The following is a 144179-nucleotide window of genomic DNA, read 5'->3' as shown; positions in this document are numbered from 1 at the left end:
ACTCATGAGCTTATACTTTTGCACCCTTGCACACTTATAATTAAATAGAACTTTCCCTCATACCAAGTGCCAATAAAAAATGCGAGCTCGAGTAGAGATCATTGGGGCTTATAAAAAAATACTAGCTCTCACATAATCAAAATTTGAAAACACTTTTCTAAAGAAGTCACCTGATTCTAGTATCTTGTGGCATTAAATTGAGACAAATTAATTAATCTCTTGATTTTGTGACCTACTATTCATTGCATGCAGATTCCTTATGAACCGATGTTCGTAATCCAATAAGATAGTGATTATGAACCTGTTAGGATTACCTCTTTAACCCTTGAGTCTCATATCCACATGTATCATGATCAAATCATATACTTTTGTCCATAACGAACATATGTCAAATTCTACTTAATGAATGTTTATAGCTATAGATTTCATGATCATAAATATTTAGGATCACCCAAGAGGATATAATGTATATAGCTATAGATTTCATGATCATAAATCTTTATGATCACAAAAGAGGATATATTATCTTAAACCCATGAGATATCATCATGTCTTTATTGAGAACATCTATTCTCACATGGCTAAACCACCACTCACTCAATCCATAGGGAATATATGATCACTCTAGGATCTCACCCATGGGCTAAAGTCATCGATGACCTTAGTACTAGTGTAATATTAACTCAAGGTTGAAAGTTCATATAACATAATAGTTTGGAGCAATCATAATAAATCGATAGTCACTCTGTCATGACTCTCTATAGGTCTTGTTCAATGTATAACTACACATACTACTATTCTCATCATGGGAAAATCATCCTAATGAGAAAAACAAGTCATCTCATTACTTAGGAGGTAGTGTAATATTGCTTCTAATGGTTTGCTTAAATTCATAAACCAATCATGAACTAACTTATCAACTTATAAGGAACTCATGATTTAAATCTTCCATGTAGCTTTTAGTGCACTAAAGTCACGTTGTAGACCCCAAAATTGGTCATACAACCCATTTTTATTTAAAATTCCAAGCCCGCTTTTACATTGATTTTAAACCTAATTTTATCCTTAGATTACAAGCCCAATTTTGAGGTTCATATTTATACCCATTAGGAAGATCACATATAGACCCTCTATCCATGGTTTCCTCATGACCATTCATTTCAATTTTGAATTTTTCCTTTTATTTCCTTTTTCCTATCCATGGTTACTTACTCTATCTCACTTCTTCCTCTCTCTTTTTCTTCTTCATTCTTTTTTTTTTCTTTTTTTTTTTCCTTTCCATTCTGCATTGCTCATGGTAGTCACTGGCCACCTACCAACACCTTTCACATATCGTCATGACCTTTGATCAGTATTTGAAATGTTCAACATGTGACCTTTGATAATTGTTTGAAATGTTGGGAAATATTGGCAAAATTTCGTCGAGACAGGAAATATAGGATCGAAAGTCGATCCTTCAATTTTTTTTTTCTGAATTATTGTCTAAATATATTGGGATTTTTCCTAATTTTTTTTTTGGAAAATTTCCCGATATCTGAAGGCTCTCGATCAAACCCCTCTTAAGCTCTTGGTCAAACTCCTCTTTTAATATTTTTCAGTGCAATGGGGATTCAAACTAGACCAAAAGGCTTAGGTTGAATGGCAACAACCACCTAGGCTAATTTGCCCTTGTTAAATATATACATACAAGTTATATTAAAATCCATTATTAAAAAATATTTTAATAAATAAATTAATTCTACTCATTTTATATTAAATTTTATTTAATTGATTACTAAAAGTATAAAAACCATCATTTATATGATAATTAAATATTAAAAATATAAATAGTATAAAAAATCATATATAATTTTGAATGTTTTTATTTTAAAATATTAAAAATATAAATTTATTCAAATTTTTCTAAAATAAAAAAATAATAATAATGAAGTTCTAATATTTTATAAATTAAAATTAATTTGATACGATAAATTATTACTATAATTTTTAATTATTTAAATAAATTAATATTAATAGAAAAAGTTATCACCACTGATTTGTAATAAAATTTTAGAAATTAAATCTCAAATAAAATATTTTATGTCAATTAATTTAATTTTTTATTTAAAATGTAATAAAACATGTTTTAATAAAAATATTTTTAAAATTTTAAAATAAATAAGTATTAATAACTTTAATATATGTTTTCTTAGTTATTTTATCATTTTTTGAAAGTTTTCTAAGTAGTTTCATAAATTTTGAACAATTTTTGTTTAATCGATATTTTTGTCAAAATATCCACCAATATATCCATAAAAATCCAAACACTGACATATCCGTGTTTACCGATATTTCAAACTTTACCTTTGATGTATCAAGCCATGGTCGTTGCTACCATTGCTTACGATGTGTTGCCTTAGCCGCCATTTTCTTTGCTCATTTTTCTTTATTTTTTTATTTCCTTTTCTTTCTTTGTCCCTGTCACGCACTCTCACCGCCACTAACCACCATTGACCTTTACCTTCACCAACGTACCCATCTTCAATTAGACAACACCACAATCGTTTTGACAACTACTACGTCTAATGACAACTCGTCCCTCTCTCCATAACTCAATTTACTTCACCTTTTCTCCACTTTTACCACATTCTCTTTTGGTGCCTAAAGGAAGAGTATCAGGTAAATGAGTTTTACAACTTCTTCAAGGACTTCATTCGATTAGAATTGATCTAGGTGCTGGGAACTCTAGATTAATTTGTTCTTTGGCCTTAGATCATATAAGGTTCATGCTTTTCTACCTTAGGTTTCTTTAAAATCTATTGCAACAAAAAACATGGTAATAAAAACCAAATATAATAGATGTAGAGAAATAAATAGCATACCTTTGATTTGGATGTTCCTTGATCAATTCCAAATCGATGGATATAAAATTCTATGGAAATCATCTACCTAGTGCTCTTTCACCCATTACCCCTCACAAGGGTCTAGGCACGAGAAAAAGGTAGACTTTTCTCTCTAGAGGAAGACTAGGGCTTCCCTCTCTAGAGGCTCTTTAGAAAATGATAGACAAAAAGTTTGGAACCTTAACTCCTAAGGGTATATTTATAAGACTCCTTGTGGGTTTAAGTGACTTGAGTCCAAATTGAACTTAGGTTACCTAATCCAACCCACTTGAGTCCTAATTAATTAATGAACTTCATTGTGCTTCAATCAATTGTTAGAATAAAGCCCTTGAAAATATGATATGATGTAACAAATTTGGAATTCATTATTTATTTAATTATATTCTAGGTTCGATTTTATTTATCCTTATTCCATGTGTTATACTTTATCATTTTGATCTAACATTTTTTTCCATTGTATATGATTTGGGAGCATTAGGAGTTACACAAAAGATCCAAATCATAGGTTCATTGCAAGTAGATGATTTGTTCACAGTCAATTAGTGGACTTAGGTAATCCATTTGAGGTTGTAGTGCACCACCTCCTAATTGGAGGGTGATTGGTCTTAGCCATTAGGATGAGGTTCCCATGATGAGTGAACTAGTGTGTATGGTTATACATCAAACAAGACTACGTGAGTCGTGACATAAGGTTATCGAATTGTTATGATTTCACCAAACTGTTATACTGTATGGTTTCTCAACCTTGAAAGAATATTGAGTTTGTGTAAAAGTTGGCAGTGACTTTAACTTACGGATGAGATTGTAAACTAATTATATATTCCATATATGATTGGACCACTATTAATGGAAGCTGGTAGCGATAGGTATTCTCAATAGAGGCATCATGATATATCATGGATTTTGAGATAGTGAATCTCATTGAGTAATCCTAAGGACGTGTAATCATGAAATTTTTGGGCTCACAATAATTCCTTTAGTGAAATTTGACATATACTCTAAGAGCTAAAGTATGTCATTTGATCACATAATAAGAGGATCTATAACTCAAAGATTGTAGAGGTAGTCTTGAAAGACCGGTAACTTTCACTTTGTTAGAATACAAATGACTAGTTAATGGGGAGACTGAATAAAGTGGATTGTAGGTTATAGACTCGAGCACTCGATGTCTCATTATAATATACATAGGGTACTAGAGTGTAATTGACTCTTTATAGTGAAATGTTGAGTCAACTTCAGAATTGGATTCTAAGGAAATCGGTATTGTCCTATGGGTCCCAATGGTCACTACTTGAGCTTATATTCCTCGATGGCACGATTTGTGAGGGTTGGATGAATTTTTAGTTCACGTGTATGCATAAGGGCATTTTGGTAACTATGCAAGATTGCACAAGGGTAAGTAAGCGGTATCTTTGGATGAGCTAATTGATTAATTGGAACCTTGTTAGGTTAATTAATCAATTAACAACCTTTTGGGTTAGATTAAGTGACTCAAGCCCGTGGTGGGCTTAAGTTACTTAAGCCTAGTAAGAAACGTATAAATACTCCTTAGGATTTGTAATTCAGTCTTATCATTCTCTCCATGTAGTCCATAAAGATAACCCTAGCCTTCAGCCTTGAGATCTCCACTGTCCTAGTACCTAGATTCAAGGAGGAGTCATTGAGTTGAAGATCCATGCATTTATGAGATCTATTGTGACTTTGGAGCATTCTACCCCAACAGAAATTGATTCAAGAACATGTAGATCGTAGGTATGACACTAATCTTTAAATCTATGGTATTATTTTGGTTTTAATTGCCATGTTTCCACTCTATGCTTAGATTTAGAAAGCCTAGAATAGGATTTCATGCACCCTAACAATTCAAGGCTTGGGAATAGAGTAATTCAGGATTTCCCAACAATTGGTATCAGAACCCTAGGTTAGGAAATAACTTGTTAGATCCATTCTAAGGTGTGTTAACTTGGTTTTATATGGTATGTTTATTCATCCCATGGCCCAAAGGGATGGATGAATGCATGGATGTTATTTTTTTATGAATATGATGTTCATAATTGTGATTGAGTGTTTAGATTTGTTCTTTGTATAGATTGGGTTATAAGCTCTATGGTTAGGAGTATAGGATTTTTGTTTTACATGTAAAAATCAAGTTTTTGCTTTTAGATGGATTGTAAGCTCTATTTTTTTGGAGTATAGGATTTTTTTCTTAATGTGAAAATAGGGTTTTTATCTTTCTTTGGTGACCTAAAAGCAAAGTTTGAAGATTTAAGGCATTCAACAATATTCATGGCATAGAAAACAATCAACAAAGATAAGTTTTATGGTGGAAATGTGGCTGGAAAGATGGAAGAAGAAGCTCTCATGTGGTAGTTTCAAGATACGGTGCTCAAGTACTTAGATTAACACTCGAGCAACTATATGAGTGCTTGAGCAGTTCGAGCAATCTAGTGGTCCTTCCAATGGCTAAAGTTGTTTCCAATGTTTTTTTCGGAAAATTTGGGCACTCAAGCTCAAGTGATGATAGTTTGACAATTTTGGAGTTTTTTTAAGGTTGTTTTTTTATTTTTCTAACCCTATTTTTTGTTGTATGAATTTTTGGTAATATTAGTTATTAGGATTTTACTCAAAGTACTACCAATTATACAACAAGATCCATGGAAAATATTTATTTTATTATTTTATGTTATTTTGTTTATTTCATATTTGACATGAAATAGAAATAAAATATTTTGGATTTTCTTATAAAAAATAAATTTTCATGATAAGTTTTTTTCCAAATTTATTTATTTAAATTGGTTATAGCTAAATAAAATTGTTATTCTTTTTCGAACTATCTTTTAATTATGGATAAGTGGTGGAGGAAACTATCTAATTTAGCTATGGATAGTTCAAGAATAAGAAATATGAGAGCAATTATTTTAACACATAACCATAGTCTAAAAAGTCATGTTGATGGCTATCAAAAGTTGAAAAAATTAAAAGTATGAATAAAAACAAAAAGGAGTAAAGCATTAAATACATTTTCAAAAAAGAAAAAATATTAGAAATAAATAAATAAAGATACATTTAAAGTCGAATCTTGAAAACATAACCTTTAGATAATAAATTAAAATGGTGTCTTTGAAATGATTTTAGAATAATATTTAATTCTAATTTGAGAATTTTATAATTCACATCAAATTTGAGAAGGTTTAGAGTAACAAGCCATAAATTATTTCCTAATTAAAATTTAAAAGTTAGGCAAAAATGGGATAAACTTTCCATAAGAAATATTTAAAAACTTTCACCATTATAATAAGTTTGTATCCTCTCCCTCTACGTACAATGATAAGTGAAAGATTTCAAAATCAATGCAATATTAACAATCTTCTAATATTATTTTTAATTAATTTTATTCACCTCCTCTAAAGTTTGATCTAACAAAATTTTGACATGAAAATATATTCTCAATTTTTCATATTATCATCAAAACTTAAAAAAGATAAATAAAAATAAAAAGAAACATAAGAAAAGGTCAACTAAAAGGCCTTGTTCTTTTTATTTTTTATTTATTTTTTCTATCATATCTCATCCAACATAGAAAAAAAGACACTTAATTTTGGGCCAACATTATTAGTATCAAGCACAAAAATTTAAGATCATGTTAGCTCAAGTCAATGGATATTAGTAGATAAAATTTAATACGAATTGAGTTTTAAAATGTGAACTTATGGTTGCTCCTAATTATGCATCATCTTATTTTAACATTATTAAAAAATAATTATTTGATTAAAAAAGTCAATGAAAACCTAAAATTTGAAATTTAACTCACAGTCCCTTTTTCTTTGTCTCTTTTTAATAAAAATATCATCTTTATTTTCTTATAAAAATAACAAGTCATTTATGTAAAAAAATGAGTTACTTTTCAAATATAAATATGAACAATGTTAGATTTGTAATTTGGGGATTATTTCATCAATTTTAAACAAATATTTCTTAATAAGAATCTGCAAGTGTGGCTCAATTTCCATGTAAGCATGTTGCGAGTTAGGAGTAATGTTTTAAAAACTAAATTGAATTGGTGAAGCCTAATCCAGTTTAGTCCACCCCTTAGGCCGGTGGATACATTAGACCAGGGGCTTAAACTAGACAAATCAATGTATGGACCGAATGATCAACCTTCTTCCTTGGGCAAAAGAGTGGAGACAACCCACAACATTAGGCCATTGAATGGACAATTTAAAGGCCTTGCCATCCTCATTTGCTTCCTATGTGGGAGAACTGTGGGCTCTTCGATCATGGGATGCGGTTGTGACCACTTTGTTGCTTATGGTTATAGTTACTATTCAATAGTTGCAAACCCAAAATAAAATAACATAACTATTTAAAAAAATTTGTAATTATTTATACTTAAAAAATATAAGTAAAATAATTTAATATAAGTAAAACAAATTATGAATAAAAGAATTGTCTTCTAATTTAATATATTTTTTAATATATAAATATTATACATATTTCAATTAAAAGTACTAATACATTTATATTTATTCATGATTAAATTTTGATGATATCATGAAAAATAAATATTATGATTTCTAATTTCTTTATCCATATTTTAAACTTTTATAAATATTTTTAATTTTAACAATATATGAATTATAAATTTATGTTATCATCGAGTTGAACGACTAGATTTAATTGTTGATTTACTATTGAACTTTGAACAAGTAACTTTTTCGATTCAATTGATTGGTTTAATTTTCTCTTTGTATATACAAGGACAAAAATACTTCTATTCTTGATAGATGTTGTGGCTTTGTAAAAAAGAAAAGTTGGAATAACTATGCTTAAAAAATGATAAATATTCGGTAAGAATATAGATATATATGAGTCAAAAAGAAGAAGACACTTAATATTTAATTTTAAAATATTGAAGAAATAAAAGCTCTCTTATTGCCCAAGTCTCTCTTTTTTTTTTTAATCTAAATAAAATTAAAAACTGAACAAAACCAAAGAAAATAAAAAATAAAAAACAAGTTTCTTGATAATAATTCCATTCTCGCGTACAATGGAGCCAAAACAATGGTTCTTGCTTAGATTTGTCTTGCAACTACTGTGGAAGCTATTGTGGAAAATATTAGGTTTCTCTTTTTTACGTGTTTTTTATTTTATTTTTTTGGAGAATTATGTTTTGGGGTAGATGGACCCCCAAATTAACAAAAGGTCCATATAACTCTTCAAATTGAGCCCAATACCCAATGAAAGTATGGAAATTGAGTTGAAGGATATCATCCTTCAATATTTCCAAAAATGCCCTTTGTTGATTTTGAGAAAAAAAAATAATATTTTTGAAAAATACTTTTATTTAATTTAATATTTTTTATTTAATTTAATATTTTTTAAAAATACTTTTATGTAATTTAATATTTTTTAAAATACTTTTATTTAATTTAATATTTTTTTAAAATAAATTTATTTAATTTAATATTTAAAAAAATTAATTTAATATTTTTGAAAAAAAAATTATTTAATTTAATGTTTTTGAAAACTACTTTTATTTAATTTAGTATTTTTGAAAAAAAATTATTGAAAAAAAATTATTTAACTTAATTTTATAAAATATTTTATATGTGTTCTTAAAGGGTATATTTGTCTGTTACTATTTCATATCTTTCAACTCAATTTGAAGAGTTATACGGACCTTTTGTTAATTTGGGGGCCATCTACCCCTAAAAGATAATTCTCCCTTATTTTTTGGATATGTTTTCTTTTTTAAGTTATCTTCTATCATTAAGGATATTGGGTAATATATTTTCCATGGATTATGTAAAAACTTATAAAAGCAGAATTATACTTCTTTTTCTTTAATATAGAAATTAAAAAGATAATTATCTCTTATTAATCAAGAAATTTTTTCTTCCCTAGGATTTTATGGTCATAGGGCAATAAAATTTTTTTACTATTTTGGATAGAATGGCATATGAAACAAAGCCTAGCCAGATTTCATTGATTAGATTTGGAGTTCTACTATTCACTACAATTTGTATCATTATCTATATCACTTAAAAAGATTAGATTTACAGTTCTACTATTCACTACAATTTGTATCATTATCTATAATTTGTATCATTATCTATATCACTACTTCTATCATGTCATGTACCTCTATTCCCTCCTCAAGTAATTGCATATATAAATACTTTCAAGTAGGCAACCGATGGGTATAATTCTCCTTCAATTACTCACTGAAAATATTATTATAATGGTTCTACTATTATTTTCATAAGACATTGTCTATCTTAGAAACACCCTATTAAAATTAGGGATATGAAATCTTATACAGGGCAGAATCAGTATTTGTTTTAGTATACACCAATATCTCAAATACATTATGATCCACCAATGCATCCATTAAAATAATAGTAGTTGAAAAATAATAACACCTAGAAAAGAAACTTTACTTTAAATTCAAATGAATATTAAAATTGTGCAAAGAAACACATCTTATAAAGAAAAATCACAATAAAAGTTGTTAGAGATGTTATGTGCTATCACCAACAATTGATTTTGAAAATCACAAAAAATGCATGCCAAGAACACGCTGATACTATGGAGTTGATCACAAGATTAACAATTCTTAATCGTGCCCTCAATATACAATTTTAGTTATTTGTCATGCAATTTATTTATTTACATTTTTTCCCGTCATTTTCAATTTTTTTTAGACATCCTTATTTTTATAAGATTATAAATGAATTAAATATGTAATTTTAATTATAAATACAAGGAGTTTAATTATTCATAATCTTTTACTTTGTAAATTTTTTTTTCTTAGTGATCCTGATTTTTATAAAATTATAAATGGATAAAAAAAAATATAACTTCAGCTGTAAATGTGTAGAGTTTATTTTGTTCCATTTTCCTAATTCTTTTAGTTTAATTGTCTTGAATGGTATAAAAGCATAAAATTACACAATTGATGCAAACATACATTTCATTTAAAAATAGTTATTAAATCCAGAGTCTAAACAACATTAAGGGTATGGTGTGCTTTTTGATGTGTTTTTATTTTTTATTTTTTATGCGTTAAGGATTGCCAAATATCTTTTAGATCAATTATATAAAAACTTCTAACCTAATCATTTTTTTTAATTCATATCTTTAGACTCATTATATGATATTAGAAGTCTTAAAAAATAATGTATCATTTTATATTTATCAATAAAAGAATTATTTTCATTCTTGCTAGGAATGACCATGGGTGAGTTAGGGTTTATCTCCCTGTTTATTTATATTTATTTCCATCTTCGCTCAAAAACCAAATGTAAATGGGATGGGTAAATTTCCATACTTGTACCATCCTGTTTAATTTTTTTTTTTCCAAACTTTTTTAGTTTTTTTTTTCATTTTTAGTTATAAAATTTTAAATGGTATTAAAAAAATATAATTTATAAATTAATAAGTATTATAAATATTTATAATTTATTTTTATAAAAAGAAATATTTTATTAATGTAAAAAAAGTTGAAAAATGAAAAAAAATTAATTAAAATCAATTTTTATTTAATATTATATATAATTGAGGTGGGCGGGATAAAGTTAAACTTGAACCCACTCTTAATCCATCCTATGTTTTAACAAACTTACACTAAACCCGTTTACATATTTCCAAAACTCATTCTATTAGAAGTAGAACGGAATAGGTACCTGAAAAAACTCATTCCATTATCGTATCTAATCCTTACTTTTCTTAGAATTTATAGAAATTGACTCACTAAAATCTTATCAAATTCTAATATAAACAAATACTTTTCTAATAAAAAATTAACAGTGAAGACAAATAAAGATATATAAATTTAGGGTAGAATGACAACTGATACAAAGGTAAACCCCAACCCATTGCACCAAATAAAATCAGGCTAAAAGTCATCAGTAGCAAACATCTTGTGTTATCATTTTCCATAGTTTTGTACTTCTATCATCTTATGGACCATCTTCATCCTTCAACAGATCGCATATTCACACGCTTCCATGTATGCTTACTTGAAAGTATACATTTTTGTGCTGAAATACTTAAAAGTATACATTTTTGTGCTGAAATACTTACCAGATGAAACTACTCATACTTTTTCCTCTCATATTTTAAATATTATAATTACAATAGTTTTTCTTGTTTCAGAGTAATTCCACAAATACTATTGTTTTTATGGGATATTATTGATATGAGAATTTCCCAAGGGATATGGAGAGTTGAATCCTACATAAGCAAAAATAAGTATTTCTTTTAATACACACCAATATCTCATGTATATTATCATCTAACCATACACCCATTAAAATAATAATTGTTAGAAAAAAAAACTTAACATCAAGCTTTACCAGACTTCAAACTTATAAATATTAAAATTGAGTACAACAACACATCTTATATATAAAGAAAGATCATATTCAAAGTTGTGAGAGATGTTATGTTATCATCAATAATTGATTTTGAAAATCACAAAAGTTGCATGATAAGACCACCTTACATTTCTTCACAGGATTAACGATTTTTAATTGTGCCCCTCAAGATACAATTTCAATTATTTGTCATGCAATTTATTTATTTCCATTTTTTGCTATCATTTTCAATTTTTGTAGGGTATCTTTAATGAATTAAATATATAACTTTAGTTATAAATACAAGAGGTTAAATTATTCATAATTTTTTAGATTGTAAAATGTTTTTTTCTTACTGGTCATGATTTTCATATAATTATAAATGAATCAAATATATAATTTTAGTTGTAAATATGTATTTATTTAAATCCATTTTGTTAATTTTTTTGTTTAATTGTCTTGAACGGTATAAAAGTTTTAGGGCAACAAGCCATAAACTATGTTCTAATTAAATTAAAAAAGTTAGGCAGAAATTGAATGAACTTTGCTTAAAGATATTTAAAAACTTTGACCATTATAATGAGTTTGTGTCCTTATGGTTTAAAAAAATCGGGATATTTCACCAAAATATTGGTAAAATGTCGGATATTGGAAGTGGTCAAAACAAATCGGCCATCAATTATGGAAGAAATTTCATAAAAATAAAATAAAAAATTTCAACAAAACATCGTCAATATATCGGTCAAGGACCGAAATTTCAGCAAAAAATAGGCTGCATAATTTCGGCAAAAAATAAAGCAAGCAACACACGTGCGGGAAAGAATTCAACGAAAAAAATCTCTTAAAAAATTGCCCATAAATTGAAGATTTTTTTTAAAATCGCCATTTTTTTAAATATGTATTTTTTGTTTTTTATTAATTTTTTTAATTAATATTTTATTTTAAATTTATATTAACCTTTTATTTTTAATTATTTTTTATATGTATCTCATTTATCCTATTTAAAAAATTATTGTTACTTCACTTTATATATATATCCTTTTAATTTTATTTAATTTTGAATGTTTTTATTTTAAAATATGAAAAATATAAATTTATTCAAAAATTGTTAAAATAAAAAAAATTAATGAAGTTCTAATATTTTATAAATTAAAATTAATTTGATAAGAAAAATTATTAATATAATTTTTAATAATTTTAATTATTTAAATAAATTAATGTTAATAGAAAAAAATTGTCACCATAAATTTGAAATAAAATTTTAGAAATTAAATCTTAAATAAAATATTTTATATAAATCAATTTAATTTTTGATTTAAAATATAATAAAATATGTTTTAATAAAAACAATTTTTAATTTTTAAAATAAATAAATATAAATATATTAAAGGAATTTAAGCTAATGTTTTCTAAAAATATTTGATAAAGTATTATCCTTGATCATACCTATATTAATTACATTTATGTGTATTCTTGCTTATTTTATCATTTTTTTTAAGTTTTTTCAATCATTTTTATCAATTTTTGACAATTTCTATCTCACTGATATAGGGAGTTAGTACATCCTATGAGTCTCAATGGTCCCTACTTGAACTCATATTCCTTGATGACATGGTTGATGAAGGTTAGATGAGTTTTTAGTTCACTTGTATGCATAAGGACGTTTTGATAATTATATAAGATTGCATAGGGGTAAGTGAATGGTATCTCTAAACTATGCTAATTGATTAATTGGAGTTCTATTGAGTTAATTAATCAATTAGCAACATTCTTGGACTAGATCAAGTGACCCAAGCCCATAGTGGGCTTAAATCACTTAAGTCCAATAGGAATCCTATAAATACCCCTTAAAGGATTAAGGTTTCTAACTTTTGTTACTCTTTCTTTGCAATCAAGAGAGGGAACTCTAACCTCCGACCTTGAGATCTTCACCACCTTAGTACCTAGACTCATGGAGGAGTCATCGAGTGGAAGGCTACTATGTACGACTTTGAAATGTCTTACATCGATTGGAATTAATTCGGGAACATTCAGATCATAGGTATATGACATTTTTCTCTAGATCTATGTTTTCTGTGGTATTAATATTCTTTTTTGAATACCAAGTTTTCTACTACAATAGATTTAGAGAGCATAGGATAGATTTTCAAGTACCTAACAATCTAGAACTTGGGAATGGAGCAATCCAATGTTTCCTAATATACTAAGGTCATTAATGACTTTGATCTATGGATGAAATCTTAGAGTGATCATATATTCCCTATAGATTGAGTGAGTGGTGTTTAGGAATGTGATAATAGATATTCTCAATAAAGACATCTTGAGCATGCATGTTGAAACTCCAAAGCATTTCAACATGTTGGCCTACTACCCATAATGACATTCTTAAAGCGACTTCATTGGAGTGGAACAATTTCTTACTCAACACATCTTTGAGAAAACTTAAATGACTCAATTATGAGAGAGTCGTTTTCAAAAACATTACTTAAGATTTGAATGTTCTAAAATCGATTCCTTTTAATGAATATAAAACTTAAAGTTATCGGAAGTCTCATACACCCAAGATCTTTCACACGATGACTCTCCCTTGTTCCTTAGCACACAAATGGTAGAGGTTTGGGAAGGTAGAGGTTGTGGCTCTCTCTTTGGATGGTGGAAGATGTAACACCCCAAATTAAATTTTAGGGGTAAAATAGTACATTAAAAAAATAATTAGATAAATTTGAAAAGAGTAGAAAAGTTTTTTCGCATTTAAAAGCCCTAGGTGTAAATTAAATTTTTTTTTTTCTTGTCATCTTTATTCAGAAAACTCTTTTACATGGAAATTAGAGAGATAAGAGAGTGTAAGGCAATTTGAGGCTAAAGATTTAGAGATTTAGGGTTGAAGATCAATTTTCCAAGTAAAATTCTAACCCTTACATTAATATTTTAAATTTATTAATTAGTTTTGAACATTTTAGATATTCTTTGAAAAATCTCAATCCAGATTAGAGTTTGTTTATTTAATTTTTAGATAAAAAAATATTATGATATAGGCTTATTGGTGAAAATAGGAAAATTTTGAATATTCAAATTAGTAGATCTAAACAATGAAATTAGAAATAAATAGAATAAAATAAATCATAGATCTTGGGGAAAAAAAAGTTGCACGATTTCTAGAAGTGTGAAAAAAAAAAAAAAAAAAAAAGGAAAGAAGAATGCGTATACCTATGGGTAGAAAGAATTAGGTGTGTTGGAAAAAGAAAAAAAGGAGCCAAGGAATGGCTTGGAGGTTGACTTTGTTAAAGGATGCAAATAATCTTAATAATAAAAGACAAGGAATGGAGATGGTAGAATGGAGATGATCCGTATGTATAAAAAAAAATGGAGTGCATGTTGTGCGTGAGTGTGAGAGTCAAGGGTAGAATAATCAGAAAGTTGTGGAATAAAAAAATATATATGTTTGGTGGAAAATTAGAAAGTGTGAGAATAAAGAAAAAATATATAATATTAATAAGGTGTTGAAAATAGGATGAAATACAAGGTTAGCTATTGGTATAATAATAATAATGATGATGATGATGATGATAGTTGTTAAGTTAATAAATAAAATAGAATTTAAAGTAATGAAATAGAATTGTAGTTTAATTAAATTAGTGATGTGTTCTAAGAATCAAATTGGAAAAAAAGTTTTATATAAATTAGAAATTTATTAATTTTACTTAAATATTGTTTTTTTTTTTTTTTTGTAATGTTATGTTAGGTGAGGAGTAGATTCTTGAAGATTATCTTCTCCAAGGTTTTTGAATGCTTTTTTGAGGTAAGGGAAATTAATGTTGTTTTTGTAAAGGAAAATAATTTTCTTTTTATTTATTATTTTAAAATGTATAAAATGTAATTTTTGTTTCTATGCATGAATCAAATATATTTTGTATGAAAAATTATGTTAAAACATATTTCTCTTGTTCCTAACAGAAAAATATGAAGATATATATTTTTTTTTTTAAGTTTGAATAAATGAAACAAAGTGTTTGACTCTAGTTTGTTTGGCCTTATTCAATGGGACATAGTAGTTGACATTTTGGCCCTAATTAATAGAATATGATAGTTGTGTTTTTTACCTCTGTCAATAGGATATAATAATTGACCTCTACATTTCGTGATAAGCAATGTAATTGATTTGAACCCCAGCCTTTAGGAGTTTAGTTAGAGGTTATTAGTACTAGTAATGTTTGGTTTCATCCATCTTAAAAGAAAAAAATTTGAGGCTAGTCACCCATTTGAAAAGTCTCACCTAATTAAGTATATTTGTTATTTGATAACCAAAATAAAAATATTTTGAATGTATTGGATTTGGATTTGGATTTGATATGAAATTGTTTTAAATATATTAGCATGTTTGAACTCAAACTTTTTATGAAAATGAATTATACATTACATCTTCTATTTGTAAGCATAATTGAAAATGTTTGATTAATGTTCCTTATTGGGCTTTGAGCTCATTCTCCTTTGTATTTTACATTATTTAATTGTTATAGTCTAATTACTATTAGTTATTATTTAAGTTTGAAGTTGTTTGGTCAATAACACTTTGGTTGATGTATTAATTTTAAAGTTAAGATTTGAATATTATAGAATTTTGTTATACTACTTTAAATAGGAATTTGGTAATTGGTAACATCCAGTTACAAGATGAATATTTGTTTGATATCCACTTTGAACCTTCAGGCTTGAGATGTGAAATGACCATCACGCCCCTAGATTAGGTCTTAGGGCATGACAAAAGACTTGAAAATTTTTTTTTCTTTAAACCTTTAACCCTTAAGGGGGTATTTATGAGGTTCCTAATTAGGTTTAAGTGACTTAAGCCTACCATAGGTTTGGGTTACTTAATCTAACCCAAATAGGGTTTTAATTGATTAATTAATCTAATAAAGTTAACTAATTAATCAATTAGCCCAATCTAAAGATACTATTCATGAACCCTTATGCAACTTTGCAAAATTAACAAAATTTCCTTATACACATAAGTGAACCAAGAATTGATCCAATCCTTATAAATCGTGTTAATAAGATATATATGCTCAGATAGTGACCACTAGGACTTATAAGATAATACTAGCTTATTCAAAATCCAATTCTAAAATTGATTCAACATCTCATTATAAAAAATCAACTATACTCTAATACCTTATGTAAATAACAACGAGACATTAAGTGCTTAGGTTTGTGACTAACTATCTGTTGTGTAAGTCTCCTAATCCATAGTCTAATAAGATGAAAACTATCAATCTCTCAAGACTACCTCTACTATCCTTGAGTTATAAATTCTCCTATTATGTGATCAATTGACATATTTTAGCTTATATATAGTTTAAGTCAAGTTCCACTTAAGAAACTACTATGTTTATAGTTTATATGAGCATACCTCCTTATGATCACCAAAGAGGACACTCAATCTCAATCCCATGAGATATCATGGTGTCTGTTTTGAGAATATCTATTGTTATCAACTTCCATCAACAGTGACCTAATCCACAGGAATATATGATCACTTTAAGATCTCACCCATAGGTCCTATCTAATGTGTAATCATACACACTAGTACACTCACCATAGGAACCCATCCTATTGACCAAGATCATTCATTCCTCCAATTAAGTGGTAGTGCACTACAACCTCTAATAGGTTGCCTAGTCCCATAAACTGGCTATGAACAAGTCCTTCACTTACAACAAAACTCATGACATAGATTTTTCGTGCAACTCCTAATACACCCAAGTTATGAACAATGCAAGAGGTGTAGGCTAGAATACGTATAAAGTACAATGCATAGAAAAATGATAGATAAAAGTGAAACATGAACTTTATTAAATGATAAACTCCATAGTTCATTACATCATGTCATGTTTTTAAGGGCTCTATCATAATAAGAGGCACCATGATATCTCATGAAATTGAGATAAAGTGTCTCATTAAGTGATATAAAGGATATATGATTAGGAAGACTGTGATCATAACAATTCCTTCACTAGCATTTTGACATATGCTCATTGGACTTAAAGTATATCAATTGATCACATAATAAGTAAATTTGTAACTTAAGGATTGGAGAGGTAGTGTTAATAGGTTGATAACACTACCTTGTTAGATTATGGACACTAGTTCATGGGAAGTTTGCATGTAGTGGATAGTAGGTCACAAATCTAAGCTTCGCCTTATTGTAATTTCATAGGATACTAGAGGGCAATTGATTATCTTTAGTAGTGTTGATTCAACTTCAAAATTAGATTATAAGGGCATACACCAATATTTTCTTATGAGTCCCAATGGTCTCTGCTTGAGCTTTTAATTCAAAATTAGATTATGAGGGCATACACTAATATGCATAAGGGCAGTTTGGTAAAAGTGTAAGGTTGCACTAGATCTTATATATTGTCTTTCTAAAGTAATCTAGTTAATTAATTGGAACCTAATATGACTAATTAATTAATTAGGGCCTAAGTGGATTGGATTAGATGACCTAAGCCCAATTTAGCCTCAAATCACTTAAGCTCACAAAAAACATATAAATACCCCCTTAAGAATTAGGGCTTTAGACTTTTTTCCTTTTGTCTTCTAGAGATCTTCCAAAAAGAAACCTTAACCATCCTCTAGAGAGAGAAAAAAAAACCTACACTTTTCTTATGCCTAGATCCACGTGAGGAGAGATTGGGTGGAAAAACACTAGGTAGACAAGATTTACAGCTTCTTCGATAACTTCATCATACTAGAATTGATTTGGAAACATCCAGATCATATGCTTATTCACTACTTCTTTAGATCAGTTAATCTTATTAGTTTTTGATGCCATGTTTCCACTTTAATTAGATCTAGAAAAGCCTAGGGTTAGATTGCATGCACCCTATTGATCCAGGGCTAGGAAACGATGCAATCCAAGATTCCAAGCACATTTCCCATTTTTCATGCCCATGACTTGATCATTTTGCTCTTGTTTGGATCTTTCATGCTAGTCAAGTCCCGAGTCTCTTTTTAGGCATATTTGACCTATTTATCATCTTTAGTTGAAATTTTCTCTTACTACTAGTTTCCTTTCCCTCTCTTAAACTTTAAATTAAGCTTAAGATAGATGTTAGATTCATATCATGAGTCTTAGAACCAATTCAAGTTAAGTTGGTTAAGTTGAACCTTTTATATAACATAAATAATATTGTCTATATGTCATTAAAGTGGACTCTAATCAAGTTCCTCGCTTTTTATTTTCAACTTCTCAAACTATCGTAACACTGCTCCTATTTCTCTCTAAAGCCTTATCTCCATATCCTCCATTTGCTCTTGTATTCTTAGCTATTGTGGAGGATCGTTCTGAGAGTAGCTATTGTTGGTTTGAGTACTTTAAACCATGGTTGTCTAATTAATCTTTTTTTTCAATTCTAATAAATATTACCAATTTGTTTCATCTTCTTCCTTTGGTTGATCCTTTCCACTAATCTACAATAAATTAGTTAGAAAAGGGGGTGGGCTGCTTAGGTCAACCCCTATTCGATGATTAAGTAAGCCATGATTCTTAGGTAGACGAGATTTACGGCTTCTTCGATAACTTCATCAGACTGGAATTGACTTGGAAACATCCAGATCATATGTTTTATTCACTACTTCTCTAGATCAGTTAACCTTATTAGTTTTTTATGCCATGTTTCCACTTTAATTAGATTTAGAAAAGCCTAGGGTTAAATTGCATGCACCCTATTGATCCAAGGCTAGGAAACGATGCAATCCAAGATTCCTAACACATTTCCCATCTTTCATGCCCATGACTTGATCATTTTGCTCTTGTTTAGATCTTTTCATGCTACTCAAGTCCTGAGTCTCTTTTTAGGCATATTTGACCTATTTATCATCTTCAGTTGAAATTTTTTCTTACTACTAGTTTCCTTTCCCTCTCTTAAACTTTAAATTAAGCTTAAGATAAATGTTAGATTCATAGCATGAGTCTTAGAACCAATTCAAGTTAAGTTGGTTAAGTTGAACCTTTTATATTACATAAAAAATATTGTCTATATGTCATTAGGGTGGACTCTAATCAAGTTCCTCATTTTTTATTTTCAACTTCTCAAACTATCTTAACACTTCTCCTATTTCTCTCTAAAGCCTTATCTCCATATCCTCCATTTGCTCTTGTATTCTTAGCTATTGTGGAGGATTGTTCTGAGAGTGGCTATTGTTGGTTTGAGTTTAAACCATGGTTGGCAAATTAATCTTTTTTTTTCAATTCTAATAAATAGTACCAATCTGTTTCATCTTCTTCCTTTGGTTGATCCTTTCCACTAATCTACAATAAATTAGTTAGAAAAGGGGGTGGGCTGCTTAGGCCAACCCCTATTCGATGATAATTAAGCCATGATTCTAAACTTACAAGATATATAGATAATAGAATGATAGTTCACTTACTTTTCTTTAGAACTTTACTCCTTACTTATAGGTTTTTAAGGAAGAATATTTTCTCTTTTAAGAACATCCTCTACAAAAGGAGCGATAATGGTGGAGGTCATCAATTACATGGGTAGCTATTAAATCATTAGAATAACATCTATTACATTCTAGGGACATTCATTGATCTTAATTGATTTGACCATCTCATTATTATTAAGGGGTTAACTATTGAGGGTTTTGATGAGGGATTGTCCTCTTGTGGGGATAACTTGTACTATTTCTTGGTTGATTTGTACTGCAGTTTGAAATGGGGATTGTCTCATCAATATAATGATGAAGGTGGTTAACTAATATTTGATATGCTATGATGGGAGGGGTTAGCCTTTTGAACTACATGGCAAGTGGGCATCTTAGATTAATGCCCCACTTGATATTAATTCCATGTAATCCCCGCTACAATTTTCATAAGAAACATTGTATGATAAAAGTGTCATGTGTCAAAAATAGTATGTATCACTTAAGCATCAAGGAGATTTATAATTTATAAATTAATAAGTATTATAAATATTTATAATTTATTTTTATAAAAAGAAATATTTTATTAATGTAAAAAAAGTTGAAAAATGAAAAAAAAATTAATTAAAATCAATTTTTATTTAATATTATATATAATTGAGGTGGGCGGGATAAAGTTAAACTTGAACCCAATCTTAATCCATCCTATGTTTTAACAAACTTACACTAAACCCATTTACATATTTCCAAAACTCATTCTATTAGAAGTAGAACGGAATAGATACCTGAAAAAACTCATTCCATTATAAAGATATATAAATTTAGGGTAGAACGACAACAAATACAAAGGTAAACCCCAACCCATTGTACCAAATAAAATCAGGCTAAAAGTCATCAGTAGCAAACATCTTGTGTTATCATTATCCATAGTTTTGTACTTCTATCATCTTATGGACCATCTTCATCCTTCAACCGATCGCATATTCACACGCTTCCATGTATGCTTACTTAAAAGTATACATTTTTGTGCTGAAATACTTACCAGATGAAACTACTCATACTTTTTCCTCTCATATTTTAAATATTATAATTACAATAGTTTTTCTTGTTTCAGAGTAATTCCACAAATACTATTGTTTTTATGGGATATTATTGATATGAGAATTTCCCTAGGGATATGGAGAGTTGAATCCTACATAAGCAAAAATAAGTATTTCTTTTAATACACACCAATATCTCATGTATATTATCATCTAACCATACATCCATTAAAATAATAATTGTTAGAAAAAAAAACTTAACATCAAGCTTTACCAGACTTCAAACTTATAAATATTAAAATTGAGTACAAAAACACATCTTATATATAAAGAAAGATCATATTCAAAGTTGTGAGAGATGTTATGTTATCATCAATAATTGATTTTGAAAATCACAAAAGTTGCATGATAAGACCACCTTACATTTCTTCACAGGATTAACGATTTTTAATTGTGCCCCTGAAGATACAATTTCAATTATTTGTCATGCAATTTATTTATTTCCATTTTTTGCTATCATTTTCAATTTTTGTAGGGTTTCTTTATTTTTATAAAATTATAAATGAATTAAATATATAACTTTAGTTATAAATACAAGAGGTTAAATTATTCATAATTTTTTAGATTGTAAAATGTTTTTTTCTTAGTGATCATGATTTTTTTATAATTATAAATGAATCAAATACATAATTTTAGTTGTAAATATGTATTTATTTAAATCCATTTTGTTAATTTTTTGTTTCATTGTCTTGAACAGTATAAAAGTTTTAGGGCAACAAGCCATAAATTATGTTCTAATTAAATTAAAAAAGTTAGGCAGAAATTGAATGAACTTTGCTTAAAGATATTTAAAAACTTTGACCATTGTAATGAGTTTGTGTCCTTATGGTTTAAAAAAATCGGGATATTTCACCAAAATATTGGTAAAATGTCGGATATTGGAAGTGGTCGAAACAAATCAGCATCAATTATGGAAGAAATTTCATAAAAAAAAATAAAAAAATTTCAACAAAACATCATCAATATATCGGTCAAGGACCGAAATTTCAGCAAAAAATAGGCTCCATAATTTCGGCAAAAAATAAAGCAAGCAACACACGTGCGGGAAAGAATTCAACGAAAAAAATCTCTAAAAAAATTGCCCATAAATTGAAGATTTTTTTAAAATCGCCGTTTTTTTAAAATATGTATTTTTTTGTTTTTTTATTAATTTTTTAATTAATATTTTATTTTAAATTTATATTAACCTTTTATTTTTAATTATTTTTTATATGTATCTCATTTATCCTATTTTAAAAATTATTATTACTTCACTTTATATATATCCTTTTAACTTTATTTAATTTTGAATGTTTTTATTTTAAAATATGAAAAATATAAATTTATTCAAAAATTGTTAAAAAAAAAAAATTAGTGAAGTTCTAATATTTTATAAATTAAAATTAATTTGATAAGAAAAATTTTTAATATAATTTTTAATAATTTTAATTATTTAAATAAATTAATGTTAATAGAAAAAAATTGTCACCATAAATTTGTAATAAAATTTTAGAAATTAAATCTTAAATAAAATATTTTATATTAATCAATTTAATTTTTGATTTAAAATATAATAAAATATGTTTTAATAAAAACAATTTTTAATTTTTAAAATAAATAAATATAAATATATTAAAGGAATTTAAGCTAATGTTTTCTAAAAATATTTGATAAATTATTATCCTTGATCATACCTATATTAATTACATTTATGTGTACTCTTGCTTATTTTATCATTTTTTAAAAGTTTTTTCAAGCATTTTAATCAATTTTTGACAATTTCTATCTCACTGATATTTTTGTCAAAATATCTTTCGATATTTTTTATATATCCATAAAATTCAAGTACTGATATATATACTTCAATTAATTAAATAATCAAAGTAGAAACCATAAACACTTGATTATAAGCACTTGTACAACCTTGTGTTTATGCAGAAGCACCTATGTGCTTATATTTCTACATCCTTATGCACACTTATAATTAAATAAAATTTTCCCTTAACCCCTATGCCAATAAAAAAATGTGAGTTTAATAAAAAATCACTAGGGCCCATAAGAAAATATTGTCTTCTCTCATGATCAAATTTTGAAGTTGATTCAACACTTTACTAAAAAAGTCAACTACACTCTAGTTATCTTATAACATTAAATCGAGATACAAATTAATTAATAATCAATTAATTAATTTCTCGAGTTTGTGATTTACTATTCATTGCATGCAAATTCCTTATGAACTAATGTTTATAATTTAATAAGATAGTAATTCAAGGATTGTAAAAGTAGTATTAAAAGGTTGATAATTTTCACCTTGTTAGACTATAGATAATTAGTTCATGGATCCACGCACTTGATGTCTCATTGTAATATATATATATATATATATATATATATAGGGTACTAAAGTGGAGTTGATTCTCTGTAGTGGGATGTTGAGTCAACTTTAGAATTAGATTATAAGGGAGTTAGTACATCCTATGAGTCCCAATGGCCCCTACTTGAACTCATATTCCTTGATGACATGGTTTATGAAGATTAAATGGGTTTTTAGTTCACTTGTATGCATAAGGATATTTTGATAATTATATAAGATTGCACAGGGGTAAGTGAACAGTATCACTAAACTATGCTAATTGATTAATTGGAGTTCTATTGAGTTAATTAATCAATTAGCAACATTCTTAGACTAGATTAAGTGACCCAAGCCCATAGTGGGCTTAAATCACTTAAGTCCAGTAGGAAGCCTATAAACACCCCTTAAAGGATTAAGGTTTCTAACTTTTGTCACTCTTTCTTTGCAATCAAGAGAGGAAACTCTAACCTCAAATCTCCACCACCTTAGTACCTAGACTCATGGAGGAGTCATCGAGTGGAAGGCTACTATGTTTACAAGATCTACTACGACTTTGGAATGTCCTACACCGATTAGAATTAATCCGGGAACATTCAGATCATAGGTATGCAACATTTTTCTCTAGATCTATGTTTTCTATGGTATTAATATTGTTTTTTGAATACCAAGTTTTCTACTACAATAGATTTAGAGAGCGTAGGATAGATTTTCAAGTACCTAACAATCTAGAACTTAGGAATGGAGCAATCCAATGTTTCCTAATATACTGAGGTCATTAATGACTTTGATTTATGGATGAAATCTTAGAGTGATCATATACTCCCTATAGATTGAGTGAGTGGTGTTTAGGAATGTGATAATAGATATTCTCAATAAAGACATCTTGAGCATGCATGTTGAAACTCCAAAGCATTTCAACATGTTAGCCTACTACCCATAATGACATTCTTAAAGCGACTTCATTGGAGTGGAACAATTTCTTACTCAACACATCTTTGAGAAAACTTAAATGACTCAATTATGAGAGAGTCGTTTTCAAAAACATTACTTAAGATTTGAATGTTCTAAAATCGATTCCTTTTAATGAATATAAAACTTAAAGTTATCGGAAGTCTCATACACCCAAGATCTTTCACAAGATGATTCTCCCTTGTTCCTTAGCACACAAATGGTAGAGGTTTGGGAAGGTAAAGGTTGTGGCTCTCTCTTTGGATGGTAGAAGATGTAACACCCCAAATTAAATTTTAGGGGTAAAATAGTAAATTAAAAAAATAATTAGATAAATTTAAAAAGAGTAGAAAAGTTTTTTCACATTTAAAAGCCCTAGGTGTAAATTAATTTTTTTTTTCTTGTCGTCTTTATTAAGAAAACTCTTTTACATGGAAATTAGAGAGATAAGAGAGTGTAAGGCAATTTGAGGCTAAAGATTTAGAGATTTAGGGTTGAAGATCAATTTTCCAAATAAGATTCTAACCCTTAGATTAATATTTTAGATTTATTAATTAGTTTTGAACATTTTAGATATTCTTTGAAAAAACTCAATCCAGATTAGGGTTTGTTTATTTAATTTTTAGATAAAAAAATATTATGATATAGGTTGGCTTATTGGTGAAAATAGGAAAATTTTGAATATTCAAATTAGTAGATCTAAATAATGAAATTAGAAATAAATAGAATAAAATAAATCATAGATCTTGGAAAAAAAAAAGTTGCATGATTTCTAGAAGTGTGAAAAAAAATTGCATAATTTCTAGAAGTGTGAAAAAAAAAAAAAAAAATGAATGCGTATACCTATGGGTAGAAAGAATTAGGTGTGTTGGAAAAAGAAAAAATGAGCCAAGGAATGGCTTGGAGGTTGACTTTGTTAAAGGATGCAAATAATATTAATAATAAAAGACAAGGAATGGAGACGGTAGAATGGAGATGATCTGTATGTATAAAAAAAATGGAGTGCATGTTGTGCGTGAGTGTGAGAGTTAAGGGTAGAGTAATCAGAAAATTGTGGAATAAAGAAATATATCTGTTTGTATTAAAATTGATTACTGTGAAAACTTGCCTTCCTTGTTGAACAAAGAAATATGCAGAGTTTGTTAGGTTGTTACAAGTTAGTGGAATTTTTTTATTTTGTTATTTTTCATTTTCTGGATGAGCTGGACTCTTCTCGATTGTTCCAAGCCTTCCTATATATGTTGCTACTGTACAATCAATGAAAAAAGGGGGAATCAATGAATTAGTTTTATTTCTCTCTGAGGCCTTTGTTTGCCTTTCTTGCCATTTACCTTTTGTTTTTCTATTATGGTATTAGAGCGTATTCCTTCCGTTTTTCCTTCCTTTTGAGCATGGCTAAGGGCAAACCTCCTCAGCATCCTTTTCAGTCTCCCATGGAAGATCATAGTAGTCCCTATTTTCTTCACAATGGTGATCATCCAGGTCTCTCTTTGGTTTCTCTTTCACTTGCTGGATCTGGTTCAAACTATCATTCTTGGCGCCGATCAATGGTTACAACTCTAAATGCTAAGAACAAACTTAGGTTTATCGATGGAACCATCTCACGTCCTGCTGCAACAGATCTCCTTGTTGGTCCTTGGTCTCGCTGCAACAGCATGGTCATATCTTGGCTCTCAAACTCGGTTTGCAAAGAAATTGTAGAGAGCATCCTCTATCATGAAACAGCCATCGAAATATGGAATGATCTATACGAACGATTTCATCAGGGCAGTGGTCCTCAAATTTTTGAACTCAAGCAAAAAATTCTTGCTCACACTCAGGGATCGGCTGATGTCAATACCTACTATACTCGACTGAAATCCTTGTAGGATGAGCTTCGAGAATTCAAGGCGATACCAGTTTGCAATTGCAGTGGCATGCGTGTTTATATGAAGGATCAACAACGAGAATCTATGATGCAATTTCTGCTGGGTTTGAACGAATCCTTCGCTCCGATTCGAGCTCAGATCCTATTGATGGAACCGACTCCTCCGCTGAACAAAGTTTTCTCCTGGTTGTTCAACAAAAACGGCAACGATCTCTTACCACCTCCAACTCTCCGGCATTCACTGCTCCTGTTTCCTCCAGATTTCAAGCGGCATCCAGAGCTTCTTCTCCTACTAATGCCTCTCAATCAAGAAAGGATCACCCACTCTGTACCCATTGCAACATCTTGGGTCACATAGTTGATCGGTACTACAAAATACATGGGTATCCACCTGGATTCAGAAATAGGCCCAACTTCAGGCCCAATGGTTCTCGCCCAAATCAGATGCTACCTAATAGTCTTCACACGAATTAGTTGACTCTCACAGATGGCTCCACCGCCTTTGCATCTCCACCGCCTCTCACTCATGACCAGCACAATCAATTATTGGCTCTCTTGAGTTTGCACAGCTCGAGTGGCTCCTCTACCTCATTCGGTGACAACAACCTGCTTCAGCAATCCATTTCCAACTTCACTGGTATCATTTCTCTTTCTCCTTCATCATCCACTCTCAACCCTAGCATTTGGATTTTAGATTCAGGGGCAACCCACCATGTTTGCACTAATTCCTCCATGTTTCACTCTATTCATTCATTTTCTTCCAACACTGTCACTTTATCCACTGGTACAAAAATACCAATCACCGGAATAGGCACCATTCATCTGTTACCTCATCTTGTGCTTGAACATGTTCTCTACATTCCAACATTTCAATTTAATCTTATCTCCATTAGTGCCTTAACTCAAACTAATTGTTTTTCCTTTGATTTTACTGCTCGTTTTTGCTTCATTCAGGACCATTCACAGGGGAAGTTGATTGGGATGGGTAGACGTCAAGGCAACCTTTACCTCTTAGATAGCTCAGTCTTTCGTTCTATTTCCTCTGTATTCGTTGTTGATAACAAAACTTCTGCTCATGTAAACAAATTGTGGCATTTCAGATTAGGCCACCCATCCAATGTCAAACTCAGTGTATTGAAACCTCATTTACAGTTGCAAAGTAATGGCAATACCAATCTTTCTTGTTCAATCTACCCTCTGGCAAAACAGAAACGTTTGTCATTTGATTGCCATAATAATTTATCTCTTTCTCCCTTTGATCTCATACACTGTGATATTTGGGGTCCATTTCATATTTCCACACATGATGGATTTCGTTATTTTTTGACAATCGTTGATGATTGTACAAGAAATACATGGGTTCATCTACGTGCTAAATCTGATGTCAAGACCATTTTTCCACAATTTTTCTTCATGGTTAAAACCCAGTTTGGTCTCACAATTAAAGCAATTCATAGTGACAATGCCCCTGAATTAAACCTGTCCAATCTCTTTACCCAACTTGGTGTGCTCCATTTTTTCTCTTGTGTTGAAACTCCTCAACAAAACTCGGTTGTTGAGCGTAAACACCAACACATCCTAAACGTAGATCGGGCCTTATATTTCCAATCCAACATACCTATAGGATATTGGGGGGATTGTGTGCTTACTTCGGTTTACCTTATAAATCGAATTCCATCACCATTGCTGAACAACAAAACTCCTTTTGAGCTACTTCAACATAAATCACCATCTTACTCCCATCTCAAATCTTTCGGATGTCTTTGTTATAGTTCAACTCTTACTAGCACCCGTCACAAATTCTCTCCTTGAGCCTTACCTTGTGTCTTTTTAGGATATCCTTTTGGTTACAAAGGTTACAAAATTCTAGACTTAGAGACCAACCGAATATCTGTCTCCCGGAATGTTATCTTCCAAGAATCTGTGTTTCCTTTCAAGTTATCTCAGAATAATAACTCTGTTGCTTCAGATTTCTTTTTTGAAAAGGTGTTGCCTGTTGTACCAGTTTCTACCCCTTCCCCTTCTTTTGATAATTCGACTTCACATCCTAACAGCCCTGACTCTTCCTCCAATGACACTTCACCTCATACCACCTCCCACACAACCACCAGATCTTCTAGAGTATCCCAACCACCCAAATATCTCTCTGATTATCACTGTTATTTAGCTTCTTCTACTCCTCATTTCGATATATCCAACTCCACTCCTTACCCCTTATCCGATGTCATCTCCTACAATAAACTTTCTTCTTCTTTTCGTGCATTTTCTATTTCCATTTCCACTATCACATAACCAACAACATATGCTGAGGCAGTCGTTGTACCCGAGTGGCAGCATGCTATACGAGCTGAACTGCAAGCTTTAAAGTCCAATAATACCTGGTCTTTGTGCACTCTACCCCCTGGAAAAACAACAATTGGTTGCAAATGGATTTATCGTGTTAAATATCATGCTGATGGTTCTATTGAAAGGTACAAAGCACGACTTGTTGCCAAAGGGATCACACAACAAGAAGGTGTTGATTTTTTTTATACTTTTTCACATGTTGCCAAGATGGTTACTGTCAAGGTATTACTCTCTCTTGCTTCTATTTACAATTGGCATTTGACTCACCTTGATGTCAATAATGCATTTTTGCACGGTGATCTGTCTGAAGAAGTTTTCATGCATCTTCCTCCTGGTTATCACCGTGAGGGGAAGCCTTTATTACCTTCCAACACAGTTTGTAAGTTACACAAATCCATCTATGGCTTGAGACAAGCATCTAGGCAGTGGTTTGAAAAATTCTCTGGTGTTCTAATCTCTGAAGGCTTTCAGCAATCTCATTCAGATTATTCTCTATTTATCAAGACAACATGAAATGATTTTATTGCTTTGTTAGTGTATGTTGATGACATAATAGTTGCTAGTAACAACAAGATTGTTGTTGATAATTTGAAGAATTCTCTCAACAAAAGCTTCAAATTAAAGGATCTAGGAAATCTCAAGTATTTTCTTGGACTTGAAGTAGCTAGATCAGCTAAAGGGATCCTAATAAGCCAGAGAAAATATGCTCTGGAACTCCTATCTGAAACAGGCTACTTAGGATGCAAACCTGCCAAAACTCCAATGCAACCGAATATGCAACTTTCTCAAGATGATAGAGAGCTGCTAACAGATCCCAGCATGTATAGAAGGCTCATAGGGAAGTTTATATACCTTACTATCACCAGGCCAGACTTAACTTACTCGGTGAACAAATTGAGCCAATTCCTAAGTCAACCGAGGAGACCCCATTTGCAAGCAGTCTACAGGATTCTTCAATATATCAAAGGATCACCAGGCAAAGGTATTTTCTTCTCAGCTTCCTCATCTATTCAATTAAAGGCCTTCTCAGATTCTGATTGGGCAGCATGCCCAGATTCTAGAAAATCAGTCACTGGATTTTGCATATTTCTTGGAGATTCTTTGATATCATGGAAATCAAAAAAGCAAAGGACAGTTTCAAGATCCTTAGCTGAAGTAGAGTATCGAGCAATGGCTCATGTGACTTGTGAGCTAACATGGTTGATTGCCTTACTCAATGACTTAGGAGTTCCACACACACAACCTGCTTTGTTCTACTGTGACAACCAAGCTGCTCTACACATTGCTGCAAACCCGGTCTTCCATGAGCGTACTAAACACATAGAGATAGATTGTCATATTGTAAGAGAGAAGATTCAAACAGGTATGCTCAAAATTCTGCATGTTGCTTCACAACATCAATTGACTGATATACTTACCAAACCTCTCTTTCCTGATCAATTCAATTATCTCATAGACAAGATGGGAATGTATAACATATACATTCCATCTTGAGGGGGAGTATTAAAATTGATTATTGTGAAAACTTGCCTTCCTTGTTGAACAAAGAAATATGCAGAGTTTGTTAGGTTGTTACAAGTTAGTGGAATTTTTTTATTTTGTTATTTTTCATTTTCTGGATGAGTTGGACTCTTCTCGATTGTTCCAAGCCTTCCTATATATGTTGCTATTGTACAATCAGTGAAAAAAAGGGGAATCAATGAATTAGTTTTATTTCTCTCTCAGACCTTTGTTTGCCTTTCTTGCCATTTACCTTTTGTTTTTCTATTAGTTTGGTGGAAAATTAGAAAGTGTGAGAATAAAGAAAAAAAAATATAATATTAATAAGGTGTTGAAAATAGGATGAAATACAAGGTTAGCTATTGGTATAATAATAATAATGATGATGATGATAGTTGTTAAGTTAATAAATAAAATAGAATTTAAAGTAATGAAATAGAATTGTAGTTTAATTAAATTAGTGATGTGTTCTAAGAAACAAATTGGAAAAAAAGTTTTATATAAATTAGAAATTTATTAATTTTACTTAGATATTGTTTTTTTTTTTTTTTTGTAATGTTATGTTAGGTGAGGAGTAGATTCTTGAAGATTATCTTCTCCAAGGTTTTTGAATGCTTCTTTGAGGTAAGGGAAATTAATGTTGATTTTGTAAAGGAAAATAATTTTCTTTTTATTTATTATTTTAAAATGTATAAAATGTAATTTTTGTTTTTATGCATGAATCAAATATATTTTGCATGAAAAATTATGTTAAAACATATTTCTCTTGTTCCTAACAGAAAAATATGAAGATATATTTTTTTTTTTAAGTTTGAATAAATAAAACAAAGTGTTTGACTCTAGTTTGTTTGACCTTATTCAATGGGACATAGTAGTTGACCTTTTGGCCCTAATTAACAGAATATGATAGTTGTCTTTTTGACCCCTGTCAACGGGATATAATAATTGACCTCTACATTTCGTGGTAAGCAATGTAATTGATTTGAACCCCAGCCTTTAGGAGTTTAGTTAGAGGTTATTAGTACTAGTAATGTTTGGTTTCATCCATTTTAAAAGAAAAAAAATTGAGGCTAATCACCTATTTGAAAAGTTTCACCTAATTAAGTATCATTTTTTTTTATAACCAAAATAAAAATATTTTGAATGTATTGGATTTGGATTTGATATGAAATTGTTTTAAATATATTAGCATGTTTGAACTCAAATTTTTTATGAAAATGAATTATACATTACATCTTTTATTTATAAGCATAATTGAAAATGTTTGATCCATGAAATTGTATTAATGTTCCTTATTGGACTTTGAGCTCATTCTCCTTTATTTTTTACATTATTTAATTGTTATAGTCTATTTACTATTAGCTATTATTTAAGTTTGAAGTTGTTTGGTCAATAACACTTTGGTTGATGTATTAATTTTAAAGTTAAGATTTGAATATTATAGAATTTTGTTATACTTCTTTAAATAGGAATTTGGTAATTGGTAACATCCCGTTACAAGATGAATATTTGTTTGATTTCCACTTTGAACCTTCAGGCTTGAGATGTGAAATGACCATCACGCCCTTGGATTAGGTCTTAGCGTGTGACAAAAGACTTGAAAATTTTTTTTTCTTGAAACCTTTAACCCTTAAGGGGGTATTTATGAGGTTCCTAATTAGGTTTAAGTGACTTAAGCCTACCATAGGTTTGGGTTACTTAATCTAACCCAAATAGGGTTTTAATTGATTAATTAATCTAATAAAGTTAACTAATTAATCAATTAGTCCAATCTAAAGATACTATTCATGAACCCTTATGCAACTTTGCAAAATTAACAAAATTTCCTTATACACATAAGTGAACCAAGAATTGATCTGATCCCTATAAATCGTGCTAACAAGGTATATATGCTCAGATAGTGACCACTAGGACTTATAAGATAATACTAGCTTATTCAAAATCCAATTCTAAAATTGATTCAACATCTCATTATAGAAAATCAACTATACTCTAGTACCTTATGTAAATAACAACGAGACATTAAGTGCTTAGGTTTGTGACTGACTATCTAGTGTGTAAGTCTCCTAATTCATAGTCTAATAAGATGAAAACTATCAATCTCTCAAGACTACCTCTACTATCTTTGAGTTATAAATTCTCCTATTATATGATCAATTGACATATTTTAGCTTATATATAGTTTAAGTCAAGTTCCACTTAAGGAACTACTATGTTTATAGTTTATATGAGCATACCTCCTTATGATCACCAAAGAAGACACTCAGTCCCAATCCCATGAGATATCATGGTGTCTGTTTTGAGAATATCTATTGTTATCAACTTCCATCAACAGTGACCTAATCCACAAGAATATATGATCACTTTAAGATCTCACCCATAGGTCCTATCTAATGTGTAATCATACACACTAGTACACTCACCATAGGAACCCATCCCATTGACCAAGATCATTCATTCCTCCAATTAAGTGGTAGTGCACTACAACCTCTAATAGGTTGCCTAGTCCCATAAACTGGCTATGAACAAGTCCTCCACTTGCAACAAAATTCATGACATAGATTTTTCGTGCAACTGCTAATACACCAAGTTATGAACAATGCAAGAGGTGTAGGCTAGAATACATATAAAGTACAATGCATAGAAAAATGATAGATAAAAGTGAAACATGAACTTTATTAAATGATAAACTCCATAGTTCATTACATCATGTCATGCTTTTAAGGGCTCTATCATAATAAGAGGCACCATGATATCTCATGAAATTGATATAGAGTGTCTCGTTAAGTGATATAAAGGATATATGATTAGGAAGATTATGGTCATAACAATTCCTTCACTAGCATTTTGACATATGCTCATTGGACTTAAAGTATATCAATTGATTACATAATAGGTAAATTTGTAACTTAAGGATTGGAGAGGTAGAGTTAATAGGATGATAACACTACCTTGTTAGATTATGGACACTGGTTCATGGGAAGTTTGCATGTAGTGGATAGTAGGTCACAAATCTGAGCTTCGCCTCATTGTAATTTCATAGGATATTAGAGGGCAATTGATTATCTTTAGTAGTGTTGATTCAACTTCAAAATTAGATTATGAGGGCATACATCAATATTTTCCTATGAGTCCCAATGGTCTTCGCTTGAGCTCTTAATTCAAAATTAGATTATGAGGGCATACACCAATATGCATAAGGGCAGTTTGGTAAAAGCGTAAGGTTGCACTAGATCTTATATATTGTCTTTCTAAAGTGATCTAGTTAATTAATTGGAACATAATATGACTAATTAATTAATTAGGGCCTAGGTGGATTGGATTAGATGACCTAAGCCCAATTCGGCCTCAAATCACTTAAGCTCACAAAAAAATGTATAAATACCCCCTTGAGAATTAGGGCTTTAGACTTTTTTCCTTTTGTCTTCTAGAGATCTTCCAAAAAGAAACCCTAACCATCCTCTAGAGAGAGAAAAAAAACCAACACTTTTCTTATGCCTAGATCCACGTGAGGAGAGATTGGGTGGAAAAACACTAAGTAGACGAGATTTACGGCTTCTTCGATAACTTCATCATACTAGAAATGATTTGGAAACATCCAAATCATATGCTTATTCACTACTTCTCTAAATCAGTTAATCTTATTAGTTTTTGATGCCATGTTTCCACTTTAATTAGATCTAGAGAAGCCTAGGGTTAGCTTGCATGCACCCTATTGATCCAGGGCCAGGAAACGATGCAATCCAAGATTCCTAACACATTTCCCATTTTTCATGCCCATGACTTGATCATTTTGCTCTTGTTTGGATCTTTCATGCTACTCAAGTCCTGAGTCTCTTTTTAGGCATATTTGACCTATTTATCATCTTTAGTTGAAATTTTCTCTTGCTACTAGTTTCCTTTCCCTCTCTTAAACTTTAAATTAAGCTTGAGATAAATGTTAGATTCATATCATGAGTCTTAGAACCAATTCAAGTTAAGTTGGTTAAGTTGAACCTTTTATATAACATAAATAATATTGTCTATATGTCATTAAAGTGGACTCTAATCAAGTTCCTCGCTTTTTATTTTCAACTTCTCAAACTATCGTAACATTTCTCCTATTTCTCTCTAAAGCCTTATCTCCATATCCTCCATTTGCTCTTGTATTCTTAGCTATTGTGGAGGTTCATTCCGAGAGTGACTATTGTTGGTTTGAGTACTTTAAACCATGGTTGTCTAATTAATCTTTTTTTTCAATTCTAATAAATATTACCAATTTGTTTCATCTTCTTCCTTTGGTTGATCCTTTCCACTAATCTACAATAAATTAGTTATAAAAGAGGGTGGGCTGCTTAGGCCAACCCCTATTCGATGATTAAGTAAGCCATGATTCTTAGGTAGACGAGATTTACGGCTTCTTCGATAACTTCATCAGACTAGAATTGACTTGGAAACATCCAGATCATATGTTTTATTCACTACTTCTCTAGATCAGTTAACCTTATTAGTTTTTTATGCCATGTTTCCACTTTAATTAGATTTAGAAAAGCCTAGGGTTAGATTGCATGCACCCTATTGATCCAGGGCTAGGAAACGATGCAATCCAAGATTCCTAACACATTTCCCATCTTTCATGCCCATGATTTGATCATTTTCCCTTGTTTGGATCTTTTCATGCTACTCAAGTCTTGAGTCTTTTTTTAGGCATATTTGACCTATTTATCATCTTTAGTTGAAATTTTTTCTTACTACTAGTTTCCTTTCCCTCTCTTAAACTTTAAATTGAGCTTAAGATAAATGTTAGATTCATATCATGAATCTTAGAACCAATTCAAGTTAAGTTGGTTAAGTTGAACCTTTTATATTACATAAATAATATTGTCTATATGTCATTAGGGTGGACTCTTATCAAGTTCCTCATTTTTTATTTTCAACTTCTCAAACTATCGTAACACTTCTCCTATTTCTCTCTAAAGCCTTATCTCCATATCCTCCATTTTCTCTTGTATTCTTAGCTATTGTGAAGGATAGTTCTGAGAGTGGCTATTGTTGGTTTGAGTAATTTAAACAATGGTTGTCTAATTAATCTTTTTTTTCAATTCTAATAAATATTACCAATTTGTTTCATCTTCTTCCTTTGGTTGATCCTTTCCACTAATCTACAATAAATTAGTTAGAAAATGGGGTGGGCTGCTTAGGTCAACCCCTATTCGATGATTAAGTAAGCCATGATTCTTAGGTAGACGAGATTTACGGCTTCTTCGATAACTTCATCAGACTGGAATTGACTTGGAAACATCCAGATCATATGTTTTATTCACTACTTCTCTAGATCAGTTAACCTTATTAGTTTTTTATGCCATGTTTCCACTTTAATTAGATTTAGAAAAGCCTAGGGTTAGATTGCATGCACCCTATTGATCCAGGGCTAGGAAACGATGCAATCCAAGATTCCTAACACATTTCCCATCTTTCATGCTCATGACTTGGTCATTTTGCTCTTGTTTGGATCTTTTCATGCTACTCAAGTCCTAAGTCTCTTTTTAGGCATATTTGACCTATTTATCATCTTTAGTTGAAATTTTTTCTTACTACTAGTTTCATTTCCCTCTCTTAAACTTTAAATTAAGCTTAAGATAAATGTTAGATTCATAGCATGAGTCTTAGAACCAATTCAAGTTAAGTTGGTTAAGTTGAACCTTTTATATTACATAACAAATATTGTCTATATGTCATTAGGGTGGACTCTAATCAAGTTCCTCATTTTTTATTTTCAACTTCTCAAACTATCGTAACACTTCTCCTATTTCTCTCTAAAGCCTTATCTCCATATCCTCCATTTGCTCTTGTATTCTTAGCTATTGTGGAGGATCGTTCTGAGAGTGGCTATTGTTGGTTCGAGTTTAAACCATGGTTGGCAAATTAATCTTTTTTTCAATTCTAATAAATAGTACCAATTTGTTTCATCTTCTTCCTTTGGTTGATCCTTTCCACTAATCACAATAAATTAGTTAGAAAAGGGGGTGGGCTGCTTAGGCCAACCCATATTCGATGATAATTAAGCCATGATTCTAAACTTACAAGATATATAGATAATAGAATGATAGTTCACTTACTTTTCTTTAGAACTTTACTCCTTACTTATAGGTTTTTAAGGAAGAATATTTTCTCTTTTAAGAACATCCTCTACAAAAGGAGCGATAATGGTGGAGGTCATCAATTACATGGGTAGCTATTAAATCATTAGAATATATAACATCTATTACATTCTAGGGACATTCATTGATCTTAATTGATTTGACCATCTCATTATTATTAAGGGGTTAACTATTGAGGGTTTTGATGAGGGATTATCCTCTTGTGGGGATAACTTGTACTATTTCTTGGTTGATTTGTACTGCAGTTTGAAATGGGGATTGTCTCATCAATATAATGATGAAGGTGGTTAACTAATATTTGATATGCTATGATGGGAGGGGTTAGCCTTTTGAACTACATGGCAAGTGGGCATCTTAGATTAATGCCCCACTTGATATTAATTCCATGTAATCCCCACTACAATTTTCATAAGAAACATTGTATGATAAAAATGTCATGTGTCAAAAATAGTATGTATCACTTAAGCATCAAGGAGATTTTTTCAATTAAGATGATCCACACCTTATATATGTGTTTATGAAATCACTACCACTATAGTTATAGATGATTAATAACCATGTTCTTAGGGGAGTGACATGCACTTAAAAAAGAAAACAATACATTCCGATCGTGAATTATAATTTATGGATATATATTATGCCTTGAAAGAACCTTAGTTGAAGAGATTCTTAGCTCAACATATTTGTACTTGGAAGATATGAAATCACTACTATACGTAGTTGTAGAAGATTAATAACATTGTTATTATTTGCGTTAAATGAAAGTGCCTAGCTCGTAGATTTTATAAGATCATAAAATATTGTGCCTTAACTACTGAGATCTTGGTTGATGTTACAAAATTTTGACATGAAAATATATTCTTAAATTTGCATATTACCACCAAAACTTCAAAGGATAAATAAAAATAAAAGGAACCATAACAAAAGGTTAACTAAAAGGCCTTATTATTATTATTTTTTCCTATCATAAACCGCCCAACATTGGGGCAAAAACCTTAATTTTGATCCAACATTATTAGTAGTGAGCACATTCTTTTGATCCAAAGCCTGTTTTGGTCCATCCTTTGGGTCAAAGAACATGTTGAATTGGGCTTAAACCGAACAGACCGGTGGATGGATAGTTGAACGACCGACCTCTTTCCTTGAGCAAAAGGAGTGGAAGCCTAACCCAGAACATTAGGCTATTGATGGGCTCTGCCTTCGGCCCTTGAAGCACGTCTAGCAAACCATTGAATGGACAACTTAAAGGCTTCTCATCCTCATTTGCTTCTCATGTGGGATTGAGGATATTGGGTTTTTGAAAATTCCATGCAAGGGTTTGAACCACGGACTCTTAGATCATGGGATGGGGCTATGAACACTTTGTTGCTTAAGGTTACCATTCAATAGTTGCAAACAAAAAATAAAATGACATAATTATTTTAATTTTTTATAATAATTAATATGTAAAAATATAAGTAAAGTAATGTTATATAAGTAAAATAAATTATAAATAAAATATTTTTCTTCTATATTTCACATTTAAATATTATACATATTTTATTTAATAAAATTAAAAATTTTAATACATTTATATTTATTCATGATTGAATTTTGATAATATTGAAGATGAAAATAAATATTATTATTTTTAATTCTTTATACATATTTTAACATTTTAATATTATTTTAATGTTAATATTATATATATATATATTATATTAATGACACCATTGATTGGTCATTAGTCTGACCATTGAATTTTGAATTGACAACATTTTTTTTTTCAATGACTAGAATGACTACGAAAACATTGATTATATATATACTTATCTCTCCCACCAACATTGTTTGATTGTTTTTTATGTGACAACTATGTTTTAGAATTTCTAATAATATATATGATGGGTCCAAAAGATTTGTGGGATGCATAACTAATTTGAAGTGTATAATATCTATATATATATAGATGAAAATACTCCTCTTGCTTGATAGATGATGTAGCTATGTAAAAAAAAAAAAAAGTTGGAATAAGTGTACTTAAAAATAATTAATATTCCATAAGAATATAGATATATACAAATAGATTTCATTTTTTTACTTTTGCATGTGGGTACACTCTTCCATGGTTGAACTAAATATAAAATAACTCATAAAATATTTATCAGAGAAAAAAGGCAAAAAAAAAAAAACAAAAGAAAAAAAAAAGACATTTAATATTCAATTTTTAAAAATAAAGAAATAAAAACTCTCTTATTGCCCATGTCTCTCTCTTTTAATCTAAAGAAAGTTTTAAAAATTAAAATAAAAAATCTCTTGACAATAACTCCATTCTCACATACAAAGGATACCAATGTGTTTAAATTTTGTCTTGCAATACAAATTATAATGGAGGGTCCAAAAAATATTAAAGTTGTGGTGGACAATAAGAAATTTAATAATTTTAAGTTTTTACCTGCTTTTTATTTTTTAGATATATTTTTTTAAGGCTTTTTTTTTATCTGTTAAGGATATTGGATAATCCATAGGTTAAATATCTTCTAGATCAATTATATAAAAACTTCTAGTGTAATCGTATTTCTTTTATATCCTTGGACTCATTATATGCTATTAGAAGTCCTAAAAAATAATCTTTCCTTTTTATATTCATCAATAAAAGAATTCTTGTTATCCTTGTTTTCCTAGGAATTCATGCTAATTGACTCACTAAATACTTTTATGTTGAATATATCAATCTTGACACTTTTTTTTGGTTATCGAATCATAATAAACAAGTACTTGTTTAATAAAAAATTAACAAAATTGAAGATAAAGAGAGATTTAAATTTTGAGTAAAATGGGAATTGAGACAATCAAAGCTCCTATCAAACCAGGCTAAAGCAACAGTACATAACATTTGGATTTAAAATTGTGGCAGAAGTATTGTTTTTTGTGAAGATTTGCAATCCTCTCTATAGATTTGCAATGACGTTTACAATTAGTATCTCACAATACTTCATCATTTATAGATTTTACTTCTATCATCTCATGTGCCATCTTCACCCTTACAACTGGGGGGTATAATTCTCCTTCAATTACTTGTTAGATAAAAGCACTCAGACTTGTGTTCGATTACTCACTAGATGAAACTACTAATACTTTTTCCTCTAATATTGGTGATCTTATAATGACCCTCTTGGGATATTGCGTATTACATTAGTCAAAATAAGTATTTCTTTTACTATACATCAATATCAATTTCCATTTTTTCAAAAAGGAATCAAATATTTTTCTTATTCCTATATAATTTTCATGTATGTGAATACGACTCTATCTTCATTTTTATCCGCAAACAATCTTATGGTTATTCAAGAATCCTTTCATGCATTATGTTAGGTATAAAGGAAAATTCATTCTGGCTTCAAAAGGAGCGCCACTTCTGATGAATAAATGGAAATATTACCTTGTCAATTTCTGGCAATGTCATTTTTATGTGTGGTCTCAACCACTAAGGATCCATATAAACCAATTATCCAAGCATTCCCTCAGACTTTCTAGGCTATCTTTCAAGTGTGCGACTAAATCCTTCAGTGGTACAGAATCAAATGCTAGAAAATGCATTTATAATAGATAATGCTATTAAGAAGTTCGATACTATAGTTTCAATTATTCCTATGATTGAATTGCTGGCTAAAGCGAGATTTTGTAATGCCTTAGGGCATCCCATGTACATTATTTCTCTTAGTATACACCAATATCTCATGTACATTATTATCCAACAATACATCCATTAAAATAATAATAATTAGAAAAGAAAGCCTACGTTAAACTTTACCATACTGCAAACTTATAAACATTAAAATGGAGTAAAAAAACACATCCTATATATAAAGAAAGATCATGTTGAAAGTTATTAGAGATGTTATGTTATCATCAACAATTGATTTTGAAAATCACAAAAGTTGCATGATAACACCACCTAACATTTGTTCACCAGATTAACAATTTTTAATTGTGCCCCTAAAGATAAGTTATTTCTTATGCAATTTATTTATTTATATTTTTTGTCATCATATCCTTATTTTTATAAAATTAGAAATAAATTAAATATATAACTTTAATTATAAATACAAGGAGTTTAATTATTGAAAAAAATGGGTTTTAACACACTAATTTGAAAAAATATAGAAAAAAAACCTTAACTTTTATAAATTAGTTTTATATTCACTTATTTAAAAATATTTTAAAATACATACATTTTTTCATAACTCAAATAATTATTTTGTAAAAAAAATGGTTTTTGACTCATTAATTTGAAAAAATATAAATAAAAAAAAGAAATTCTTAAAAAGACCTTATCCATTATGGAAAATTTTAATTCTTAAAAATTCTTATAAAATATATTTTGAAAAAAAAAATGAATCTTTAACAATAATTTTATAAAAAGAAATTTATCTCTCTTGTGTTTATTTAAAAAAAAAATCCTATAAAAAAATTAATTTCCCTATTCTTCCATTTTTTTTCAATTTAATAATATTTTCAATTTTGGAATCCAATTTGCCAAAAAAACTTATTTTAATTTTCATTTAATTATACATCATCATCATATAACTTTAATTATAAATACAAGGAGTTTAATTATTGAAAAAAATGGGTTTTAACACACTAATTTGAAAAAATATAGAAAAAAAACCTTAACTTTTATAAATTAGTTTTATATTCACTTATTTAAAAATATTTTAAAATACATACATTTTTTCATAAATCAAATAATTATTTTGTAAAAAAAATGGTTTTTGACTCATTAATTTGAAAAAATATAAATAAAAAAAAGAAATTCTTAAAAAGACCTTATCCATTATGGAAAATTTTAATTCTTAAAAATTCTTATAAAATATATTTTGAAAAAAAAAATGAATCTTTAACAATAATTTTATAAAAAGAAATTTATCTCTCTTGTGTTTATTTAAAAAAAAAATCCTATAAAAAAATTAATTTCCCTATTCTTCCATTTTTTTTCAATTTAATAATATTTTCAATTTTGGAATCCAATTTGCCAAAAAAACTTATTTTAATTTTCATTTAATTATACATCATCATCATATAACTTTAATTATAAATACAAGGAGTTTAATTATTGAAAAAAATGGGTTTTAACACACTAATTTGAAAAAATATAGAAAAAAAACCTTAACTTTTATAAATTAGTTTTATATTCACTTATTTAAAAATATTTTAAAATACATACATTTTTTCATAACTCAAATAATTATTTTGTAAAAAAAATGGTTTTTGACTCATTAATTTGAAAAAATATAAATAAAAAAAAGAAATTCTTAAAAAGACCTTATCCATTATGGAAAATTTTAATTCTTAAAAATTCTTATAAAATATATTTTGAAAAAAAAAATGAATCTTTAACAATAATTTTATAAAAAGAAATTTATCTCTCTTGTGTTTATTTAAAAAAAAATCCTATAAAAAAATTAATTTCCCTATTCTTCCATTTTTTTTCAATTTAATAATATTTTCAATTTTGGAATCCAATTTGCCAAAAAAACTTATTTTAATTTCCATTTAATTATACATCATCATCATATAACTTTAATTATAAATACAAGGAGTTTAATTATTGAAAAAAATGGGTTTTAACACACTAATTTGAAAAAATATAGAAAAAAAACCTTAACTTTTATAAATTAGTTTTATATTCACTTATTTAAAAATATTTTAAAATACATACATTTTTTCATAACTCAAATAATTATTTTGTAAAAAAAATGGTTTTTGACTCATTAATTTGAAAAAATATAAATAAAAAAAAAGAAATTCTTAAAAAGACCTTATCCATTATGGAAAATTTTAATTCTTAAAAATTCTTATAAAATATATTTTGAAAAAAAAAAAATGAATCTTTAACAATAATTTTATAAAAAGAAATTTATCTCTCTTGTGTTTATTTAAAAAAAAAATCCTATAAAAAAATTAATTTCCCTATTCTTCCATTTTTTTTCAATTTAATAATATTTTCAATTTTGGAATCCAATTTGCCAAAAAAACTTATTTTAATTTCCATTTAATTATACATCATCATCATATAACTTTAATTATAAATACAAGGAGTTTAATTATTGAAAAAAATGGGTTTTAACACACTAATTTGAAAAAATATAGAAAAAAAACCTTAACTTTTATAAATTAGTTTTATATTCACTTATTTAAAAATATTTTAAAATACATACATTTTTTCATAACTCAAATAATTATTTTGTAAAAAAAATGGTTTTTGACTCATTAATTTGAAAAAATATAAATAAAAAAAAGAAATTCTTAAAAAGACCTTATCCATTATGGAAAATTTTAATTCTTAAAAATTCTTATAAAATATATTTTGAAAAAAAAAATGAATCTTTAACAATAATTTTATAAAAAGAAATTTATCTCTCTTGTGTTTATTTAAAAAAAAATCCTATAAAAAAATTAATTTCCCTATTCTTCCATTTTTTTTCAATTTAATAATATTTTCAATTTTGGAATCCAATTTGCCAAAAAAACTTATTTTAATTTCCATTTAATTATACATCATCATCATATAACTTTAATTATAAATACAAGGAGTTTAATTATTGAAAAAAATGGGTTTTAACACACTAATTTGAAAAAATATAGAAAAAAAACCTTAACTTTTATAAATTAGTTTTATATTCACTTATTTAAAAATATTTTAAAATACATACATTTTTTCATAACTCAAATAATTATTTTGTAAAAAAAATGGTTTTTGACTCATTAATTTGAAAAAATATAAATAAAAAAAAAGAAATTCTTAAAAAGACCTTATCCATTATGGAAAATTTTAATTCTTAAAAATTCTTATAAAATATATTTTGAAAAAAAAAATGAATCTTTAACAATAATTTTATAAAAAGAAATTTATCTCTCTTGTGTTTATTTAAAAAAAAATCCTATAAAAAAATTAATTTCCCTATTCTTCCATTTTTTTTCAATTTAATAATATTTTCAATTTTGGAATCCAATTTGCCAAAAAAACTTATTTTAATTTCCATTTAATTATACATCATCATCATCATCATCATCATCATCATCATCATCATCATCATCACAATAATAATAATAATACTGTTTTTCTAACCCTTAAGTTTTGTTATACATTTCATTCCAATTGATACAAATCTTGAAAATTTCAATTATGGGAAACAAATAAAGATTTTTGCATAATAATCAATAACTGCATTTTCAAAATCTTTTCAAAATGAATCTCCAAAACTTTAAGAAGAAAGCTTAGAATTTCAAAAATCAATATTTTCATTTTTCAAACAAAAGAATTTAAATCTCCGGACCTAGACAGATAATAAGTTTAAATGGCCAAGCTACAAGAGAAATCAAATAAGAATATATAATGCAATTTCTTGCTGACTGTAACACTTGTGGAGTTATTATTTAAGGGATGAGTTTCATTTGGCATACTCATTATGACAACACCAATAATGAGTGTTCAAAGCTTGATCTCGAAAATTCCATTAGAAATGTATGATTGTAAGTGTGCTCTTACTTAAAGTATTTACAAGACCAATATTGACTTAGACATATACAAACTTTTAGTCATCAAATTCAATAATGAGTCAATAAAACTAACCCCTACTCTCCTAATGAATTATGGATTACTTCATCGACTAATTTTCTTCCATACTAATCAAATCAGTGGATTTGGAAGGAAATTAACGGTTTGTATATTAAATGCATTCATCCAAGAATTCAAATAAGTTGAACTCATTATTGGAGGGGTATTATACTTGTGATACTAGTATTTAAAAAAAAAAAAAAAATTAGATAGAAGATAATCCACCACTAAAAAATATTAAATAGAAAATTATAAAAAAATGATTTTTATTAATATTTATTTTTTTAATGTATATTAGTATTTAAATAAAATTAATTTTATAAACATTAAATAAAATTTAATTTTTTTTTATAAAAGCAATTCTTTTGTCATAATTCTATTTTCTCTCCGAGTCTAGAAATGAGAATGGCTGCTTGAGGACTCACTCACTCATATCTTGTTCAGTTTGGGCACTTCATTCTCTAAGTATTAAAAGCTAGTCCTCCATAAATATGTAATTGATTTCTAGAAAATCCAATTTTCTTATCTTGTAGATAAATACAAAAAGGACTATGTTCTAGAACAGTAAGCTCAAAAGGTCTTTAAAAAATATCTCTTAGAAATGTTAATTTGAAATATTTTAAGAATCTTTTATATATTTGGATCTTTATACATTTATCTTCGTATGTTTATCCAGTAAAAAAAATCATAAGATACTATTCAAAAAGTGCTTAAATAGTAAAAAGCAACTTTCAAAAGAGCGTGAAAAAAGAAGAATTTATTTCTTACCTAAAGAAGTTCACTCCTCCTGCACTTGACAGAAGACTTTAGGTTTGTCAAAAGAAATTTGCTTCAATAGGACATCCAACTATCCAAGCACTTTATTACGAATTTCAAAAGTTTTCAAGCCCGCAGATTTCATCCATATTCAATTCCAACAATTTCTTCTATAAATAGAGGATTAGAGTTCATCACAATGTAGAGCGAGAAAAGCGAAGATCAAAGCCTTTGAGTACAATAGAGTTTTTTATTACAGATTGGCTTGTTGACAGCAAACGGATATGAATATAAAAGAAAAGATTTTTGAAATAAGAGATTACAAAAGTTAAGAGGTGATTTTTAGAGAAGGCTTTGATTTCGTTTTTGTCATTCTGCCTTGTGATGAACTCCAAGCCTCCATTTATAGAGGAAATTGTCAGATTTGAATATGGTTGAAAGACGTGGACTTGAAAACTTTTGAAATCCGTAATAAAGTGGTTGGACAGCTGGATGTTCTACCGAAGAAAATTTCTTTTGATAAACCTAAAGTCTTATGTCAAGTACAGGAGGAGTGAACTTCTTTAGGTAAAAAATAAATTCTTCTTTTCCCACGTTATAATAACACGAAAGTTGCTTTTTACTATTCAATCACTATTTGAATAATAAATTCTTCTTTTCCCACATTATTTCGAAAATTTCTTTTTACTATTTAATCACTATTTAAATAGTGTTTAAAATAGTTTTTTTTTTTTTTTTTTTTTTTTTTTACACTTGCTTCTTTTCAAGGATTTTTTTTAATTGAATAAATATAAGAAAACAAATGTATAAAAAATTCTTAAGATATTTCAATTTACCATTTCTAAGAGATATTTTTCAAAGATCTTTTGAGTTAGCTATTCTAGAACATAATCCTTTTTGCATTTATCTATAATATAGGAAAATTGGATTTTCTAGAAATTAAGGACTAACTTTTAATACTCAATGATGAAAATATCAATAATTACAGATAAAAATCCAAAACTAGTTTTTAATACTTAATGATGAAAATATCGGTAATTACAGGTATATCGATACTTTCACAGATATATCGGATATATTGGAGATATATCAACGGATATTGAACCTAAAATTGATAAATAAATAAAAATTAATAGAAATATAAGAAAAAACACTTAAAAATAAAATTAGAAATATAATAGATATTTTAAAATTGTTTTGTTCAATAAATTAATATATATATAATATAATTTATCATATTTGATAATAATATTATATATGCTAATAAAAAAAATATGAATTTCATAAGTATACATTTATTATTAAATTATATCAAATATTATTTGATAATAATATTGTGATATTTGAAAATTTTTAAAATATATTTAATATTAAAATTATAATTCATTTAATTTAATTGTATTAAATGATATAAAATAAATAATTATATATGTATAATTTTTAATACTTAATTAATATATTAATGATATTAAAAACACTATGAATAAAATTATCACAACAATTTTTATATTTTTGGTATTCAAATAAATGAAAATTTTTTATTTAATTATAAAATAATTATAATTAATTTGTTCTGTAAAACTTTTTTTTTAAAATTATATTTATACGATGAATTTGAGTTTATATCTATTTGGTGCAATTTATACGTGAAGGGGCAAACTTGCCCCAATGGTTGGCTTACTATGGGTTTGAGCCCCCGCGATAAAAATGAAGCCATTTTTAAAAGTTTGACCGCGTTGACAGCCCAAAGTATCATGATATATCGACGATAAATTGAGAAAATGCTAATAAATCTTGAAAAATAGGTGAAACTCACGATAAATTGACAAAATATCGTGGAATCGATATTTCCCTTGCATACATCGTGTCGAGATGCTCCCATACTTGATATTTCGGCAATATATGCCGAAATATCTCAATATTTTAATCACTATTAATACCTAGAGAATGAAGTGTGCAAATTGAACAGGATATGAATGAGTCCTCAAGCAGCCATGCTCATTTCTAGACTCGAGAGAAAATAGAATTATGACAAAAGAAATACTACTATAAAAAAAAAAAATTTAAATTTTATTTAATGTTTATAAATTTAATTTTATTTAAATACTAATATACATTATAAAATGAATATTAATAAAAATAAATTTTTTTATAATTTTCAGATTTAATTTTTTTTAAAAAAACCTTTGCTTATTTTTATTAAAAGAAATGATTAAATGCAATTTCATTAAAACAAAAGTTTCAATTGGATTTTATTTACAAGAAAATGCTTGTCATTTACTTTTGTTGGGACAAAAATGATTTTTACAATTTTATTTATAAAAAAATTTATACCAATATAATTTCATTTGCAAGAAAAGCGATTTTTATTATTTTTAATTAAAAATGGATTTTACAAATTTATTTCCAAAAGATATTTCAATTTAATTCTATTTGCAAGAAAAATAATTTTTTTAGGCTTTATTGAAAACAAGATTTTTTACAAAGTAAGAAAATCTAATTCAATTTCTTATAAGAAAAATAATCCTTTAGGAAAGATGATTTCTTCCTATTAGAAAATGGTTTTATTTTTGTTTGATTTAAAAAAATAAAAAAAATGAATATATATATATATATATATATATATATATATATATATATATATATATATATATATACCTATGTACAATTGAGCCTCCAGCAACGTAGCTCTCAACAGCTTCCCGAACGAATCTCAAATAATACAAAGGATCTCACCACTCTCACTCAGAAGCCCAAATCAAAGCCCACAAACAGGGCCAATCTCACAAACAGTTACTATTCAGATCAATGAAAAAATAAACTCACCCATTTTTTAATCTTGGAATGGAGAATGGAGTGGCTGTCAGGGTGCGGTGCGGTTGGTGGTCCGATGGCGTCGCGGTGACAGCTCGAGGGCTGGTGGCGGAGGATGTGGAGTGGCGGCCACTGTGTTGGCTATGAGCGGCAATGGTGGAGAATGAGTGAGGGCATGGCCCGGCGTGGAGTCGGCAGCGGGTGAGAGCGGTGGTGCTGTGGCGAGGTGTGGAGGAAGAGAGGGGAAAGAAAGGGAGAGGCCCGGAGCCGGAGAGAGGGGACGCCGGCGGCGAAGGAAGCCGAGGCAGCGGCTTGGTGATCGCCAGAGATGCGCGGGTGCGGCACAGGGTGCAGCGGCGGCACTAGCAGTGGACGGTCACGCGCTGGGGATGGGGAGGACGGAGTGGTCGAAAAATACTTCCTAGAATTATTAATTTCAACAAAATGTTAAAAAGATATTGTTTGTATTTTAAAATTTCAACTATTCTAAAATTAAAAAACCATTTAAAAAAATTATTCAATGCATAAAATTCTAAATATTTTTGTATTTATAAAGATTTAATTTACACTTTTTGAAGCAATTGCCAACCCTTGTTGCTCATAATTAAGTTGTGGCTTCTTCATATAGACGCCTTCTTTTGAGTCACATGCTTATCTTTTGTCCAAATCTTTTATACTTGTTTTCTGTTTTGAGAAGGGAATAATAATTTCATGAACCTCAACTATTGCAATTATAAGGCACATGAAGAACATGGGAAAAGTAATGTTGGTTTGAGAAAACATCAATAACCCTGAGTATAAACTTGAGCATGGAGAGCATGGAGGCGATCAAATTTATCAATGGCGGTTCCCCAATCCATAAAAGCAAGTTTATCAATGAAGAAGTAGGCGGAAACGAGTTTGACTTGATCTCGGATTGAAGAATGCAACAGGTAGATTAGTGTTCAAGTGCCTGAAGACTTTCCAACATCCAAAGCTGCTTCCAGTGCTACTTCAAGCTCTCGATCGCCTCAAGCAACAGTTTTTTAGGTTTTAGGGAGTTTTTAGGTTTTTTTTATAATTTTTACTAACCCCAATTTTGTTGTAGGTTTTTTTTGGTAATATTGGTTTTTGACAAATCCAATTATGGGTTACCAAATATGCAACATGGGAAGCTTACTTCATTTGTTTTATTCCTTATCATGCGTAAATTGTTTATTGCATGTTCTAGAATTAATAAAATAATTGAAGGAGTTAATTTTGGCTTTTTATTTATTTTAAAATTGGAAGTTGCAAATTAGAGGAAGATCTAGTCATTCTTTTTTAACAATCCTTGTGCATAAAAAAAAGGTGGTTCTCTAGGCTCTTCAATCCAAGAGAAGGAGAACAATACCTTTGTAATTCTTCAGGCTCTTCTACTTAAATGAAAAAGAACAAGACTGGACGAGGAAAGTTCAAGGAAAAAGAATTATAAAGCAATCCTTTTTTAGCATAAGTGTTTCAACTTAGAAAATAAATATAAGATTTGGAAAATTTCATGGTAGAGAATTTATATTAAGAAAGGCTACCAAAATTACAAAGAAGTCTTTTTTTCAAAATATTAAGTGGGAAATGGTCATAAATAAGCCCATAGCCTCCAAGATCAAGCTCATATTGATTTTGAGCGCATCACCATCTTGAAGATTGGGTTGCCCAAATACAAAACTTGGATGCATTCAGAGTTGCATAAAAGATCTAAGTCGTGAGTTGTTTGCAAATAGATGATTAGTTCACAATCGATTCATGAACTTAGGCAATCCATTAGAGGATGTAGTACACTACCTTTTAATTTGAGAAATGATTGATCTTGATCATTAGGATGAAATTTCCATGGTAAATGCACTATGTGTACAATTACACATTGGAAATGACCTACGATGAGTTATAACATAAGGTTATTGAGTGGTATATATGTAACATGTCAATTGATCACATAATAAGAGGATTTGTAACTCAAAGATGGTAAAGATAATCTTAAGAGGTTGGTAGCATTCACCTTAGTAGATTATGGAGGTCAATTCATAAGGAGACTATATACAATGGATAGCAAGTCATTAACCCGAGCATCTTGTGTCTCATTGTTGTTTATATAAGGTACTAAAGTGCAATTAACTCTCTATAGTAAGATGTTGAGCCAATTTTAAAATTGGATTGTAAAGGAGTCAATATTGTCTTATGGGTCCCAATGGTCCATGGTCAAGCTCATATTCTTTTATGACACAATTTACAAGGGTTTGGTTCTTGATTCACTTATGTGCATAAGAGTATTTTGGTGAATATGCAAGGTTGCACATGATTAAGTGAGTTGTCTCTCTAAATTGAGCTAAATGATTAAGTGAAGCTCATTTGGATTAATTAATCAGTTAGTGCCCTTTTAAGTTAGATTAAGTGACCCCAGCCCAAGATGGGCTTAAGTCACTTCAGTTCATGAGAGGCCTATAAACCCCCTTTAGAGGTTAGGGTTTCAAGATCTAGCTTTTTTTTTTTTCTCCTATGTGTTCCAAGAAAGAAAGAGAGAACCCTAGTCTCCACCTCTTAGATCTCCACTATTTGAGTGCTAAATTTTAAGGAAGAGTCATTGGGTGGAAGACTCGAGGTGTACGAGATATTGCATTATTTTTGTTCTACACTTCACCGACAAAAATTGATCTAAAAATATTCAAATCTTAGTAAGAATACCTAAACCCTTATTTCTGCATGCACCTAATCAAATCCAAGGCCTAGGTATGGAGAATTTTGAGATTCCCTATACCTATTTCCTTTAGCGTTCTGGTCATCACAATCACATCCTTGAGTTCCTGTTTCCTTTATCCTTTAAAGGTTCCATAGATTTTGATTATTACCACATCTTTGAGTTCCTATTTCTTTTATCCTTTATGGTTCCATAGATTCCAATCATCACAACCAAATCCTTGAGTGTTTATCTTCTTTTACTCTTTGTAAGTTCTATAGATTCTGGTCATTACGATTGCACATCCTCAAACTCGTATCTATTACTTAGGTTTCACTTATTATGGTGATCATTATGACCACATTCTTCAGTTGTTTTCTATTGGTCTAGGTTTCATATATTTCAGTCATCATAGCCACATACCTAAATTTTTTTCAAAAATATTTCCAAAAAAATTGAATTTACATTAAAGGTGTCTCTTCCACAATTTTTATATCAATAATATACGTTAAAAAATTTTGAATTTATATTAAAAATATCTTTTAAAGAAACACTTTTCACAATTTTTATATTAATTGCATAATAAAGAAATTGAATTTATATTAAAGATATTTTCTTAAGACACACTTTCTTCAATTTCACAAAATTAAATTTATATTAAAGGTGTCTCTTCAAGAGACACCTTCAACAATTCTTGTATCAGTCATCCATTAAAATAATTTAAATTTATATTAAAAGTGTCTCTTCAAGAGACACCTTTTACAATTCTACAAAATCGAATTTATATTAAAAGTATCTTTTAAATAAACACTTTTCACAATTTTCATATTAGTTGCATAGTAAAAAAATTGAATTTATACTAAAGATGTTTTCTTAACACTTTCTACAATTTCACAAAATTAAATTTATATTAAAAGTGTATTTTCAAAAGACACCTTTCACAATTCCATATAATTAAATTTATATTGAAATGTTTTCCTTCAAAAGAAACTTTTAGTATAAATTTAATTTTTTTCGATAGGTGACTAATATAAAAATTGTAGAAAATGTTTTTTCAAAAGACACATTTAGTATAAATTCAATTTGGTGGAATTGTAGAGATGTCTTCAATGTAAATTCAAATTTTTTTCATTGTGTGACTAATATGAAAATTATCGAAAATGTCTTTTTAAGAAACACCTTTAGTATAAATTTAATTTTATAGTATTGTGGAAATAATATTTCTTTAATATAAATTCAAAAAATTTTCTCGTGTATGACTAATAAAAAAATTATGGAAAAGTATATTTTGAAAAGATACATTTAGCATAAATTCAATTTTATGAAATTATGGAAGATGTCTCTTAAAGAGACACCTTTAGTGTAAATTCAATTTTATTTTTTTTAACATGTATGGTTGATATGAAAAATATGAAAGGTCTTCAAAAAACACATTTTAAAGTGGCAAAAAGTGTTGTAGATTTGAAAATATTTTTGTAACTACCATATTTTAAAAAAAAAAATCAAATTACCATTTTTTAAGAATTATTTTTTTAAATAGCCGTAAAAACCTATTTTCATTGACTAAAATACTTTAGTTTAGCTCGGGTATTTTGATAATTATTGTAACATTTTTGCTCATGATATACAACAGAAGGATATCAAATTTAAAATGGATATGTGAAATTACTTACTTATCCTCCTCCCTACTCAAAAATGAGAAAAGAATCCTTCATTCAAACATTCAAAATTCAAAAATATTGCATAATAATTTATATAAAATATGATTGACTTGATATTCATTATTTTCGATCAGATTCACATTCTTCTTTATTATTTCTTGACTTGATATTTATTATTATTTTTTATTGTTTCTTGATATTCATTATTTTCCTCGTAACAATCTGATTCACATTCTTCATTCTTTCTTTTAGATGATAAGATGTATAATCTTCTTTAGTCAATTTCCTCATTCTTTCTTTTAGATGATAAGATGTATAATCTTCTTTAGTCAATTTCCAGATGTGATAAGACTACCACTTTTCCTCATTTGATCTTGGTGGTTTATCTTTTTGTTTTAAAGTGATTATGTAAATACCATTATTCTCAATAGTATTAATTCTTAATTCTATAAAAAAGGAAATAATTGTTTGTTTTAGTATACACCAATATCTCACTGATATTCCATTAAACTCTACAACCATTCAACCTTATAAATATTAAAATTAAGAGAAGAAACACATTTTAAGAAAAAAAATCATGCGAAGTAAACCTTGTTAGGGATGTTAGTCATGTTAGGCTATCATGAACAACTAATTTTGAAAATCACAAAAAATGCATGACAAGGTCACCTTACATAGCTGAAATTATGAAGTAGATGCCCATGGAAATTGGGTTTCTTTATAAGGAACTTCACTCTCATGCCTAATGCAAGGTTTTTTTTTTTTTTTTTATCTAATAAATATAACGATTTTAATATATATATATATATATATTTAAAATGGAATTTTAAAATATATTTCTAAATTTATAATACTTTGTGTAGTGAAGTCAGCATATGAAAATGGTATCTTAAAAACATAATTTTTTATATTTTATTAAAGTTGTATCCTAAAGATCTAATTTTTGTTTATTTTATTATAATCATATCTTCACAATACAACTTCAAGTATTTATCATATAGCTTTTCTAGTTATTTTCAAGTTATTCTTTTACTCCATATTTAGTTATTATTATTCTTTTTTATAAGTTATTTTAATATTCAGACGTAAGATATACATATTTTGTCATATCATAAATTTATTTTTTTATCAATTTTTTATTTTTTGTATGTGACTTATTTTGTAATTTTTTATTATAAAATAACTGTGGTTAAAAAATAAAAACATATTTATAAATTATATTGTAAAATAATATTAATACATGTATTATTTAATATATATATATATATATATATATATATAATATAAAAAAAATTATTTATAAAGTTTAAATATTTTAATCATAAATAAGTTCAACATAAGAGAAATTTCATAAATAAAAAATATTAAAATACAATATAATTTTTATTTTAAACGTTAAAAAAAAAAAATATTTACTTTATTTTATCTTTTTATTCATTTTTTAAAGTAAATATTAGCATAACATTACATATTTTATTCTATATTCTACCTTAAGATATCATGTCCATTGAATTTAATATCCAAAAATATCATATTTCATATATGCATTTCCAGATTTGATATCCTAGAATACATATATATCCTAATCTTATGTTATCCCGAGTCAATCAAATGTAACCTTAATTAATTGTTATTATTATAGAAATTGGGTATATATATTTTAATTGCTACTTATTAACGAGTGTTTTTTCATCTCTCCATAGCAATTAAGTTATAAATAAATTTTTTTCCTATTTATCTTCATTGAATCCTAATAAAAGTGTTAAACCAAAAATGACCATATTACCCCTAACCTTTTTGTCTTTTTTCCAACTATTTCACTTATATTATTTTTATTAACTTTCTTTTTCTTCTATTTTATTTGTGATATACAAAAGGTATAAAATTAAAATTCCATACCACATGAGTGCAACACATTTGTTTTGTACATATACATTATATTATGCACTAAAATCTTGATAAATTAATAATTTTATTTAAAAAAAAATTATCCTAATTTGTATACGAAATTACAAAGATAATAATTTTAAATTCAAAAATTAGTTTTTGAACTCCTATATTTTAAGAATTATTTTTCAAATTACTGTAATTTTTTTCAAAATTCTGAAAGGACTAATCAGTGATTTGTGACCAAATTATATCTCCAACTTTTTATATTTTCATTTTTTTTTTAACTTTATTGTAAAAGAAATAGCCTATGATAAGACATTTCTATATTCATGCAATAAAAGTGTTTACATATGTGACCCAAAAAGGATGTCATTGTTGGAACTATAGGTTTTGAATCTACAACATACACCTCATTCATCAAATGTTTGGAAAAAAAAACATGCATTCCATCACTATAAATATACAGTATGGAGGACAGGAATTAGTGTACAATTTTTTTCCCTATTCTGCACTACATTAGTAGACAATTTACATTGGTTTGAAGTTTGAACAAACTGAGAATGCCACTCACCAAGGGAATATTAATTATACAAACAAACAACTCACTCAAAGCATCAGCCAGTATAAGAGTCATTCATATTCCAACCCCCATTCATATTCTTCACACACATCCTAAGCTAAGCAGTCTGAAGAGCTTCCATAGATTTCATCCACATCAGCTGCTGGTACATAAACTGCATTCTGCAGTGAGCTGTGTCTTCGCCCATAGAATCCATAAACGAGCACTCCTATCCCCAACCATATAGAAACCCGGGTCCAGGTAGCAGATCTGCAAATTACCAGACATTATGTTATACAAGAAACAGGGATGAAAGAACAGCTTTTTGCTCATGGTTTGGTCGGTTTACTCGAACAAATCAACCTAGCAGAGAACCTATCTGGGTCACTTATGCATTTAATGAATCAGGATCTGACTAAATGCCCTGAAGAAAAAAAATACTTAAGCAAGGGATTGAGGTGGGGTTATCTTGTTTTTTCAAGTTGGACCTGTCCCATGTTGCATCCTTAGGGTACAATATATTCCAAAAAATTCAATTATGTAAAATAACAGTGAAAAATCAAACTTCGTCTGGGTGCTCACCCAAGATTCACCAATAAGTAGACGTTGATGAGAATGCAGGCAATAGGTAGGAGTGGGACGAATGGGCAAATGAAACCTGAAAAGAAATCAACATTTCATCTTGTAAATTTATCAAAAATTTCTTGCATGAACATTGAGTTTCAATGATTTATTAATCAACATAACTCCAAGCCATATTTGAATTAGTTCAAATGGACACCATCCCCACATATATATATCAGGATGCAAATAAACCAAATCAAACAGTCAGGACCATGGCAAGACTACTAGTTGGCACCCACCATACTTCAGCCTGGACATGATCTAGATAGCCAAAGTAGGACACATGCCAGTTTTTATGTCAATCCAGCCATACCAAATATATTAACTGTAGATGATTTAGAGTGAGAACGTACCTCCTGAATGCCCAAAGTTGTGCCTTGCATCATCTTGATCTATACAGGTGAGCACTATCAGACCAGATAAAAGTAAAGCACCACCGATTCCACAAAACATGTAACGAGGAAAGCTGGTAGTAGACCGACAAATTAGTGCAGCTTAAAGAAGAAAGAAAACTGAACCATTTGCAGGAAAAGATTCAGGAGGAAAAAGGAGAAAAAGATCCTTCACCCCTAAATGCCAGAGACTAATTTCCTTTTATCAGAATTAAATACAAGACATATTCACATGGTTCTTGTTTTAGTACATTATGCATATAGGTTCACACGCCAATGAAGGACTGAAGTATTTCTCAATAACTCGTATCAGCAGTTTCAGTTACTCTCCCAACCACAACTGAGGCCAGGGAGAATTCCATCTTGCGAACCAGGAAATAATAATTTTTTCTAAGAAAACCGCAACATAATGGTATTGACAGCAACTAAAGCAAGGGTCTGGAAAAGAAACCCACCTGGGAAGGTTCACATACGAAGCAGCAGATGTAAGGAGAACCACTCCTACACATGTCAGCATTATGGTCCAGCCAGCAATTTTTCGCCTCATGTTTTCATCTATTATGTCTGAGACAAGCAATGCAAAGGGGGAAACAGTACCCATTTTAGTAAATCCCAAACCATGGAAAGTAATGAAAAACACACTTTTTACATGGCTTCTAGTGTGCATATGTGCCTTCAGGTTGCTCACCCAACCTCCACATCTGTGGATTTGGAATTAATACTCGAATTCGATATGAACTCATTTCATAACATAAGTTAGGTTAATTACTTGTACTAAAAAGTTCTTTCCATTTTAAACATTGTTTCATTAGCATTTGGGAATTATTTTTCTTGCCACAGTGCACATATCCTATTATGTAAAATTGCTTCGTTGCAGGTATATATACTTCCAAAAGCACTTTAACCAAGTGAAATTCGAGGAATGACAAAATCCAGCACTGTTAACACATAAAGTTCACACCTTTTGAAATTTAAAATAGCAGAAAACAAAAGGAAATATTGTAAACAAGAAGAAGAACATGAAACAAACTTACATCTGTCTAGAACTACATTTTTTACAACAACAGGATCAGCTGATGCTCCCTCTTTAGCGATTAAAGGTCGAGTAATCTCATTAGAGGGGCCAGCACAAACTTTGGAATTTTCCTCATCAATCTTCTGGTTGCTACTGCTATGTTGTAATGAAACTGTATCAATTGATTCCTGATGTGATGGTGTGAGTGGCACTTCATCGGGTGGAACATATCGGAGTATTAACACAGAACATGCTACCATGGTGAAGGCAAGAAGTGTGCCCACACTGACCTGCAAAAAGGGAAAAGTTAAGGGCAACAATTTAAATATCCATATCTGTCCACCTATATCATTATCACCCTGCAACATATAGAAAGCTTTATAATCTTTTAGATGGTAAGGATCCCAGACTGCCATTCTAGAGTTCTTCTGGTTTAAGGGGCAGGAAACCCAAAAAAGAAAAAAATAAATATCAGCTTGAACTTCATTCAAGTACTGAATTATTTCCCCATGAACAGCCAGGAACTATTGTAAGGTTGAGTCCAATGAATTATCTATCATTAGAATGACCAACAGTTCAGTAATACATCCTTGATATGGTCATAATTGTTGAGTAGTTTGCTTTCTAGTTTAAAATAATTAAGCTCATAAAGGGGCCCAACCCAAAGCTTGAAGCCCTTTAGGGCAAGCCACAATTGAAGTGCATAAGTTATTCACTTATTCTGAAATGTTTGCTTCCATATTCGAAGGGATCTAATAACTGGGAAGTCCTCCCTGCCAAACAACATTGCTAGACCCTATTTTCTGAGAAAGTTAACTTACCATTCCTGCCAATTGTGAAACATCCATAAAGAAAGCCAGAGTTGCAGCCCCAATACCAGTTACTATTGTGGCCTTGACAGGAACTTGTGTGCGCCTGTTGAGATCTGAAAAAAATGACGGCAGCAATCCATCTCTAGCCATTGCCATCAGGATTCGCGGCTGAGATATACATAAAGATATGAAAAATAAAAATAAAATATCAGCATTTCATCAGATGCAAGAGAGAACTTCTTTTGTGGTAAAATCTAATTAAGTTTTCATAAGTTAGCCAAAACTATCACCACTAGAAAATTGCAATACTAACTTAACCAAAATAAAAAAAGAAAGGGAACTCATCCCATACTTGAGCATTAGAAAGTACAAAAGAAAGTATGGAAGAAAAGAAAAAGGAAGGGAGAAAAGCATCTAACAGTAAGCCCTGAATAATTAATAGATTAAGTCATAAGGGGTGAGGTTGGAGACCGGAAGTCTCCTTATTTAGTTCGATGCAAAAAAAAAAAAGGAAGAAGGAATTGGCAATAAAAAGTACATCTAACAATAAAAAATGTGATTCAGATTTCAGACTAACCGTACACTTTCTAGAACAATAATCAGTTAAATCCTAATTTCTTATGGACTTCTTTTTTTCCTTTTCTTTCTTTCTTTTTTTTTTTTTTTATCAGATAATTTCTTATGGACTTATTATAATTCAAGAACCATTTCCTCTTGATTGTTTGAAATACTATAGGCCATTTATAATATCATTGCACATAAAACAACTAGGATAGAAATATAGAGAGATAGAGAGGAAATGCAACAAGAAGCATTTTTTTGATATAACAGACAAAAGATATAAATTCAAAAAAAAAAAAAGAATGCACTAATAGAAAAGTGAACTAGAAGGATGAGGAATCATCCAGCCAGAGCCAAAAAAGACATAAAAGTAGCAAATAGCTTTTTTACCCTGAATTTCTGTTGTTTTCAAAGTCGATTTTGTATTCTCAGAACTACTTGTGTTGGAAATTCTGTTCCAGAAGTTGTTGTAATGTGAGCCTCTAAGTTCATTTTGCATCTCACCCATCCACCTTAAGTTTAAAAAGGTTACAGGTGAAAATAATATTGTTATATCAAACAAACCTGTCGTTAAGCAGACCTTAGGGATGATAAGTGGTTCAAAGACCCCATTTTCATTAACAAAATTTGGAAAGCCTTTTTTAAAGTTTTAAAATGTCATCTGAAAATTTTAAGAGGATTTCTTCAATGAGCTTTTCAAAATTTCCCTAAATTGCCTTTTAATACATCTCTCGATTGTGTTCTAGAAGGTCTCCCATTTAAATTAAAAGAGCTTTTAGGTATACCTTTACACAAGAACAAATTCTTCATGTTTTTCAGAAAAAAAAATCTTTTGAACATCATGTTCAAGAATTATGGTTTTGTTCTTTGATTTTTGAAACACAACGAATTTTGAAACACACCCAAAGAACCCCTTTCTCCATTCTTTGATTGGGAGCCTCATAAGGAGTTGATTGCTTCAGGTAGATTTTGTGAACTGTTGCTTCCACTGGATGCCATAAAGTGTGTGTCATCTACAAGAGGTGGGCAAACAAGGATTTGTTGTAGTAAGCATGGATTTGTTTGTTCATTGCATCGTGTGGATTTCAGAGAAAGGGGTTGGAAGATTTATGAACAAAGCTGATAACCTGGACCAGCTATGGTGTTCAATATTCCTACAAACTTGACATAATTTCTTAATGATTAATTAGTGGACTATGATAGTCATGTGATTTTTACCCTAATAGCTAGTCAGTTGTTTGGTATTTCCATGTAAAACCTGGTATCTCTGTTTTACTTATTAAGATGAAACTGTGCATATTTAAGAACTATCCACAAAGGAAAATCCCAAACCATTCCACCAATTTACCTGAGGGAGGAGTGAACCCATCAATGTTGAGCAGAGAGCAGTAACAGCTCCAATAGTTATTATGTACCTGAAGTCAAAATCAGGAAAATAGCTTTCAAAAGAGAGTTAAAACTTAAATGCACTAATATTTACAGAAATAATAGGATGCACCACAATTTGAAAAAAAGGGTATTTGCTTGGGCTAGACCTTGAGAGCTAGATCAAGGGGCAAAAGGTTAGGATGGGGGTGTTTCAGTTCCGATTCCCAAAAAGAAAAGTGTTACCATCAGAAAAAATAAATAATTTATTTGCTTACGCTGCCCATTTCATCCCATGGCTAGCAAATGCAGTGGAGATGGGGGTGTCAGGATCCATTGAATAATAGGGCACCAGACCAACAATGACAACAGAGACCAACATATATAGTATGCAGGATATCGACAGTGCAGCACCAATACCCAGTGGCAAATCTCGCTGGGGATTCTTCACCTGTTAGGATAATAAAATATGGCAGTAAGTACAAACCCCCTTTGGTCACAATATTGCCAATTATCTGAGAAGTGCAAGTTCCAGGAAGAAAAATCCATATATACCTCCTCAGCTGTGCTGGCAACAGAATCAAAACCAATGTATGCAAAGAAGACTGTTGCAGACCCAGCCAGCATACCATCTACTCCAAAAGGAAAATACCTATCAAATGAGAAAAACGAAAGTGTGTTAAATAAACTACCCGAGAAGGTCATCATATGGTTGGCATTGCAACAAAAACACCCTTTACCCAGTAGGAAGTTCATATCCAGCCCATCCAGTCTTGAAACCAAGATATCCACCAGCTATTACGACAAACATCATGGCACATACATTTCCCGTTGTGACAATGGCTTGTGCAACTGTACTCTGCAAGAGCAAATTGAGTATTAAAATGAATTAGGTTTACACTTTACATGGCAAGAAGATTTGTCTGGATGTAACCAAAACAAAACGTCTGAAAAAATATTGGAAAGGAAAGAGAATAAGAAGAAGAAAGTAACCTCCTTGATTCCCACACACAAGAGCCCAGTGACAATAAAAACTAAAATTGCTGCACATGGGTCAACCACAATATCAAGCGCTGGAATATACTGACGGGCTATAAAAGCAGGTAGATCCCCACCTCCAAACAGCAAGGCCTGACAAGAATAAGGGAAATAAATTAAATAATATAGTAAGGAGTGAAGCAAAGAAGTCTCCTATACATTTCAGTACATAATAGCACAAAAGTCTAGCATGCAAGAAAAAATCTGAAACAAAACCAAAAATGTCAGAAAATTTGATATGGCAATCATCACCTGCCTCAGTGTTAAAGTCAAGAAGATCCATAAAATTACAAACATGAACACAATTTCTTCCCAGTATGGCTTGATACATCTCTCAAACCATTTCCATGATAGACTTTTGTGTGGTATTCAGTCTTCCAATTTCCAGACTTTAATAGTGTTGGGGCATCAAGTGAGAAGCCACATTCAATGTAGCCAGTACCGTTTTCAAATTATCGGTCTTAACTACAGAGGCATTTCACAAGCAGCAAGTACCTTTTTGAAATTATTGGTCTTAACTACAGAGGCATTTCACAAGCATCTATTCTTTTTGCCTCTTTTTTCTTGGTTTTAAATTAGAGGAAGATAATGGGACAAGAAGTCCCCAAAACCAAGAGACAAGCTACAAGAAGATGTTTACACCTGGTCAATATGAACACTCATATCAGGAGAAAAACTTATCCCAATATTCTGAAGCCTTCCCCCAACCCTTATCAAATACAAACTGTAAAGGAGGAACTTGTTCTGTTTCAACTTTGATTACTTCTAAGCTAATCACTTCAAAGTTTAAGCATTCTTTCCTTCTAAATCCCCAATTAAGTTTCACATAATGCCAAATTCAGCAGCATCTTCTTTTTAGGCCAAAAGCATAGATGCACCAACCACTTAGGTGAACAGCAAAAGAGGCAAGGGATGCCAAAGAAACTTCAAAACCACAAGCAGATGTGATATCAAAGGGTTGAAGCCAAGAAATAATACATAAATAAATACACACTGACTCTGCTCACAACTCAAGAAGCACTTGTTAACCATGATAGATTTGGACTGCAGTTTGTAGTCTCCCATGTTTACATGGAACTTAAACAACGGGGAGATTGGAGCAGTAGTTGATTTTTTTTGTCTTCTGCTCTGCATCCTCTGGTTGGACATTCATCTTCTACTAAGAGAGTTTTGTTTACCGTTTCATGCAAAAAGCCTCTTTCTTTTTCTTTAGTTAGGTCAAAACCATTAGAACTCTATGTACATCTAATCTCATATGCAATGTCCTTGTTCTCAACAATAAGAGCAACTCCTATCTCAGCAAGTTCAATTAACCCTGAGTGATGTTTTTCTTAAAATTTAAATAGGTAAATTATAAATATGCTAAACTGAAATAAAAAAGGAGAGATTCCCCATTAGAACAGAAATAGAGTCACTATCCCTGTCAATTCTAATGCACATAAAGCTATATATCAACAAAAACTGATGACATATGGATTTGTATCAACTGGCGTGACAGAGCAGATAGCAGATGATCCTGTTACTTAGAGAGCAAACCAACCTAAACCAATAGAAAGAAGCTTTTAGGAATCATGATGAAGATTATACTGTATAGACAAAACAGGAGTAAATGAACAACTTCCAAACTACTAACAATTAACTTGTAATACACCATATTCAAAACCAAGAGCCAACAATATATCCTATCAAACTCAGAGGGAAACAAATAACATAAAGAGTTAAAACTTTGAAGGAAATGCAAAGCACCAGATTTGGGGATATGCCGCGTGCAACTGCTGAACCACCAACTGTATATTCCAGAATCAATGCCCAACCAATCAACCAAGCAACACTGCAAGCAATGATAATGTTAAAATCACAAATGAATTCTTCAAATGCTATGACTCATGAAATAAATATACATAAAAAGGAATAAATAAAAAATAGAACAGATTCAAAGTGCCAGTGTCCCAAATCTAAAGAAAGAAATATTATCATCTGAACTCAAGGACTGAATCAATAACATGGTGTGACATGGTTCAGGTTGATGCAACCACTGGGACCAATAAAAGCATAGGGTTGAAGCTTTGAGAAAAGATATGCTCGCATCAAGAAAAACAATTGGAAAATATCATCCTATCCTTACTTTTTGGCAGTTCACAATGTAAATAAAACAGGACATATCATTATGTAAAAGCATGGTCAATTCCCTAAAAGCAATTTGGGGATAAAATGATTCACGAAATATCACCAATATGGATCTAAAATTTTCATAATGCTTCTCCACCTGATATAAACAACTATTAACTTGATTTGCATTTTTCTTCCTATACCATATGTAAGATTATTTGTATTAGAAGAAATGAACATTTTTCCAACACTTTAGACATATATAAGCATTCAAACATATATGTTCTTCAGTTTCACCCTACCCATCAAACACTTATGATATATTTCTTTTCATAATAATGTTTTTGACTTCAATTTGTGCATTATTACTAGTATAAACAATTACAAATTCTGATTTTAAATTCACACTATATGACAGAATTTTTTCCAAAAAAAAAACATCATCAATTTCTCCATGAATATCAACTGAATGGCATGTGGTTTAGCCTCCAAATAGTTAGAGAAAGGATTTGAAGATATTACCTTTCACCAACACATATGTAGGAATAATGGTAGGCACTCCCGGCAGATGGGCAACGACTAGAAAGCTCTGCATAGCAAAAGGCTGAAAGTGCAGCTGCTATTCCAGCTATTAGAAATGAAATTGTGAGTGCAGGCCCTGAATGCTCCCTTGCCACAGTTCCAACTAGGATATAAACACCAGCCCCAATTGTTGACCCAACTCCTATTCAATTCACAGCATAAAATTTTCAACAATCTACTCATAATCACTGAAACAGAAATTCAGAAAACAACCCAGAAGGCGCATGATAGATGATTCCATATTCAAAATAAAAATCAGAAAACCATGGAAAATCCACCTGCCCAAGAAATTCAGAAAAGAACCCAGAAAAGAGAAGGGATTACCAATAGCAATAAGATGGGTCACAGATAATTCCTTGGCCAATTTATGACCACCATCCACCTCCTTTCTGGCAGAATCAACCAGCTTTCTCCTCATCAATCCTTTGAATCCCCTTGAACCCCTCTTCTGTGAATCAAAATCACCACCCACACCCATCACAAATTCTTTTTAAAAATAAAAAATAAAAAAAATTATTGCACAAATAATTTTCCAAGAGAATGATGTTTGCCCAATTTCCTCCGACCCAAAAGATTTGTCAGAGCGGAGGGAGGGAAGGAATGGGCAGTCTGAAATTCTGAATTGCCTGTTTGCAAGTGGCTTTTTAAAATGTGAAAATTCTGCCTAATTATTAGCTCCCATCCTGCTGCCCGCTGCCCGCTGTCCGACCTTTTGGATGACGTGTGGAAGGCCCTCAATAAAATTAATAATTTAGTTTCATACCAATAATTTAAAAGTAATTATTGTTCATTTGAAAATAATTCTCCAGGAATCCTGTTTTCCTGCAATATAAAAATTGTTTTTTTATTTTCTATTCTCAAAAATAAAAAAGTAGTTAATTTTAAATAGAATTAGGTATATATATATATATATATGTTTGACCCTTACAATTATTATTTAATTCTTTTTTATTTTTAAATAAAATTAATTATATCTTTATTTCTCAATCATGTGTTTTAAACACATAAATTATAAGAATTGAGTTTTTATATATAAAATGACATTGTTATTGTTAGGTATGACTCATATCGTTAAAAAAATATTTTTAAAAAATTTAAATTGAAGTTTCCATTATTCACTGAGGTTTTAATTAAAAAATTAAGTTTTAAATGATAATTATGACATCATTTTCACGGAAGGATAATGTGGTACTTATTAACAATTACGATTTTATTTTTTAAATAAAGTCATAATTAATAATTGACATTTTATTTTTATGAGAGGATGATATAGTACTTATATTGAAATTATGACTTCATTTTTTAAATGAAGTCTCAATTATCAATTAAAATTTTATTTTTGTGTGAAGATGATGTGGAACTGATATTGCCAATTTCGGTTTTATTTTTAAATTGGAGCTTTCATGGCTAATGGAAACTTTTTTCTTTTTCTTTTTTTTTTGTTTTGTGAGAGAAAGAGACATAAAAAGATATGTTTTTGTGGTCAAACCGACTATTTTGACTCAAAATTCATGGAGAATTTTCTTTCTTTTTGTATTAAACTAAGAAGAAAGTATGGTTGGTTGATGATGATGATCAACCAATGAGAAAAACCTAGATTGGAGGTCGGTCCATTTGATAATTTAGTCATTTTCAATGTGAGATCAAATCTGATTAGATTCCGAATCTGACTAGATTCCGATGTGGGATGTTTATACGTCAGCCCATGTGTGGAATAGTTGCTTAAATTGGAAAAGCTGTGGGTGTGGGGAGAGGTTTCAAGAATTAAATACGATAAGGACAAGGAGTTTTATTATACTTTTGAAAACAAGATTCCATGTCTTAAAAGGCAAGGAACCTTCTGTGTTTTTTTAATACTAATCATATAATGCCATCAAAATCACGAAACATCGACATTTCTATAGACGTGTGTTTTCAAACTCTTTTTTTTTTATTTTTGGGCCCCATCGGAAGTGTTTTCAAAAATAATTTCTCATAACAATGAGATAGCGGTTTCAAAAACAGTATTTAATAACCATTTTTTAAATTGGTTTTTAAGGTTTTACGAAAATAAAAATATGTTTGAGAACTTAAAATTAATTTTATATGTTTTTTAGGTGGTTAAATATCTTTTAAAGATAATTTTATTTTTAATTATTTTTTATATTTAAAAAATTATTTTTTAAAACAACCCTCAAATTAGTTTTTGATAATGATCTTTCGAAATTGTTTCCATGAAAAAAAATCTATTTAATAACTTAAGATGTCTTTGACATATTATTCATTTCTATTTTGTTAAACATTTTTTTAAAAATAATTTTATTAATAATATTTTATTTTTAATTATTCTTTGTATTTATAAAATTATTTTTAAAGCAATCATAAAAATGAAAAAAAATGATATCATAAATCATGTTGTTTTATGTTTTTAAGAAAAAAAACATTATTTTCTATTTTTTATTGTAAAACATTTTTCTTTTATTCTCAAAATTTGAAAATTGATTGTAACAACAATTGTCAAACTCTTAAGGCCATTTGACCATGTTTTTTAAAATTTGTTTTTAAAATAAAGAATAAAATTTTTTTTTTAGAATTTTTTAAAAATTGGAATGTTTGATAAAATGTTTTTAAAAAATTGTTTTTTAAAACAAAAAACAAAAAATTTGTTTGAATGAAATAATTTATATTGTTTTTAAAGACATTGTATTATTTTTATTTTATAATAATACGAAATTAAATTTAAGTTAAGTCTTATCAAAAAATAAAATTTAAATTTACAATATGTATAAGTTAAAGATAAATATTTTTTTTAATTAAGAAACAATTTTTTATTGTACTAAAACAAAAATTTCTATGCATTTAATAGCATTTTATTTAGAAGTATTTTTAGAAGATCATCTATCAAACATTTTTTTTGTGATTTTAAAATCTTGTCAAAGGTCATATTGTTTTCCAAAAATATTTTTTAAAAACATAACCAAACGGGCACCAAGTAGTGTTTCAAAATGTTAGAAATTCATAATATAAAAATCAATTTTATTATCATCCTATGTGGCATTCCCACGTAGGGGAAAGACTTGCTGAGGTGGTGGCTTATGATGGGATAACATGGTCCGACGTCAGCAATGTTTGCAATTATCATGTAGAACTATTTGTATTTTAGTTAATAAATTAAAGATAAATGAAACAGGGAAGATTGGGCGGCCAACAGAAACGGAATGGAATCCATCTTTTCTATGCTTTTAGATAAGGTATTAGTACTCGAATAAAGGGGGATTTTTCTCCATAAAGTCTATCCTAATTTTTCTAAAAATGCCACCATGCAAGGGTGTTTGACGGGTTTGAAATTTAAATAAACGAGATAAGAACGAATTTCAGAATTTTTTTTTTAAATTCAAGTTATTCGTATTAAAGGTAATTTAATTTAATATTTAATTTTAAAAAACGTAGCTAAACTTTTGATAAAAAAATTATTTTCTTAGAATTTTGTTTTGAAAATATGTCATTTTTAGAATAAATTTATAATGTTTTAATTGTTTTTTTAGAGTTTTTATTGTTTTTTTATAAAGTTTTTTGAATAATAATTAAAAAATAAAAAATATTTTAAAACTTTGGGGTTGTGTAAAAACATATAATACATTTATAAAGAATAAACCAATAAAATTATTTTTCATATTTAATTCTCAAACAAAAATTTATTAATTGATCTCAAAAACTAGATTTGAAAACATTGTCAACTTTGGGCATTTGCTACTTGTGAGACCATGAATAACAAATCATATAACTATAAAAAGAGTTGTTTTATTATGATTAAGAAGGAAGATGAGTTTGGTCTATTAATAATGTTAGCCCAAGGGTTCTCCTAATCGGGTTTTGATGATAACAAACCATGGTTAAGTGACTAATTTGTTTAATGGTTAAGAATCTCAGGCATAAACTCGAAAATTCATCAAATGACCAAATGGATACAAGATCGAGACGCTTGAAAGACTTGTGATCATAGGAAACTAATGTAAGATGAATGCATGAGTGCAGTTAGGATTTTCACACGTTTCATGCATCTTTGAAAACTCAGTTTATTCTTTAAAACGTCGATTTCATTAAAACCCGAGTTTTTAACTTATGTACCTTAGGCAAAATGTTTTATAATTGGCTTAAAAATTTACCTAAAGACCTTGCCTAAGTGTTAGAAAAGAAAGGAATTAAAAAAATAGGTTTCCGGGGCTAAAAAGGCTCAACCGATTGAGGTTATGGCCAATCGGCTCAACCGGTTGACGAACAGGTCGATCGGTTGTGCTCGTCCGATCGATGACCGGTCGAGGGAGACCAAAAAGTTTTTCTCTCTCCCAATAGCCTTCTCTTCCCGGTCGAGGTCCGGTTGAGACAACGGTAACCTGTCATGCATTAAATGCTCCAATAGCTAGTGAACCGGTCGACCCCTAGCTCAACCAAACGAGGTTACCTTTTGTTGTTTTTGACTCTCGAGTTTAGAAACCTATAAATTGAGAGCTCCACTTTATTTATTGATAAGAGAACACTTGCATTCAATAGCCTACCTACTTGTTCTTGATCTAAAAGCTCTCATTTCTTTCATAGTGCATTAAATCATCACTTGCATATCCTTTAGTGCACTCTTGTGTGTCATCCTAGCTTTGTCTTGTATTTGAGCTATCCTTAAGCTAGGTTGAGGGATCATTTCTTGTATTAATTTGAATGTCAAAGCCTTCAAGAGGTTTGAATCTTGAAGAGATTGTGTAAGAGTCCATTAGAGCGGGAATCCAAGTGTAAGAAGATTGGAAGCTTGGTTGAAGCTTCAAGTTAGTGGAACCCTCACTCAGTTAGGAGGTTGAAGAGAGTAGACATAAGCAAAGAATTGTTGAACCACTATAAACCTGAGTTTGAATTTTCTAAACTCTATCTTTTTATTTTGCTTATATTGTGTTTGAATTTGTTGTGATTGAAAAGATTTTAAAAACCCAATTCACCCCCCCTCCCCCCCTCTCTTCCCCCATTTTGGGTATTTTTCTTAACTAAGCATAACCTTTGTTTTCTCAATTGGTATCAGAGCTAGACCTCTTTTTTTAAAGACTTAATTGTCTAAGAGGAAATGACTATTCCATCAAGCTCATCCCAAACTGAAAATTTTTCAAAACATAGAGCTCCATTCTTTACGGGAACCGACTATCCCTATTGGAAAACTAGAATGACTTGATATTTGCAATCTACTGATTTAGATGTATGGGATGTCATTGAAGATGACCCAACTTTTCCCACTAAACTAGTTGATGGAGTTTTGGTTTCAAAACCCAAGCAAGAATGGAATGAGCTTGATAGAAGAAACTTTCAATTAAATGTTAAAGTCATTTTTACTTTGCAATGTGCTATGGATAGAAATGAATATAATAAAATATGTCAATGCAAATCGGCTAAAGAAATTTAGAGGTTGCTTGAAATAACTCATGAAGGAACTAATAAAGTGAAAGAGTCTAAAATCAATTTACTTGTTTATAACTATGAATTGTTTTCAATGAAAGAAACTAAGACTATTGTTGAGATGATTACTAGGTTCACCGACATTGTCAATGGTCTTGAAGCTTTGGGAAAAACCTACAAGGAATCCGAGAAGGTGATGAAGATATTAAGGTCCTCCCATCAAAGTGGCATACCAAGTCATCGCAATTCAAGAAACAAAAGACTTGACTAAGCTACCTATGGAAGAGCTCATAGGGTCATTAATGACCTATGAGATCAATTTAACAAAGAAGCTACAAGAGGGTGAAGACAAAAAGAAGAAGAGCATAACCCTCAAAGCTACAACCAAGGAAGAAGAAGATGTTGAAGAAGAAAAGCCAAGTGATGAAGATGGTGATTTAACCCTCATCACAAGAAAGTTCAACAAATATGAGAGGTGAAAGGTTCAGAGGAAGGAAATTCACCTTTAGAAAGGATCCTTCTAAAAAGGAATCTTCATCCCATGGTGACAAGGAGAAATGGGAAGAAAAAAAAAAGATTTGATATGCTTCAAGTGCAAAAAACCGGGACACATTAAATATGATTGTCCTCTCTACAAGAGTGAAGCCAAGAGAAAAATAAAGAAGGCAATGATGGCCACTTGGAGTGAAAGTGAAGAATCCTCCAAAGAAGAAAATGAGAAGGAAATGGCAAACATGTGCTTCATGGCAATAGATGATCTTGATGATGTAAACTCTAACTTTAGTGATGAAGATATGCATGATGTTTTTGAAGAATTATATGAGGATTTTGAAAAACTTAGTTTGAAAAATAATTCTCTTAAAAAGAAAATTCAAGAACTTGAAAAGGAACTTGAAGAAGTAAAAGAAAAATTTTCAATTGTTGAAATATCTAAAACTCATCTTGAAAAAGAAAATGAGATTTTGAGGAGTGAAAATGAGATTTTGAAAAAGAAAAATGAATGGTTAACCTCCTTTCTTTCAATTTTCTCTTGTGGACAAAAATCTTTTGAAATGATCAAAAGTATTTTAAAAACTACTTTGTAAAAGAATCCGCAAGTGCAAGTCCTTCTACCACTTGCAACTTTTGTGGAAGAGGAGGGCACATTAGTAGTACATGTCCCTTAAGAAATGGTTTTTAAAAAATTTCAAATGCTAAAGCTAAAAAGGTTTGGATTGAGAAACCCAAGGTCACTAACCCTCAAGGACCCAAAAAGATATGGGTATCTAAATCAACTTAAATTTTATTTTGTAGGGATCAAAGAAGGATAAGTGGTTCTTGGATAATGGATGCTCAAAACACATGACCAAGGATGAATCCAAGTTTGCTTTCCTTACAAAGAGAAATGGAGGATACGTTATCTTTGGATACAATTCAAAAGGAAGGATAATTGGTCAAGGCAACATTGGTAATGACACATCCTCTCTTATTAAAAGTGTTTTATTAGTGGATGGTTTAAAACATAATCTTTTGAGCATAAGTCAACTTTGTAACAAAGGTTTTAAAGTGATTTTTTTAAGCATCTCATTGCATCATCAAAGATATTCAAAATGATAAAACCATCTTCATGGGTCATAGATGTGATAATGTTTATGCAATAAATATTTCAAAATATGATAGTCATGATAAATGCTTTTCAAGCATGCATGATCAAAGTTGGTTGTGGCATAGGAGGTTGAGACATGCTAACATGGACCTCATTTCCCAACTCAACAAAGATGAACTTGTTAGAGGCCTTCTCAAAATAAATTTTCAAAAAGACAAAGTTTGTGAAGCTTGTCAAATGGAAAAGCAAATAAAAAACTCTTTTAAAAACAAAATTTTCATTTCAACAACTAGGCCTCTTGAATTGTTGCATATGGATTTATTTGGTCCCTCTAGGACACCAAGCCTTGGAGGAAAATCTTATGTTTTTGTTATTGTAGTGACTTCTCTAGATACACTTGAGTCTTATTTTTAAGTAAAAAAAATGAAGTCTTTTATGAGTTTTCAAAGTTTTGCAACAAGGTTCAAAATGAAAAAGGTTTTACAATTACTTGTATAAGAAGTGATCATGGAAGAGAATTTGAAAATATTGATTTTGAAGACTATTGCAATGAGTATGGTATTAACCACAATTTTTCGGCTCCTAAAACTCCTCAACAAAATGGAGTAGTTGAAAGGAAAAATAGAACTCTTCAAGAAATGGCTAGAACCATGCTAAATGAAAACAATTTACCAAAATACTTTTGGGCCGAGGCGGTTAACACTTCTTGTTATGTTTTAAATAGAATTTTATTAAGGCCTATTCTTAAGAAAACTCCCTATGAGCTTTGGAAAAATAAGAAACCCAACATTAGCTATTTCAAAGTCTTTGGATTTAAATGCTTTATATTAAACACCAAAAACAATCTTGGAAAATTTGATGCAAAATCGGATGTTGGAATTTTTCTTGGTTACTCAACTTCAAGTAAAGCCTTTAGAGTTTTTAACAAAAGAACCATGGTTGTTGAGGAGTCCATCCATGTTATTTTTTATGAATTTAACAATTCTCTCCAAGAAAGAGAGAACTTTGATGATGATTTAGGCTTGGAGACCTCCATGGGAAAATTACAAATTGAAGATAGAAGGCAACAAGAAGAAGTTGTAGAGGATCCCAAGAAAGAAGAATCACCTTTGGCACTACCTCCTCCTCAACAAGTGCAAGGTGAATCAAGCCAAGACCTCCCTCAAGATTGGAAGTTTGTCATCAACCACCCACAAGATCAAATTATAGAATTTTCTAAATGCATGCATAGTGAGTTCGAAATGAGCATGATGGGAGAACTTAACCTCTTCCTTGGACTTCAAATCAAGCAACTAAAGGAAGGAACCTTCATCAATCAAGCAAAGTATATAAGAGATCTCCTCAAAAGGTTCAATATGGAGGAAGCTAAAACAATGAAGACTCCAATGAGTTCATCCATCAAGCTTGACATGGATGAGAAAGGTAAGTCTGTCAACTCAACTATGTATAGAGGCATGATAGGTTCTTTGCTATATTTGACCGCTAGTAGACCCGACATCATGTATAGTGTATGCTTCTGTGCTAAATTTCAATCTTGTCCTAAAAAATCTCATTTAAGTGTTGTAAAACGAATTCTTAGATGTTTAAAAGGGAAAATGGACATAGGCCTATGGTATCCTAAGGGTGATAACTTTGAATTAATTGGATACTCGAATGCCGACTTTGCCGGTTGTAAAGTTGAGAGAAAAAGCACTAGTGATGCTTGTCATTTCCTAGGACACTCACTTGTTTCATGACATAGTAAGAAGCAAAATTCGGTAGCTTTGTCTATAGCGGAAGCCGAATACATAGCAGTCGGTTTATGTTGTGCACAAATCCTTTGGATGAAACAAACACTTAGTGATTTCAATTTGATTTTTGAGCATGTTCCTATTAAATGTGATAACACTAGTGCCATAAACATTTCAAAAAATCCGGTGCAACACTCTAGGACTAAGCATATAGAGATAAGACACCATTTTCTTAGAGACCATGCACAAAAGGGTGACATTACACTTGAATTTGTAAGCACAAAAGATCAACTTACCGATATTTTTACAAAACCCCTAAGTGAAGAGCAATTTGTTGATATTAGAAGACAATTAGGGGTAATTTCTTTGTGATCAAATGATTGCTTGATGAATTCTTGATTGAATATACCTTATGATTGCATGAAATTCATATCATATGCATCATATAGAAATAATCTTAGGAAAAAGGTCAAATTTTTTACCAAAAATCAAAATTCCCTTGGCATTGGACATAAAAAATTGGGGATTTCAATTGAAAAGGGCAAGAGGAGGATCACAAGACAAGAAAATGCAAAAAATTTGGAAAAATTGACCGTTGACCAAGTGGTCGACCGGCTAAGGAACCGATCGACCGGTTCGTCGAGGTTGGGAATTTAAAAAGCCCCCCCACACTTCATTTTTCACCTGCTTTCCTCCATAGCTTGAAGCTTCTTTACATCCCTGCTTCCATAAGTCAGTTTTGGCCAGATTTCGGACCCATTGCAGGCTGTGGACTTGATTTTGGGACGCCTTGATGTTAGGGTTTTGATTTGAAACCTAGGGTTTCAGCTTTTGGGGGTGATTTCTCTCTGCACCGCGCGCCTCAAGGTTGGTTCAGCTTCATCTCCGTGCGCCTAGGGCTTCGGGTTAGAGTTTGCTCCTTCTTGTTTGATTTCATTCTCCTTTTGGACTTCTCATTCTTCTTTCCGTTCGTTGGATGGCTTCTAGGCGAGAGACGGGCACCTCCAGAGCTCAAGGCAAACGCCCTACTGAGCCATCTCAGCCTTAGCAGATGAAGGCTCGCCGAAAGGCGAGGTATGACACGACCCTCTTCAGTTCCGTCAAAGACTATCAGCGATACAAGCAAAAGTTCGCCCAGAGGAAAGTCGTCCTAGGGAGAAGTGTTAATTTCTCCCAACTTCAGCACTTCGGGTTTGAAAGACTCTTCGGACGAATGTGATGGCTGCCAATCGTGACGATTTTCGAGCCGATCTTCCCGACTCTAGTGCGGGCTTTTTATTCACGGGCGACCTATGGGCTTGGAGGACCGGTATTGTCCACAGTTAGAGGAGTTGAGATCCGATTAAGCCCAAAGAGTATCTGCCGCATTCTCGACATCCCTTCAGTTGGACTCCGAGTGTATAAGGCCAAGGCGTGGCCCACTGTGTTCAAAGGTTGTGCGGACTCGCAGATGCCCAGGAGATGGGCAAACCATTGACACACAGCCTGATCGTGCCCAGCCGAGTCCTTCACCACATGATATGCTCCATTTTATTGCCACGAGGAGGACATCGAGACGAGGTCTCCTACCTTGAGGCATTTATTGTGGACTCGATCCTTACTGAGAAACAGATTCAAGTGGGATATTTGATGATGACGCATATGATCTCCTGCGTTGAGAGCACGACACGAGTACTCCCCTACGACCACTTCTTTACCCGAGTATTCAAGGATGCTGGGGTTGACTTGAGTAGAGAGACGAACTTTGAGGCTCCTACTAGCTATGACACGTACGATGAGCAGTCCTTGGGGCGAATGAAGTTCGAGAAGGCACCCAATGGCTCTTGGATTAGGAAAGCTGAGCGACAAGCCCGATATCAGGGACAGATGCATCTCGGAGCAGAGGAGGAGGCCGAGATCAGAGAGATGGAGGATGGGTTAGACCCTTAGAAGGATTTTGAGCAGAGAAGGCCCGAGCTTGACATTCCGCCTCCACCTCAGTCAAAGGGCATTCATGTTGAGGCCACTTTCTCAAAGCCTATGATGACTGAGCCGTCTTACACAGCAAGACCATTATCTCAGCCATCATTTACCGAGCTACCATCTCAGGCACCTCACGCTCCTGATCATGCGCCTTGGATGGATGTCTCAACTCAGATCAGCTCCCTTAGGACTCGTATGGAGGAGCTTGCTTTAGTCCATGACTCTCGCTTCTATTCTATGGAAGAGCACATGGATCAGTATCAAACTGGAGTCACTTCTCGATTTGATCACTTCCAGCAGAGAGTTGAGCGCATAGAGGAGCGTATGGATCAGCAGCAGGCTACATTCAAGCATCTTCAGCAGAGCATTGATCGCATTGATAGTCGTCAGGCGAGTCATCATGAGGAGATGATGGCTTACCTTCGCTCTGTGTTTCCTCCTCCACCCCCTCAACCTTGAGACTATCTAAAGATCCCCCTTCGTTTCTTTTTTATGTTGCCAAAGGGGGATAAATATATAGGATCTAGGAGACCCTCATGCATGTCATTGTCATCATTGTCATATCTATCTTGTTTGTACATGTGAGGTTTCCATATATATATGATATGATATTTTCATGATTCATTGCTTCCTATTCAAATTTTCGTGTTTTATATTGTTTCCTATTAAAAATTGTTTTATTGATCCATGATTGGTTTGAGGGGGAGATTTTTTTTCTTTCCTAGATAACCAAGGTTTGTCATCATAAAAAATGGGGAGATTGTTAGCCCAAGGGTTCTCCTAATTGGGTTTTGATGATAACAAACCATGGTTAAGTGACTAATTTGTTTAATGGTTAAGAATCTCAGGCATAAACTCAAAAATTCATCAAATGACCAAATGGATACAAGATCGAGACGCTTGGAAGACTTGTGATCATAGGAAACTAATGTAAGATGAATGCATGAGTGCACTTAGGATTTTCACACGTTTCATGCATCTTTGAAAACTCGGTTTATTCTTTAAAACGTCGATTTCATTAAAACCCGAGTTTTTAACTAATGTACCTTAGGCAAAATGTTTTATAATTGGCTTAATAATTTATCTAAAGACCTTGCCTAAGTGTTAGAAAAGAAAGGAATTAAAAAAAAATAGGTTTTCGGGGTCAAAAAGGCTCAACCGGTCGAGGTTATGGCCAACCGGCTCAACCGGTTGTACTCGTCCGGTCGAGGGAGGCCAAAACTTTTCTCTCTCCCCCAGTAGCCTTCTCTTCTCGGTCGAGGTCCGGTTGAGGTAACAGTAACCTGTCATGCATTGAATGCTCCAATGGCTAGTGAACTAGTCGACCCCTAGCTCGATCGGACGAGGTTATCTTTTGTTGTTTTTGACTCCGAGCTTAGAAACCTATAAATTGAGAGCTCCACTTCATTTATTGATAAGAGAACACTTGCATTCAATAGCCTACCTACTTGTTCTTGATCTAAAAGATCTCATTTCTTTCATAGTGCATTAAATCACCACTTACATATCCTTTAGTGCACTCTTGTGTGTCTCCTAGCTTTGTCTTGTATTTGAGCTATCCTTAAGCTAGGTTGAGGGATCATTTCTTGTATTAATCTGAGTGTCAAAGCCTTCAAGAGGTTTGAATCTTGAAGAGATTGTGTAAGAGTCCATTAGAGCGGGAATCCAAGTGTAAGAAGATTGGAAGCTTGGTTGAAGCTTCAAGTTAGTGGAACCCTCACTCAGTTAAGAGGTTGAGGAGAGTGGATGTAGGTAAGGAAGTGTCGAACCACTATAAACCCGAGTTTGAATTTTCTAAACTCTATCTTTTTACTTTGCTTATATTGTGTTTGAATTTGTTGTGATTGAAAAGATTTTAAAAACCCAATTCACCCCCCTCAGGTGTTTTTCTTAACTAAGCATACCCTTTGTTTTCTCAAGTAGTTTAATTTAGGATTCATCGATTTAATATGGTTTTTGCGGATTTGGATCAAGTATAATCTTATTTGAGTGATGTTTGTGTTGACTTGTATAACTAAAAATGATAATAGAACTAGTTTTTTTTTTTTTGGTATTTATCCTATCGTGGGTTTAGATTGAATATAACCTTGTTTTAGTCAAATTTGTGTTTGCTTGTATAACTAAGAATGACAATAGGACTAGTTTTTCGGGTATTTACCCCACAACTAATGAAACGGGTTTAAAAGACTTGTGACGAGTTTAGATATTACTTTATTCTGCCTCGTATTGTCCCATTTAATTTAAATAAATGGGATAGAATAAATGGAGTGGGGTTGGGATCGACTGTACCCATCCCGAATCTGATATGTTGACATTATAACCTACCGATATGAATTATCATCTTATATTAATTAATGGTTTCAGATGTTTTTATGGGAGGTTCAACCAACTATTTGGCATATTTTAGTCATTTTCAATATGAGATCATATCTTATTAGGTATCGATGTGGGACAAATCTTAAATGATCATGAATTCAGCATGCATTGTGAAATATTGAAAACAAGATTCCAGCCCTTGAAAGGCATGAAAAACCGTGTGCTATGCGAGTGGCAGACATCAATGACATCATGGAATCAAGTGACGACAGTGTTATCAATCTTTTACTTGAAAACAAGATTCCAGCCCTTGAAAGGCATGAAACTTTATGCTATGCGAGTGGCAGACATCAATGACATCATGGAATCAAGTGAAGAAAAGTGTTATCAACCTTTTACCCTTTTTAATTAGCAGTGGGGCTTGCTCCTACACTTTGGGCCTGAGCTTCACTGTTTAGTATTTTCAACCTTAATTGTGGGCTTTGCTCATTTTCTTACAAAATTTCTAAGGATTAGTTTCAAAATGGCGGTTTTAACCGTCTTCTTGAAAAAAATGATTTCAGTATAAATTTATATATTATACTTAAATTTTAGAGAGGATGCATTCCCGAAGTATTCTTGAAAATAATTCTAAAAAATAGTTTTTAAAAATACATTTTTTTAGATACTTTGTAATATTTTTATGAGTTTTAATCAATTTCCGTTTTATCACTTTTTTTTTCTCTAGAATTTCCATTTTCTATTTCCAAATTTTTTATATTTTCATAAAACCTAAATATTGATATTCCACTCCAATTTTCATTTTTTCTTTGGGGTTTTACTTTCATCTAAAAACACAATGATTTTCAATATAGTTAAAATTATGTACCTGTTAGGGTATCCCAATTGGTTAGGATGAATACTGAAAAATGAGTTTTTAATAAATAACACATGGTCCTGGGTTTGAATCTTACCACTAATGATACCCTGAATTTACTCGATGTTGGTCGTTGCGGGACAATCAACACCCTGAAGTTTGGATCCCCTTGGAGTCCTAAGTGCTTGGCATGGAAGTTTTTCAGTTATATAAAAAAAAAAAGGTTAAAATTAAGTACATATGCTCTTTCAACATATATTAGCACAAGTTCTTAAGATTAATAAAAAAAAATCCGTAAGTAATAAAATAAACTGAAATTTAATTAACATATATCAAAGGTTTATAGTAACTATAAGACAACATAAAAAATAATCAAGGAAAAAAATATTTTAATTAATAATTATTATTATTATTATTATTATTATTATTCAAAAAATAATCCCAGGTGGGATATTAGACTAATGTAAAAGTGAGACATGAAACTATGAAGAACATTCCTATACAATAGAGAGAGGTTTGAGCTCATGGATGCTGCTAAATAATGAGGATTTTACATGTTTATAAACAAGAAAAAATTGATTTCAAAGATACAAAAAGAAGATGAGATGGTTACTGTGATCAAGCCACATCCTCTGATGAAGTTGCAGAGATTTCTTCAGCTTGGGTTCTGGGCTCATGAGCTGCATCTGCATCTACAAGTGAGCTGTGAGTCCGACCGTAAAATACATAAATCAATGCTCCTACTACCAGCCATACTGAAACCCGGATCCAGGTACCAGCTCTGGGAGTTCAAAGATGAGTCGCACGTCAGATTATTCAGATTAAGAGAATACTTAAGAAATTGATCTAATACACAACAGTTTGATAGGAGAGTCAAGTGGGCACTCACCCAAGGTTGATCAGTAAGTAGGTGTTTATCAGAATGCATGCAGCAGGTAAGAATGGAACAAATGGGCATACAAAGCCTGAAAACAGGTTAATAAATCATCTCAGCTCATAGCTTATTAATCAATATGCCTGCAGGTTACAGTTTATCTGGACGATTTAATGAACATAATGCGTTTTTCAAAGACATGGAAGTGCTGTTAAGCCACAGATAAACCGATTCAGATGATCTTAACTATTACTACTCAAATACCCTTTAGGCCACTCTATGGTATGACATTGAGTATACAAACCTCCAGTGTGTCCAAAGCTGTGCCTTGCATCATCTTGTTCTATACATGTGAGCACAGTCAGACCACACAACAGAAGAGCAATGCCCACTCCACACAACATGAAGCGAGGAATGCTGGTACAATCAATAAGTTGGGACAGAGTTATGAAGCATAAAATCCAAATCACTTATAAAACAAGAAACATCGTGCTACCACATATAGTTGTTGCACATTAAACTTAAAAAGAAGGTAAAAATGCACACACATAATTTGAAAATCAACATTTGTGAACATACAGGTATGATTGGAAAGTGAATATTTTGGATAGTAATTAAATTTCAACAGCTTGAGGAGTCAATACAGAAACGGAACAGTTAACATACCTCCAAAATTTTTCAGCTGAAGCTGCAGAAGTAAGGACCAGAACACCTATGCATAAGAGGGTTATACTCCAAGCAGCAATTTTTCGCCTTTTTTGTTCGTTTTGCACATCTGAATAATGAACATGCAGACAAAAAAGGAAAAGGAGAGAAAAGAAAAAAAAGGGAGTAAAATGTAATCAGTTTTAAATCCTAGAAAATAGAAGGTAGCCATTAAGTCTTAGGTGCAATTTACAAAAGTATCTAAATACTTGAGAGCATAACAATAACATAATAGATCAGAAGACATATCCTTTTTTCAACAACAAAGGTTCAGTGCATTTTGGGCATGAAGGAGGAATGCACTATCAAATAGGTCTACTTTCTACGAAACACAAGCCAAATATAAATTGTAGTGGAGGATTATAATAAGTTCTTTTGTTCTTTCTTCTGGTATATCCTGGGTCCAGCTCCACTTGATGATGTTCCTACTATGATTTATGTTGACTATTGAAATTCCTGTTTTCACACTGTTGGATACGAAATTACACATTGGCAAGTGTATCTATGATTATGCAACATATGACTCTCATAAGCAACAAGATCTATGATATGAGGTGCCACACCATCAAGAGCACCACAGTTGTTTCAGTGCCACACAACTACTATCATTATCAGTGCCACTGTTGTGGCCATTCTACCACTACTACAACTTTAACAATATAGAAGACACCTTGTATCTTCAGCATATCTTATACATTCCTATTGCAATGTAAACGGAGTAAGGGTTACCCCAATATGATAAGGTGGGCTATGAGAGCTCACTTCCCCACTTTTGCTTGTTGGCTTCCCTGCCCTCCTGTTACTCCGTCAAATAGATATCTCCAATAGTTGTTTTCATACCCCTTTAAGAGGAGGGCAGCTTAGTTATATTATCATCATAGCGACTAGTGAGATACCTCATGCACCTTCACCGAAGAGGACTAGTCGTATGACACCGAGATGCTTTATGCCTACCCAAATCTAGAGCAAAGCTCGAGGAACCCAATTAAACCTCTTTGTACACCTTTGGGATAGTTACACCTACCTGCTATAAAGGATATTGGATAGTTTGAAGTTATGGTTTAATGGTTAAAGTTGGAGGTCATGGAGGCAAAGTTGGCTAAAATACTGTTAAGCTCATTTCAGTTGGATTGGAAGAGAGAGGAACCATTCAATGGAATATGTGTATCTATTACTGTTAGATAATGTATAGTTATTTAGGTTATTTACTTTTCCTTTTTCCTTTCCTTTCCTTACTGTATTGTGGGTCCCACTAGCATGTATATATATACCCAAGTCCAATGTGTATTCTTTACAGTTTTTCAATAACAATAATTAGGGATTCTCCCTTTTTCTCTCTCTCTTCACATGGTATCAAAGCCTAGGGAGAAAAAAAAACCCTAATTATTTCCGGTTTATCCGTGAATCCATTCTGAGAAATCTTTCAGTGACCGTGTTTCATTCCGGTCACCCTTCCCATCTCCTAAAGCTTCCGATCAACCCTCACCGTCGTTGGAAAACCCTCACCGCCGGCGACTTTTCCGGCGACTTTCGGCGAATTCCTTTTCCGACACTGACCATACCACCAGGTGCGCAAGGAGGAGATCTTCAACTTTTCTCAAAGCATCGGAGGAAGAATCCCAACCACGCACCGGCCACGCGCGTCTCTTCTCCAGCGGCCTGAATCTCACGCGCCGGCACGTGAGGGCGCGTGGGGCACTTTCCGGCCACACGCTTCCACCTCCAGCCTCGCCTAACGCCGTCTAGCCACCCTCCATTTGCGCTTGTGTCATCTGAGCCCTAAAAGTGCATTTTTTGGGGTTTTTTGTCTCCGCCGGCCCTCTAAACCGCCTTTCTGGCGACCTCCGGTGACTTCCTCTCCACCCAAGCCCTGCACGTGTCTTAGGAAGTCCGCGATAAGCCGTATTAGGGTTCTCTTCGATCCAAATGTATTTCATTCACCAGATAAGTAGATATGGCTACTAAAAGTTCCACTTTTTCCTCTGTCATATTTGAATCTCCTATGATTACTTCGGAGAAATTGGTTGGTAGTGAAAATTATTTGTCTTGGTCTGCCTTTGTGGAGCTTTGGTTTATGGGTCAAGGTTATGAGGATCACCTTGTTACGCAGGAGGCGAATATCCCTGACGTTGACAAAGTACAATGGAGGAAGATAGATGCACAATTATGTAGTGTGTTATGGCAATCAGTTGATCCTAAGATTCTGCATCATCTTCGAGCCTACAAAATATGCTTTAAATTTTGGAATCAGGCGAAAGGGCTATACACGAATGATATCCAACGTCTTTATAAGGTGACTTCTTCTATTGTCAATGTCAGACAACAAGACATGGATTTATCTACTTATATTGGCCAGATTGCCTCTCTTAAGGAGGAATTCTTGATCGTGATGCCTCTTACTACTGATGTTGGGGATCAACGCATACAGATTGACAAGTTCTTCATGGTTCTTACGCTTATTGGCCTCCGTCCAGATCTCGAGACCGTCCGCGATCAGATTCTTGGCAGCTCCTCCATTCCATCCTTGGATGATGTGTTTGCTCGCCTCCTCCGTATCTCCTCCACTCAGACTTTGCCATCTGATAACACTTCAGATTCTTCTGTGTTAGTTTCTCAAACTAACTCTCGAGGAGGACGCAGTGGTAACCGAGGTAGAGGCCAACGTCCTCATTGCACCTATTGCAATAAGCTTGGCCACACTCGTGATCGGTGTTATCAGTTACATGGGCTGCCTTCCCGCACTGCCCACGTGGCCCAGTCATCTGATCCTCAGTCGCCTCAGCCTCCCAGTTCCTCCACATCTCAGGGTATTTTCCTCACTGACAGTGAGTATGACGACTATCTCCGCTATCAGGCCACCAAGTCAGCTTCTGTTGCTTCTGTTGCCCAGACTGGTAATACTTCTGCTTGTCTTACCCACACATCTTCTCTTGGACCTTGGATTCTAAATTCTGGCGCTTCTGATCACATATCGGGTAATAAGGATCTTTTCTCTTCTATTACTACTACCTCTGCCTTACCTACTGTTACTTTAGCTAATGGTTCCCAAACTATGGTTAAAGGTTTTGGTTTCGCTCATTCTCTCCCTTCCCTACCTCTCCATTATGTCCTTTATGTCCCTGAGTGTCCTTTTAATCTTATTTCCATCAGCAAAATAACTCGCACTCTTAACTGTTCTATCACTTTCTCTGATAAATTTGTGACCTTGCAGGACCGGAGTACGGGGAAGACGATTGGCATAGGACGTGAGTCTCAAGGTCTCTATCACCTCACCTCGCCTTCACCTGCAGTTTGCATTTCCACTGATGCTCCCCTCCTCATCCACAATCGTCTGGGCCACCCTAGTCTATCCAAGTTCCAGAAAATGGTCCCTAGTTTTTCATCTTTGTCGTCGCTTGCGTGTGAGTCCTGTCAGCTTGAGAAACATACTCGTGTCTCGTTCCCAAAGCGTTTGAATAATCGGGCAAAATCTTCTTTTGAACTTGTCCACACTGATGTTTGGGGTCCTTGTCGGACCGCGTCTACTTTAGGATTTCAGTATTTTGTCACTTTCATTGATGACTATTCTTGATGTACTTGGTTATTTTTAATGAAAAATCGAACTGAGTTATTCTCTATTTTCCAGAAATTTTATGTTGAAATCCAAACCTAGTTCAATATTTCTATTCGTGTGTTGCGCAGTGACAATGCCAGGGAATATTTTTCTGCACCATTTACTTCATTTATGTCCCAACATGGGATCATTCATCAGTCTTCTTGTGCTCATACTCCTCAACAAAATGGGGTAGCTGAACGTAAGAATCGACATCTTGAGTCCGCTATCCCAATCAGGATTTTCTTACCCTCAGAGGGAAAGGTCCTTCCCTTTTGGGCCGGTTGTGGGCGAGGAGGGATTCGAACCCCTGACACCGTGGTTCGTAGCCACGTGCTCTAATCCTCTGAGCTATAGGCCCCACCTCGTCTCCACTGGATTTGTTCCCGGGAGTACCCTAAAAAAAAAAAAGGAACCTTTCCTCTCCCCAGACATTTCGGGTTAAGAAGATGTGAAAGCACACTTCTCTCTATAACTATAAGAAGGGTGCGTTCCGAGGTGTGAAGTGGGAGAGAAGGGATGTCATAATTGGGGTTTTAAATAAGACGACCTTTCTTTTCATTTTTTTCTTTTTCATATTTAAAAAGTAATAAGAATGAGAGGTGTTAAGCTTTTTATCATCCTGGCGTCGAGCTATGTTTCCGCAGGACCTCCCCTATAGTATCGTCACCGCAGTTTGATCAATTAATATAAAAAGGGATTAAAGTTTTTAATTAGGTAAAAGTTAGGTTCAAAAACTTTTCAATGTATTTTATTCCATTTATAAATGCAGCACGACAAAAATAGACAGAAATATAAATGGAAGCCCCTTGGGTTCTTTATTTTATATTTTTTCAACTTCAACCAATTCTATTTCTATGGCACAACGGATACTATAGATTTGAATGAGTATATAGTATATAAAGGTATCAATCAGTACGAATTATTCTTTCTTTCGGATATTGTATGAAATAGAAATATACAATTTTTTTGACAAAATCATATATTGTTTTTCTTTTAATCGTATGCCTTCATCTGTATTACACGATCAGATTCCTCATTCCCTTCTTTTCCCTGACCAACCACTTTATTTCCTTTCTCCTCGTGTTTTTGGTTGTACTTGCTTTGTTCATATTCTCACTCCTGGACAGGACAAACTTTCTGCCAGAGCCACAAAATGCATCTTCTTGGGATATTCCAGACTTCAAAAGGGTTATCGTTGTTATTCCTCTGAGACTCATCGCTACTTTCTCTCCGCTGATGTCACTTTCTTTGAGGACTCACCGTTTTTCTCCACCTCTGAGTCTCTTCTTGTTTCTGAAGTCTTACCCCTTCCCATTATCTCCCCACCTGATGTAGTGCCTTCTCGCCCACTTCAGGTTTATCATCGTCGTCATCGTGTCGCTGTTCCTCCTTCTTTGGTCGCAGTACCTGCTGACTCACCTCCTATCTCTTCGGCTTCTCCTGCCCCGGCTCTGCCTCCTTCTGCTGACTTACCCATTGCTTTTCGGAAAGGTAATCGATCTACTCGTAATCCTCATCCCATTTACAATTTTTTGAGTTACCATCGATTATCTTCACCCTATTCTGCATTTGTTTCTGCTATATCTTCTGTTTCTCTTCCCAATAGCACCCTTGAGGCTCTTTCCCATCCAGGCTGGCGACAGGCAATGGTAGATGAAATGGCTGTTTTACACTCCAATGACACTTAGCATCTTCTTGTTTTACCCTCTGGTAAATTTACAGTTGGTTGTCGTTGGGTCTACACAGTTAAGGTTGGCCTTGATGGTCAGGTTGATCGCCTTAAGGCCCGCTTAGTTGTTAAAGGCTATACTCAGGTTTATGGTTCTGATTATGGTGACACTTTCTCTCCTGTTGCCAAGATAGCTTCTGTTCGTCTATTGCTCTCCATGGCTGCTATGCGTTCTTGGCCTCTTTATTAGTTATATATTAAAAATGCTTTCCTTCATGGAGATCTTACTGAGGAAGTTTATATGGAGCAACCAGCTGGTTTTGTTGCTCAGGGGGAGTCTGGTTTAGTGTGCAGGTTACGCCGTTCTCTATATGACTTGAAACAATCTCCTCGAGCATGGTTTAGCCGTTTTAGTTCTGTTGTTCAGGAGTTTAGCATGTTCCGCAGTACAGAAGACCATTCCGTTTTCTATCATCATAACTCTTCGGGGCAGTGTATTTATCTAGTAGTTTATGTGGACGACATCGTCATTACAGGCAGTGATCAGAATGGTATTCAGAACCTAAAGCAACACCTTTTCACCCACTTTCAGACTAAAGACTTGGGGAAACTCAAATATTTCTTAGGGATTGAGATAGCTCAATCCAGTTCCGGTGTGGTTCTTTCCCAAAGGAAGTATGCTTTAGACATCTTGGAAGAAACCGGTATGTTAGACTGTAAACCGGTAGACACTCCTATGGATCCAAATGTCAAACTTATACCAGGACAGGGGGAGCCTTTAGGAGATCCTGGGAGATATCGGCGACTTGTAGGTAAACTGAACTACCTCACCATTACTTGTCCAAACATTTCTTTTCCTGTAAGTGTTGTTAGTCAATTCCTACAGTCACCATGTGATAGCCATTGGGATGTTGTAATCCGCATTCTTCGATATATCAAAAGCACACCAAGCCAAGGTGTGTTGTACGAGAACAGAGGTCATACCCAAGTTGTTGGTTACACAGATGCAGATTGGGCTGACTCACCCACAGATAGACGTTCCACTTTCGGGTATTGTGTTTTTATTGGAGGTAACCTAATATCTTGGAAGAGTAAGAAACAAGATGTAGTGGCCAAATTTAGTGCTGAAGCCGAGTATCGAGCTATGGCTCTGGCAACATGTGAACTCATATGGCTGAAACATCTTCTTCGGGAGTTGAGATTTGGAAAGGATGAACAGATGAAGCTCATCTGTGACAACCAAGCCGCTTTGCATATTGCATCCAATCCAGTCTTCCATGAAAGGACCAAACACATTGAAGTTGACTGTCACTTCATTAGAGAGAAGATCGCATCAGGATGTGTGGCGACTAGTTTTGTCAATTCAAATGATCAACTAACAGATATTTTTACTAAATCTCTCAGAGGTCCTAGAATTAAATACATTTGTAACAAGCTTGGTGCATATAACATATATGCTCCAGCTTGAGGGGGAGTGTTAGATAATGTATAGTTATTTAGGTTATTTACTTTTCCTTTTTCCTTTCCTTTCCTTACTGTATTGTGAGTCCCACTAGCATGTATATATATACCCAAGTCCAATGTGTATTCTTTACAGTTTTTCAATAACAATAATTAGGGATTCTCCCTTTTTCTCTCTCTCTTCACAATTACCACCACATATTGTGCGACGAATCAATTAGGTACATGCATGGTAGCATATTATTAGTCCCTATACACATGGCATCACATTATTGGCCTACTTATATGTGACACTATCTGATTGGTCCGTGCTGTGGGATCTACTTATCCAAAAGATTATATAGATGGGCTTAAAGGGTAGTCATTTGAAAAGGGTATTTGCTCTCCAAAGATCATTGTAGTCCTCTTTTTCAAAATTAGCTTTACTATCTTTTTAAATTGGCATACCTCACCATTCACGTAGTCAAGTAGACTTGTACCTAGGCAGTGGGTTTGGTACCCTACTATCAAGAATATGGGATGGTTCAAGAATCTTAATTTGGTAGCTAAAGGCTCATTGAGATGAGATTGGCTTAAATGGTGCTAAGCTCCTTTTGGATGGATTTAGAGGGAGGAGGACCAATTAGCAGGACACTCGTAGCTCGTATCGCGTTTCTCTAATGGATCAATTAGTTGCACATGTGGCAGCAGGATAGTGATCCCCATACACATGACATGACATCATGGTCTAAGCACATGTGACACCATCTCATAGGTCCTTGTTATGTCAACTAGTTGGCCTATAAATAAGCTTCAAGGATGACCATATCAAACTGGAATGAAAATTTTGCTATCTAAAATATTTGCTCTCCAAAATTCACTATCATTCACTTTATAAAATACATGCATAATCTGGGGCTTCTAAATCATGAGAAGGCTTTATCAAGAAAGGAACATGCTCCTAAAAACCTTCAACGATTAAAAATCTGGATCTTGAGGGCCGTTTTTTATTTATTTTTAAATATATTTCAATTTGCTTTTATGAAAGATATATTATCGGAAGGCATTTATTATTTATTAATATTGAACAACTAATTTTCCTAAAGCTTAAAACTTGTAGAATTTGGGCCCACAAAGTATATCATTCACTCCAACTCCTCCCTCATGTGTGGTCCTATACCCACATGTGAAGAAAGACATCGGCTTACAAATAAACAAACCACAAATAACCTCCTTGGGGCATAATAAAGTGGGGAAATAAACATATGATAAGATTCAAAAACATAACCTCCCACCGGTTGAGACTTTGATATCATGTTAGACGACCAATTTTTCCAAAAGTTTAAGCTTGTAGGATTTGGGCATGCACTCTAACACCATCCCTCGTGTGTAGCCTCCTTTGGGATTACACGTGGGCTTAATAAGTTGGGGAAATAAACATACATTGATGAGGCTTGAACACTTGACCTCTCACTAAATGAGGTTCTAATATCATATTGAACAACTAATTTTCCAAATGGTTAAGCTTTTAGAAAAATTGGTTGTTCAACATGATATTAGAGCCTCGTTTGGAGGGAGGATGACTGTTCGAACCTCATCACCGTATGTTTATTTCTTCAATTTATTAGGCCCATGTGTTGCAAAAAATGGTGGCTGCATGTGAAGGAGGGTATCAGAGAGCATGACATACATTGTAGGCCCAAATCCTAAAAGCTTAAGCTTTTAGCAAAATTAGTTGTTCAACAATTAATTATTATATTTATTCAACATTTCCACACAAACAATATATCACATAAGAATCAAATGCAAGAAAGAGCATCTAACGATAGTGTTACCTTGAGCTAGTTCTTTCTTATTAAGTGGATATCCAATTAATGACTCTTCTTCGCCAAGTAAAGGTTGACGATCGTCCTCACATGAGCCAAGAAGATTCTTTGAGGTTTCAGTGCCAATATCCTGTGTATCATGATGGAATTGCGAGGTAACTGAATCAAGGGGCTCCTGAAGTGATGATACAAGTGGCACCTCTTCTGGTGGAACATATCTCAGTATCAAGACTGAAATTGCAACAGTTGTAAATGCGAGCAGGGTACCCACACTAACCTGGACAAGCAAGGTATAATTCCTCTATTATATCTTCTATTTAAAGTTCATGTTAGCATAGTAAAGCGGTGACCTTCCCATAAACATCCCTGCTCCATAATCAGTATTCAGCAGAGAACTCACCATTCCTGCCAACTGTGAAACATCCATAAAGAATGCCAGGGTTGCAGCAAAAATGCCAGTTAATATCGTGCTCTTGACTGGAACATGGGTGTGTTTATTTATGTCTGAGAAAAATGATGGTAACAGTCCATCTCTAGCCATTGCCATCAGGATTCGTGGCTGAAAAAACAAGGACAATAGAGATACACAGGCAGAATGAATTCCTATTTCAAGAAAAAGGAACAAAGAATACAGTATTCATGAATTTGCTTGCTGAAAATACATCTACAATAGAGACAAATACAAGGCAGTAGCAACAAATAAAAAAGATACATGTTCTTAAAAAATTACCTCAAGAAAAAAATATTAATGAATCCTGAATGGAAAACAATAACAATGATTTACCATGGAAATCTATAAAACCAAATGTGTTTGCCAGTAGCAGACCATATTCTGTTGCTAATTCCAAGAATGCCACTGATAAGACAAATTGATTTGTATTCTTGTTTCATATCTTCATCTTTACTCAATAACTCCCTCCTAAAGTCCAATGGATTTCCTTTGGAATTTTGTATAGGTTTTGAAGGAAAATGATAATTGCAAGATTTTCTTAATTTATGTTGCTTGATAGTAAAATATAGTAAATTATCTTATTGTATGGGCAATTTATCACATGCATTAAATAATCATATCTTCTATTTTTATTTTTATTTTTTCTGATTTTTAAACTATGTTGGTACTTCAAGAAAAACTTAAATGAGCTAGTCTGAGATCAATTCACAAGAGTGCTGATAATATTGTTCATATTTCACATTCATTTATTTATTTTTTTATAAAAAATAATTGACAAGTTTTACATAGCATGACAGGAAGCCGAGGAGTATTAAATTTAGAAGTTATATAGCCTTGCCAACAACTTATCTTTTACTTTGTACTTGTCTATCAAGCACAACTTTATCCATCTAAGAGTGTGATTTCTACAATTTTATTTGAATGTTAGATGTTAAAGTATAACATACATGGTGGGTCCAAATCTTAACAGTTTAAACTTTTGGGAAAATTGGTTATTCAACATTGGTATCTATTGTGTGATTGATCTTTCTGATTCCATTGATCAAACTGTTTTAACTTTACACTTTGGAGATCTAGTTGAATTTCTCAAGCTTCTTTGTACATTGTTGTGTAATTGTTTTTTTCCACATTATTGTATCACCACATAATTGACTTATCATAGCACAATGTATTATGTTTACTATATACATGAACGCATCTTTACATGAATTATGTTCACTATATACATGAACACATCTTTCCATTTTAATGGTCTACTTTATATTTCACACGCATTTCTTAACTTTTTTTTTTTTATGCTTTCATGAATCTTTCTTGTGTTTCTTTGTTACCAAAGTACCTTGAAATGGTCCCTTTCTTGAAAGATAAAGGAACTCTGAAAGTCATAAAAATAAATAAATAAATATCAGTTAAACCGAATTGCAAAGACAATTTAAAGGGTACTTAGTATTATAGAGGGATGGAGGGAGGGGGAGGGGGGGTAGGGGGGTGGAGGAAGAGAGAGTTAAGGAAGTAGTCTGTGCTAATTTGACAATGGTATAAAGTTTCTTGCAGAACCCTCAACAAGTACCAACACGATTTGCTGCCTCACTGAACTTCTCATGTATCATGACAATTTTCCATAGGGTCCCAGACAAAACAGAAGACAGATTTTAACTAAGTCCACCAATAGCAAACAGTTACTGAAAAATTTTGGAATTTGAACTGTAAAGCTTCAGGCCTTCCATGAGGGAAGTTCATAGAAACTTAGAACTACATTGATAAAGTACCACAGTCAAGTGGTTGACAACTAAGCTAAATCACAAAATGAAAGCACACATCTGTTTACGTACCTGAGGAAGAATTGAACCCATCAAAGTTGCAACAAGAGCAGTAACTGCTCCTGTTGTTACTGTGTACCTACAATTAGAAAGAAGTAAAGTTGGGTTGAAAACAAATCATTTCAACTAAAAGGCCCTGAGAACTACAGAATAGTCTAGCGCACAAGTTATGAGCAAAATATTTTGCTTACGCTGCCCATTTCATTCCATAGCTAGAAAACGCTGAGGAGATAGGGGTGTCTGCATTCAATTCGTAGAAAGGTACCAAGCCAACAATAACAACAGATACAAGCATGTATAAAATGCAACATATGGCCAATGCAAGGCCTATGCCAAGTGGCAAATCTTTTTGAGGATTCTTTACCTGCATGAAAATAAAAATAAAAAATAAAACATGATGGTAAGGCATAAAAGTTCTAAAAGAGTAGTCCAGCAACTCAAGTATGTAGGACATTTTATCACATGACATATAAGAGTTAGGTGACCTAGGCAAACCACATAGACATACACATGCGGATGCACACACACACACAGAGGATTCTAATGTTGGAACAAATTCTTGGCATGATAACAGAGATTTTCTGAGACTCTGACTGCAAACAAATCCTTTGCATGATACCATAAAACGAGTGACTCAAGGCATGAAATTTCCTAGAGAAATTCATACTGTCAGCAATTTTTTTTTTCTTTGAACCTCAGTTAAGCCATTAACTGAATGAGAAAAAAAAATATTTTAAAATTAATTATTATATAATTAGTCTTCCAGAAATTGAACTGCAGATAAGATCAGAAAAGTGTTCTACGCAGTGTCCAATCAGTTCAACTGTGCCTCTACCTGGAGAGTTCATGATAGAAAGTAGGTCAATCATAAACTTAGGAGCATCCCATCTGTGGATGTTTTTATTATCTTTTATTCCTTCTATTCATCATTAATTCAGTTTAAGTTTGATTTCAAATTAGGTTAATTGTTTTTGACAATAATTAATCCATTTAAGACAAGCAATTGAATAGGTAAACCCTGATTCTCTATGGGATCAACCAAACTGCTATTACTATAGCAGTTTGTTTCTTTTTGGATTTGTTATTGGTTTGAGAAACAACAGTGCACCAACTCTCAACTGGCCAATTCCGACTCACCTATACCTTCCATTTCAAAGTCCGATAGTGAAATTGAAGAGAAAGTTGACCCTTTAGTCACCCCCACTACTATAGGTTCACTCAAGGCGGAAACTACCCATACTTGAACCCATGCGAGTCCAAGAATCCAATCATGTAACAGGTACTAAAACTTCAACCTTACCTTCATTGTCATCATCTACACCATCTCTAATTGTTGAAGATTTACTCTCACCCATTGCCCTTAAGAAAAGAACTAGAAAGTGTACCCAACATCCTATCTCTAATTTTTTTCATTTGATGAACTGTCACCATCACACTGAGCCTTCTTCACACAACTAAATCCCATTGAAATCCCATAAACAGTCCAAGAGGCACTTAGGCTACATTTGGTTTCCGAAAAGTAGTAAGGAAAGAAAAAAAATGCTAAAGAAAATGATTTTCTCATATTTGGTTTCGCTATGAAAAATAAAAAAGGAAATCAAATATGATTAAAATTAGTTTAAAATTTATATATTTTAAAATTATTTAATCTTTATACAATAGAGGGAAATAAGTAAAATGAGTCCAAAGAAGTATATAAAAATAATTTATTGACTTTAAACCTATTTTTTATTTTCTTTCCTTCTACGTTTCCTCTCTATTTTCTTTCCTTCACTATTTCCCTCAAATTTTTTGAGAACCAAACATAACTTTAGGGATGAGAATTGGAGAAAAGCCATGAGTGAAGAAATGAAAACTTAAGAAAAAAAGCAAAACATGGGAGATTGTGTAACTTCCTAAAGAAAACTAATGAGATGTAAATGAGTCTTTACTATAAAGTATAGGGCTTATAGGGCTTTAGAAAGGTATAAGGCTAGATTGGTTGCCAAGGGCAATGCCCAAACTTATCAAGTGTGTGGGTTTTTAGCTAGGTTGGCAATTCTGGACAAAAATTCCTAAGTGTCTCCTAACTCAATTTTTCCAATCCTTCTACCAACTACTTGGCTAATGGAGATCAATTCGTTGAATTTGTCAAAAGACCAAGGTTTGTAGTTGAGGTTGGAGTTGGATGAATTTGAATCAACCATTGTATTTAAATGTTGTTTTTTTTCTTGAAGTTTTTTTTATGGAGTTAGGAAGGTTTAGGAAGCATTTTTTTTTTTTAAGTATTCAAAATACCCTATTCTAGAATCGATCCAACTTTAGGTTGGATCAATCCAACTTACACCTCTTTGATGAAATCTCATCTTTTGGATCAAGGACTTCCTTCATTTAAAAACCCAAACCTTGCTTCCTGTGCTGTAGAGAGAGACACACAACGCAACCATTCCCTTTGGTTCTCCTCTCCTTTCCTATTTTGGGGTGTTTGATTGCCAAGAAAATCCAACTTTCCTATTGTTTTCCAACCTGTTTTCAATAGATTTTCTTGAGAAAAAAATGGGTTGATTCCTTCCTTCATTCATCTCTCAATTTCTAATCCATTTGGGTTTGGGTAAAAACTCAATTTCTTTTTGTGTGGATTCAAGAAGAGGTCGAGATTGAGCTTGGTGTGGACTCCAAGTGTCCTCCAGAAGAAGAAGGGGAGAAGCTGAAAGTGGAAAGTACTAGTCAAGTGGTCTCAGAAGGATTGGTAGACTTGAGTTAGGTAAAACTTTGTATTCAGTTTTTGTTCTTCATAGTGGATGTTTTCGATAGGTTGTAGGCCTATGGTTTTTGATCTCTTCAGAGGTTTTCCAGATTAAAATTTGGTGTCATTGTCTCTTTCTCTCATTCTCCACTATTTGATTTATTTTCAATTTTTGATATCATTGGTTACTTGGGCATATATGTTGAATAGAAGAAAAATAAGTTGAAATAGGTGTGATTATCCATTGGATATCTTGAATAAATTTTTTGTTCATTTTGGTTAATGATATCTTGTAGTAATTGGAAATGAGTTAAGGAGAGAATTGCTCTTATGAATTAATTTTGAGGAGTGTTGAAGCATTTGCATGCGAATTGCATTTATAAATTGTTGGGAGAGTGTTGGTGCATACATACTGGCTTATGGATTTTATGCTTTGTTGAAAAGTTGTTGGAAGAAAAGTTTATTGACATCGAGAAATTCTAAAGTTAGGTAATCTTTGGTAGGAAATTTTTTTATAGTTCAACAACACCTATTCACCCCCCCTCTAGGTGTAGTCCATTATTGAGATTCACCTTTCAAAGTGGATTACCAAGAGACTTTTGCACCAATGGAAAAAATGAATATTGTTAGAATTGTATAATCATTGGCAACTAACCGTTATTACATGTTCCAACAATTTGATGTCAAAAACGCATTCCTACATGGTGATTTAGAGAAGGTGTATATGGATGCTCCACTAGGGTTTAACAAACGGTTTACAACTAACCATGTATGCAAACTTAAGAAGACATTGTATGGACTTAGACAATCTCCCAAAGCTTGGTTTAGAAGGTTCACCAAGGCTATAATAGAGGTGGAATTTTGGCAAAATCAAGCAGACCACACTCTCTTTATCAAATGCTCTTATTCCAAAAAGGTCATTGCTCTAATAGTTTATGTTGATGGTATCATTGTCACGAGTGATGATTTGGAGGATATAAAATAGCTTAAATAGCAGTTGGCCAAGGAGTTCAAGATAAAAGACCTAAGAAAATTAATGTATTTTCAAGGAATTGAAGTTGCACACACAAGAAATGGTATTTTTGTGTGACAATAGAAGTACACTCTTGATCTCCTTAAAAAAAAAACAGGGATGCTAGGATGCAAGCCATGTGAAGTGCCAATTGAACAAAATCATAGGCTAGGTGATTCATCTAAACCAATAGTGGTAGATCAAGGGAAGTATCAACATTTAGTTGGGAAGTAAATCTACTTGTATGCACAACCAGACATAGCCCATGCCATAAGTGTAGTGGGTCAATTCATGCTCTCTCCCAGGGAAGCACATCTAAAAGCAGCATATAGAGTTCTCACTATATGAAAGCTACATCAGAAAAAGGAATTCTCTTTTAAGAACGAAGAACTAAACTTAAAAGCTTATACAAAAGTAGACTAGGGAGGATCAGTGATAGATCAAAGGTCAACATCAGGTTATTGTACTTTTTTAGGAGGAAATCTAGTTATTTGAAAAGGTAAGAAGCAATTAGTTGTTGCCAAATCAAGTGCAGGGGCAAAATTTAGAGCAATGGCATAGGGATTTCCAAGCTGCTTTAGTAAAAAATCATTTTTGATAATCTTGGAATAAGATGGGAAAGAACAATGAAGTTATACTATCATAACAAATCCGCCATAATGGCTCACAATTCGTTTCAACATGATCATACTAAACACGTGGAGATAGACATTTGATGAAAGAGAAACTAGATAATGGGTTGACTTGCACTCCATATGTTTCAACAAGAGGGCGACTTGCTGATATCCTACTTAAGGGATTGGCTAATCACCCATTTCAAGCAATCACTAACAAGTTGAGATTGGATAATATCTATTCTCCAACTTAAAGGGGAGTGTTGAAAAGTTAACAGAATTCAAAGTTAGGAATGAACTGTATATTTTGTATTTAATTTAGGCTAATTTCTGATGTTGTAATTTTTTTTCCCCTTTACAATAATTTGACCAATCTAATCCCTGATTCTTAGAGATTGATCCCTGAACTTTAGGAATTGTACTGCTAGGTAATTATTTTCCCTTTCAGAATAGAGAAGTCCAATATAGATCATGTACTAATTCATCCAGAAATATATGAATTATTCTTCATCATCATTATATGTGTGTATGTGTGTGTATAGACGTTCCTCTAGTAGATGAATAATTATGAATGGATGATGTGAATATCTCACACTCACTAACTTCATTTTGCACTAAGATATTAAAGAAGAAAAGTTGGTTATTAGACAAAACTTATAAAATTCATGCTGCTGCTTCTTAATATTTAGAGAATAGAAAAATCCAGCACAGATACTCCTTACTCAAGTCCATGGGATATAGTTGGGTACTATTTTGGATATTGGAAATGCAAATTTCAATGTAATAGTATGTCAAAGACTAGGCACATTATATATTGAAGAAAATATCTAGGAGAACACCACGATGAACCCAACACAGATACCCCTGTACCGGACAAACTCACAGAATTCCATGTAAGTGGGTACCATTTTGTATATTATAAAAAATAAAAATTTCACACTGCTAGAACATCTAGGACTGGCACTATGATAATATTCAAATAAACATCCGGGAAAACAGCATCAGTGATTACCTTAGACTGCTAATCTCCTACAGTGAAGTTGGATGGTACTACCTACTTGGCATGGTCCTAGGTAGTATTTTTTCTTTTTACTCATATAGAAGGCAAAGGTGGTATTCATTATGCCAGTAGTAACGTACAGAACAGATAAATTAATCCTATAAAAGCTAATCAGTCAGGTCTGACTATAAAATATGGAAATCAAGAAAATATCTTGCTCATCATACTTTTCCATAACATTGCACTTTTCTTAGTAAAAAAAAAAAAAAACAGATTATTTGAAAATTAAGATAGGAGGTTGCTGTTTGACTCTATTCTCATTTCCATAAAACTGGTCTATTATCTGAAACTCATACCTCCTCAGCAGTGCTGGTGACTGAGTCAAAACCAATGTATGAAAAGAAGACAATTGCAGACCCAGAAAGCATGCCATTTGCTCCAAATGGGAAATAGCTATAAGATCAAGAAACAAGTCAGCAAGATCCCTAAAAGAATATAAGAAAAGGTAGAAATAAGAGCCACCCATTACCCGCCTTGAAGTTCATATCCAACCCATCCAGTCTTGAAACCTAGGTATCCACCAGCTATTATGATGAAAACCATTACACAGACATTCACTACCGTAACAATGGTTTGAGCCAATGTGCTCTGAAAATTTAAGTATTTTATTAATGCCAGAAAAGATGTAAACAAAAGGATTCTTTAATGTAAAACAAAAGTACAGCTCACACATATATATTAAGCACACCTCCTTGATCCCAACACACAATAGCCCAGTGACAATGAAAACCAGAATTGCTGCACATGGATCAACCACAATACCAAGCCAAGAAATAGTGTAGCGGACTAAGAAAGCAGGCAGCTTATCCTCGCCTCCAAAAAATAAAGCCTGAAAAAAGACACAAACACAAAGGAAGCATAATAATCAGATGCATAAGATATATTTTTTAAATTATAATATTAAAGAAAATTATCGTAAGTCAATAATCAATCTTTCAAATTGATGAAGTGATCCACGTCTTTCACTACCACTATCAGCAAATATTTTGGTTTTTGCTTATCTTTGGTTAAGTCTCATTTCATAATTCAAGTTTGGGGGCTTTTCTGATCAGTTTCCTGTATTTAGGAGTCATTTTACTATTCCTGAATCACTGCTGTTGTGGCTCATCCAAAGCTCAATTCCTCTATGTAATTCCTCATTCTAAAGGCAAGTAAGTTTGAGTGTCTCAATGTTATGCCCCCTGCTTTCCAAGTAACACTAGGCATAAGCCTCAACTCATAAGACATCAGCTTTTCAGTTCTTTACTTTTTATATGACAAATATGCAAAAATAAAAATACATAGTGTGAGAAAAAGAGTCATAGATATCAAAAACTTTAAATAAAAATTTTGAAATATTTTACAAATGTACTAAATGTTAGTATCATATTTAAATGAGGAAACATGCTCAACATTCCATCACCAATCCTGTTAAGATTGTTCATGAACAGGCTGATCTAGCCAATTGATGAACCTTAGGGCCATTAATTAGAGAAAGGGAGGTTAAAGAAATCATGCTGAGAGAGGACTTGAGGTGCCCAACATCCAAACTTAGGGAAGGGGATTGAAACCCCAAACTATCCCATAAGCTGGATGATGGTAAGAGGAAAAGGAAATTGATCTTCATGTCAAACTCACTCTTGGCAATGGATGAAGATTCACTTCTAAGAGGATTTATGATGAGAAGACCCACATCTTCTTTTTTTCTTCCCACATCTATATATCATGTCTAAGTTAACAGGCAAATATTTATCATCAATTCTTTCTCACCTAAATTTCCATCCTAAAGCAATAGTCTTTATGATTTTCCTTCCTTATTGCTTTCCCTGCCAAATGCTTACCTCTCCCTTCTCGAACCACAGATGTGAGGTATTAGATCCTATTGGCATATTCTTTTCTAAACCTTTCTTTTGCACACTTCAACATTGGCAACTTGAGTTTCCTTTTTTCCTCAAACCATATTTATCTGGAAATCTAAGACTCGTATAAAAGTTAACAGTCTTTGGTTAAGAGCTGCTAAAACATTTAATACTAATAACTAGATGCAAATTAAGAGGCCTTGTAAAATCTATATTTTGTGCAGAGAGTGGGGAGACTGCTGACCCATTTTTTCCCTCTTCTATCCAATTGCCTTGGAATTACAACTTAGACTACTTTATTGGGTTGGTTCCTTTACACCCAAGAGATATCATAAGCACACTTGTTATTCATTTTTAAGGGTGATTGAAGGAAACCTAAGGAAGAGTGTTACAAGGAGGGGCCTTGCTAGCTAATTTTGGGTGAATCCAAGGATCTTTTAGGGTAGGATTTTCGTTGACAATTTGTGGAATAACATTTTTAACCCTGCTTCTCTCAGGGTAGTCACTTCATTAAAGAGTTTGTTGATATTCCCAACAACATCACCATGTTAGATATGAGTGGAAGTTGCTTTCCCATCAGAGGTGAGCTTATTCAGGGTTGAGCAGGTTGCCTTACGCTCAATTTTATTGGTTCTTTAGGTAACTCAGAAGAGATTATTTACATATAGAAATCCTAATCATCCTTTGTATTTCTTTTCTAATTCAATAAAATTATTCCTATTTTTAACAAAAAAATTATATATATATATATATATATATATTGAAAAATAAAAGGAGTAAATAATGTTTAACAAAGCAAGAAAGAACAAGTGGTAAATCTTAAGAGAGACTAATTAATAACACTTGTATGTCACATAAGGATAAGTACAATTGAAAGTGATTTCAAACTTAAAGTAAAGATGCACCGCACCAGATTTGGAGATATGCCACGAGCAACAGCTGAGCCACCAATTGTATATTCCAATATTAATGCCCAACCAATCAACCAGGCAATGCTGAGAGCAATCACAAAACTTGAGTCACTGGCTAGAAGCATACCAAATCCTATACAAGAACATTGAAGTGAAATTGATTATGTCCCCAATTTCTCATGGAACTAGTGCATAAGGCATAAATCATGTTGTCAATTTTTTTTTTCCTCTTTTTATTCCTGCATAATTTTTACTTAAACCCATACCAAAACCATCCCTCTAGATTCCTTTAGAACTATTGTAGAATGGTCTTAGCCATGTTCTCAATAGCAAACATGTAGCAAAAAGTTCTTCAACAACTAGGCCTTCAAATGCAAGCCTTAAAAACAAAAAGTGGTAGTTTTCTCCTAATACTATATGAAATTGAGGATGATTTTAGTAGGAGTGTCCAATGTTAAAACATGACATTGAAGAACATGCAGCAATGGATTAAATGTTTAAAGTATCCCAAATTCCATTTTGATCTTATTTCTACGTCTTTGATGTTTTTCTATTAGGAAAATATTTTGTAAGAACATTTTTATTCTATTTATTTATTTGTAAAAGAAGAATTCAATTTTGAGATTTTCTTATAGAAATATTTTTTTTTTTAATTATGTAATTGGTTCACTGTAAGTAATATTCCTATGTAATCAGAAAAAAATGTAGGAAGAGATTTTGACTGAAAGAGAATCCTTTTGGGTGTAATTGAGGCTTTGGAATTTAGGAACTTTAAGATTGTAACAACCTCTTTGAGTGCATTTAATTGATTTCAACTCTCTTGATGGACAAAGGCACATTGGCGAACTACGTTGAATCTTGTATTCTCTTGTGAATGTTTTCTTGTTTAATTTTCATTTTCTTATTTATTGTTCTCGTACTTCCCCATAACAAGTGGTATCAAAATCAACACAATGTCTAGGGCTAAGCATGAAAAAAATGAGATTTTCTTGTAAGGAAAGTTGAAGAAACCTACGTAAATGATAGATAAGACGTATGAAGAGATAGATGAGAAGATTGTGAATATGATTCCTCTAAATCTCTCTGATGAGGTAATCCATAATATAAACATAAACTAATGAAGCAACTGTTAAAAATGTTTAGAACAGTTTAGAGAAATTGTACCTGGCAAAGAATTTGTCAAACAAGTTATATTAAAGAAGTTGTATGATCTACATATCGCAGAGCATGCAGACTTACTACAACACCTGAATACATTCTGGGCAATATTTAAAAAGGACAAAGAGATTTTGCTATTAGCATCGCTTCATCATATAACAATTTGGCAACAACCATGTTGTCAAGAAGGAAACTTTGGAATTTGATCAAGTTCAATGTCTTGCTATCATATGATAAAAAGAACAAAACTTTCGGTGGACAACAACAAAGTGATTGGCTTGATCAGAATAGAAAAGGGAAAAGATCATCAAATAAGGAGATCATAGTCACACCTACATCAAGACATGCAATGTGACTACTATCACAAAAATGGATATGATAGAAAATTTTGCATAAATTTGAAACAAGACCTAGAAGAGAGAAAAAATCAGAAGAAGTCCACAAATGAAGCCAGTGTTCTCAAAGTTAAGGATGAAGATAATAAATTTGAGGCAAACCTCTTATCAGTTTTGAAGAGTAAAATTCTTCTTAAAAAATGATAGGATTATGAATGCTACCTACTTCTACCATATGTGCCCTCACAAAGACTAATTTGTATGAGTCATGTGATTGTGGGACTATCTTTTTCTTTGATAGGTAACAAGACATGATTGTGGGACTATCTTATTGAGCAATGATTTAGCGTGTTGGGATAGAAATAATAAAATTCAGAATGTTGAATGAAGTGGTGAGAATCCTCATGGTTGTCGAGCCAAATTCCTAAGTTAAAAGAAGAATTTAATTTCTCTTACAGCATTATACAACCCGAAACAGGAAGTTAAAAGTAGCCAAAGGAGCATCGGTAATTATGACAGTTGAGAAGATTAAAAATTTATGTAATCTAATGGACAACACTATTGTAGGTAAAGTTACACTATTGGAATTCACTAGTTGTATGAGATTTAATGTCAAATTATCAAAGAATCTCTAGGCAAAGGCTGTTAACACAACTAGTCACATAATTAATTTTAAGATTCCAAACGGAGAATGGTCTAGTAAACCAATTCATTTTCTGTTCTAAAAATGTTTAGCTATCCTGCTTACGTCCTTTGCATAATAAAGAAAGATCAAAACTCAATTCAAAATCGAGAAAGTGCACATCCCTCAAGTTTGAACAAGGAGTTAAAAGTCTATAAACTCTAGGATCCAACAACTAAGAAGAAACTGGTGAGTAGAGATGTAGTGTTTGATGAAAAACATATGCTGAAAAAAAAGACCAGGACAGATGAAAGATTTAATGGAAACACTCAACCATAACCACGAACTACTGAGATGGAATTTGAGAATAGCTACAGAAGGAACCAAAAATTACTAAACACTCTCTAAATCCTTGCTTAGTTGGTTGCTACAAAAGTGAATCTGGTTGAGAATACAATAATTAGTTGGTAAGCTGATCAATAAATCTCATACACAACTAGAAACAACTTATGCAAAGAGTGTCATCATTCGATTAATGTGCTCACCACCAGAAGGTCATATGGATGCAATTCAAAGAATTCCAAGGTACTTGAAGGCAACTCCTAAGAATGGTCTAATGTTCCCTAAAGACAATCGTTTAAGAGTAGAAGCCTTCACTTAATTATGTTGGATCAATTAAAAATAGAGGATCCACATTTGGATATTGCACTTTCATAGGAGGCAATCTAGTTAGTTGGCAAAGCAAGAAATAGTTTATGGTAGCCAGGTCATAAGTTTAGGGCAATGGTTCAAGGGATTTGTGAACTCCTGTGGCTAAAGATCCTTTAAAGGAATTTTGTCTGAAAATTGACGGACCTATAAGGGTATATTGTGACAACAAGACAACTATTAGCATGGCTCACAATACAGTTCATCATGATTGGACAAGCACGTTGAAGTTTATTAGCATTTTTATTGAAGAAAAAGAAGGGACGACTGGCAGATATCTTCACCAAAGATGTTGCAAGCCCTACATTCAAGTTTATTGCATGCAAGCTAAGGTTAGAAAATATCTTAAAACCGCCTTGAGGTGAAGTGTTAGAATATTCAGTGGTCTTTATTGTAGCTCCCTAATTTTATGTATTGATTCTTAGTTGGCTATGAGAAATAGGAAAGACGGATTTGGGTATATCTAAAGTAGGTTTGAATTTTGGTAGTTTTCCTTATTTTTCTCCTTGATTTCCTCTTGCTACTTAGAAACAAGGATGTATATATTCTGAAGTCTTATCTCATACCTAATACAATGAATTTACACCATTCATAACACATTAAATAAATGATACAACAAGTTGTAGATTACCCTTCTCCAACACATATGTATGAATAATGATAGGCACTCCCAGCAGATGGACAACGACATGCAAGCTCTGCATAACAAAATGCAGAGAGTGCAGCAGCTATGCCAGCAACAAGGAAGGAAATGGTAAGTGCAGGTCCTGTGTTCTCTCTAGCAACAGTTCCAACAAGAATATAGACCCCAGCTCCAATAGTTGAACCAACACCTGATCAAAAGAGAACAAGTGCAATGAAATTCAGTGAACAGAAACATCCATAATTCAATGATGAAAGAAATAGAAGCAAGGAAAAGGGAAGAATATTAGAGGGGGAAGAAAATATAAGTAAAGAGTTGCCCACTCCTCAGCATTTCCTATCCTAAGATGTATACAGAGAATCTGTTCTCTGTTAAGCTGTCCTTCATATAAAATGTATTTTATAAGTTGCATAAACAAACTCAAATTTGTATAAAACAACTTACTGCAGCAAATTTTCAAGCATTTCAGGAAAGAAAGCATTAAAACTCCTCATAATCACATATATGACTCCAATCGAATGGCTAATAAAGTAAAGAACAGCCACATTGAAAATCAGTGGACTGAACTGTGAGCCTATGGCTTCAAAATCCCTCAAATATATTTTTAGCTGAACCTTAATGTAAAACAGTGTCAAATGATTCTAAAAGAAGAAATAGATCGATTATCACTAGGATTAGTTAGTTTGAACAAATTAAAAACACATGTAACACTCAGAAAAGGCTATATTACTTGAATGAAATAGGCAACTCATGAGATAAATGTATGATTTTTTCTTTCTTTTTCAATATGAGATGAGAATATTTGATTAAATACAAATAAATTTAGTACAAGGAAGGACAACCCATCCTTCAAGCACTCCTCAAAAACAAGAGGCTATAAAGACAAATTCCAAGATGCCCTTGAGTCCTGGCTCAAGTGGTAAAGGGATGGAGAGGGTTTGTGGGAAGTTCCAGGTTCAAGTCCCAATGAGGACAATAAAATTTACCTATCAAAAAAAAAAAAAAAAAGATAAATTCCAAGATACAGTCAGCCCCCAAAAGCCCAATAGGTACCCCATAAAAATAAAAATAAATAAATAAAACAGGGGAGAGGAAATCCCCGATGAATGCCTTCACCAAGACAGCTCCTTGCTTAACCAAGTTAGCTGCTACCTGGTTGGCTAATCTAGGTTCCCAAGGACTTTGGAAAGGTCATCTATCCTGTGAAGCCATAGGATATATCTTCAAGACCCCTACCCTGAGACACCTTAGAAAGAGTAATAGCTGAGTTCCGTTTCAACTTGCACTTCATTCTCCTCTTGCATTGACAAATGTTTTATTTTTCTCAGCATGACAAGCAAATTTCATCTATCGTATATCTGATTTGCAATAACCAGTTTTGTTGTAAGGATTTGAAGATGCAATAGCTCTCCTCCAACATCCAGTAAATAGGCCTATACACCCAAATGTATGTAAAAGGAAGGACATAAAGTAGGTGTATTAAATAGCAATCAGGCATTGGACAAGGTACGGCATTGTAGGTTGGGTCATCCCTCAAGATATAACGTTAAGACTTTCAGTACTTTAAATTGTAATGATTTATCATCTTTTAATCACTTCTGTGAGTCACACCAGGCAGGAAAATCAAGCAACCAATATTTCATACTTCTTCAAGAACAACTATTTCTCCTTTGCTGTTAATTCAGTCTGATATATCCTTCATTCTGAGAAACTAGAAGTTGATTAGTTTCAAACTTCACAAAGCTTGAACTCTCTTCTCCACAAAAACAAAATGACTTCAAAGCAACTCCACTTTAGAACTTACCCATGGATTTTTTAAATAGTTTTATATTATTATGCACCTTGTTTACAAGTTTTATAGCCACATATAAGGAGCAGAATGGATTAACAGAGTGAAAATACCAGCATTCTAATGAGATGGGCACCATCCTTATGGTTCAGGTCTTCATACCCTAGCAATTCTGGCTCAAAGCCCTACTCTTTTGTTAGGCAAAAATAAAAAAATAAAAAAAACATTCTATAAATTAGTAGGTACTATGACAGGTAATAAATCCTCCCAAAATATACAAAAATTGGTCAAAAACCAAATTAGTATGCCTAGACTGCTCCAGAAGAATGAAAACAAGCTGCACAATTAAAAATAACATAACAATGTACAATCTCAAAAACCATTCTACACAACTTGGGAAGGTGGAAAGTTCTCTATAAAAGAAACCAATAACTAGGCTCAACACTTAGCTAACTCATCCACAACACGATTAGCCAAAAGAGGAGCCCAAGAAAAGATTCCCAATCTAGCAGAGGCAGGCTCAAAGGAGTGCCTGCAGCAGAATTCAAGGCAGAAGCCCACAGGGAAGAAGAAAAAATAAACCCTGTCCTGAACAGCCTTCAAAGTTCTCTATCTATCTTCAAGAATATCAAGCCTTTGCTACCATATTTTCTTTAATTGATTGGCTTCCAGTATTTATTCTAGAAAACCAGTATTTCCATGAAGTCCTCTTCAGTGCAAATGACACCATTGTTTTTTTTTTTAGATCAGAAACGAAGAGAAATATATTAATAGAAGGAAAGATACAAGAGAAAGAAAAGAAAAAAGAAACAAAAGAAACCACTAGAAGGATGAGAGGTCCTTCTTACACAAACTGAACAACATAAAAACACCCAACAATAGCTAAAAACAAAGAGAAACCCCCACAAACTCAAACTCTTGAAGCGCAAACCTCATTCCAGTTGAGTTGTAACACATTTAGAGGAACTCCTCTAAAAGCTGCAGAACAAGAAGCCCAAAGAGTGGAATAGAACAAAATCAAATCCCATAATGTCTCTTCCGATCTCCCCTTATCCTCAAAAATCCTCTTGTTTCGCTCTTGCCACACTATCCACACCAAAGTAAGGCAAGCAACTTGCCAAAGAGTCTTGCCTCTTAAAGAGTTCCCCAAGCCTTTAAAAGCAATAACCAACATATCCTCAAAACTCCTTGGAGGGACCCAATCCAACCCAGCCATCTTGAACAACTTGTTCCAGAGTCCAATGGTAACAGGACAATGAAGAAAAAGGTGATCAATCGACTCTCCATTTGCTTTGCAAAGAATGCACCATTGAGGACAGAGGGCCTTGTAGGGTCTTCTCAATTGCAACTTATCATTGGTGTTCACCTTCCCATGAGCTACTATCCAAGCGAGGGCCTTAACCTTTGAAGGGACTTTTGAACTCCACAAAAACTTGGCCGGAAGGAACAAAATAGGATTAGAGACTTTTGACAAGGCCAAGAAAAAAGATTTCACTGTAAACAAACCTGATGAAGACAAAGACCAAGCTCTAGAATCTGCCAGAGAAGGAGAGAAACGCACTGAACTGAGGGAGGACATTAATCTCTGAAGGAGATCAATTTCTGAATCGGTAAGATTGCGACGAAAATTTAAATTCCAAGCCAATGGAAAGGAATTGCCAAGGACATTTGAAACAGTGAGGTTTTTCACAGAAATAACTCTATAAAGATCAGCAAATTGCGAGCACAAAGATTGGTTACCCCACCAAAGATCTTCCCAAAAACGAATTCTCTCCCCATTGCCCACCACTAGGCGAACAAAAGGGGAAAATTCCTGGAAAACTTGAGCAATAGCCTTCCAAGGACATCTGTGTGACCATCTAACCACCATGTTGGCGTCCCATCCATTAGGATGTGTCCCATATATACTCCCTATAACTTTATACCAAAGACCACTCCTTTCTCTAGGGAATCTCCAAAGCCATTTCCCTAAGAGAGCAATATTTCTCAAAGAAATCTTCCCAAAACCCAAACCTCCCAACTCCTTTGGTCTGCTAACAACCTCCCATCTAACAAGATGATCTTTCTTCCCTTCCCCTGCTCCAGACCAAAGAAAATTCCTTTGCATCTTCTCAATCTTTGAAGCAACTGAAGCTGGGATTTTAAAGAGGGAGAGGAAGTAACTAGGGATGTGAGACAAGCAAGACTGAATTAATGTAATCCTCCCTCCCAAAGACAAATAGGCCTTTTTCCACCCATCCAATCTTCTCGAAATTCTCTCAACCACCGGGTCCCAAAAGCCTATTGTCTTTGGGTTCCCTCCCAAAGGAAGACCTAAATAAGATAAAGGCCACTCAGACACTCTACAATCGAAAACCGAGGCCAGACTAGACAATAGTTCCTGCCTAGTGTTAATACCTGAAATGGTGCTTTTCTCTAAGTTGATTTTTAAACCAGAAACTTGCCCGAAAACCAAAAGGATAATCTTGAGGTTTTGAAGATGTTCCATAGAGGCTTTAGAGAAAAAGATAGTGTCATCTGCAAACTGTAACAAGGACACTCTTGTCCTATCCCTCCCCACAGAAAAACCCTCAGTAAGCCCAGTTTCCTCTGCTCTGAACAACATCCTACTCAGAACATCTGCCACTAAAGTAAAAAGGAAAGGAGAGAGAGGGTCTCCTTGTCTCAAACCTCTAGAAGCCTTAACCCAACCTTTTGCATTCCCATTAACTAGGATTGCAAAACTAGAAGAAGACAAACAACCCCTTATCCACAATCTCCATTTCTGGCTGAACCCCTTCCTTTGAAGCACATGATCTAAGAAGCCCCAATCCACATGATCATAGGCCTTCTCAAAATCGATTTTGAAAACAATTCCTTCCTCCCCTGACCTTCTTTTCTCATCCACCACTTCATTGGCTATCAACACAGCATCTAGAATGTGTCTCCCTTCAACAAAGGCTCCTTGAGAATCAGAGATAGTTTCATGAAGAACTTTGCGTAAACGCCCTGATAAGACCTTAGCAATTATCTTATACAAACTTGTAACCAAGCTAATAGGTCTATAATCTGAGATTTTAACAGATTGACTCTTCTTAGGCACCAACGCAATGAAGGTCGCATTTGTACTTTGGTTTATTACCCCATTGGTGTGGAACTCGAGAAACACCCTCATAAGATCCTCTTTTATCACATCCCAACACTCTTGATAAACTGCAATAGTAAAACCATCAGGACCAGGGGCCTTTTCCTTATTCAATTGGAAAACTGCCCTGCGAACCTCCTCTTCAGTAAAAGGCCTATCCAGCCAACCTCCACTCTCACCAGAAATAGGGATCCAGTCAATTCCTTCAATCCTCCAAGACTCACCTACAGGTTTGGAATAAAGATTTCCAAAGAAATTAACAATCTCCTCAGAAATATCCTCAATGTTGTTTAAAGTCTCTCCCCTCTCAGAAATCAGAGACTTAATGAACTTCCTACTTCTCCTACCTGTGGCCACTCTATGAAAGAATTTAGAGTTACAATCCCCTTCTTTAATCCATTTAACCCTAGATTTTTGTCTCCATTGAACCTCTTCCTTTAACAACACATCCTCTAACTCCCTTCTTTTTAAGGTCCTTTCTAACACCAAATCAGAGTTCAAATTCCCTTCTTGTTCAATTAGATCAATTCTACTTAAGTCCGTAAGAATGAGTTTTTTTCTCTCTTTTAAATCTCCAAAGGTCATTATATTCCACTCTTTCAACTTTGACTTAACAAACTTTAATTTCCTCATAAACTTATGACCTTCCCACCCTTCACCCGTACTCTCTAGCCACCAAACTCTAAACTTCTCCTTAAACTCAGGATGGATCAACCACATATTCTCAAACCTAAAAGGAGTCGGACCCCACTTTAAAGGATTAGTTTCCAAACAAATAGGGCTATGGTCAGAGGTCCATCTAGGAAGCGCCTCTTGAAAACTTTGAGAGAAAAAAGTATCCCACTCAGAAGAAAACAAGAATCTATCCAATCTCTTACAAATAGGGACAGCTTGCATGTTTGACCATGTAAAAGCCGCATTCCTAAGAGGGGGGTCAATCAAGCCACTCTCCCTTATAAACTCATCAAAACACCTCATATTGAGAGTTAATCTGGTCTCCCCCAATTTCTCAGATATCCTCCTAATAACATTAAAATCCCCTCCTACACACCACCTTGGGAAGGTTAGACCAAATAGGTCTTGAAGCTCCAACCAAAAGTCCTTCCTCCACAACGGATTACTCGGGCCATACACTGAAGTTAACCAAAAAGAACCTTCCTCACCAGAGTTAAACTTCACAGTTACAGAAAAAGATCCTACCACCTTCTCTGTACACTCGAGCTTGCTAGAATCCCACAAAATCACACTCCCCCCTGACGCCCCACAGGCTGGAAGAGCAGCCCACTCCACTCTCTTGCCTTTCCAAACACTGCTCACAAACCTCCGATCCCAAGTTTCCCTTTTTGTTTCCTGAAGCATCACAATATCTGGATTTTGAGTACTTAAAAACCTTCTGACTATCCTCCTTTTCTTCTTGGATCCTAATCCTCTCGTATTCCAGCTTAAAATCTTCATATAAACCAAAAACAACCCAGCACAACCAGCACCCAAACCTAATCCTCTCCTCGGTTTCCAGAAGCATTTTTCCCCTTCCTTCTGAAATAAACCTTGTCCGCAAAAGAATTACTCTGGTTTTCTTGTTCCGCACCTTTTCCATTTTCTCTGACTAATCTGATCCTCAACCTCTCCAAAACCGACTGAACCTTGACCATTTTTCCAGGCGTGAGTCCCTCAACCTGAAAGCCTTCCAACGGGAGGCTGGGATGTTCTGGGTTTGGGGACTGAGCCTTCCCTGAGACACAAAGCTCTTCTGGGCTACTTAGAGAGTCCTTAAATAAAGGCCATTCTTCAGAATTTCGGTTAGAGGTTTCTAGGGGAAACGCCACTCCTTCAGGACGGGACACACCAACAAGACGACTGGGCTCACCAACAGCAATTTTCGGAAAGGGACTACGCTGAGAGACAAGGCTTGACTCCAACGGAATCGGAGAAAAAGCCTGACATCGAGAAGGAATAACCGAAGAAACAGAGGAGTCGGAAAGAATATTTGGATTAAAAGCCCCATCCAAAGGAAGATCCTTCTCAGAGAGAGCTACGGAAGGAGGACTTACCTTTTTTACCCAGTTGCATGTCGAGATCCCTTCGTCTCCCTCTATCCCCCCGGTGAAGCGTCGGGATTTTTCTGAAACAGGAGAAAAGGCGCCCTTTTTGAAGACTGATCTGCCCCAAATAAAGCCTCGATTTGCTTCCGGTGCGCCATCCCCATCTAGGTTGCGCTTTGGGACAATAGACGTCACCTTTAGGCTCGGCGGCCAACTCCTCGCCTTGCGTCTTGCAGTAACTGAGTTGCCTTTTAGCTTTGCTGACTGAGCTATCGGCATCACCTCCTTTGCAGAGGTTCCTGATCGCTGAAGCTTTGAAGACGAAGGCGTTGCTGGGCCACCATTAGAAGACCCTGCTTCAGTTTCGTGGACTGGACCCACAGAAGGCCCAATGTTCTTCTCCTCAAAATGGGCCCTAGCAAAATGGCCTTTAAAAAAGGCTTCTGGTTTTGTTAGCCCGTCAACACTTCCCTCCGTTGGGCCCAAACAGCTCTTCCCCCTTCCTTTCTCCACTTCGGTTTCTTAATTTGAAACTGAATACCGAACACGGGAGCGATGACGAGGCCTCCATCTGTGGTACTCATTATCCCTAGCAGTAGCTCGTAGCCTTTCAGCATTCTTTGGCCTCTGATGGACGCAACCTTCCGCTGACGTTACTTCGTCCTTGCTTCGATTTGACTCTGGCCTGAGAAGAAAGTCTTCTTCAGCTTCTCCGATGACGGAGACTGCAACTGTAAAAGACCAGGCTCCGTCTTCCACCTCTAGCAAAGCTGGTAGCACGACTTTTGGATGCATCTCCACCCACATCTTTACCTTCGACAAGTCTACGAGTTTCAGAGTTTCCTTTGCCACCTTCGTTACCCTCCCCCATTTCTGTAAAATGTACCTCAACTGAAACTCATTCCATAGATGGAAAGGAAGGCCTCTCAGCTCTAACCAGCCCCTTCTAAACTTTCCACCAACAACAGAGTTTTCTTTTGGTGACCATCTCCTCAACGCAATAACCCCTCCTCTCACTGTTAAGCTCCCTTGATCTTGAAACCACATAGCTCTCCTTGCTGAATCCACAAAAAAGCACCCCTTGTATTCGGAAATGGGGGTTACAGACACCATCCCTTTCGTACCCATCATCCTCGCAATAACTTTCCCTACCTCAAACCAATCCAGAATTTTTCCTTTACTTTCGCAAATTACAGCTCTTTCCCATCTTCCAACTGGCATCGAAGCTCCGTTTCTATGTCCTTTCTCTGCAACCACCTCTGCATAGGACCGCCCTTCTCTGTACATTCCTTTGCTCACCTGAGACTCTTTATCCTTCTCCTTCGAGGCTCTTACAGCCTGATCAGACACATCTTGGACTCTAGAGATCGCCATTCTAAGGGTCTCCCACCCATTGCCTTTAACACCCTCAGGAACAACTAGCACTAGAGATTTTCTCTTTGCAACAATTTCTGTAATTTTCATAAATCTTCCTCTACTATTGAAGCAAATCTCCATCAAATGCGTCCTCGTTTTGCCCCTAATCTTCCGAGTAAAACCCCCGGAAGCCTCCAACTCCACAGCTTTCTTCAAATGTTCCAACAACCAATCCAACTCCTCCTCTCCAAATCCTAACGATACAACAAAACCTCGACTTCTCTCAGTTATTGAAAGCCACATTCCCCCATTGATGCCTTCAAACTTTACCTGAAAAGCCTTTCTTTCCACATCAAAACTTTCCATCAGACCTTCCAAATGACACCATTGTTTTCTATGGATTTTCAGCCGCCAATGCTTTTCAAAATTAATCCGTTTGCCAATGATAAATTCAGTCCTGAATCTGCTCCACGGTTGTTTGTAGGTTATAGTGTTTTTGTTAAAAGGTGTATATGTCAAAACACAAAATCTGGGCACATGTACCGCATGTATATTTTTCATCCATTGCTATGCAGAGTACACTATAACTCCCCCTATTTTCCCAATTACTATATCAGCCTTCATTGCTATGCCCAGTTATCTGCATCCATATCAGACACACAAGCATTACCATTGTCTCCTCCTCACAGTGACATGCCATGGTAGCTCACAACCAAGATGGTATCTGAAAGCACAGTTACAAATCCCTTCTTGCACAACATCATCCATTACTACAAGCTTTCTCCTCAATGTTAGATTCTTTCCATACTTCTCTGCCCCTCTCTTATGCTGATGCTTCTAGAGATCCTTAAATGACTGATGTAAGACATGAAAATACAAAACCTTGCTAGCCGAATAGCATCTGGACCCTTGTTCCTCCCTAATCCTTCCATGAGCCATGTTGGTTTCTGTTTGGTGCACAACATCAAATACAAAGTGATGATACTCTTAATCATTATGAGGCATTCTTAGTCACCAAGGGATTAACAAAAAGTGTAAAATTGGTTATTAAAAGACATTCTCTCATGTAGCTATACCCACAAATATTAAGCTTCTTGTATTAGATGTCATTACTGGTCCATCTAGCAGCTCAATATCAAGAATGTTTTCATTCATAGTCTTCTTCAAGAAGATGCATATATGCACCAACCACCAGGATTTATTAATCCTCCTCTACCTCATCATGTTCACCAAATTCACAAGGCTATTTAGCACCTAAATATGAGCCTCATGTGCCTAGTTGTATAAGTCTAACAATGTCTATATATTGGCCCTTGTCGAAGTGTCACTGACATGTCTATGTTTACAACACTCCCCTAGAGCCCCTATTGTTCTCCTGTTTTGTGTTGATGACATCAACTAAATTGGGCACAATGAGTATTTGTTGAATCAGCTCACCAATAGTCTTCATAATCGATTTCTATGAAAACCCAAGGAACTCAATTATTTTTTTGGAATTGAAATTATTTGAACTAGCGGTTCTCTACTTTCAACCTTCACTAAATATACTATCAATTTGTTTAAGCATCCAGCAAAGTGGATTGGAAACCTTGCTCAGCTCCAACTGTTACTAGCTCTAAAATATCAGAATATGTTGGTCCCTACTCTGCAACCCAATTGAGTTTATTTCATTGTTGAAATCTTGCACTATCTCATCTTAACTCACCCAGACATTTAGTACACAGTCAATCACGTTTGTCAGCATATGGCTACATCCACCACATTACCTGAGCAAGCTGTGACCAAATCTTATGCCACCTAAGGGATCAGATCATAATTTTTGTTCTAGCCAAGTCAACTAAATGCATATCTTAATGCTGATTGGACTGGTTGTCCTACTGATCATTACTCTACAGCTGCTCTCTGTGATATAGTAGCAAACATGATTCAATGGAGCTACAAGAACAACCAAGTATTGATTGTTAAAGCATCAATGAAGAATACAAAGCTCTAGCAGTAGCATTTCTAAACTTTTAAAGGCTTATTATATTCTTTGTCATTTAAAACTCCCTCCACAATCATCCATGTTCTCTCTTTGTGACAACTTCAATGCAACTAACATGGTAAAAAATCAAATTCTCCAGCATGCATGAAAAATACTGAGGTTGATTATCACCTCTCTTTTTCTCTCTTTTGTTTCTTTTTTTGGGAGATCGGATTACCAGTTGATCTTTTTTGTGTCTCCTTCATTTGTCCAACAGTTGGCCAACATCCTCACTAAGCGGTTTCAACTCCAGCTTTTCACAACAGTTGCTCCAAACTCATCAGTTTGTGAGGGAGTGTGATTGAGTGCATTCATAGTATAGCAAATAGCACCACACCCTTAGCATACTCTCTTAAAATTTGTACTCTGGACTCTGTACAGATTTTTAGGATCTTTAGTTTTTTAATGTAGCTGTAAAACGTAAATACAGATAATAATGCTGAACCTCATTTTGGTTTTGGGGTATGCCACTTACCTTTGAAAATATCATGTATCATTCCACCCCTATGATATATCATTTAAATGTCTAAAATGTAGCAAAATAATATATTTCAATCAATAGCTTTCTTATATCCTCCAAAATGATCCCTTCAACTAAGGCAAAAAAGCATGCAATACATACTTTCTGAGGGAATCATTTCAAAGAGAAATACGCTTAATATAACCAAAGAGAAACATTATCTAGGAACTAGGAGAAAAAAAAAAAACCTACTTCCTAAAGTCTTCAACTATAAATATTTTTCCCTAAAATTGCATTCCAAGCACACCCTTGGTTCATGCTTCCAACAGGCAGCAAGGTGGTGGTGGAGTTGAGAACAACAGTCAAGGTGGTGGCAGTAATGAAAATAGTGGTGGTAGTGGCAAAAAGGTTAAAACAGCGGAGGTGGTGGTGCGGTGACAGGTTTAGTTATGGCGGTGGTAATGACAATGACCATGCTAGTCAAGAAATGGCAGTGGCATTGGTGGTGATTACATTGATGCTAGCTGTGGCAGCTGTGGTGATAGTAGTAGTGGTGCAGCAGTAACATAGTGACTTGCCAACAATGGAAGTTTTGTAACTAAAAATGTGTTAGTAGTCGACAGTGCTGGCAGTGGCAGCAAAAGCAGTAGTCATGGTGGCAATGACAGCCCAAGTTGTGGTGTGTCAACTCAAATGAAAATCAAACACTTCGTAGCATACCCAGGTGTGTGTTATTCTAAGTATCCACCTGAGAGGCAATACAAGTCAATTCTCCAAATTCCCACAAATTAAAAAATCCTAATTTCTCAAAAACATAAAAATCTTTAAGCAAATTGAACTAGTCCATATATAACTCACATCGATAATGCATTATCATACAAAGCAAACACACCCTGAGAACCTTTATTTTAATAAATGAAACAAACAACTAAATAAAAGTTTCATACAAATTTCAATTCACAGGGAATGTGTATCATGAAAGTCTAACACTTCATAGTGTAAACCTTGTGAAGATTTGAATCTTTGAGGACCTGGAGGCATTTTACCCCATATCTTCCTTCTGATACATAATTCTCTCAATTCCACAAATACAAGCAAGTTAACAATTACCATTGAAAACCGAACAATGAAGAAAGGAATAGGAACACATAAACATACATAGAAGGAGCAATATATGCAAGAAAATTTTCGAAAATATACAAGCAAAATAACACAAACCCATCAAGCAAATACAGTAGAAAACCGTATAATTCAAAAAATTAAAAAGACCCAAATCCAGAATGTGGAAGAAAAAAGTTTGAATGATACCAATAGCAATAAGATCGACAAGAGAGAGTCTCCGGGCCAACCCACGAGTCTCAGACCTTGTGTGAACCGAGTCAACTGGCTTTCTCCTAATCAAAGAAGTGAGTCCCCGAGAAAATGCTCTTCTACAACCATCACCACCACCCTTTTGCATATTAACAAGTGCGCCCATCAATCTCTGTGGTTTTTTTTTTATTTTTTATCCTAAGGTCTTTCAGGAGGAAAAGAAAAGAAAAGAAAAGACAAAGAGAGATTTGAGGGAGGGAGGAAGGAAGAGGGGTTAACCGCTCGTGACCAGAGAGAGGTTGGTGTTGGCTTCGTGGTAGTTGCGTGGACTGACCGGTGAGCCTTTGGAATTTTCCTAGTCAAAAAATGTTTCACATCGTCACACTAGACCCTACTCCTACGCTACATAAATGGGTGATCCAAAAATCCACCCACGTCTTTTTCTCTCGTTGTGTCCATTCTCTATTACATGCAAACAGCCAAACCCTTCTAATCTCTAATTACATCCACCTTCAAAAGTTTTTTTTTTCTTTTTCCTTTTTCCTTTTTTTTAATATTACCAAATTTTGATAATACCAAAAAAAAAATCATCAATCAAATATGAATATATATATATATATATATATTTGCACCTATTAATGAGGTATGAATCACGTTCATACTTTTAAATTTTATTATTTTGTATTCAACTTTTCATCGTTGGCATCTTTTATATTTTGATTTTATTTTTTAATTTCTCATCAAACAATTTAAATCTCATTGTCCACAACATAAAAGCTAAGAGAGAGATTTGATAGAATTCAATATTCTACTAATTTCTTTAATATTTATTAACTTTTTTCAAATGTTATTAAAAAATATGGATAGTGAAAATTTCTATAAAAAAAGCTTCGAAATTATTTTTTTTTTAAATTATTATACATACCTATATATATATATATATATATATATATATATATATATATATATATATATATAATATTTTATATTGATAAAAATATATAAATTTTATAAATATATATTTATTATTAAGTTGTATTATATATTATTTCATAATAATATTATAATAACATGTCTAATTTTAAAATATATTTAATATTAAAATTATGATCTATTTTAATTTAAATGTATTCAATAATATGAAATAAATAATAATATATGTATAATTTCTTAATATTTATATTTTTATGTTTAATAAATATATAGATTACATAAAAAGGAACTATTAAAAAAATTGTGTTTATAGTTTTGGTAATAAATTAAATCAAATATAAAAATAAAAGAATTAAATTTAATTTATTTAATAATCAGTGAAATATAAATAAAATATCTTAAAATATTGATGAAATATCGATTGAAATATAAAAAAAATAATAAAATATCTAAAAATATATATTAATGGATATATCTTCCCGAATTTCATCCATAATATCATAGTGAGAATATATTAGATATTTTAAACCAAATAGGCTATGAGACAAAGTACGTAACTTTCATCTGATGGGCGGTGTGTTTTTATAGTGGTGAGATTATGAAACAATCTCATTGCCTTTTCATTTGTAGCGATTTTAACGCATATTAATACGTAATAAGCAATTATTAGCCGCCTGAAACGGCAGACTATTGATGTTAGTGACTGCTTGCCTCGTGTGAAAGCTTTGAGTCAATTTTTTGTATTCTTCTCTTCTAGAAATATTTTTGAGTCATTTTCTCAGCTGCCAAACATGATTTTCATTGCGAAAGACCTAGTTATAGAGAGCTAGTTACTTGTTGTTATTTGGAAGAGCAATCACTTGCACTAAAAGAAAGCAAATGAATGCACTTCTTTGCACTCTTTTAAATCTAAAATTTCTAGATTTTTAGTTTGTATTCTTCTGATTTTTCATTATAGAACTCACATATATGAATCTTGAGAATTAATAGTTGTTCTATTATGTCTCGATCTTTTATTTTTTGGTAGATCTGATATGTTTAAATTTAGGAATGAAATAACATTGAATTTGAGCATGTTAAAGTGATAAAATAGCTAAAAAAATCCTTTTTAATTTCCTAAAAGGAGATCGTTTTGGTTTCGAAATTTTTTAGTATAAAAAATACACTGGTTGATCGAGTTAACAAAGCTTTGAAGAAAAACTTTCTCTAGAATTTGAGAAACCAATAGTTTAAAGCAATCTATTTATCCAAAGGTGATATTCTATATGTGAATAATGTGATCACTTATTCCAAGCAACAAAATCTAGAGGAAGAATTATATTAAAAAGGGTATATGATCATCATAATAATTCTAAAAACTACATATTTTATATAATTATTGCTAAGTTCATGCAAATTTATGGTGAAAATATAATTTACCGTTGACATATTTCTATTTGCATGTTTTTCGAATTTGATAGCTCATTTTCGACATCAAATCATTTTTAAAATATTGTTTATATACATATAAAATGTCGAGTATATTTAAAAAAATATTTTCCCATATATACAAGACATTCGTATTAAAAGATTTATACAAGTCTACATATTATAAATATATTTACGTGTTTTTTTTTCATTATTTGTTTTTATACCGATGGAAACATTGTTTACATGCATGTATAAATGTTAAAAAATGTGTAATGCATTTGTACCAGTTATATAAGGTTTGTATCGGCCTACCTATTACAAATATATTTGCAAGTTTTTATGAATATTAATAAAAATGTGAAAATATCTCATATAAGTGTAAAAATGTGAAAAAAAAAAAATTATATTTGACATTTGTGCATATTTGTAAATAATTTTTTAGTAATTTCGTATTGAATCCAAACAAAGAAAAACATATACATCAATTCATGGTATACAAATTTAAGCGTTGCTTATATGACATCTATCATCCAATTACATAAACTTACTCTCATTTATCACAAATTTAAAAATCATATTAAGGGTATGTTGGGTGGTAGATTGCCCATTTATCTTTCAAGCAATTTTGAAACTTGTTTTATCCTTTCAGCCCAATTATGCAAAGCATGTGACCTTTAGGACTATTATGACATTCATCTACACTTTTTAACATAATTGTCCTAAATCTATAAGCAAGGAGTGTTTGGGGGATCACCTAGTCTTATCCTCCAACTAACAAGTCAGTGAAAAGTTTGGGGAAGAGAAGGTAAAGGAACAATCTAGTTCTCTTGGGAATGGATCAAGAGGTTCACCAATTGTCTCTTCCCTTAGGCCCCTTAGGCCATTGCCTTACCAACTCTAGGGTAATCATATCCATGCTCCATGAGTTAAACTTCCTAAGTCCCTCCACCTTTTGGACTTTCTACAGTTGGGCCATGGCCCAGTATCATGAGCATCCAAGGGGCATACATGGACCCCAATGGCCATTCAATGTTTCCCAAAACAAGTTGAGGTTGTTGCGCGCGCGCACACACACACACGTAAATATGTAAACAGTTAGTCTTATATGCAATAAATATTGATTACTCAGCAAGTTTGCCAGTTCTAATAAAATGGTCCTAAATCAACCTACATTCTAAGCTACAAATATGAAATATCTAAACAGCCAAAGGGCTGATCTTGCTCTCCACATTTTACTAAAACAATCTGGAAAGGCTGAATTGTATGATAGATTACAATATGAATCACCAAAAGTAATAAGCAATGGATCAAGTGTTGACATTTTCACCCAACAATTGCAAGCAGGCTTTGCCTGACTGCTGGAACTGAGCATAAGAGTGAGCCGAAAATTCCAGTGAGAGCATAAGCAATGGCACAAAATGGGAGAGCCTCCGGTTCCTTTGCTGACAGTGCCGCAGTGCCCAGTCCATGAGCACTGTAACATCAAACAACAAACAACAAACAACATATTTTACTCATCCCAACATGCGCATCATATCTTATAATAATAATAGACTCCAGATACTTGTATTTCGATCACCAAGGCAGATATGCTTGTTTGATTGAAATGAAATCAAGGCAAGGGTCTTTTTCCATTTCATTTCCAGAAAACATAGAATGTGTAATCAACAACCTATTGATCATCTTAAGCTAAAAACAGAGTAGCAGTTGAAAACCTTTTGGAAGCACTTCATAGGTATACTCTTCTATGGAACCTAGACTAGGCTGTGTTGTTTCAATGAAAAAAACGAAAATGAAAAGGGAGTGCACAGTTTATTATAATGGTCAATTTGGTTCCTGATATGAGATGAAAGAACCGGTTTCCTCATTCCATAATAATCTGTTTGGGAGTTTTTAATTTTGAATAAAATTTTTTGTGCATCAGACATGTTCATAGTTTTATTTGTTACTTACATCTCACCTCATTTAGGTACATTACCTCAAGACCTCTTTTAGCCTTTTAAAACACTGATAAAGATTATGGGTTGTTGGGATCCTCTACATAATAGAGAAGATTTAAACAGCGGCAACCTCTTCTTATTTGTTGTTATTCAAAGAGAAAATTCAGACCTCTCCCTTTGCTCTCTAAGGTTTCCCTTAAGTTTTCTTAGGCCTCATCCAAATTTTGCTCTGACCATTGTCCCTGAAACTCCATAAAAGGCTTAATTTAGTGGGTGGGAGGAATCTATATTCTCTGATGTGTAAAAAATCCAAGGAAATACATGGCTGAAGGACATTGATGCTAAGACATAAAACCGCAATAGTTTCTACATCAAAGATTGGGTGTTTCTCAGCTTCAACTCATTAAAATCAGCATCTTTGAGGCAGTTTCTAAAACTGCTTTAGATTTATTTTGGTTTAAACTTTTCTGTAACCATATTTCATCATGAATGTCTTAAGATTTTTCTTTCAAGTCCAAGGTTTTTATCCCACATTCAGATTTGAATTTATAAGAAAATGTTCTCGAGTCCCAGAAATCAGATTTTAAAAATTCTGGACAGCATGTATCAAGATGTAAGGTTTGCATTTTTCACGCTTAAAGATTGAACTTTACTGGGCAATTTTGGGATCAGAGATGCATGTGCTTCAATATATTTCCCTTCAATGTGAGCACAGAGAAGTTCTCTAGGGCAACTATAAAAGGAGCAGGCTCTTTAGAGCACTCATAAAATACCGAACAAGAATATTGCTTACTGTCTAACCGCAGTTTCATAGTCCCAAAGACAATGATGTTGATGCAGCCCCTTTCTCTAGTTCTACGTTTAAATTTCCATTCAGTTATTGAAATTAGAGGGGGATTGCTGCATCTTTTGAGATATTAAAAAGCATCAGAAAAATTTCTGGGGGCCTTTCATCCACTTTGTTACACTATCTTTCTTCTTTCCTTGTTTCTTTGGTGCTATCTCTTTTAATAATTTTCCCTCACTATAATGAAATGTGCTCCCACCTACCTATATTGGTAATAATCTGGGGAGACTCAAGGTGGAGGCTCAAGCATGAACAAGACCATCCATTTAGCAGAAGCGACCAATTCAAGAATGGGTCTTGGATGCCACTAAAACCAGGCTCACTGGGGATCAGTCAAAAGAGGCTAAAAACTATTTCTAAGGATGATGAACAACTACATTCATCAGTAAGAAGCCCATAAGTGAGTCAGAGTTATACCTATATTAAAGAGAAAAATTGCTAACATTGATCATGATGATGTTGATCAGAATAAAAGTAATCAAATCAGGCTGTTTGAAAAGAGAATTTCATGGTGTAAAGGACTAAATAATGGTGGTTGTGCATGCTCTGCTCACTGAATTGAATATACATACATACATACATACATATATATATACATACATATATATATATATATATATATATATATATATATATACATAAAATTCCCTTGAAGTTCCAGCCTAAAACTAGAGCTACGTCTTTCAACTCTTTTATGTGATGATCAAATCAAAACAGTGTTGAGGAAGAGCCAAGAGGGAGAGAAGACAATCCTAAAAAACTCAGAATGTTTTCTTTGATTTTTTGTTTCAGTGTCAAATGTTTGTGGGAAACTGTTACGCTAGTTCCAAATACAGAAACATACAAGAAGCGATAATAAAAAGAATGATAACGGAAAGCGAAAAAAAGAAAAAAACCATAAATTAGAAGCATATGAAAGTAACTCAAATGACAGTAGCAAAACTAACGAGCTGTTCACTTTCACATAAATAATTTAAATACTTAAAATGTATTAAAGATCACTTCACTAGCATTTTCTTCTTTACTATAAGCTACACGATGAATGTTCTATTTCTATTTTCTTGCCATTCCATTCAAACTGAGTTTACAGTTCCAAAATCATCTTTCTTGCAATTTGCAGCATTAAACCTTCTGGTGTGAAACTAAAATGTTTGGCATGTAGTCAGCTGGTATTAAATTCTGCAGATTGCATGACTAATGGTATTGAAACTGTATGTAATAGCCTTGGAACTACCATATTTGGGCAGGGACCTTATGCAGTTGAATTCTCAGGCTACGTTTGGTTGACAGGATAGGATAGTATAGGATATGATTTCCAATGGGATACAATATCCTTAAATATACATATCTCATGGATATAATATTGTAAGGTAAGAAACTATACATACCTAGATGCAGTTGCTATTCCTCGAGCAATAGGATCTCGGAATTTTAGCTTATCAAGCACTGCTTGCACAAAATTAGCTCCAACCAGACCAGTTAGTACAACCACAGCAGCTGTGAGAGAGGAATTGGCACCTACAACCAATGTGGAAGGAGAAAATTCTTCTCATGCATAGAAGTGAAGGATGCATTTCCAAACATTTTATTCTTGAATTTAATTTGAGAAAGACATATAAATCTCATGAAGACAACGTAAACTGTAATGATCAAATTGTTATGCTCTGAATTTCAAAAGCCATGTTTAGTTGTAACAGATGATAACCAGCATCACCTGCCTACAACCACAGAATACAACATATTACCGTACCTTCAAACAGAGACACAATGCTGAGGGCTAGCGCAACAGTTATGCATCTGGGTAGAATTGATACAGTCAAATCTTGTTCTAACCCCAGAATGCGTCCAATAAAAGCAGTTGAATACAAGGAGAATATTGTTGAGATAATGATAGATGTGAAAATCTCAGCTGCATGCCTCTTTACAAGCTGAAAAATCATAGAGAAAGTAGGAAAGAGAGAGTTTACTCGATTGCAAGACTAGCGCACTATGGTGAAGGACATCTCTTGATGATAAATGCTCTTTACAGTATTTATGAACAATGTAAGTAACAGTAGTGGTATAACCAACTTGGTTGCCTCTTCAATCAATTTCATAAGAGAAGAGTGTACAATTAGTTGGCTGACCCACTTTTTAAAATTCCAAATCACTTCTCTGGAACCAAAATACAAAAGCTTTCAGGATTTATTGCCATGCATTTACTTCCTTCTTCTCATTTTTCATTTTTCAAACTATTCAATTCTCCATTCTTTCTACACAGCATAATTGTCGTTGTTACAGAACAGACTGAAATGATATGTCGTATTACTAAATTTATATACAAAGAGATCTCATTATTAGGATGGGATGCTGATTAAGGGGTTTCAGTGGACTAAATTCTACTTTAAACCTGCTGAGAATTAGTAAATAATTTTAGCAACCATAAAATGGTCAATTTCATGTCAGAGTTTGAAAAAGTGGTCACTTACCTTTCTCTGTTTGAACATGGAGAAAGCAAATGAGAGAATAACAGATCCTAAAAATCCCATTAGAATGTCACCAGCTCCAGGATTAGAAGATGCCTTCGTAAGGTAATATCCTATTCATATTAACAGAAGAATTAATAAATAAACATACGAGCAAGAAATATGTATATTCTAAATTAAAAGAAAAATACCAAACAATTATGCAAAGGAATCAGGACCTGTAAAAGTCAACATGTGATTTTTATACAATTAAAGATTGAGAAGCTGCAAAGGGATTTTCTTTGGTCCGGGGCGGAGGAAGAGAAGAAAGATCATCTTATCAGATGGGATGTTGTTAGTAGACCAAAGGAGTTGGGAGGTTTGGGTTTTGGGAAGACTTCTCTGAGAAACATTGCTCTCTTAGGGAAATGACTTTGGAGGTTCCCTAGAGAAAGGAGTGGTCTTTGGCATAAGGTTTTTGCGAGTATTTATGGGACGCTAACATGGTGGTTGGATGGTCACACAGATGCCCTTGAAAGCTATTGCTCAAGTTTTCCAAGATTTTTCCCTTTTTGTCCGCTTAGTGGTAGGAATGGGGAGAGAATTTGTTTTTAGGAAGATTATTGGTGGGGTAACCAAACTTTGTACTCTCAATTTGCTGGTCTTTATAGAGTTATTTTTGTGAACAACCTCACTGTCTCAAATGTCCTTGGCAATTCCTTTCCACTATTTTGGAATTTTAACTTTCGCCACAATCTTACTGATTCAGAGATTGATCTCCTTCAGAGTTTAATGTTCTCCCTTTGTTCAGTGTTTTTCTCTCATTCTTTGGCAGATTCAAGAGCGTGGTCTTTGTCATCATCAAGCTTGTTTTCAGTGAAATTTTTTTTCTTGGCCTTGTCAAAAGTCTCAAATTCTATCTTGTTCCTTCCAGCCAAGTTCTTGTGGAGTTCAAAAGCCCCCTCAAAGGTTAAGGCCCTCGCTTGGTTAGTAGCACATGGGAAGGTAAACACCAATGACAAGTTGCAATTGAGAAGACTCTACAAATCCCTCTGTCCTCAATGGTGCATTCTTTGCAAAGGAAATGGAGAATCGATAGACCACCTTTTTCTTCATTGCCCTGTTACCATTGGACTCTGGCACAAGTTGTTCAATCTAGCAGGGTTGGCTTGGGTTCCTCCAAGGAGTATTGAGGACATGTTGGTCATTGCTTTTAAAGGCTTTGGGAACTCATTAAGAAGTAAGACACTTTGACAAATCGCTTGCCTTACTTTGTTATGGATGGTATAGCAAAAGAGAAACAATAGGATCTTTGAGGATAAGGGGAGAACGAAAGAGATGTTATGAGACTTGATTCTATTCTTTTCCTCTCTTTGGGCCTCTTGTACTGCAGCTTTTAGAGGAGTTCCTCTAAGTGTTTTACAACTCAACTGGACTGCGGTTTGCGCTTCAAAAGTTTGATAGTGTTGGGGTTTTTCTGTGTTTTTAGTTTTCTTTAGTTGGGTGTTTTCTCTTTTGTTTAGTTTTTGTTTTGTGGGAAAGACCTCTCATCCTTCTCTTGGTTTCTTCTCTTTCTCTTGTATCTCTTCTTTCTCCTGTATCTTTTCCTCTATTAATATACTTTTCTTCGTTTCTAATAAAATAAAAAAAAGTCAAACAACAAACACATACACATGCACAGACATGGTAGATGATTTTTTCATTAGTAAGTCCTCCATTTGGATGATATAGAGTTGATCTTTATACTTCATGCAGCATGTATACTGGCCATATGAACTTTTCTAAAGGAATTGCAACTCTCATGAGAAAAAATTCACTCAATTAGCAAACATTTGAAATCAAAATTCAAATACAGGAATTGATCATGGTGAAATAGGGAGATCTAAATGGACTCTTTTCTAAAATCATGAGGATAATTCAAACAAATATTCAATATCCCTAAACAAATTTTAGGATGATTTTGACAACTCGACACATGATTTGATGAATTTTTGTATGGATTGAAGATGAGATCTTTTCATGTGGGACAAGTACGAAAAAAGATTCTATTGAGCAGAATACAACCCCTATAACCCAAACAGTAGTTGTGGAACAAGCATGATAAAATTCTTTTGAGAAGATATGCCCCCTCATAAAACTCTGTTGAGAGAATACATGCCCACTATACCAAGACTAGATCAATGACTTGGGCTTTGTCCTCCATCTAATAAAAATGAAGTGCAGGCATTACTTTAACATGCAAATTGTTCCACATCAAAAGACATTAAAATTCAGGGCTATGATGAACCACCATTTCACTATTCATTTTCACATGCTTGCTGTTACTGTTCAAAAGTAATGAAATGATGTTATCATAAGAAACAATTGGTAGGAGCATAAAACTATACTAAGATCTTTAAGGACAGTGTATATCCTAACCAAGGATGAAAATATCGGTAATCACGGATATATCGGTACTTCGATTTTACGGATATATCGGAGATATATCGGCGGATATTTTGGAAAAAAATATCGGTAAGCTTAAAATTGTTAAAAACTCATGAAAATGTAAGGAAAACCTCATAATAATATAATTAGAAGTATAATAGACATTTTAAAGTTATTTTATTGAAAATTTTGATATATGTATAACATGATTTATCATATTTGATAATAATATCGTATGCATCGATAAAAATATGAATTTTACAAGTGTATATTTATTATTAAATTACATATAATATTATGATATTTGATTATAATATGTCTAATTTTAAAATATATATTAATATTAAAATATGATCCATTTAATTCAATTGTATTAAACAATATAAAATAAATTATGATATATATAATTTTTTAATATTTAATTAATTATTAATGATATTAAAAACATTATGACGAAAATTATATAATTTTTATATTTTTGGTAATTAATTAAAAGAAAATTTTGCATTTAATTATAAAATAATTATAATTAATTTGCTCTTTAAAATATTCTTTTAACATTTTCTTTATATAATGACTTTAAGTATATATATGTTTGGTACACTTTATATTACAAGGGCGAGTTAGCCCAGATGGCAAGTGGAGTGAACCCCAAACCTTTTGGTTTGGGGTTCAAATCCCCTCGGAAGCAATTTCAAGCAAAAAGGGAGGTGCACTGTAGCGGAGGGAACTGTAGCACATTTGACTTTCACTGTAGCGCGTTTGACTCCGTTGACCCGCGTTGACCATGCGATATATCGGGGAAAATCGCCGATATATCACGAGATATCGCCAATTTCTCGATATTTATCCCGAAATATCGTCGGACCAATATTTCTCCAAGAAATATCGTGTCGATACTCTTCGATACATGATATTTTCCTCCTTGATCCTAACTACCTTTAGGATATTTCGGCGATATATTGTCGAAATATCGCAACATTTTCCTCCTTGATCTTAACTACCTTCAGGATAGTATACAAGAGTAACAATCCAATTCAGTTCTAAGCATAGAAAACTATAGGCTGCACTATAGCAACTATGTCCACAATAGACTAACTACCTATGGCTTTCATCCTACAGAAATCTTTCATCTGATCTGCAGATGACCTTTAACTTGGATATGAATTGAATGGTAGTCGCATCACTCTCTAGGGATTGAAACAGTGAGTCAATGTTTTCTAATATGAGATCTCAACTTGAAGAGCCTTTTCTTAGGGTTGGCTAATAGAATCCTTTTTTACCATTAAGCTTTATGTAGGGCTACATCTTTTGTTGATAACATCTTTTCTCACATTCTTAATCAACGATGTTTTTGGCCAGTATCATGACCTCAAAACATCTTTAGCCTAAATCCGACCATTTGTCCTTTATCATTCAGCCAGTGCTAGTTCTTTGAAATATACATAGTATAACCCTAAAAAAATTACTAATCTCAAGTTTTTCATAGCCTTTATGAAAATTCATTTCCATCTATGTTCTAAAGCATTCTAGAATTTATTGTTTCTATTCACACTGTAAAGAGAAGTGAAAAAGGGAAAATATATGGGCTTGAAAGGTGTTAGTTGTATATATCTGTACTTACCATAATTAAGTTGTTTCCTTAGGGATAATACCTTCCTAATTTAGGACTCTCAATTGTATATATATGTGTATTATTCCTCTAATAAAGATACAGGAATTGAGAAATACCTTTGTTGATTTACATGGTATCAAAGCCTTTGGCTTAAATTTTGGGTTTGTTATTTCTGAGTCACCGATTTCCAGTGACATTCTGCCATTCTCTGTTCTACTTGGGTCACGGAATAAAAGTGACCTGGTAGTGTCACTGCCTTTAGAAGGGGAAGCGAGGTGTCATGATCAGCCACTACCCGAAGTCCGGCGACCGGAAGTTGAACGCGTGAAGCTCACGCGCCGACGTGTGGCAGCTTCTTTTGACCTCCGACCAGTTCCATTGGCGTCGCAATCCCGTTTTCCGGCCAGGGTGATCTCGTTCTTGGATTATGAGATTCTGTTCTTAGGACGCGTCGACAGAGTTCCTTGTTTCCTTTGAATGATCAGATTTGTCAGTTACATCCGCCTTCTCTTCTCTTTTGGAAGGAGTGAGGAACACGAAGGAATCCTTACCCTCGCTGTTACTTCACCGGAGTAAATCTCGGAACCTCCGCCGCTTCGATGCCAATCCAGTCGAACTGCTCTTCTTAGAAACCGGGCCGATCTGAGTTTCACGCAACACCTCATCCGTCAAAACGAAAGTGAACTCGAAATTATCCTCATCAACTCTCCGATCGTCACTCGCACACTCCTCTTTGCCCACCTTGGCCGCCACGTCGGCAAGTCTATTGGATGAGTAACTGTTGAAGCTAGGGCATTCCTGCATTTGAAGATGGCTCCAATCCATTTTCCCTCACAAAGGGAGTCAAGGGTTTTATAGTTGCTAAGACAAAAATGGGGGAAGAAAAATTATAAATGAGTTGACGCTTTTGACTTCTTGTAAGAGAGGTACTTGTCTCTTTCTTTCTTCTTGCTATGGTGAATTGCAATTTCTGGTTTGGGTTGCTCTTATCTGGGTGTAAAATTACTTTGGAGATTGAATTTTATTGCCATGGAAGAGAATATGAATTCTGTTGCTGATATAGTGCCTATTGTGTCAAAAATAACTAAACACAAATTAAATGGGTCTAATTATATTTAATGGAGCAAGACGATCAAAATTTATTTGAGAAGTCTTGCTAAAGATGACCACTTGATTGAGGAACCTCCTAATGATAACACTAGAAAACTTTGGATGCAAGATGATGCACGGTTATTTCTACAGATTAAAAACTCTATTAATAGTGATATTGTTGGTCTGTTGAGTCATTGTGAATTTGTTAAAGAGCTAATGGATTATCCAGATTTTCTTTACTTTGGAAAAGGAAATGTATCTCGGATGTATGATGTATGGAATGCCTTCCATTGTTCTGAGAAGGGAGCTAAATCCCTCACTGCATACTTTATGGACTTCAAGAAGGTATATGAGGAATTGAATGCACTTATGCCTTTCAGTCCGGATGTTAGAGTACAACAGGCTCAACGGGAACAGATGGTTGTTATGAGTTTCTTATCCGGTCTCCCATCTGAGTTTGAGACTGCAAAATCTTAGATTCTTTCTGGTTCTGACATTGGTTCCCTTCAGGAAGTTTTCAATAGAGTTCTACGAACTGAGAATGTCTCGTCTTCTCAGCACACCAATGTTCTTGCTGCAAAAGGAGGAAATGCAGAGAATGCAAGGAGGGTGACTAATAGGGACGGAAATAGGGCATTTGAAAATCGTGGCAATGATTCAAGTACCATTAAGTGTTTTTATTGCCATGAGGTTGGCCATACCAAGAAGAACTGCAAGAAATTGCAGATTTCGGAATCGGAGAAATCAAACTGCCAATGTTGCTACATCTGATACTGCTACATCTTCAGACTCCTCAAACAAGATCATCACAATGATAGCAAAAGAGTTTGCTAAATATTCACAGTATCAGGAAGCACTGAAAGCATCTACTCCTGTTAGTGCTCTGGCAAAGTCAAGTAAAACATGTCTTGTCTCCTCCTCAAACAAATGGATAATTGATTCAGGTGCCATAGATCATATGACAAGTAATCATAAAACTTTCTCTACCTTCAGAACACATTCTGCTCCTCCTGTTACTGTTGCTAATGGTTCTCCCTATGAGATTAAAGGGTTTGGGATTGTGAAACCAACATCTTCTATTACGTTATCTTCTATGTTAAACTTACCAAATTTGGCCTTTAACTTAATCTCTGTCAGTAAACTTACCAAAAATCTGAATTGTAGTGTCTCATTTTTCCCTGATCATTGTGTGTTTCAGGATCTTATGACGAAACGGACATTTGGTAAAGGACATGTACCTGATGGGCTCTATATTCTTGATGAGTGGGTACCTCGACCAGTTGCGTGTGTCAGTACTGCCTCTCCTGTTGAAGCTCATTTTCGGTTAGGACATCCTTCTCTACCGTTGTTGAAGAAATTATGTCCTCAGTTTGATAATTTACCTTCATTAGATTGTGATTCGTGTCATTTTGCGAAGCATCATCGTAGTTCTTTAGGCCCAAGGATTAATAAACGGGTTGAGTCTTTGTTTGTGTTAGTACATTCTGATGTTTGGGGTCCTTGTCCTATTACTTCTAAAACTGGGTTTCGATATTTTGTTACCTTTGTGGATGATTTTTCTTGAATGACTTGGATTTATTTTATGAAGAATCGTTCAGAAGTATTTTCACATTTTTGTGCTTCTCTGCTGAGATTAAAACCCAATATGATGTGTTTGTGAAAATATTAAGAAGCGATAATGGAAAAGAATATGTGTCTAACTCATTTCAGAACTACACGAGTCACAATGGGATTCTTCATCAAACATCTTATGTTGATACTCTTTCTCAAAATGGGGTTGCTGAAAGGAAAAACAGACATTTACTTAAGACGGCTCGTGCACTCATGTTTCAGATGAAGGTTCCGAAACAATTTTGGGTTGATGTAGTTTCCACAGCTTGTTTTTTGATCAACCGTATGCTCATTGTAGTGCTTAAAGGTGATATTCCGTACAAAGTAATACATCCACAGAAATCACTCTTTCCAATTGAACCAAGAATTTTTGGATGTACATGCTATGTTAGAGATACAAGGCCTTCTCTTACTAAACTTGATCCTTAGGGTTAAAGTGTGTTTTCTTGGGGTACTCAAGACTGCAAAAGGGCTATAGATATTTCTCGACTAATCTCAATAAGTATCTAATATCAACGGATGTTGTGTTTTCAAAAGACACATCCTTTTTCTCTTCACCCACAAGTTCTGCAAGTGAGGAGGAGGATGAAGAATGGCTTGTGTATCAAGTGGTTAATTCAAGACCAACTGTTGGGCAATCAAGTATGGTTGATTCTGATGCGTCTCTTGCTCATTTGGGTACTGTTGTTGATGTTCCTCCTGCTCCAGTCAAACCACCAATTGTACAGGTGTACTCTCGACGCCCAGTGACAATAGATACATGTCCTACACTAGCTCCTTCGTCATCTGATCCTTCCAGTGATCTCGACCTTCCCATTAGCCTTCGAAAAGGTAAACGACACAGCAAATCTACCTATTTCATTGCTAACTTTGTGTCTTATGATCACCTGTCATCTTCCTTGAGTGTTTTTGTAGCCTCTATAGATTCTATTTCAGCACCTAAAACTGTTACAGAGGCCCTGAATCATCCTGGTTGGAAGAATGCAATGCTTGAAGAAATCCGTGCATTGGAGGACAATCATACATGGAAACTTGTTGATTTGCCTTAAGGAAAGAAAGTTGTTGGCAACAAGTGGGTCTTTGCGATAAAAGTTAATCCTGATGGCTCTGTGGCAAGACTGAAAGCCAGGCTTGTAGCTAGAGGATATGCTTAGACATATGGAGTAGACTATTCTGATACTTTCTCTCCAGTTTCCAAACTAAATTCAATTCGACTATTTATTTTTATTGCTGCTTCCCAACAGTGGATGATACATCAGTTAGACATCAAGAATGCTTTTCTTCATGGTGATCTAGAAGAAGAAGTTTATCTGGGGCAACCTCCTGGGTTTGTTGCTCAAGGGGAGTATGGGAAGGTTTATTGTCTGAAAAAAACTCTCTATGGATTGAAGCAAAGTCCCCGTGCTTGGTTTGGAAAATTCAGTAAGGAGATTCAAGCATTTGGCATGAACAAGAGCAAGAAAGATCATTCCGTTTTCTACAAGAAATCAGCTGTTGGTATCATACTTCTTGTGGTTTATGTCGATGATATAGTTATTACAAGAAATGATCATGCAGGAATCTCTGATCTTAAGGCATTCATTCATTCCAAGTTTCATACAAAGGACTTGGGTGAATTGAAGTATTTCCTAGGAATAAAAGTATCAAGGAGCAAGAAAGGGATGTTCTTATCATAGAGGAAGTACGTGTTTGATCTGCTTGAAGAGACTGGTAAGATAGAAGCAAAGCCATGTACTACCCCGATGGTTCCTAATGTACAGCTTATGCCAGATGATGGAGATCCCTTCTACAACCCTGAGAGGTAACGGAGGGTGGTTGGGAAGCTGAATTATCTCACCGTGACACGACCAGATATTGCATATGCAGTAAGTGTTGTTAGTCATTCACATTTGCGTCTACAGTAAAGCATTGGGCAGCTTTAGGGCAGATTTTGTGCTATCTAAAGAAGGCTCCTGGTGTAGGCACACTATACAGTAGTCAGGGACACACTCGCATTGAGTGTTTTTCTGATGCGGATTGGGCAGGTTCTAAGTTTGATAGAAGATCTACTACAGGTTATTGTGTGTTCTTTGGTGGGAATCTAGTGGCTTGGAAAAGTAAGAAGCAGAGTGTTATATCCCGTTCGAGTGCAGAATCTGAGTATAGGGCCATGGAACAGGCTACTTGTGAAATCATATGGATACATCAACTCTTATGTGAAGTGGGAATAGTGCACAATGCTAGCGAAGCTTTGGTGTGACAATCAAGCCGCTCTTCATATTGCTGTGAACCCAATCTATCATGAAAGAACCAAACACATAGAGGTCGATTGTCACTTCATTCATGAAAAGATTGAGGAAAATCTAGTCTCTACTGGCTATGCGAAGACTGGAGAGCAACTTGGGGATGTTTTTACAGAAGCTCTAAATGGAACTCGAGTTGAGTACTTTTGTAACAAGCTGGGCATGATCAACATCTATGCTCCAGCTTGAGGGGGAGTGTTAGTTGTATATATCGTACTTACCATAATTAAGTTGTTTCCTTAGGGATAATACCTTCCTAATTTAGGACTCTCAATTGTATATATATATGTGTGTATTATTCCTCTAATAAAGATACAGGAATTGAGAAATACCTTTGTTGATTTACAAAAGGGAACTGGCCAAGTGAGCTCAAGTCATGAGTCTGCAAAACATCTATTCATTGGTCCAAATCTAACAATTGTTATAGTATCCTTCTACCCATTATTTCTTTTAGATAATTAGTAGATGAAATAGAAGACCCTTTCACCTTTCCTTCATCTTATCATTGTCTACTAAAACTCTTTGATCCACCTTTTTCCAGTAAATGAATGTATATCTTTTCCTACCCTCCTAACCCAACATGAACTAAAAGAATCCTTTACCATGCATGAGGCATGACAATGCACTTATGCATGTGGCCAATTGACCAACAAAGTTGGATGGTATCTTCTTTTGTATCGTTCTTAATAGTATTTTGTGTATGGTCCATATCAAAATTAAAAGATATTGATAATTTTAAGGATCTTAATGTGAAGGCTTCCCCACTATGGTGGGTCTTTATAAGATTATTCATCAAGGAATATCCATAAACACCATCAATGGCATGAAATTCTCATCTCTACATAAATTTATAAATAGGAAGAAAACAAAAATTCACTGAGAAAATGCAACATTAAGAAAATGAAATTATTGCTCCATTTGATTGCTAAGAAGAGAACATAACAAAGGAAATTTGAAAATTTTCAATTATTTATGGCTGGATGGTGATTGTAAGATTCCAGATTTAAGTTTATTCTCCTGTCTTCTTGGAAACTAAAGGGAGCATAATTTAATGAAAGATAGCTAAAACTGTAGGTTGGGTGTGGACCTAGAACAGGATAAAGTCCGGACTGGGAAAAGTATCCAAAAGCCAAGGCTGCCAGATCTGCAGATAGGGCACAGCATATAATTGGATGGAACACCTTCTTCACAGTAGATGGAAACCTGAACACCACATATTAACAAAATGGTGAAACTCTTCAAAAAACAAAACAAAAAGAAATTAAAAAAAATTAAACATAAAAAATAGAATTAAAAAAAAAAAAACAATACTAACAAACATATTAATATGAAAAGTTTATAAATAATCTAAATGAACTGCTAATCTGAGGAAAATGAATTTTACCCAGAACCAACCACGTAGCCTAAAACAGTAGATGCGAGTAAGAAAGGTAGGCATGTTCTAGCATTTGTTCCAAGTAATGTTGGATATAAAAGAGCAGAAACAAATGATATAAGGAAAATTCCAGTCCACGTCCACACTTCAATGGAAGTAAAAGGTGAAGGTTTTTCCATGGGCTCAGCAGGTATCATTTCTGTCTTGACGATTTTTCTTACAGCTATAGCTGTATAACCTGCAACAGAAAGTGAAGCAAGCCAGCCTCCAACTGCAGAAATCAAGGATTGCTTCTCTGTTATTCATTATAGGCATATAAAAAAAGAAAAGAAAAAAGATGAATAGAAGCATCACTGCAGGTGCATACACAGTGGAAGGACAGATAATTTCTGTTTTATAGTAATAATTATTATTTGATAGGAATCATGAGAAATTTTATTCCTAGAAAAAGAAAAAATAAATAAATACTGGAAAATGAACTATCTCCCAAGCTAACACAAGAAGAAAGGGGTCAGGAGATCAAACTCAAAAACAAAGCACCAAAGTCACCAACAACTCTTAACTAAAGCTGTATAAAAACCCAAAAATTTCCTCTAGAGAAAACCCCTAGTACAAAGGTTCCTTATTAGGCAAGATTTTTGTGGTCTCTTTTGCAGATCTAGGCTTCCAGGTAAAGCAGCAACCCAACTCTCTTGATGGGCCAATAGTCATCTGAATCTGAAGATCCGATTTTCACGGCTCCCTCTTTCCTTGAGACACCCATGTAAGAACAAAGACTAAATCCTCCTCAACTTTAAAGTTATTAATACCTCATGAGGAGGACTCAAACAAACCATCCAATAAGGAAAGGGCCTCTGCTTCAATTGGCAAGCCGAATCTGGCTAGCATGGAAAAAGCTCGCTAATGACCCTAGCCTCAGATTTGTAAGTACCATGTATATATCCCCATTTTCTCATGGTTACTGCAACCATCCAATAAAGAAAGGCCTCTGCTTCAATTGCCAAGCCAAATCTGGCTAGCATGGAAAAAGTTCTCTAATGACCCTGGCCTCAGATTTCTAAGTACTATATATCCATTCCCATTTTCCCATGGTTACAACTTAACTGTCAAAATTAGTCTAATGCACCCAAAAGGTGGGGAAGTCCACTCAACTCTAGGAGTAGCTTTACTCCTCAAGTAACTGTACCCTCCTCTCCAGTTCATCATAATCAAGCTGATGGAAATACCTCCAACTCCTTCTGTAATACATACAAACGGTGACAATTTCTTCTCTCCATTTAACATCTTAACCAGCAATAAATCTAATTTACACAAATTGATTTAGCATTTATAATCTAAATCAAAAGAGGTCAGTTTTTAAAAGTAAAAATTTCAATTAGCACACAATGATTATGGCAATATTCAAGTTGCTAAAAATAAATTATTAAGATCCATGACAAAAAAAATTTCATAGTAAAAAGGTGATAGATTAGGAGTATCATGCATTCCTTTTCTTTGTTTGAATATTAAAACAGAGATGCTCTTTGTAAACCTCCATCTAAAAATTTGAAATAAAACCATTTTGAACATGCTTTCTAATCTTAACTTACAAGAAAAAGTTTCGAATCAATCTGATATTTTCAATTTTAGTTTGGGAAATATTCAAAAATCCTCACCAGGTTTAGAAGTGTGGGACATGCACTTCTCTTAACAACAAGCAAACATAGGTCACTAGTGGCTTGATATAGTGTCGCTGTTTATCAATCATCTTAGCATGATTAACGTCCATTCTTGACCATCTGGGAACCTTCTTTCTTTTTCTTTTGTTTTTGTTTTTCTTTTTGTTGTTAAACTTGTACCCTTTTGCTGACCAACCCTGATCATGGTCCATCCTGAAGGCTTCAAATGTTACATTATTTTCATAAACAAAGAGTTTGGACAATACAACTGTACCAAAGTGAAATACGATGACTGAATGCAGGGGCAACGGCTAAACCCTGCATGTAAGAGTTGGCTTGGACATTTACATCAAGAAATGGCACTATTCAAAGTGGTGCACAATCATTTATTATGTAAATTTGCGTAAGATAACAGGCACAAGAGGTCATGTTCCATGATGATCTAGAGGAGAAACAAAAAAATTACCACCATACTTGGGGATAATAATTGACAGAGGGGGAGAGAACAAAGCAAATGATGCTGGAGGACAAATGAGAAAAACATCACAAATTTTTTGGTGATTCAGAGTGAGCTGATTGGTGGCATTCTGAATAGATAAAACACTAATGAATAATGGGTTAAAGAGACTAAATGACATAAAGACATACAATCAATTTGTTAAATTTGTGTGGCCTGGATAACTTAAAAAGACAAATTTGTTTGTTTATGCTTTTACTTCACAACAAAATAGAAACATGTAGAACAAGATTAACAAACCTTCAAAGAAAACAGAATTCAAGTAGCCGAAAATGCCATACCTATTATAAAACAAATCTTGAGACCCGAAGCTGCAGGAATATCTTTAACAGCAAGAGGCAAAACAACCAAGGATGGAACATAAAACAAGGGAAGCCATCTCTGAATAAACAGAAGTGCTGGCTGGAAGAAGTTTATCAAACTTTTTGCTGCAGCTGGAACAGTAGAATCAAGAATAACTAAAATGGTGAATATACAAAACATCCCAAACAGAGCACTTGGGAATTTGATGGCAGCAGCCACAAATGCCTTCTTCAAAAGCTTGTCCATTGCTAGTATTATCCCAAGAGAAACCACTAAATGCAACACTCCAAAGACCTGAAAAACACAAAAGAATACCTGTTATTTCCAAAATAGGGATTATTTTGACCCTTTTAATCAAATATCCGAATACATATCAAGAAGTTAGAATCCATGACTTCCAAGAACCAAAGTTATAAACTCATCTTAATCTACCACCATTTCATCCAAAAGCTTAAGTTGTTAGATAATGTGCCAATCATGCATACCAAATTGAATAATACTTTGACATCCCACCTCCACAAACCCATGATCTCTAAGAATCCCAGCTCTAATACCATATCAAATGCCTCAAAAGCTTATACTACCCAATAAGGTGTATCAAGAAACCCAAAAAGCTTATATTGTTAGATGATAGACCAACAATGCTTGAGCTTAAACATTGGAACTCACATACTTAAAATGGAAGTGTCGAAGAACACTGAAAATATAAATACAAATATATATAAATGAGAAAAGTTGGAAGAGGGAGGAGAAGAGAGTGCTACACACGCTTTGGAGGCCCAAGGGAGTGCTCCCACTATCAGTCCCCATGGATTTCACCTGAAATCTTCGAAGGGGGCGACTTTTATGAGGACCCATCTGCAAAAACTTGGAAGCAGGTGCATCAACTCTACTGGGTACGGATAATTTTGGAAAGTAGGACTGTTGATTGGAAGCGACATGAGGCGGTAGTCTGGGAAAATTTGAAAGTGAAGTAAGACAAGACGCGACAAGGGTTGGAGGAGAGCGGGGATTGGACAGTGAGAGGGGCAAGTTCCGGGAAATTGCAGAGGGCGTGGCCATGGAAAGAGAGGGGCAGTGAGTGGAAGTGTTCTCACACAAAAACCCATCATCATTTTGTATGGATGTTAAAAGGCTGTTTGGTCGGTATGGAAGATGAGGTTAGTTTTCAACGGATTCCACCGATTTTTTCTTCTTCATTCCGAAACAAGGGAAGAAAAGAAATGTCAAGGGGTGGCCGCACCGCTCATTCTTTCCTTTTATATATCAATAATTTTTTTATTGTTTTTATTTATTTATTTTTATTTTATTTTTCTTTTAAATATGGATAGGATTTATTATTATTTTTATTTAATCTTTAAAATACTTTTTTTAGTTGTTTTATTTGAACTAATACAATTTTATGTTATATTTCAGAATATTCACTATTCGAATCTTTGATCACGTTAACTTCCACCTTTTTTTCTTTTTTTTTTAATTCTTTTTATTTTAAAACCACACTTGATAACTATTATTTTTACTCTACCAACAATTGATTATACAGTCGTCGGCATTCTTACATGCTCCTCCTTGCCCCCTTACTTAAGAATCCAAAGGTGACCCATTGGATGTTGTAGTAACGCTTTGGTTACAAAGGTTATCAGGATCTAGGTTTATGGATAAATTCAGTCAACAATAGCCCCTCAAACTTAATCAATATTAATAATATGTTGTGATCGGGGTTTATTTTATCAGAAAAGAAAGTAGGTTTTGGTGATTCATTGATTAGTACACCTTCATTGTTGGTAAGGTTGAGATTGTGATTATCCGTCTCTGATTTACCACAATTGATAATTATGATTTTAATCTTAAAACTAAAACCACAATTGGTACTATGGTTTTAAGGCGAAAAAAAATAAAAAATAATAATAAAGTGGAAGTTGACATGGTACTAACACATTAATTTGATGAATATTTTCAACACAAATTTAGATTGAGATTTATTTATTTATCTTTTAAATGTAACTTTGATTGCAAACTCCTTGTTATCTAGCATTTTTTTTAATTTTGCTAAGTAAAATATAGCCTAATTTGTTAGGTAAATTTGATATGGAAAGTAGGTGAATGAAGAAATAATTTTCATATGATGCTAGTTATTTTGTTATTTCATATCTACTATATTATTTGGATGACTACTTTAATAGAGTATTGATTCTTTAATATTAAGTGATAACTAGAATCAAAAGTTATTTTTATTATTATGAGGTTTGAATTTTGTATTTGGAAAGGTCAAAGATAAAGATAGTTTTGATATTTTTAAAAATTAATTAAATAAAATATATTTCTTGTACCATGCTTTTAAAAAAGAGGATAAATCATATTTCTAAGTGCAATATATATGATGGAGAGTTATATTTTAAAATTTTCTTTTCTTTTCTTTTCTTTTCTTTTTGGGAAGCTCTTCCAAACAATAAAAAAAAATGAAATAAAAAAAAATTTAAATTTAAAATCTTAAAAATTTAAAACTATATTTTTTGTTAATCTTTATGGAACTTCAACTAAATAGATTTTTTTGAAAATACTTTCCAACCATGATGAATTTTTAAGGTAATAAGAAATAATTAAAAGAAAAAACTTTTAAATTTTAAAACTATATCTCAAACTAAAATTGAATTTTTTTTTCTATTCTTTATTGGACTTCAACCAAATAGATTTTCTTAAAAGAACTTTCTAACCATGATGAATTTTTAAGGGAAAAAGAAATAAATGAAAGAAAAAGTTATACGGAGACAAAGTGGATGATTGATAAAACTTAATATTTATTATTTAATGACTTAAGTTAACTAATAAGTTAAATTATTTTTAAGTTATTAATTTAAAATTTAGTACTTATTTTTTACTTTTAAGTATTATGGTTTTTTGATAAAATTAACTTAAAATTTATTTGACGTTATCAAATTGACTATATACTCTTATTACTAGTAATTAAAGTTTATTATCATTAATTTTAACTAATATTATTTTCATTCATTTTAATTCATAAGTTTTTTAATCAAACATCCATATTTAAGGTATTTTTAGATATATAAGATAACTTTAAAATATTTACTATAAAAAATAAGTCATAGATGTAAAGTTATGATTGTTAAATATATTATCATTAGATGTGAACAAATAAGAAAAAAAAAGATTTGGAATTAAGAATAACTAAATTATTTTAACTTAATGCTTATAGACATCAACTTATAGGGAATTGCATGTAGTGGTCAGTAGATCATGGACTTGAGAAATTGATTAAATTGGATTAAATCAATTTATTACTCAATTTAATTTCATAAGATGTTAAGTGCAATTGAGTTAACTTCAAAATTGGATTTTGTAGAGCCAAAAATTTTCTATGGGTCCTCGTGTTCCCTGCTCAAACTCACACTTCCTGGTAGGCATATTATTTTGAAGCATATTTAGGTTTTTATTCATATACGTGCATAGGAGCATCTTGGTTAAAAAGAAAGATTTATAAGAACTTATAAATTATCTTTTTAGATTGAGTTAATTAATTAATTGAAACTTAATAAGGCTAATTAATTAATTAAAACCTAGTAGGCTAAATTAAGTGATTCAATCCAAGATAAACTCAAATCATTTAAGCCTACAAGAAAAGTCTATATAAGCACTCTTAGGGTTTAGACACTCTTTTGATCTCATTCACTATTATTTTTTGGAAATAGAGAAAAAACCCTAGTCTTCTTCCCTTCTCTTGAGAGAGAAGTCTACCATTTTCTTTCACTAAGATCCAAGGAAGAGTTATAAAATGGAAGATTTCTAGGTCTTCAAGATTGTTCTTTATTAAGTGGAAAAATATTTGGGAACATTCATATTTGAAGAATGATTTCTTCTTATTTTCTTCACTCTAGAATGTTTTGAAGGCTATCTAGTTTCCCATTGCGCCTAGAATCTATGGATGCATGCACCCTTTAGAGTTCTTGTGACTTGAAGTAGATTTATTTTAGATTCCAACAACTTTTTTTTCTTTTCTAAGGGGTTCTTACCTAGGGATTGTTACCCCAGTTTAATTCAAAAATGCATTTGAGCCAATGCTCACAATTTGTTTCTATTCTTTTTAGGGGCCTTACTCAAGGAATGTTGTCGTAACTTAATTCACAAATGCACCTGAGCTAGTGCATACATGCTGCTACTTTTCTATGTCATTCTCATATTGCCATCCATTCAACAAAATCTTAACCTTCATATCAGAAGGTGATTTACCTTTCAAGTGTCCAAAAGGATCATTAGACCATTACCGACATAACAATTTAAATCTTAAAGGTCATTCCTTGCATAACAATCATGTCACCAAAGACAATTCTCTACATAATAATTATGTGTCAAAGCACCCTTCTTATAGAGTTTGCATATTCCAGAATCTCATAATCATTAATTCATCTCAACATACAAGAGATTAGTCATCAGACCTTAAAAATAGTACATCATCATGTATATATATATATAGAATCGTGCTTACAACTGAGGATCAAGCCTCCTTAAATAGCTGAAAATAGGAATCTTAAATAGTACAAAGTGGAAGACAAGGCACTGTTTACTATTTGACTTCAGTTGTGAATAGTAATCATAGATTCATATGTGAATGAATAGTGAACAGTAAAACTGACTTTTACTGTAGCACTCTTATAGTAAAACACTGATACCATAGACACCCAGGACAAAGTAATATGCAATGAAAACATAAATTATGTCAAAATTCAAGTAGGTAGCAATGTTTGATCTATGGTATCAGAGCCACGGGAAGGGAAGTCGAGTTTGTTTTATGTTTTTGATCTATCCTAGGAAATATAGTAGTTTGCCTGAGTGCGATCCTTGCCAAGTTGAGCCCGTTGTTAGTCGGAGATAAGCGTTTGTTAGGGCTGTAAGGGGTTGGGGTGATTACTCACTAGGTTTGTCAATATCTTATTAGGCTCTAGATTAAAACCTTAAAATGAGTTTGATTTTCATAACCATGTCTAGGAAATCCACAAATTCTCAAGATGCTATAGTAAACAGTGAAAAGATCAATGATCCTAAAATCCAAAATGATTTAGATGATTGGAAGTTACCCAAGGTGTCTTATCAAGAAATTTATAAGAAAGAAACCTTTAAGTTCTTTACAGACAACACCATCAAGACTTTAGAACAAACCATAAGCATAGAATAGGAAGATCAAGTTATAAGACTCTTGGATAGTAAATCCATAGAGAAACATAAGCATGACTACAACTTCATACATTTTGGTATGATTCAAGTTGTAGCTAAGCCTTTGACAAGAATAGGTTTAAACACCTCGATTGTCATGTGTTTAAGAGATAATAGACATCTTGATTATCAAGATTCTATTATAGGAGCAGTCCAAGCAGGATTAAATAATGGTCCTGTTTACTTTCAGTGTTACCCTAATTTCACAGTTAGATTAAGAGATGTCGATATCTTAGATTCGATTATCCTTCATGTTAAGCTTCATGGATTTAAGTTTAAGGAAGGAAACAATCCTGTTTCCATTATAACTAGGTTTGCCTATAAGAGTATGACCACAAATGTTGGATTTGGAGCATTGTGCACCAGTCCAAAGGGTGAAACTATTCTCTTCCACTCAAATGTCCTAAACAAGTCAAATTTCATAATCCCCAAAAGGATCATGTGGAATGAGGTTGAGTTTCCTAAAACTTGACATTTTGCTAATGTTGTTCCAGCTTTAGAGCAAAGATCTGAAAGGATTGAACATATTGTTTAATATCCTAATGGAAGAGGAGATTTGATTTTCTCCAACTCTTTTCGTCATTCTAGCAACCTTAGAATTTCTGATTATGAGCCCTCTAGAGCTTCAAGTTCTTCTATCCCAGTAAGAATCACTAGGATAGATGAAAGATCCACTTCAGAAAATCCTAAAAATATTAAGCTAACACGTGTAAAAAGTCACACCAATTTGGTCAGACCCTTTTACACGGAGGAAAAAGAGTCTACTCAAGGATCATATCAGGATGAATCTCCTGATATGTCTCCTACTTATTCTTAGATGATTAACACTGTAAGCCTAGATGATAAGGACTTTGAGATCAACAAGGATCTCTTAAGGAAGGACTTCTACTCTGAAGTCAATAAGAAAATAAGAGTTTGGTTCTTCATAAAGGTCCCTAAGGTCCTTAAAACCATCTATTAAGAGAAATTCTACACATACTTAAGACAAAAAAAGAAAAACATTAATTATTGGATCTGGTTTGAACTCTTCAAACAAGAGGAATACCTAGATTACCCTGGTAAGCGTGTCAATAACACATCAACAAAAACTAAGATATGGAAAACTAGTGACAAGACTGTCATAGAATCCATCCACCCTCCAGAAGCTAAGATAGAAAAGAACATTAATGGAACCATAGTTAAGGCTTCACCTTTTAAGACTAAGCCAAAGAATAAAGGAACTGCTAGTGCTATAGATGTTAGAAGAATCATGGAATAGAACAACTACACTAACATGTTTCTTAAGACTCTAGGTGATCAACTCAACAAGGTTGAGGAGATCATTGAAACACAAAACCATATCAAGACTTCGTTTGTTAAGAAAAATAATCAGCCTTTATTTAAGCCTTTTGAATTCTCTAAGAAATTCCAAGAGAATCGTCATATTGATCAAGCTTTGATTGATAGGATTAGCTAAAAGGTTAAGGATAGCCTTATTGTCCCTGAGACACCTCAACCCTCTCATAAGAGAATCAATATGGTCAAGGGGGATATTAGCTCTAAAGCAGAGGCTGATGAACTAATCAAAATCTTTAAGGAACCTCCTAATCAAACAGTTTTAAGGATTATCCATAACCAAGAAGCACTTAAGACTAGGAACTACTATCCTAGACCAACCTTTCCTGATATGCAGTATGAGGAAAAAACACCAATATACTCAAGCCTCCTACACTAGTGGTACTATCTATTAATGGAACATAGATGGTATGACTAAGTATAACATACTAATTAAGCTCCAAGAAATGACCATGGTTAGTACAACCTATAAGTTAAACAATAGACCGTCAAATCATGTTGTAGCTCAGACGATTGTTGCTGGGTTTACAAGTCAGCAAAAGGGTTGGTGGGATAACTATCTCACATTTGAATATAGGAATGGAATCCTTAAAGCCTATAGGATTAATGAAGGAAATGAAGTGGCTAAGGAAGAAGAAGGACAAGATATAGAGGATGCAATGACTACTCTAATCTATTCAATTTCAAAGCACTTCATTGGAGATCCTACAAAGATAAAGGACAAAATTGTAGATCTCTTAACCAACCTTAAGTGTCCCAAGCTTCATGACTTTAGAGGGTATAAAGAGGTTTTCCTAACCAAAGTCATGCTAAGATCAAACTGTAATAAGTCTTTTTGGAAAGAAAAATTCATCTCAGGATTACCTAGACTTTTCTCTGAGAGAATTAGGATTAAGATAAGGGAATAGTTTAATGGTCAAATCCCTTATAATAAGCTTACTTATGGAGAAATTATAAGCATTGCCACAACAGAAGGAATTAAACTGTATAATGACTTTAAACTTAAGCAACAAATGAAAAATGAACAAAGGATTTACAAGAATGAGTTTGGTTCATTCTGTAACCAATTTGGTTTTAACCAGAAAGAAACTAAGTCTCCCTCTAAGCAACATAAGAAACAAGTAAGCAGAAAGCCTAGCAAGGAAAAGTTTTATCACAGCAAGAGAGGTACTCATGGAAACTATAGGATGAATGAAACCAAGAAATCAAGGCACATCCAAAGAAGGATGAACAAGGAAACCCAAAAAAAAACTAGAAGCCCCTTCACAATCTAAACCAGTTTGTTTTAAGTGTGGTAAGGTAGGCCATTATAAGAAAGATTGTAGGATTAGAAAAAAATTAATAACTTGAATGTCTCAGAAGACTTAAAAGATATACTTTATGAAGTAATGTTAAACTCCTCAGAATCTAGATCAATGACTGATTCAGATAATGAAGATGATATTAATCAACTAGATAGTGGTGAGGAATTTTCTAGCCAAACTTGTAGTGACCAAGAAGAATGCATTACGGGCAATTGTGATTGCCAACCTAAGACTATAAATGTCATAAGCCAAGATCAAGAACTTGTCTTAAATGTTTTAAGAAAAATTAAAGATGAAAAAACTAAGCAAGAACTTTATGAAGTTTTTAAGAAATCTGTCGGTAAGTAAGATGTTAAGAAGACACTAAATCCTTATAGCCTTAATGAAATATTAACAAGATTTAACCAGTGGTCTCCCAAAGAAGTAACCATTAAAGATCTTCAAGAAGAAGTAAGACAATATAAGAATGAAATTAGAGATTTAAGACAATTCACAAACATAGGTTTTTTAGATCTCCAAGAACAAATCAATAGGATTATTGTAGGAAATCTTGTTGATAACCAGGAGAACCTTGAAGAGGTTCCAGAATTTTCACAAGCTAATGATGAAGAGGCAGATGCATACTTAAATACTGTCAGTAGAGTTATTTTCCAGAGATGGGAAGTCTCCCTTACTATAGTAATTAAGAATAAATTTGTCTTTGATATTGTTGCTTTGATTGATTCAGGAGCAACTTTGAATTGCCTATAAGAAGGTCTTGTACCTATCCAGTTTTATGAAAAAACTAAACAAACTCTTTTTGGAGCTAATGGTAAAGACTTGCTATTAAGTATAAGTTGTCAAATGCTCACATTTGTAACCAAGGCATTTGTATTAAGCAAACCTTTATCATAGTTAAAGATCTTAAGGAGAAAGCTCTCCTTGGAGTCCCATTTTTAAGCTCTATATATCCTATGTGGGTAGATGACCAAGGTATAAGAACAAAGCTCTTAGATATGGAAATTCTATTTGAATTTGCAAACCCACCTGATTAGAGGAGCATAAACACCTTAAGGGATCGGGTGATTCAAGCTAAGGAAAACCAAGTTAATCTCTTAAAGCAAGAGATTAATCTTGTTAGAATAGAAGAACAATTAAAATTAAGAAAACTCAAGATGCGATAGAAAAATTTAAGGATAAGATTGTTGGTGAAGTTTTCTCTAACCTTCCCAATGCATTTTGGCACAAGAAACAACATGAGGTAGAGTTACCTTATGAGCCAAACTTTAGTGAGAAAAATATTCCCACTAAAGCCATACCTATCCAGATGAATAAGGAGTTGTTAAGGTATTGTGAAAAGGAGATCCAGGATCTTCTTGATAAGAAGTTGATAAGGAAGTCTAAGTCCCCTTGGAGTTGTCCAACCTTTTATGTTAAAAAACAAGTTGAATTAGAAAGAGGAACACCTAGACTAGTCATCAACTACAAGCCTCTTAATGATGCGTTAAGATGGATTAGGTATTCTATTCCAAATAAGACCATCTTTGTGGTACCCTTTGGACATTATGAATGGAACATAATGTCATTTGATATTAAGAATGCACCTTCAGAATTCCAAAACATAATGAATGAAATCTTTAATCAATTTACTAATTTCATCATTATTGTTGAAAATATCAAATCCAGAGTCAAGATCCTACCATGTCTTTCCCTAGCTAATCCAGAAGCCTTTAAGATTGTCAAGACTGATGCCTCAGACATAGCTTATGGTTGGATTTTTAAGCAAAGAATTGATAACCAAAAGAAGTTGGTTAGGTATACCTCAGGAACTTGGGATATTACCTAACTCATTCATGACATCATTAAAAAAAAGATATTTTAAGCATTGTCTTACGCACTTCAGAATTCCAAGATGTTATTTTAAATCAAGAATTTTTATTAAATATTGATTACAAATCTACAAAATCGATTTTTAAGAATATCACTTCTAAACAAATTTTTGCTAGAAAGCAAATTATTTTAAGCAATTTTGATTTTCAAAATAAGTATACTAAGGGAGAAAATAACTCAATCCCTGATTTCTTAACTCGTGGATTTTGTAGGACTTACGAGATCATGGCCCCTAAAAAGAATACACAAACTCCTAAACCAGTAGAATCCCAAACCAGTCAAGCTCCTTCTCCCCATCAAATGCTTTGGAGCCAACAAGTTGAGCTAGAAGAAGAAGCAAGGCTTCATTCTTCTGACCATATGTCTAATAAGATGCTATCCTTGTACTATGATCCTTCGGATCTTGCTAAACTAGTCAAGGCTACTTAGTATCCAACTATTTCAGGGTCTTAGATCTTTAAGCAGATTACCAAAGCTAATCCCTCTAAAAAAGAATTAACATCAAGCTCATCTTTTTCAAATAAGAAAATTGTGGTGGCTACCAACCCCACACCTCTTTATGCAAAATCAAGATATTGGCAAAAAGATTTTAATCAACCTATTTTGGTTATTGAAAGATAATTTTTCTCTGAAAACCCCAAAGAGATTGTAGCAAAAGTTTTTCATGAAAACTTTCATTGTCCCTCTGGTGATCTTTTAAAAATAAGAGAATTTTATGAAGCAATCCTTATGGAAACTGGCTCTGTTAAAATCAAGCACAATGCTGATAAATACAACAATTTGGATTTGACATTTTCTACTTGACATATTTATAAAATTCTTACAATTAAGCAATAGGGTGGGAATCCTAATTTTTCAAGAGAATTCTCTAGACCTTCAAAACCAAGATTTTTCAACTATTGGGACTACCAGAGAGCATGGTTCTATGCTTTTCTGATCCAGAACAAGGACTTCCATCATTTATGGATGTTCTATTTCCCATCCAAGCATCAGTTTCCTTCTTTCCCATTCTGGTTTCATAATTGGTAGACTTATTTTGGTCTGACTATTAAGATTCTCCCAAAACCCATCTTGGATGGCTTTGAGCTATTCAAAAGTTCTTTTGTTATTCCCAGAGAACTTTCAGCTCCAACCCCCCTCCCCCCCTTTATTATTCTTTTTTAGTGAATTTGACCTTACTTGGATAGTCTAGAGGGACTATATCATTATTGCAGATGAATCAACAACCTTTCCAACCCTTGGAAGGACTTTTAAGATTAAATGGTGGGACGCTCTGAAAAATGATGCCTCATTGCAAGTAGTAAAGCAATATTTTCTTAAGCATCCTACACAAGCTTCATCATTTGATGATATGTCTCAATTTCTTCTTAATAAACAGCAGCTCCAAGCCATGCTCGCAGCAGCAAAAACTCCTCAAGAATTTCAGAATTTTTTTGACAAAAGTAGCTTAAGCTTTTCCCAAGAAGACTCTTATGTTGAATTAGATGATTCTACATCAAACTATCTTCCGGATAATGGAGATGATTGTGAGGGTATTCTCTCTCCAATAAGGAAATAAGATCAAAATAAGAAGTTTTTTCAGTCTTATAGCCTCATCAAGCACTTTCCATTCAAGCCTTCACAAGACTCCACTGACAAGAACTTCTCCACCAA

At 33.0% G+C, this 144179-nt stretch overlaps 4 protein-coding genes across 6 annotated transcripts; 1 reads left to right on the top strand and 3 right to left on the bottom strand.

Annotated features, from left to right (window-relative positions):
• The first annotated feature begins 28466 nt into the window (after positions 1 to 28466).
• LOC109122986 (uncharacterized mitochondrial protein AtMg00810-like) lies at positions 28467 to 29753 on the top strand. The gene is made up of 2 exons (XM_019221509.1): positions 28467 to 28638; positions 28795 to 29753. Exons 1-2 carry the CDS (start codon positions 28467 to 28469, stop codon positions 29751 to 29753), a joined length of 1131 nt encoding a protein of 376 aa, XP_019077054.1.
• A 23978-nt stretch (positions 29754 to 53731) lies between these two features.
• Positions 53732 to 63009, bottom strand: LOC100265688 (cationic amino acid transporter 2, vacuolar). Its single transcript, XM_002271294.4, has 14 exons — positions 62691 to 63009; positions 62307 to 62508; positions 61422 to 61506; positions 59631 to 59768; positions 59378 to 59496; positions 59193 to 59289; positions 58916 to 59088; positions 58621 to 58687; positions 56721 to 56879; positions 55919 to 56189; positions 55340 to 55448; positions 54846 to 54958; positions 54451 to 54526; positions 53732 to 54138 (listed from the first exon to the last, which is right to left on the bottom strand). The coding sequence occupies exons 1-14, from the start codon at positions 62842 to 62844 to the stop codon at positions 53982 to 53984; spliced, it is 1920 nt and encodes a 639-aa protein (XP_002271330.1). The 5' UTR covers positions 62845 to 63009; the 3' UTR covers positions 53732 to 53981.
• Positions 63010 to 76614: 13605 nt separating this feature from the next.
• Positions 76615 to 112681, bottom strand: LOC100258741 (cationic amino acid transporter 4, vacuolar). 3 transcript variants are annotated; one of them, XM_010654893.3, is made up of 14 exons: positions 112336 to 112681; positions 100222 to 100423; positions 96767 to 96851; positions 94707 to 94847; positions 94488 to 94606; positions 94315 to 94411; positions 88799 to 88971; positions 88620 to 88686; positions 86737 to 86895; positions 86346 to 86613; positions 77768 to 77876; positions 77406 to 77518; positions 77117 to 77192; positions 76615 to 77008 (listed from the first exon to the last, which is right to left on the bottom strand). In XM_010654893.3, exons 1-14 carry the CDS (start codon positions 112502 to 112504, stop codon positions 76846 to 76848), a joined length of 1941 nt encoding a protein of 646 aa, XP_010653195.1. In that variant the 5' UTR covers positions 112505 to 112681; the 3' UTR covers positions 76615 to 76845. The 3 variants fall into 3 exon arrangements, with proteins under 3 accessions (XP_010653195.1, XP_059594863.1, XP_059594864.1); XM_059738880.1 differs by lacking the exon at positions 77406 to 77518; XM_059738881.1 differs by lacking the exon at positions 112336 to 112681 and having other exon boundaries at positions 96767 to 96900; positions 100222 to 100413.
• Positions 112682 to 115782: 3101 nt separating this feature from the next.
• LOC100250226 (plastidal glycolate/glycerate translocator 1, chloroplastic) lies at positions 115783 to 134023 on the bottom strand. The gene is made up of 8 exons (XM_002277155.4): positions 133561 to 134023; positions 132771 to 133086; positions 130324 to 130585; positions 130027 to 130142; positions 119937 to 120046; positions 119219 to 119396; positions 118857 to 118986; positions 115783 to 116155 (listed from the first exon to the last, which is right to left on the bottom strand). Exons 1-8 carry the CDS (start codon positions 133852 to 133854, stop codon positions 116005 to 116007), a joined length of 1557 nt encoding a protein of 518 aa, XP_002277191.2. The 5' UTR covers positions 133855 to 134023; the 3' UTR covers positions 115783 to 116004.
• Positions 134024 to 144179: the final 10156 nt, after the last annotated feature.

The sequence above is a fragment of the Vitis vinifera genome, chromosome 8, assembly GCF_030704535.1.
Source record: "Vitis vinifera cultivar Pinot Noir 40024 chromosome 8, ASM3070453v1".
Taxonomy (NCBI): Eukaryota; Viridiplantae; Streptophyta; class Magnoliopsida; order Vitales; family Vitaceae; genus Vitis; species Vitis vinifera.
Note: the sequence above shows the minus strand (reverse complement) of the source record. Positions and strands in the feature narration are given on the sequence as shown.

Bases quoted from the DNA above. Each gene is read 5' to 3' on its own strand.
- LOC109122986 (XM_019221509.1), top strand. From the start codon at position 28,467: ATGGTTACTGTCAAGGTATTACTCTCTCTTGCTTCTATTTACAATTGG. The intron at 28,639-28,794 runs GTAAGTTACACA...TTGCTTTGTTAG, and splicing joins ATTACCTTCCAACACAGTTT to TGTATGTTGATGACATAATA.
- LOC100265688 (XM_002271294.4), bottom strand. From the start codon at position 62,844: ATGGGTGTGGGTGGTGATTTTGATTCACAGAAGAGGGGTTCAAGGGGA. The intron at 54,959-55,339 runs GTGGGTTTCTTT...GTCTACTACCAG, and splicing joins TCGTATGTGAACCTTCCCAG to CTTTCCTCGTTACATGTTTT. The intron at 54,527-54,845 runs GTACGTTCTCAC...ATTTCTTTTCAG, and splicing joins CAACTTTGGGCATTCAGGAG to GTTTCATTTGCCCATTCGTC.
- LOC100258741 (XM_010654893.3), bottom strand. From the start codon at position 112,504: ATGGGCGCACTTGTTAATATGCAAAAGGGTGGTGGTGATGGTTGTAGA. The intron at 88,972-94,314 runs GTATGAGTTTCA...ATTTTCATGCAG, and splicing joins TCACCAGCACTGCTGAGGAG to GTAAAGAATCCTCAAAAAGA. The intron at 77,193-77,405 runs GTTTGTATACTC...ACCTGTTTTCAG, and splicing joins CAGCTTTGGACACACTGGAG to GCTTTGTATGCCCATTTGTT.
- LOC100250226 (XM_002277155.4), bottom strand. From the start codon at position 133,854: ATGGCCACGCCCTCTGCAATTTCCCGGAACTTGCCCCTCTCACTGTCC. The intron at 133,087-133,560 runs GTGTGTAGCACT...TGTGTTTTTCAG, and splicing joins CTCCCTTGGGCCTCCAAAGC to GTCTTTGGAGTGTTGCATTT. The intron at 116,156-118,856 runs GTATGTATAGTT...TTGATGTTACAG, and splicing joins GGAATAGCAACTGCATCTAG to TGCTCATGGACTGGGCACTG.